Raw genomic sequence first — 138151 nt, forward strand, 5'->3', positions numbered from 1 at the left:
TAGCACTTCCCAGCACAATGTGACTGTCAGCTTGAAGGCGGCCGAGCAGGCCGTCTTCCTTGGAGGGAGGAAAGGCAGCCCCAGAGACTGTGTTTTTAGGCCTCCCTCGCACAGCAAGTGTTGCGCTCTGCAGACGCCAGTTCAAGAGGCCTGCAAACAGGTCCTCACTTCCCGAGACAAGAAAGGCCTAGTTTCGTGAGTTCTTTCCTGCACAGCTAACATGAGAGAAGAGATGTGTGGAGGGAACCTTGATGTTCTGGGCAGTGTGGGAGCCCTAGGCATACACGTGCACCCTGCGGCCATCGCCCCTGCAAACTGACTTCCCAGGTAGCACTTCCCAGCACAATGTGACTTTCAGCTTGAAGGGGGCCGAGCAGGCTGTCTTCCTTGGAGGGAGGAAAGGCAGCCCCAGAGACTGTGTTTTTAGGCCTCCCTCGCACAGCAAGTGTTGCGCTCTGCAGACGCCAGTTCAAGAGGCCTGCAAACAGGTCCTCACTTCCCGAGACAAGAAAGGCCTAGTTTCGTGAGTTCTTTCCTGCACAGCTAACATGAGAGAAGAGATGTGTGGAGGGAACCTTGATGTTCTGGGCAGTGTGGGAGCCCTAGGCATACACGTGCACCCTGCGGCCATCGCCCCTGCAAACTGACTTCCCAGGTAGCACTTCCCAGCACAATGTGACTGTCAGCTTGAAGGCGGCCGAGCAGGCGGTCTTCCTTGGACGGAGAAAAGGCAGCTCCAGAGATTGGGTTTTTAGGCCTCCCTCGCACAGCAAGTGTGCGGCTCTGCAGACGCCAGTTCAAGAGGCCTGCAAACAGGTCCTCACTTCCCGAGCCAGGAAAGGCCTAGTCTCGCGAGCTTTCTCCTGCAGAGCTAACCTGACGGAAGAGCAGAGTGGAGGGAACCTTGATGTTCTCGGCAGTGTGGGAGCACTAGGCATACACGTGCACCCAGCGGCCATTGCCCCTGAAAACAGTCTTCCCAAATAGCACTTCCAAGCCTGATGTGACTTTTAGCCAGAAGGCGGCCGGGTAGGCTCTCTTCCTTGGAGGGAGGAAAGGCAGCCCCAGAGAGAGCGTTTTCATGCCTCCCGCGCGAAGGAAACGAGGGGCTCTTGAGAGGCCCGACCCATAGTGCTGCGAGCAGGTCCTCGCTTCCCGAGTCAAGAAAGGCGTAGTCTCGCGAGCTCTCTCCTGCAAGGCTAACGTGATGGAAGAGCTGTGTGGAGGGAACCTTGATGTTCTGGGCAGTGTGGGAGCCCTAGGCATACACGTGCACCCAGCGTTCATCGCCCCTGCAAACTGACTTCCCAGGTAGCACTTCCCAGCACAACGTGACTTTCAGCTTGAAGGCGGTAAAGCTGGCGGTTTTCCTTGGAGGGAGGAAAGGCAGACCCACAGACGGTGTTTTTATGCCTCCCTCGCACAGCAAGTGTTGGGCTCTGCAGATGCCAGTACAAGAGGACGGCCAACAGGTCCTCACTTTCCGAGCCAAGAAAGGCCTAGTTTCGTGAGTTCTTTACTGCAGAGCTAACGTGAGGGAAGAGCTGTGTGGAGGGAACCTTGATGTTCTGGGTAGTGTGGCAGCCCTAGGCATACACGTGCATCCAGCGGCCATGGCCCCTGAAAACTGACTTCCCAGGTAGCACTTCCCAGCACAATGTGACTGTCAGCTTGAAGGCGGCCGAGCAGGCTGTCTTCTTTGGAGGAAGGAAAGGCAGCCCCAGAGACTGTGTTTTTATGCATCCCTCGCTCAGCAAGTGTGGGGCTCTGCAGACGCCAGTAGAAGAGGCCCGCAAACAGGTCCTCACTCCCTGAGCCAGGAAAGGCCTAGTCTCGCGAGCTCTCTCCTGCAGAGCTAACGTGAGGGAAGAGCTGTGTGGAGGGAACCTTGATGTTCTGGGCAGTGTGGGATCCCTAGGCATACACGTGCACCCAGCGGCCATTGCCCCTGACAACAGTCTTCCCAAATAGTACTTCCAAGCCCGATGTGACTTTCAGCCAGAAGGTGGCCGGGTAGGCTCTCTTCCTTGGAGGGAGGAAAAGCAGCCCCAGAGAGAGCATTTTCCTGCCTCCCGCGCGCAGGCAACGTGGGGCTCTTGAGAGGCCTGACCCATAGTGCTGCGAGCAGCTCCTCGCTTCCCGAGACAAGAAAGGCCTAGTCTCGCGAGCTCTCTCTTGCAGAGCAAACGTGTCGGAGGAGCTGTGTGGAGGGAGCCTTGATGTTCCCAGGCAGTGTGGGAGGCCTAGCTGTAAACGTAGAGCCAGCGGCCATGGCCCCTGAAAACTGACTTCGCAACTAGCACTTCCCAGCCCAAGGTGACTGTCAGCTTGAAGGCGGCCAAGCAGGCGGTCTTCCTTGGAGGGAGGAAAGGCAGCCCCAGAGATTGGATTTATAGGCCTCGCTCGCACAGCAAGTGTGGGGCTCTGCAGACGCCCATACAAGAGGCCTGCAAACAGGTCCTCACTTCCCGAGCCAGGAAAGGCCTACTTTTGCGAGCTCTCTCCTGCTGAGCAAACGAGACGGAATGGCTGTGTGGAGGGAGCCTTGAAGTTCCCGGGCAGTGTGGGAGGCCTAGCTGTAAATGTGCAGCCAGCGGCACTGGCCCCTGAAAACTGACTTCGCAACTAGCACTTCCCAACCCAAGGTGACTGTCAGCTGGAAGGCGGCCAAGCAGGCGGTCTTCCTTGGACGGAGAAAAGGCAGCCTCAGAGATTGGGTTTTTAGGCCTCCCTCCCACAGCAAGTGTGGGGCTCTGCGGACGCCAGTTCAAGAGGCCTGCAAACAGGTCCTAATTTCCCGAGGCAAGAAAAGCCTAGTTTCGCGATCTCTCTCCTGCAAGGCTAACGTGACGGCAGAGCTGTGTGGAGGGAACCTTGATGTTCTGGGCAGTGTGGGAGCCCTAGGCATACACGTGCACCCAGAGGTCATCGCCCCTGCAAACTGACTTCCCAGGTAGCACTTCCCAGCACAATGTGACTGTCAGCTTGAAGGCGGTAAAGCATGTGGTTTTCCTTGGAGGGAGGAAAGGCAGACCCACAGACAGTGTTTTTAGGCCTCCCTCGCACAGCAAGTGTTGGGCTCTGCAGATGCCAGTACAAGAGGACTGCCAACAGGTCCTCACTTCCCGAGCCAAGAAAGGCCTAGTTTCGTGAGTTCTTTCCTGCAGAGCTAACGTGAGGGAAGAGCTGTGTGGAGAGAACCTTGATGTTCCTGGGCAGTGTGGGAAGCCTAGGTGTAAACGTGCAGCCACCGGCACTGGCCCCTGAAAACTGACTTCCCAGGTAGCACTTCCCAGCACAATGTGACTGTCAGCTTGAAGGCGGCCGAGCAGGCTGTCTTCCTTGGAGGGAGGAAAGGCACCCCCAAAGACTGGGTTTTTAGGCCTCTCTCACACAGCATGTGTGGGGCTCTGCAGACGCCAGTACAAGAGGCCTGCAAACAGGTCCTCACTTCCCGAGACAAGAAAGGCCTAGTTTCGTGAGTTCTTTCCTGCACAGCTAACATGAGAGAAGAGATGTGTGCAGGGAACCTTGATGTTCTGGGCAGTGTGGGAGCCCTAGGCATACACGTGCACCCTGCGGCCATCGCCCCTGCAAACTGACTTCCCAGGTAGCACTTCCCAGCACAATGTGACTGTCAGCTTGAAGGCGGCCGAGCAGGCCGTCTTCCTTGGAGGGAGGAAAGGCAGCCCCAGAGACTGTGTTTTTAGGCCTCCCTCGCACAGCAAGTGTTGCGCTCTGCAGACGCCAGTTCAAGAGGCCTGCAAACAGGTCCTCACTTCCCGAGACAAGAAAGGCCTAGTTTCGTGAGTTCTTTCCTGCACAGCTAACATGAGAGAAGAGATGTGTGGAGGGAACCTTGATGTTCTGGGCAGTGTGGGAGCCCTAGGCATACACGTGCACCCTGCGGCCATCGCCCCTGCAAACTGACTTCCCAGGTAGCACTTCCCAGCACAATGTGACTTTCAGCTTGAAGGGGGCCGAGCAGGCTGTCTTCCTTGGAGGGAGGAAAGGCAGCCCCAGAGACTGTGTTTTTAGGCCTCCCTCGCACAGCAAGTGTTGCGCTCTGCAGACGCCAGTTCAAGAGGCCTGCAAACAGGTCCTCACTTCCCGAGACAAGAAAGGCCTAGTTTCGTGAGTTCTTTCCTGCACAGCTAACATGAGAGAAGAGATGTGTGGAGGGAACCTTGATGTTCTGGGCAGTGTGGGAGCCCTAGGCATACACGTGCACCCTGCGGCCATCGCCCCTGCAAACTGACTTCCCAGGTAGCACTTCCCAGCACAATGTGACTGTCAGCTTGAAGGCGGCCGAGCAGGCGGTCTTCCTTGGACGGAGAAAAGGCAGCTCCAGAGATTGGGTTTTTAGGCCTCCCTCGCACAGCAAGTGTGCGGCTCTGCAGACGCCAGTTCAAGAGGCCTGCAAACAGGTCCTCACTTCCCGAGCCAGGAAAGGCCTAGTCTCGCGAGCTTTCTCCTGCAGAGCTAACCTGACGGAAGAGCAGAGTGGAGGGAACCTTGATGTTCTCGGCAGTGTGGGAGCACTAGGCATACACGTGCACCCAGCGGCCATTGCCCCTGAAAACAGTCTTCCCAAATAGCACTTCCAAGCCTGATGTGACTTTTAGCCAGAAGGCGGCCGGGTAGGCTCTCTTCCTTGGAGGGAGGAAAGGCAGCCCCAGAGAGAGCGTTTTCATGCCTCCCGCGCGAAGGAAACGAGGGGCTCTTGAGAGGCCCGACCCATAGTGCTGCGAGCAGGTCCTCGCTTCCCGAGTCAAGAAAGGCGTAGTCTCGCGAGCTCTCTCCTGCAAGGCTAACGTGATGGAAGAGCTGTGTGGAGGGAACCTTGATGTTCTGGGCAGTGTGGGAGCCCTAGGCATACACGTGCACCCAGCGTTCATCGCCCCTGCAAACTGACTTCCCAGGTAGCACTTCCCAGCACAACGTGACTTTCAGCTTGAAGGCGGTAAAGCTGGCGGTTTTCCTTGGAGGGAGGAAAGGCAGACCCACAGACGGTGTTTTTATGCCTCCCTCGCACAGCAAGTGTTGGGCTCTGCAGATGCCAGTACAAGAGGACGGCCAACAGGTCCTCACTTTCCGAGCCAAGAAAGGCCTAGTTTCGTGAGTTCTTTACTGCAGAGCTAACGTGAGGGAAGAGCTGTGTGGAGGGAACCTTGATGTTCTGGGTAGTGTGGCAGCCCTAGGCATACACGTGCATCCAGCGGCCATGGCCCCTGAAAACTGACTTCCCAGGTAGCACTTCCCAGCACAATGTGACTGTCAGCTTGAAGGCGGCCGAGCAGGCTGTCTTCTTTGGAGGAAGGAAAGGCAGCCCCAGAGACTGTGTTTTTATGCATCCCTCGCTCAGCAAGTGTGGGGCTCTGCAGACGCCAGTAGAAGAGGCCCGCAAACAGGTCCTCACTCCCTGAGCCAGGAAAGGCCTAGTCTCGCGAGCTCTCTCCTGCAGAGCTAACGTGAGGGAAGAGCTGTGTGGAGGGAACCTTGATGTTCTGGGCAGTGTGGGATCCCTAGGCATACACGTGCACCCAGCGGCCATTGCCCCTGACAACAGTCTTCCCAAATAGTACTTCCAAGCCCGATGTGACTTTCAGCCAGAAGGTGGCCGGGTAGGCTCTCTTCCTTGGAGGGAGGAAAAGCAGCCCCAGAGAGAGCATTTTCCTGCCTCCCGCGCGCAGGCAACGTGGGGCTCTTGAGAGGCCTGACCCATAGTGCTGCGAGCAGCTCCTCGCTTCCCGAGACAAGAAAGGCCTAGTCTCGCGAGCTCTCTCTTGCAGAGCAAACGTGACGGAGGAGCTGTGTGGAGGGAGCCTTGATGTTCCCAGGCAGTGTGGGAGGCCTAGCTGTAAACGTAGAGCCAGCGGCCATGGCCCCTGAAAACTGACTTCGCAACTAGCACTTCCCAGCCCAAGGTGACTGTCAGCTTGAAGGCGGCCAAGCAGGCGGTCTTCCTTGGAGGGAGGAAAGGCAGCCCCAGAGATTGGATTTATAGGCCTCGCTCGCACAGCAAGTGTGGGGCTCTGCAGACGCCCATACAAGAGGCCTGCAAACAGGTCCTCACTTCCCGAGCCAGGAAAGGCCTACTTTCGCGAGCTCTCTCCTGCTGAGCAAACGAGACGGAATGGCTGTGTGGAGGGAGCCTTGAAGTTCCCGGGCAGTGTGGGAGGCCTAGCTGTAAACGTGCAGCCAGCGGCACTGGCCCCTGAAAACTGACTTCGCAACTAGCACTTCCCAACCCAAGGTGACTGTCAGCTGGAAGGCGGCCAAGCAGGCGGTCTTCCTTGGACGGAGAAAAGGCAGCCTCAGAGATTGGGTTTTTAGGCCTCCCTCCCACAGCAAGTGTGGGGCTCTGCGGACGCCAGTTCAAGAGGCCTGCAAACAGGTCCTAATTTCCCGAGGCAAGAAAAGCCTAGTTTCGCGATCTCTCTCCTGCAAGGCTAACGTGACGGCAGAGCTGTGTGGAGGGAACCTTGATGTTCTGGGCAGTGTGGAGCCCTAGGCATACACGTGCACCCAGAGGTCATCGCCCCTGCAAACTGACTTCCCAGGTAGCACTTCCCAGCACAATGTGACTGTCAGCTTGAAGGCGGTAAAGCATGTGGTTTTCCTTGGAGGGAGGAAAGGCAGACCCACAGACAGTGTTTTTAGGCCTCCCTCGCACAGCAAGTGTTGGGCTCTGCAGATGCCAGTACAAGAGGACTGCCAACAGGTCCTCACTTCCCGAGCCAAGAAAGGCCTAGTTTCGTGAGTTCTTTCCTGCAGAGCTAACGTGAGGGAAGAGCCGTGTGGAGAGAACCTTGATGTTCCTGGGCAGTGTGGGAAGCCTAGGTGTAAACGTGCAGCCAGCGGCACTGGCCCCTGAAAACTGACTTCCCAGGTAGCACTTCCCAGCACCATGTGACTGTCAGCTTGAAGGCGGCCGAGCAGGCTGTCTTCCTTGGAGGGAGGAAAGGCACCCCCAAAGACTGGGTTTTTAGGCCTCTCTCACAAAGCATGTGTGGGGCTCTGCAGACGCCAGTACAAGAGGCCTGCAAACAGGTCCTCACTTCCCGAGACAAGAAAGGCCTAGTTTCGTGAGTTCTTTCCTGCACAGCTAACATGAGAGAAGAGATGTGTGGAGGGAACCTTGATGTTCTGGGCAGTGTGGGAGCCCTAGGCATACACGTGCTCCCTGCGGCCATCGCCCCTGCAAACTGACTTCCCAGGTAGCACTTCCCAGCACAATGTGACTTTCAGCTTGAAGGGGGCCGAGCAGGCTGTCTTCCTTGGAGGGAGGAAAGGCAGCCCCAGAGACTGTGTTTTTAGGCCTCCCTCGCACAGCAAGTGTTGCGCTCTGCAGACGCCAGTTCAAGAGGCCTGCAAACAGGTCCTCACTTCCCGAGACAAGAAAGGCCTAGTTTCGTGAGTTCTTTCCTGCACAGCTAACATGAGAGAAGAGATGTGTGGAGGGAACCTTGATGTTCTGGGCAGTGTGGGAGCCCTAGGCATACACGTGCACCCTGCGGCCATCGCCCCTGCAAACTGACTTCCCAGGTAGCACTTCCCAGCACAATGTGACTGTCAGCTTGAAGGCGGCCGAGCAGGCGGTCTTCCTTGGACGGAGAAAAGGCAGCTCCAGAGATTGGGTTTTTAGGCCTCCCTCGCACAGCAAGTGTTGCGCTCTGCAGACGCCAGTTCAAGAGGCCTGCAAACAGGTCCTCACTTCCCGAGCCAGGAAAGGCCTAGTCTCGCGAGCTTTCTCCTGCAGAGCTAACCTGACGGAAGAGCAGAGTGGAGGGAACCTTGATGTTCTCGGCAGTGTGGGAGCACTAGGCATACACGTGCACCCAGCGGCCATTGCCCCTGAAAACAGTCTTCCCAAATAGCACTTCCAAGCCTGATGTGACTTTTAGCCAGAAGGCGGCCGGGTAGGCTCTCTTCCTTGGAGGGAGGAAAGGCAGCCCCAGAGAGAGCGTTTTCATGCCTCCCGCGCGAAGGAAACGAGGGGCTCTTGAGAGGCCCGACCCATAGTGCTGCGAGCAGGTCCTCGCTTCCCGAGTCAAGAAAGGCGTAGTCTCGCGAGCTCTCTCCTGCAAGGCTAACGTGATGGAAGAGCTGTGTGGAGGGAACCTTGATGTTCTGGGCAGTGTGGGAGCCCTAGGCATACACGTGCACCCAGCGTTCATCGCCCCTGCAAACTGACTTCCCAGGTAGCACTTCCCAGCACAACGTGACTTTCAGCTTGAAGGCGGTAAAGCTGGCGGTTTTCCTTGGAGGGAGGAAAGGCAGACCCACAGACGGTGTTTTTATGCCTCCCTCGCACAGCAAGTGTTGGGCTCTGCAGATGCCAGTACAAGAGGACGGCCAACAGGTCCTCACTTTCCGAGCCAAGAAAGGCCTAGTTTCGTGAGTTCTTTACTGCAGAGCTAACGTGAGGGAAGAGCTGTGTGGAGGGAACCTTGATGTTCTGGGTAGTGTGGCAGCCCTAGGCATACACGTGCATCCAGCGGCCATGGCCCCTGAAAACTGACTTCCCAGGTAGCACTTCCCAGCACAATGTGACTGTCAGCTTGAAGGCGGCCGAGCAGGCTGTCTTCTTTGGAGGAAGGAAAGGCAGCCCCAGAGACTGTGTTTTTATGCATCCCTCGCTCAGCAAGTGTGGGGCTCTGCAGACGCCAGTAGAAGAGGCCCGCAAACAGGTCCTCACTCCCTGAGCCAGGAAAGGCCTAGTCTCGCGAGCTCTCTCCTGCAGAGCTAACGTGAGGGAAGAGCTGTGTGGAGGGAACCTTGATGTTCTGGGCAGTGTGGGATCCCTAGGCATACACGTGCACCCAGCGGCCATTGCCCCTGACAACAGTCTTCCCAAATAGTACTTCCAAGCCCGATGTGACTTTCAGCCAGAAGGTGGCCGGGTAGGCTCTCTTCCTTGGAGGGAGGAAAAGCAGCCCCAGAGAGAGCATTTTCCTGCCTCCCGCGCGCAGGCAACGTGGGGCTCTTGAGAGGCCTGACCCATAGTGCTGCGAGCAGCTCCTCGCTTCCCGAGACAAGAAAGGCCTAGTCTCGCGAGCTCTCTCTTGCAGAGCAAACGTGACGGAGGAGCTGTGTGGAGGGAGCCTTGATGTTCCCAGGCAGTGTGGGAGGCCTAGCTGTAAACGTAGAGCCAGCGGCCATGGCCCCTGAAAACTGACTTCGCAACTAGCACTTCCCAGCCCAAGGTGACTGTCAGCTTGAAGGCGGCCAAGCAGGCGGTCTTCCTTGGAGGGAGGAAAGGCAGCCCCAGAGATTGGATTTATAGGCCTCGCTCGCACAGCAAGTGTGGGGCTCTGCAGACGCCCATACAAGAGGCCTGCAAACAGGTCCTCACTTCCCGAGCCAGGAAAGGCCTACTTTCGCGAGCTCTCTCCTGCTGAGCAAACGAGACGGAATGGCTGTGTGGAGGGAGCCTTGAAGTTCCCGGGCAGTGTGGGAGGCCTAGCTGTAAACGTGCAGCCAGCGGCACTGGCCCCTGAAAACTGACTTCGCAACTAGCACTTCCCAACCCAAGGTGACTGTCAGCTGGAAGGCGGCCAAGCAGGCGGTCTTCCTTGGACGGAGAAAAGGCAGCCTCAGAGATTGGGTTTTTAGGCCTCCCTCCCACAGCAAGTGTGGGGCTCTGCGGACGCCAGTTCAAGAGGCCTGCAAACAGGTCCTAATTTCCCGAGGCAAGAAAAGCCTAGTTTCGCGATCTCTCTCCTGCAAGGCTAACGTGACGGCAGAGCTGTGTGGAGGGAACCTTGATGTTCTGGGCAGTGTGGGAGCCCTAGGCATACACGTGCACCCAGAGGTCATCGCCCCTGCAAACTGACTTCCCAGGTAGCACTTCCCAGCACAATGTGACTGTCAGCTTGAAGGCGGTAAAGCATGTGGTTTTCCTTGGAGGGAGGAAAGGCAGACCCACAGACAGTGTTTTTAGGCCTCCCTCGCACAGCAAGTGTTGGGCTCTGCAGATGCCAGTACAAGAGGACTGCCAACAGGTCCTCACTTCCCGAGCCAAGAAAGGCCTAGTTTCGTGAGTTCTTTCCTGCAGAGCTAACGTGAGGGAAGAGCCGTGTGGAGAGAACCTTGATGTTCCTGGGCAGTGTGGGAAGCCTAGGTGTAAACGTGCAGCCAGCGGCACTGGCCCCTGAAAACTGACTTCCCAGGTAGCACTTCCCAGCACCATGTGACTGTCAGCTTGAAGGCGGCCGAGCAGGCCGTCTTCCTTGGAGGGAGGAAAGGCACCCCCAAAGATTGGGTTTTTAGGCCTCTCTCACACAGCATGTGTGGGGCTCTGCAGACGCCAGTACAAGAGGCCTGCAAACAGGTCCTCACTTCCCGAGACAAGAAAGGCCTAGTTTCGTGAGTTCTTTCCTGCACAGCTAACATGAGAGAAGAGATGTGTGGAGGGAACCTTGATGTTCTGGGCAGTGTGGGAGCCCTAGGCATACACGTGCACCCTGCGGCCATCGCCCCTGCAAACTGACTTCCCAGGTAGCACTTCCCAGCACAATGTGACTTTCAGCTTGAAGGGGGCCGAGCAGGCTGTCTTCCTTGGAGGGAGGAAAGGCAGCCCCAGAGACTGTGTTTTTAGGCCTCCCTCGCACAGCAAGTGTTGCGCTCTGCAGACGCCAGTTCAAGAGGCCTGCAAACAGGTCCTCACTTCCCGAGACAAGAAAGGCCTAGTTTCGTGAGTTCTTTCCTGCACAGCTAACATGAGAGAAGAGATGTGTGGAGGGAACCTTGATGTTCTGGGCAGTGTGGGAGCCCTAGGCATACACGTGCACCCTGCGGCCATCGCCCCTGCAAACTGACTTCCCAGGTAGCACTTCCCAGCACAATGTGACTGTCAGCTTGAAGGCGGCCGAGCAGGCGGTCTTCCTTGGACGGAGAAAAGGCAGCTCCAGAGATTGGGTTTTTAGGCCTCCCTCGCACAGCAAGTGTTGCGCTCTGCAGACGCCAGTTCAAGAGGCCTGCAAACAGGTCCTCACTTCCCGAGCCAGGAAAGGCCTAGTCTCGCGAGCTTTCTCCTGCAGAGCTAACCTGACGGAAGAGCAGAGTGGAGGGAACCTTGATGTTCTCGGCAGTGTGGGAGCACTAGGCATACACGTGCACCCAGCGGCCATTGCCCCTGAAAACAGTCTTCCCAAATAGCACTTCCAAGCCTGATGTGACTTTTAGCCAGAAGGCGGCCGGGTAGGCTCTCTTCCTTGGAGGGAGGAAAGGCAGCCCCAGAGAGAGCGTTTTCATGCCTCCCGCGCGAAGGAAACGAGGGGCTCTTGAGAGGCCCGACCCATAGTGCTGCGAGCAGGTCCTCGCTTCCCGAGTCAAGAAAGGCGTAGTCTCGCGAGCTCTCTCCTGCAAGGCTAACGTGATGGAAGAGCTGTGTGGAGGGAACCTTGATGTTCTGGGCAGTGTGGGAGCCCTAGGCATACACGTGCACCCAGCGTTCATCGCCCCTGCAAACTGACTTCCCAGGTAGCACTTCCCAGCACAACGTGACTTTCAGCTTGAAGGCGGTAAAGCTGGCGGTTTTCCTTGGAGGGAGGAAAGGCAGACCCACAGACGGTGTTTTTATGCCTCCCTCGCACAGCAAGTGTTGGGCTCTGCAGATGCCAGTACAAGAGGACGGCCAACAGGTCCTCACTTTCCGAGCCAAGAAAGGCCTAGTTTCGTGAGTTCTTTACTGCAGAGCTAACGTGAGGGAAGAGCTGTGTGGAGGGAACCTTGATGTTCTGGGTAGTGTGGCAGCCCTAGGCATACACGTGCATCCAGCGGCCATGGCCCCTGAAAACTGACTTCCCAGGTAGCACTTCCCAGCACAATGTGACTGTCAGCTTGAAGGCGGCCGAGCAGGCTGTCTTCTTTGGAGGAAGGAAAGGCAGCCCCAGAGACTGTGTTTTTATGCATCCCTCGCTCAGCAAGTGTGGGGCTCTGCAGACGCCAGTAGAAGAGGCCCGCAAACAGGTCCTCACTCCCTGAGCCAGGAAAGGCCTAGTCTCGCGAGCTCTCTCCTGCAGAGCTAACGTGAGGGAAGAGCTGTGTGGAGGGAACCTTGATGTTCTGGGCAGTGTGGGATCCCTAGGCATACACGTGCACCCAGCGGCCATTGCCCCTGACAACAGTCTTCCCAAATAGTACTTCCAAGCCCGATGTGACTTTCAGCCAGAAGGTGGCCGGGTAGGCTCTCTTCCTTGGAGGGAGGAAAAGCAGCCCCAGAGAGAGCATTTTCCTGCCTCCCGCGCGCAGGCAACGTGGGGCTCTTGAGAGGCCTGACCCATAGTGCTGCGAGCAGCTCCTCGCTTCCCGAGACAAGAAAGGCCTAGTCTCGCGAGCTCTCTCTTGCAGAGCAAACGTGACGGAGGAGCTGTGTGGAGGGAGCCTTGATGTTCCCAGGCAGTGTGGGAGGCCTAGCTGTAAACGTAGAGCCAGCGGCCATGGCCCCTGAAAACTGACTTCGCAACTAGCACTTCCCAGCCCAAGGTGACTGTCAGCTTGAAGGCGGCCAAGCAGGCGGTCTTCCTTGGAGGGAGGAAAGGCAGCCCCAGAGATTGGATTTATAGGCCTCGCTCGCACAGCAAGTGTGGGGCTCTGCAGACGCCCATACAAGAGGCCTGCAAACAGGTCCTCACTTCCCGAGCCAGGAAAGGCCTACTTTCGCGAGCTCTCTCCTGCTGAGCAAACGAGACGGAATGGCTGTGTGGAGGGAGCCTTGAAGTTCCCAGGCAGTGTGGGAGGCCTAGCTGTAAACGTGCAGCCAGCGGCACTGGCCCCTGAAAACTGACTTCGCAACTAGCACTTCCCAACCCAAGGTGACTGTCAGCTGGAAGGCGGCCAAGCAGGCGGTCTTCCTTGGACGGAGAAAAGGCAGCCTCAGAGATTGGGTTTTTAGGCCTCCCTCCCACAGCAAGTGTGGGGCTCTGCGGACGCCAGTTCAAGAGGCCTGCAAACAGGTCCTAATTTCCCGAGGCAAGAAAAGCCTAGTTTCGCGATCTCTCTCCTGCAAGGCTAACGTGACGGCAGAGCTGTGTGGAGGGAACCTTGATGTTCTGGGCAGTGTGGGAGCCCTAGGCATACACGTGCACCCAGAGGTCATCGCCCCTGCAAACTGACTTCCCAGGTAGCACTTCCCAGCACAATGTGACTGTCAGCTTGAAGGCGGTAAAGCATGTGGTTTTCCTTGGAGGGAGGAAAGGCAGACCCACAGACAGTGTTTTTAGGCCTCCCTCGCACAGCAAGTGTTGGGCTCTGCAGATGCCAGTACAAGAGGACTGCCAACAGGTCCTCACTTCCCGAGCCAAGAAAGGCCTAGTTTCGTGAGTTCTTTCCTGCAGAGCTAACGTGAGGGAAGAGCCGTGTGGAGAGAACCTTGATGTTCCTGGGCAGTGTGGGAAGCCTAGGTGTAAACGTGCAGCCAGCGGCACTGGCCCCTGAAAACTGACTTCCCAGGTAGCACTTCCCAGCACAATGTGACTGTCAGCTTGAAGGCGGCCGAGCAGGCCGTCTTCCTTGGAGGGAGGAAAGGCACCCCCAAAGACTGGGTTTTTAGGCCTCTCTCACACAGCATGTGTGGGGCTCTGCAGACGCCAGTACAAGAGGCCTGCAAACAGGTCCTCACTTCCTGAGACAAGAAAGGCCTAGTTTCGTGAGTTCTTTCCTGCACAGCTAACATGAGAGAAGAGATGTGTGGAGGGAACCTTGATGTTCTGGGCAGTGTGGGAGCCCTAGGCATACACGTGCACCCTGCGGCCATCGCCCCTGCAAACTGACTTCCCAGGTAGCACTTCCCAGCACAATGTGACTGTCAGCTTGAAGGGGGCCGAGCAGGCGGTCTTCCTTGGAGGGAGGAAAGGCAGCCCCAGAGACTGTGTTTTTAGGCCTCCCTCGCACAGCAAGTGTTGCGCTCTGCAGACGCCAGTTCAAGAGGCCTGCAAACAGGTCCTCACTTCCCGAGCCAGGAAAGGCCTAGTTTCGTGAGTTCTTTCCTGCACAGCTAACATGAGAGAAGAGATGTGTGGAGGGAACCTTGATGTTCTGGGCAGTGTGGGAGCCCTAGGCATACACGTGCACCCTGCGGCCATCGCCCCTGCAAACTGACTTCCCAGGTAGCACTTCCCAGCACAATGTGACTTTCAGCTTGAAGGGGGCCGAGCAGGCTGTCTTCCTTGGAGGGAGGAAAGGCAGCCCCAGAGACTGTGTTTTTAGGCCTCCCTCGCACAGCAAGTGTTGCGCTCTGCAGACGCCAGTTCAAGAGACCTGCAAACAGGTCCTCACTTCCCGAGCCAGGAAAGGCCTAGTTTCGTGAGTTCTTTCCTGCACAGCTAACATGAGAGAAGAGATGTGTGGAGGGAACCTTGATGTTCTGGGCAGTGTGGGAGCCCTAGGCATACACGTGCACCCTGCGGCCATCGCCCCTGCAAACTGACTTCCCAGGTAGCACTTCCCAGCACAATGTGACTGTCAGCTTGAAGGCGGCCGAGCAGGCGGTCTTCCTTGGACGGAGAAAAGGCAGCTCCAGAGATTGGGTTTTTAGGCCTCCCTCGCACAGCAAGTGTGCGGCTCTGCAGACGCCAGTTCAAGAGGCCTGCAAACAGGTCCTCATTTCCCGAGCCAGGAAAGGCCTAGTCTCGCGAGCTTTCTCCTGCAGAGCTAACCTGACGGAAGAGCAGAGTGGAGGGAACCTTGATGTTCTCGGCAGTGTGGGAGCACTAGGCATACACGTGCACCCAGCGGCCATTGCCCCTGAAAACAGTCTTCCCAAATAGCACTTCCAAGCCTGATGTGACTTTTAGCCAGAAGGCGGCCGGGTAGGCTCTCTTCCTTGGAGGGAGGAAAGGCAGCCCCAGAGAGAGCGTTTTCATGCCTCCCGCGCGAAGGAAACGAGGGGCTCTTGAGAGGCCCGACCCATAGTGCTGCGAGCAGGTCCTCGCTTCCCGAGTCAAGAAAGGCGTAGTCTCGCGAGCTCTCTCCTGCAAGGCTAACGTGATGGAAGAGCTGTGTGGAGGGAACCTTGATGTTCTGGGCAGTGTGGGAGCCCTAGGCATACACGTGCACCCAGCGTTCATCGCCCCTGCAAACTGACTTCCCAGGTAGCACTTCCCAGCACAACGTGACTTTCAGCTTGAAGGCGGTAAAGCTGGCGGTTTTCCTTGGAGGGAGGAAAGGCAGACCCACAGACGGTGTTTTTATGCCTCCCTCGCACAGCAAGTGTTGGGCTCTGCAGATGCCAGTACAAGAGGACGGCCAACAGGTCCTCACTTTCCGAGCCAAGAAAGGCCTAGTTTCGTGAGTTCTTTACTGCAGAGCTAACGTGAGGGAAGAGCTGTGTGGAGGGAACCTTGATGTTCTGGGTAGTGTGGCAGCCCTAGGCATACACGTGCATCCAGCGGCCATGGCCCCTGAAAACTGACTTCCCAGGTAGCACTTCCCAGCACAATGTGACTGTCAGCTTGAAGGCGGCCGAGCAGGCTGTCTTCTTTGGAGGAAGGAAAGGCAGCCCCAGAGACTGTGTTTTTATGCATCCCTCGCTCAGCAAGTGTGGGGCTCTGCAGACGCCAGTAGAAGAGGCCCGCAAACAGGTCCTCACTCCCTGAGCCAGGAAAGGCCTAGTCTCGCAAGCTCTCTCCTGCAGAGCTAACGTGAGGGAAGAGCTGTGTGGAGGGAACCTTGATGTTCTGGGCAGTGTGGGAGCCCTAGGCATACACGTGCACCCAGAGGTCATCGCCCCTGCAAACTGACTTCCCAGGTAGCACTTCCCAGCACAATGTGACTGTCAGCTTGAAGGCGGTAAAGCATGTGGTTTTCCTTGGAGGGAGGAAAGGCAGACCCACAGACAGTGTTTTTAGGCCTCCCTCGCACAGCAAGTGTTGGGCTCTGCAGATGCCAGTACAAGAGGACTGCCAACAGGTCCTCACTTCCCGAGCCAAGAAAGGCCTAGTTTCGCGAGTTCTTTCCTGCAGAGCTAACGTGAGGGAAGAGCCGTGTGGAGAGAACCTTGATGTTCCTGGGCAGTGTGGGAAGCCTAGGTGTAAACGTGCAGCCAGCGGCACTGGCCCCTGAAAACTGACTTCCCAGGTAGCACTTCCCAGCACCATGTGACTGTCAGCTTGAAGGCGGCCGAGCAGGCCGTCTTCCTTGGAGGGAGGAAAGGCACCCCCAAAGACTGGGTTTTTAGGCCTCTCTCACACAGCATGTGTGGGGCTCTGCAGACGCCAGTACAAGAGGCCTGCAAACAGGTCCTCACTTCCCGAGACAAGAAAGGCCTAGTTTCGTGAGTTCTTTCCTGCACAGCTAACATGAGAGAAGAGATGTGTGGAGGGAACCTTGATGTTCTGGGCAGTGTGGGAGCCCTAGGCATACACGTGCACCCTGCGGCCATCGCCCCTGCAAACTGACTTCCCAGGTAGCACTTCCCAGCACAATGTGACTTTCAGCTTGAAGGGGGCCGAGCAGGCTGTCTTCCTTGGAGGGAGGAAAGGCAGCCCCAGAGACTGTGTTTTTAGGCCTCCCTCGCACAGCAAGTGTTGCGCTCTGCAGACGCCAGTTCAAGAGGCCTGCAAACAGGTCCTCACTTCCCGAGACAAGAAAGGCCTAGTTTCGTGAGTTCTTTCCTGCACAGCTAACATGAGAGAAGAGATGTGTGGAGGGAACCTTGATGTTCTGGGCAGTGTGGGAGCCCTAGGCATACACGTGCACCCTGCGGCCATCGCCCCTGCAAACTGACTTCCCAGGTAGCACTTCCCAGCACAATGTGACTGTCAGCTTGAAGGCGGCCGAGCAGGCGGTCTTCCTTGGACGGAGAAAAGGCAGCTCCAGAGATTGGGTTTTTAGGCCTCCCTCGCACAGCAAGTGTTGCGCTCTGCAGACGCCAGTTCAAGAGGCCTGCAAACAGGTCCTCACTTCCCGAGCCAGGAAAGGCCTAGTCTCGCGAGCTTTCTCCTGCAGAGCTAACCTGACGGAAGAGCAGAGTGGAGGGAACCTTGATGTTCTCGGCAGTGTGGGAGCACTAGGCATACACGTGCACCCAGCGGCCATTGCCCCTGAAAACAGTCTTCCCAAATAGCACTTCCAAGCCTGATGTGACTTTTAGCCAGAAGGCGGCCGGGTAGGCTCTCTTCCTTGGAGGGAGGAAAGGCAGCCCCAGAGAGAGCGTTTTCATGCCTCCCGCGCGAAGGAAACGAGGGGCTCTTGAGAGGCCCGACCCATAGTGCTGCGAGCAGGTCCTCGCTTCCCGAGTCAAGAAAGGCGTAGTCTCGCGAGCTCTCTCCTGCAAGGCTAACGTGATGGAAGAGCTGTGTGGAGGGAACCTTGATGTTCTGGGCAGTGTGGGAGCCCTAGGCATACACGTGCACCCAGCGTTCATCGCCCCTGCAAACTGACTTCCCAGGTAGCACTTCCCAGCACAACGTGACTTTCAGCTTGAAGGCGGTAAAGCTGGCGGTTTTCCTTGGAGGGAGGAAAGGCAGACCCACAGACGGTGTTTTTATGCCTCCCTCGCACAGCAAGTGTTGGGCTCTGCAGATGCCAGTACAAGAGGACGGCCAACAGGTCCTCACTTTCCGAGCCAAGAAAGGCCTAGTTTCGTGAGTTCTTTACTGCAGAGCTAACGTGAGGGAAGAGCTGTGTGGAGGGAACCTTGATGTTCTGGGTAGTGTGGCAGCCCTAGGCATACACGTGCATCCAGCGGCCATGGCCCCTGAAAACTGACTTCCCAGGTAGCACTTCCCAGCACAATGTGACTGTCAGCTTGAAGGCGGCCGAGCAGGCGGTCTTCCTTGGACGGAGAAAAGGCAGCTCCAGAGATTGGGTTTTTAGGCCTCCCTCGCACAGCAAGTGTGCGGCTCTGCAGACGCCAGTTCAAGAGGCCTGCAAACAGGTCCTCATTTCCCGAGCCAGGAAAGGCCTAGTCTCGCGAGCTTTCTCCTGCAGAGCTAACCTGACGGAAGAGCAGAGTGGAGGGAACCTTGATGTTCTCGGCAGTGTGGGAGCACTAGGCATACACGTGCACCCAGCGGCCATTGCCCCTGAAAACAGTCTTCCCAAATAGCACTTCCAAGCCTGATGTGACTTTTAGCCAGAAGGCGGCCGGGTAGGCTCTCTTCCTTGGAGGGAGGAAAGGCAGCCCCAGAGAGAGCGTTTTCATGCCTCCCGCGCGAAGGAAACGAGGGGCTCTTGAGAGGCCCGACCCATAGTGCTGCGAGCAGGTCCTCGCTTCCCGAGTCAAGAAAGGCGTAGTCTCGCGAGCTCTCTCCTGCAAGGCTAACGTGATGGAAGAGCTGTGTGGAGGGAACCTTGATGTTCTGGGCAGTGTGGGAGCCCTAGGCATACACGTGCACCCAGCGTTCATCGCCCCTGCAAACTGACTTCCCAGGTAGCACTTCCCAGCACAACGTGACTTTCAGCTTGAAGGCGGTAAAGCTGGCGGTTTTCCTTGGAGGGAGGAAAGGCAGACCCACAGACGGTGTTTTTATGCCTCCCTCGCACAGCAAGTGTTGGGCTCTGCAGATGCCAGTACAAGAGGACGGCCAACAGGTCCTCACTTTCCGAGCCAAGAAAGGCCTAGTTTCGTGAGTTCTTTACTGCAGAGCTAACGTGAGGGAAGAGCTGTGTGGAGGGAACCTTGATGTTCTGGGTAGTGTGGCAGCCCTAGGCATACACGTGCATCCAGCGGCCATGGCCCCTGAAAACTGACTTCCCAGGTAGCACTTCCCAGCACAATGTGACTGTCAGCTTGAAGGCGGCCGAGCAGGCTGTCTTCTTTGGAGGAAGGAAAGGCAGCCCCAGAGACTGTGTTTTTATGCATCCCTCGCTCAGCAAGTGTGGGGCTCTGCAGACGCCAGTAGAAGAGGCCCGCAAACAGGTCCTCACTCCCTGAGCCAGGAAAGGCCTAGTCTCGCAAGCTCTCTCCTGCAGAGCTAACGTGAGGGAAGAGCTGTGTGGAGGGAACCTTGATGTTCTGGGCAGTGTGGGAGCCCTAGGCATACACGTGCACCCAGAGGTCATCGCCCCTGCAAACTGACTTCCCAGGTAGCACTTCCCAGCACAATGTGACTGTCAGCTTGAAGGCGGTAAAGCATGTGGTTTTCCTTGGAGGGAGGAAAGGCAGACCCACAGACAGTGTTTTTAGGCCTCCCTCGCACAGCAAGTGTTGGGCTCTGCAGATGCCAGTACAAGAGGACTGCCAACAGGTCCTCACTTCCCGAGCCAAGAAAGGCCTAGTTTCGTGAGTTCTTTCCTGCAGAGCTAACGTGAGGGAAGAGCCGTGTGGAGAGAACCTTGATGTTCCTGGGCAGTGTGGGAAGCCTAGGTGTAAACGTGCAGCCAGCGGCACTGGCCCCTGAAAACTGACTTCCCAGGTAGCACTTCCCAGCACCATGTGACTGTCAGCTTGAAGGCGGCCGAGCAGGCCGTCTTCCTTGGAGGGAGGAAAGGCACCCCCAAAGACTGGGTTTTTAGGCCTCTCTCACACAGCATGTGTGGGGCTCTGCAGACGCCAGTACAAGAGGCCTGCAAACAGGTCCTCACTTCCCGAGACAAGAAAGGCCTAGTTTCGTGAGTTCTTTCCTGCACAGCTAACATGAGAGAAGAGATGTGTGGAGGGAACCTTGATTTTCTGGGCAGTGTGGGAGCCCTAGGCATACACGTGCACCCTGCGGCCATCGCCCCTGCAAACTGACTTCCCAGGTAGCACTTCCCAGCACAATGTGACTTTCAGCTTGAAGGGGGCCGAGCAGGCTGTCTTCCTTGGAGGGAGGAAAGGCAGCCCCAGAGACTGTGTTTTTAGGCCTCCCTCGCACAGCAAGTGTTGCGCTCTGCAGACGCCAGTTCAAGAGGCCTGCAAACAGGTCCTCACTTCCCGAGACAAGAAAGGCCTAGTTTCGTGAGTTCTTTCCTGCACAGCTAACATGAGAGAAGAGATGTGTGGAGGGAACCTTGATGTTCTGGGCAGTGTGGGAGCCCTAGGCATACACGTGCACCCTGCGGCCATCGCCCCTGCAAACTGACTTCCCAGGTAGCACTTCCCAGCACAATGTGACTGTCAGCTTGAAGGCGGCCGAGCAGGCGGTCTTCCTTGGACGGAGAAAAGGCAGCTCCAGAGATTGGGTTTTTAGGCCTCCCTCGCACAGCAAGTGTTGCGCTCTGCAGACGCCAGTTCAAGAGGCCTGCAAACAGGTCCTCACTTCCCGAGCCAGGAAAGGCCTAGTCTCGCGAGCTTTCTCCTGCAGAGCTAACCTGACGGAAGAGCAGAGTGGAGGGAACCTTGATGTTCTCGGCAGTGTGGGAGCACTAGGCATACACGTGCACCCAGCGGCCATTGCCCCTGAAAACAGTCTTCCCAAATAGCACTTCCAAGCCTGATGTGACTTTTAGCCAGAAGGCGGCCGGGTAGGCTCTCTTCCTTGGAGGGAGGAAAGGCAGCCCCAGAGAGAGCGTTTTCATGCCTCCCGCGCGAAGGAAACGAGGGGCTCTTGAGAGGCCCGACCCATAGTGCTGCGAGCAGGTCCTCGCTTCCCGAGTCAAGAAAGGCGTAGTCTCGCGAGCTCTCTCCTGCAAGGCTAACGTGATGGAAGAGCTGTGTGGAGGGAACCTTGATGTTCTGGGCAGTGTGGGAGCCCTAGGCATACACGTGCACCCAGCGTTCATCGCCCCTGCAAACTGACTTCCCAGGTAGCACTTCCCAGCACAACGTGACTTTCAGCTTGAAGGCGGTAAAGCTGGCGGTTTTCCTTGGAGGGAGGAAAGGCAGACCCACAGACGGTGTTTTTATGCCTCCCTCGCACAGCAAGTGTTGGGCTCTGCAGATGCCAGTACAAGAGGACGGCCAACAGGTCCTCACTTTCCGAGCCAAGAAAGGCCTAGTTTCGTGAGTTCTTTACTGCAGAGCTAACGTGAGGGAAGAGCTGTGTGGAGGGAACCTTGATGTTCTGGGTAGTGTGGCAGCCCTAGGCATACACGTGCATCCAGCGGCCATGGCCCCTGAAAACTGACTTCCCAGGTAGCACTTCCCAGCACAATGTGACTGTCAGCTTGAAGGCGGCCGAGCAGGCTGTCTTCTTTGGAGGAAGGAAAGGCAGCCCCAGAGACTGTGTTTTTATGCATCCCTCGCTCAGCAAGTGTGGGGCTCTGCAGACGCCAGTAGAAGAGGCCCGCAAACAGGTCCTCACTCCCTGAGCCAGGAAAGGCCTAGTCTCGCGAGCTCTCTCCTGCAGAGCTAACGTGAGGGAAGAGCTGTGTGGAGGGAACCTTGATGTTCTGGGCAGTGTGGGATCCCTAGGCATACACGTGCACCCAGCGGCCATTGCCCCTGACAACAGTCTTCCCAAATAGTACTTCCAAGCCCGATGTGACTTTCAGCCAGAAGGTGGCCGGGTAGGCTCTCTTCCTTGGAGGGAGGAAAAGCAGCCCCAGAGAGAGCATTTTCCTGCCTCCCGCGCGCAGGCAACGTGGGGCTCTTGAGAGGCCTGACCCATAGTGCTGCGAGCAGCTCCTCGCTTCCCGAGACAAGAAAGGCCTAGTCTCGCGAGCTCTCTCTTGCAGAGCAAACGTGACGGAGGAGCTGTGTGGAGGGAGCCTTGATGTTCCCAGGCAGTGTGGGAGGCCTAGCTGTAAACGTAGAGCCAGCGGCCATGGCCCCTGAAAACTGACTTCGCAACTAGCACTTCCCAGCCCAAGGTGACTGTCAGCTTGAAGGCGGCCAAGCAGGCGGTCTTCCTTGGAGGGAGGAAAGGCAGCCCCAGAGATTGGATTTATAGGCCTCGCTCGCACAGCAAGTGTGGGGCTCTGCAGACGCCCATACAAGAGGCCTGCAAACAGGTCCTCACTTCCCGAGCCAGGAAAGGCCTACTTTCGCGAGCTCTCTCCTGCTGAGCAAACGAGACGGAATGGCTGTGTGGAGGGAGCCTTGAAGTTCCCGGGCAGTGTGGGAGGCCTAGCTGTAAACGTGCAGCCAGCGGCACTGGCCCCTGAAAACTGACTTCGCAACTAGCACTTCCCAACCCAAGGTGACTGTCAGCTGGAAGGCGGCCAAGCAGGCGGTCTTCCTTGGACGGAGAAAAGGCAGCCTCAGAGATTGGGTTTTTAGGCCTCCCTCCCACAGCAAGTGTGGGGCTCTGCGGACGCCAGTTCAAGAGGCCTGCAAACAGGTCCTAATTTCCCGAGGCAAGAAAAGCCTAGTTTCGCGATCTCTCTCCTGCAAGGCTAACGTGACGGCAGAGCTGTGTGGAGGGAACCTTGATGTTCTGGGCAGTGTGGGAGCCCTAGGCATACACGTGCACCCAGAGGTCATCGCCCCTGCAAACTGACTTCCCAGGTAGCACTTCCCAGCACAATGTGACTGTCAGCTTGAAGGCGGTAAAGCATGTGGTTTTCCTTGGAGGGAGGAAAGGCAGACCCACAGACAGTGTTTTTAGGCCTCCCTCGCACAGCAAGTGTTGGGCTCTGCAGATGCCAGTACAAGAGGACTGCCAACAGGTCCTCACTTCCCGAGCCAAGAAAGGCCTAGTTTCGTGAGTTCTTTCCTGCAGAGCTAACGTGAGGGAAGAGCCGTGTGGAGAGAACCTTGATGTTCCTGGGCAGTGTGGGAAGCCTAGGTGTAAACGTGCAGCCAGCGGCACTGGCCCCTGAAAACTGACTTCCCAGGTAGCACTTCCCAGCACCATGTGACTGTCAGCTTGAAGGCGGCCGAGCAGGCCGTCTTCCTTGGAGGGAGGAAAGGCACCCCCAAAGACTGGGTTTTTAGGCCTCTCTCACACAGCATGTGTGGGGCTCTGCAGACGCCAGTACAAGAGGCCTGCAAACAGGTCCTCACTTCCCGAGACAAGAAAGGCCTAGTTTCGTGAGTTCTTTCCTGCACAGCTAACATGAGAGAAGAGATGTGTGGAGGGAACCTTGATGTTCTGGGCAGTGTGGGAGCCCTAGGCATACACGTGCACCCTGCGGCCATCGCCCCTGCAAACTGACTTCCCAGGTAGCACTTCCCAGCACAATGTGACTGTCAGCTTGAAGGCGGCCGAGCAGGCGGTCTTCCTTGGACGGAGAAAAGGCAGCTCCAGAGATTGGGTTTTTAGGCCTCCCTCGCACAGCAAGTGTGCGGCTCTGCAGACGCCAGTTCAAGAGGCCTGCAAACAGGTCCTCACTTCCCGAGCCAGGAAAGGCCTAGTCTCGCGAGCTTTCTCCTGCAGAGCTAACCTGACGGAAGAGCAGAGTGGAGGGAACCTTGATGTTCTCGGCAGTGTGGGAGCACTAGGCATACACGTGCACCCAGCGGCCATTGCCCCTGAAAACAGTCTTCCCAAATAGCACTTCCAAGCCTGATGTGACTTTTAGCCAGAAGGCGGCCGGGTAGGCTCTCTTCCTTGGAGGGAGGAAAGGCAGCCCCAGAGAGAGCGTTTTCATGCCTCCCGCGCGAAGGAAACGAGGGGCTCTTGAGAGGCCCGACCCATAGTGCTGCGAGCAGGTCCTCGCTTCCCGAGTCAAGAAAGGCGTAGTCTCGCGAGCTCTCTCCTGCAAGGCTAACGTGATGGAAGAGCTGTGTGGAGGGAACCTTGATGTTCTGGGCAGTGTGGGAGCCCTAGGCATACACGTGCACCCAGCGTTCATCGCCCCTGCAAACTGACTTCCCAGGTAGCACTTCCCAGCACAACGTGACTTTCAGCTTGAAGGCGGTAAAGCTGGCGGTTTTCCTTGGAGGGAGGAAAGGCAGACCCACAGACGGTGTTTTTATGCCTCCCTCGCACAGCAAGTGTTGGGCTCTGCAGATGCCAGTACAAGAGGACGGCCAACAGGTCCTCACTTTCCGAGCCAAGAAAGGCCTAGTTTCGTGAGTTCTTTACTGCAGAGCTAACGTGAGGGAAGAGCTGTGTGGAGGGAACCTTGATGTTCTGGGTAGTGTGGCAGCCCTAGGCATACACGTGCATCCAGCGGCCATGGCCCCTGAAAACTGACTTCCCAGGTAGCACTTCCCAGCACAATGTGACTGTCAGCTTGAAGGCGGCCGAGCAGGCTGTCTTCTTTGGAGGAAGGAAAGGCAGCCCCAGAGACTGTGTTTTTATGCATCCCTCGCTCAGCAAGTGTGGGGCTCTGCAGACGCCAGTAGAAGAGGCCCGCAAACAGGTCCTCACTCCCTGAGCCAGGAAAGGCCTAGTCTCGCGAGCTCTCTCCTGCAGAGCTAATGTGAGGGAAGAGCTGTGTGGAGGGAACCTTGATGTTCTGGGCAGTGTGGGATCCCTAGGCATACACGTGCACCCAGCGGCCATTGCCCCTGACAACAGTCTTCCCAAATAGTACTTCCAAGCCCGATGTGACTTTCAGCCAGAAGGTGGCCGGGTAGGCTCTCTTCCTTGGAGGGAGGAAAAGCAGCCCCAGAGAGAGCATTTTCCTGCCTCCCGCGCGCAGGCAACGTGGGGCTCTTGAGAGGCCTGACCCATAGTGCTGCGAGCAGCTCCTCGCTTCCCGAGACAAGAAAGGCCTAGTCTCGCGAGCTCTCTCTTGCAGAGCAAACGTGACGGAGGAGCTGTGTGGAGGGAGCCTTGATGTTCCCAGGCAGTGTGGGAGGCCTAGCTGTAAACGTAGAGCCAGCGGCCATGGCCCCTGAAAACTGACTTCGCAACTAGCACTTCCCAGCCCAAGGTGACTGTCAGCTTGAAGGCGGCCAAGCAGGCGGTCTTCCTTGGAGGGAGGAAAGGCAGCCCCAGAGATTGGATTTATAGGCCTCGCTCGCACAGCAAGTGTGGGGCTCTGCAGACGCCCATACAAGAGGCCTGCAAACAGGTCCTCACTTCCCGAGCCAGGAAAGGCCTACTTTCGCGAGCTCTCTCCTGCTGAGCAAACGAGACGGAATGGCTGTGTGGAGGGAGCCTTGAAGTTCCCGGGCAGTGTGGGAGGCCTAGCTGTAAACGTGCAGCCAGCGGCACTGGCCCCTGAAAACTGACTTCGCAACTAGCACTTCCCAACCCAAGGTGACTGTCAGCTGGAAGGCGGCCAAGCAGGCGGTCTTCCTTGGACGGAGAAAAGGCAGCCTCAGAGATTGGGTTTTTAGGCCTCCCTCCCACAGCAAGTGTGGGGCTCTGCGGACGCCAGTTCAAGAGGCCTGCAAACAGGTCCTAATTTCCCGAGGCAAGAAAAGCCTAGTTTCGCGATCTCTCTCCTGCAAGGCTAACGTGACGGCAGAGCTGTGTGGAGGGAACCTTGATGTTCTGGGCAGTGTGGGAGCCCTAGGCATACACGTGCACCCAGAGGTCATCGCCCCTGCAAACTGACTTCCCAGGTAGCACTTCCCAGCACAATGTGACTGTCAGCTTGAAGGCGGTAAAGCATGTGGTTTTCCTTGGAGGGAGGAAAGGCAGACCCACAGACAGTGTTTTTAGGCCTCCCTCGCACAGCAAGTGTTGGGCTCTGCAGATGCCAGTACAAGAGGACTGCCAACAGGTCCTCACTTCCCGAGCCAAGAAAGGCCTAGTTTCGTGAGTTCTTTCCTGCAGAGCTAACGTGAGGGAAGAGCCGTGTGGAGAGAACCTTGATGTTCCTGGGCAGTGTGGGAAGCCTAGGTGTAAACGTGCAGCCAGCGGCACTGGCCCCTGAAAACTGACTTCCCAGGTAGCACTTCCCAGCACCATGTGACTGTCAGCTTGAAGGCGGCCGAGCAGGCCGTCTTCCTTGGAGGGAGGAAAGGCACCCCCAAAGATTGGGTTTTTAGGCCTCTCTCACACAGCATGTGTGGGGCTCTGCAGACGCCAGTACAAGAGGCCTGCAAACAGGTCCTCACTTCCCGAGACAAGAAAGGCCTAGTTTCGTGAGTTCTTTCCTGCACAGCTAACATGAGAGAAGAGATGTGTGGAGGGAACCTTGATGTTCTGGGCAGTGTGGGAGCCCTAGGCATACACGTGCACCCTGCGGCCATCGCCCCTGCAAACTGACTTCCCAGGTAGCACTTCCCAGCACAATGTGACTTTCAGCTTGAAGGGGGCCGAGCAGGCTGTCTTCCTTGGAGGGAGGAAAGGCAGCCCCAGAGACTGTGTTTTTAGGCCTCCCTCGCACAGCAAGTGTTGCGCTCTGCAGACGCCAGTTCAAGAGGCCTGCAAACAGGTCCTCACTTCCCGAGACAAGAAAGGCCTAGTTTCGTGAGTTCTTTCCTGCACAGCTAACATGAGAGAAGAGATGTGTGGAGGGAACCTTGATGTTCTGGGCAGTGTGGGAGCCCTAGGCATACACGTGCACCCTGCGGCCATCGCCCCTGCAAACTGACTTCCCAGGTAGCACTTCCCAGCACAATGTGACTGTCAGCTTGAAGGCGGCCGAGCAGGCGGTCTTCCTTGGACGGAGAAAAGGCAGCTCCAGAGATTGGGTTTTTAGGCCTCCCTCGCACAGCAAGTGTGCGGCTCTGCAGACGCCAGTTCAAGAGGCCTGCAAACAGGTCCTCATTTCCCGAGCCAGGAAAGGCCTAGTCTCGCGAGCTTTCTCCTGCAGAGCTAACCTGACGGAAGAGCAGAGTGGAGGGAACCTTGATGTTCTCGGCAGTGTGGGAGCACTAGGCATACACGTGCACCCAGCGGCCATTGCCCCTGAAAACAGTCTTCCCAAATAGCACTTCCAAGCCTGATGTGACTTTTAGCCAGAAGGCGGCCGGGTAGGCTCTCTTCCTTGGAGGGAGGAAAGGCAGCCCCAGAGAGAGCGTTTTCATGCCTCCCGCGCGAAGGAAACGAGGGGCTCTTGAGAGGCCCGACCCATAGTGCTGCGAGCAGGTCCTCGCTTCCCGAGTCAAGAAAGGCGTAGTCTCGCGAGCTCTCTCCTGCAAGGCTAACGTGATGGAAGAGCTGTGTGGAGGGAACCTTGATGTTCTGGGCAGTGTGGGAGCCCTAGGCATACACGTGCACCCAGCGTTCATCGCCCCTGCAAACTGACTTCCCAGGTAGCACTTCCCAGCACAACGTGACTTTCAGCTTGAAGGCGGTAAAGCTGGCGGTTTTCCTTGGAGGGAGGAAAGGCAGACCCACAGACGGTGTTTTTATGCCTCCCTCGCACAGCAAGTGTTGGGCTCTGCAGATGCCAGTACAAGAGGACGGCCAACAGGTCCTCACTTTCCGAGCCAAGAAAGGCCTAGTTTCGTGAGTTCTTTACTGCAGAGCTAACGTGAGGGAAGAGCTGTGTGGAGGGAACCTTGATGTTCTGGGTAGTGTGGCAGCCCTAGGCATACACGTGCATCCAGCGGCCATGGCCCCTGAAAACTGACTTCCCAGGTAGCACTTCCCAGCACAATGTGACTGTCAGCTTGAAGGCGGCCGAGCAGGCTGTCTTCTTTGGAGGAAGGAAAGGCAGCCCCAGAGACTGTGTTTTTATGCATCCCTCGCTCAGCAAGTGTGGGGCTCTGCAGACGCCAGTAGAAGAGGCCCGCAAACAGGTCCTCACTCCCTGAGCCAGGAAAGGCCTAGTCTCGCAAGCTCTCTCCTGCAGAGCTAACGTGAGGGAAGAGCTGTGTGGAGGGAACCTTGATGTTCTGGGCAGTGTGGGAGCCCTAGGCATACACGTGCACCCAGAGGTCATCGCCCCTGCAAACTGACTTCCCAGGTAGCACTTCCCAGCACAATGTGACTGTCAGCTTGAAGGCGGTAAAGCATGTGGTTTTCCTTGGAGGGAGGAAAGGCAGACCCACAGACAGTGTTTTTAGGCCTCCCTCGCACAGCAAGTGTTGGGCTCTGCAGATGCCAGTACAAGAGGACTGCCAACAGGTCCTCACTTCCCGAGCCAAGAAAGGCCTAGTTTCGTGAGTTCTTTCCTGCAGAGCTAACGTGAGGGAAGAGCCGTGTGGAGAGAACCTTGATGTTCCTGGGCAGTGTGGGAAGCCTAGGTGTAAACGTGCAGCCAGCGGCACTGGCCCCTGAAAACTGACTTCCCAGGTAGCACTTCCCAGCACCATGTGACTGTCAGCTTGAAGGCGGCCGAGCAGGCCGTCTTCCTTGGAGGGAGGAAAGGCACCCCCAAAGACTGGGTTTTTAGGCCTCTCTCACACAGCATGTGTGGGGCTCTGCAGACGCCAGTACAAGAGGCCTGCAAACAGGTCCTCACTTCCCGAGACAAGAAAGGCCTAGTTTCGTGAGTTCTTTCCTGCACAGCTAACATGAGAGAAGAGATGTGTGGAGGGAACCTTGATGTTCTGGGCAGTGTGGGAGCCCTAGGCATACACGTGCACCCTGCGGCCATCGCCCCTGCAAACTGACTTCCCAGGTAGCACTTCCCAGCACAATGTGACTTTCAGCTTGAAGGGGGCCGAGCAGGCTGTCTTCCTTGGAGGGAGGAAAGGCAGCCCCAGAGACTGTGTTTTTAGGCCTCCCTCGCACAGCAAGTGTTGCGCTCTGCAGACGCCAGTTCAAGAGGCCTGCAAACAGGTCCTCACTTCCCGAGACAAGAAAGGCCTAGTTTCGTGAGTTCTTTCCTGCACAGCTAACATGAGAGAAGAGATGTGTGGAGGGAACCTTGATGTTCTGGGCAGTGTGGGAGCCCTAGGCATACACGTGCACCCTGCGGCCATCGCCCCTGCAAACTGACTTCCCAGGTAGCACTTCCCAGCACAATGTGACTGTCAGCTTGAAGGCGGCCGAGCAGGCGGTCTTCCTTGGACGGAGAAAAGGCAGCTCCAGAGATTGGGTTTTTAGGCCTCCCTCGCACAGCAAGTGTTGCGCTCTGCAGACGCCAGTTCAAGAGGCCTGCAAACAGGTCCTCACTTCCCGAGCCAGGAAAGGCCTAGTCTCGCGAGCTTTCTCCTGCAGAGCTAACCTGACGGAAGAGCAGAGTGGAGGGAACCTTGATGTTCTCGGCAGTGTGGGAGCACTAGGCATACACGTGCACCCAGCGGCCATTGCCCCTGAAAACAGTCTTCCCAAATAGCACTTCCAAGCCTGATGTGACTTTTAGCCAGAAGGCGGCCGGGTAGGCTCTCTTCCTTGGAGGGAGGAAAGGCAGCCCCAGAGAGAGCGTTTTCATGCCTCCCGCGCGAAGGAAACGAGGGGCTCTTGAGAGGCCCGACCCATAGTGCTGCGAGCAGGTCCTCGCTTCCCGAGTCAAGAAAGGCGTAGTCTCGCGAGCTCTCTCCTGCAAGGCTAACGTGATGGAAGAGCTGTGTGGAGGGAACCTTGATGTTCTGGGCAGTGTGGGAGCCCTAGGCATACACGTGCACCCAGCGTTCATCGCCCCTGCAAACTGACTTCCCAGGTAGCACTTCCCAGCACAACGTGACTTTCAGCTTGAAGGCGGTAAAGCTGGCGGTTTTCCTTGGAGGGAGGAAAGGCAGACCCACAGACGGTGTTTTTATGCCTCCCTCGCACAGCAAGTGTTGGGCTCTGCAGATGCCAGTACAAGAGGACGGCCAACAGGTCCTCACTTTCCGAGCCAAGAAAGGCCTAGTTTCGTGAGTTCTTTACTGCAGAGCTAACGTGAGGGAAGAGCTGTGTGGAGGGAACCTTGATGTTCTGGGTAGTGTGGCAGCCCTAGGCATACACGTGCATCCAGCGGCCATGGCCCCTGAAAACTGACTTCCCAGGTAGCACTTCCCAGCACAATGTGACTGTCAGCTTGAAGGCGGCCGAGCAGGCTGTCTTCTTTGGAGGAAGGAAAGGCAGCCCCAGAGACTGTGTTTTTATGCATCCCTCGCTCAGCAAGTGTGGGGCTCTGCAGACGCCAGTAGAAGAGGCCCGCAAACAGGTCCTCACTCCCTGAGCCAGGAAAGGCCTAGTCTCGCGAGCTCTCTCCTGCAGAGCTAACGTGAGGGAAGAGCTGTGTGGAGGGAACCTTGATGTTCTGGGCAGTGTGGGATCCCTAGGCATACACGTGCACCCAGCGGCCATTGCCCCTGACAACAGTCTTCCCAAATAGTACTTCCAAGCCCGATGTGACTTTCAGCCAGAAGGTGGCCGGGTAGGCTCTCTTCCTTGGAGGGAGGAAAAGCAGCCCCAGAGAGAGCATTTTCCTGCCTCCCGCGCGCAGGCAACGTGGGGCTCTTGAGAGGCCTGACCCATAGTGCTGCGAGCAGCTCCTCGCTTCCCGAGACAAGAAAGGCCTAGTCTCGCGAGCTCTCTCTTGCAGAGCAAACGTGACGGAGGAGCTGTGTGGAGGGAGCCTTGATGTTCCCAGGCAGTGTGGGAGGCCTAGCTGTAAACGTAGAGCCAGCGGCCATGGCCCCTGAAAACTGACTTCGCAACTAGCACTTCCCAGCCCAAGGTGACTGTCAGCTTGAAGGCGGCCAAGCAGGCGGTCTTCCTTGGAGGGAGGAAAGGCAGCCCCAGAGATTGGATTTATAGGCCTCGCTCGCACAGCAAGTGTGGGGCTCTGCAGACGCCCATACAAGAGGCCTGCAAACAGGTCCTCACTTCCCGAGCCAGGAAAGGCCTACTTTCGCGAGCTCTCTCCTGCTGAGCAAACGAGACGGAATGGCTGTGTGGAGGGAGCCTTGAAGTTCCCGGGCAGTGTGGGAGGCCTAGCTGTAAACGTGCAGCCAGCGGCACTGGCCCCTGAAAACTGACTTCGCAACTAGCACTTCCCAACCCAAGGTGACTGTCAGCTGGAAGGCGGCCAAGCAGGCGGTCTTCCTTGGACGGAGAAAAGGCAGCCTCAGAGATTGGGTTTTTAGGCCTCCCTCCCACAGCAAGTGTGGGGCTCTGCGGACGCCAGTTCAAGAGGCCTGCAAACAGGTCCTAATTTCCCGAGGCAAGAAAAGCCTAGTTTCGCGATCTCTCTCCTGCAAGGCTAACGTGACGGCAGAGCTGTGTGGAGGGAACCTTGATGTTCTGGGCAGTGTGGGAGCCCTAGGCATACACGTGCACCCAGAGGTCATCGCCCCTGCAAACTGACTTCCCAGGTAGCACTTCCCAGCACAATGTGACTGTCAGCTTGAAGGCGGTAAAGCATGTGGTTTTCCTTGGAGGGAGGAAAGGCAGACCCACAGACAGTGTTTTTAGGCCTCCCTCGCACAGCAAGTGTTGGGCTCTGCAGATGCCAGTACAAGAGGACTGCCAACAGGTCCTCACTTCCCGAGCCAAGAAAGGCCTAGTTTCGTGAGTTCTTTCCTGCAGAGCTAACGTGAGGGAAGAGCCGTGTGGAGAGAACCTTGATGTTCCTGGGCAGTGTGGGAAGCCTAGGTGTAAACGTGCAGCCAGCGGCACTGGCCCCTGAAAACTGACTTCCCAGGTAGCACTTCCCAGCACCATGTGACTGTCAGCTTGAAGGCGGCCGAGCAGGCCGTCTTCCTTGGAGGGAGGAAAGGCACCCCCAAAGACTGGGTTTTTAGGCCTCTCTCACACAGCATGTGTGGGGCTCTGCAGACGCCAGTACAAGAGGCCTGCAAACAGGTCCTCACTTCCCGAGACAAGAAAGGCCTAGTTTCGTGAGTTCTTTCCTGCACAGCTAACATGAGAGAAGAGATGTGTGGAGGGAACCTTGATGTTCTGGGCAGTGTGGGAGCCCTAGGCATACACGTGCACCCTGCGGCCATCGCCCCTGCAAACTGACTTCCCAGGTAGCACTTCCCAGCACAATGTGACTTTCAGCTTGAAGGGGGCCGAGCAGGCTGTCTTCCTTGGAGGGAGGAAAGGCAGCCCCAGAGACTGTGTTTTTAGGCCTCCCTCGCACAGCAAGTGTTGCGCTCTGCAGACGCCAGTTCAAGAGGCCTGCAAACAGGTCCTCACTTCCCGAGACAAGAAAGGCCTAGTTTCGTGAGTTCTTTCCTGCACAGCTAACATGAGAGAAGAGATGTGTGGAGGGAACCTTGATGTTCTGGGCAGTGTGGGAGCCCTAGGCATACACGTGCACCCTGCGGCCATCGCCCCTGCAAACTGACTTCCCAGGTAGCACTTCCCAGCACAATGTGACTGTCAGCTTGAAGGCGGCCGAGCAGGCGGTCTTCCTTGGACGGAGAAAAGGCAGCTCCAGAGATTGGGTTTTTAGGCCTCCCTCGCACAGCAAGTGTGCGGCTCTGCAGACGCCAGTTCAAGAGGCCTGCAAACAGGTCCTCACTTCCCGAGCCAGGAAAGGCCTAGTCTCGCGAGCTTTCTCCTGCAGAGCTAACCTGACGGAAGAGCAGAGTGGAGGGAACCTTGATGTTCTCGGCAGTGTGGGAGCACTAGGCATACACGTGCACCCAGCGGCCATTGCCCCTGAAAACAGTCTTCCCAAATAGCACTTCCAAGCCTGATGTGACTTTTAGCCAGAAGGCGGCCGGGTAGGCTCTCTTCCTTGGAGGGAGGAAAGGCAGCCCCAGAGAGAGCGTTTTCATGCCTCCCGCGCGAAGGAAACGAGGGGCTCTTGAGAGGCCCGACCCATAGTGCTGCGAGCAGGTCCTCGCTTCCCGAGTCAAGAAAGGCGTAGTCTCGCGAGCTCTCTCCTGCAAGGCTAACGTGATGGAAGAGCTGTGTGGAGGGAACCTTGATGTTCTGGGCAGTGTGGGAGCCCTAGGCATACACGTGCACCCAGCGTTCATCGCCCCTGCAAACTGACTTCCCAGGTAGCACTTCCCAGCACAACGTGACTTTCAGCTTGAAGGCGGTAAAGCTGGCGGTTTTCCTTGGAGGGAGGAAAGGCAGACCCACAGACGGTGTTTTTATGCCTCCCTCGCACAGCAAGTGTTGGGCTCTGCAGATGCCAGTACAAGAGGACGGCCAACAGGTCCTCACTTTCCGAGCCAAGAAAGGCCTAGTTTCGTGAGTTCTTTACTGCAGAGCTAACGTGAGGGAAGAGCTGTGTGGAGGGAACCTTGATGTTCTGGGTAGTGTGGCAGCCCTAGGCATACACGTGCATCCAGCGGCCATGGCCCCTGAAAACTGACTTCCCAGGTAGCACTTCCCAGCACAATGTGACTGTCAGCTTGAAGGCGGCCGAGCAGGCTGTCTTCTTTGGAGGAAGGAAAGGCAGCCCCAGAGACTGTGTTTTTATGCATCCCTCGCTCAGCAAGTGTGGGGCTCTGCAGACGCCAGTAGAAGAGGCCCGCAAACAGGTCCTCACTCCCTGAGCCAGGAAAGGCCTAGTCTCGCGAGCTCTCTCCTGCAGAGCTAACGTGAGGGAAGAGCTGTGTGGAGGGAACCTTGATGTTCTGGGCAGTGTGGGATCCCTAGGCATACACGTGCACCCAGCGGCCATTGCCCCTGACAACAGTCTTCCCAAATAGTACTTCCAAGCCCGATGTGACTTTCAGCCAGAAGGTGGCCGGGTAGGCTCTCTTCCTTGGAGGGAGGAAAAGCAGCCCCAGAGAGAGCATTTTCCTGCCTCCCGCGCGCAGGCAACGTGGGGCTCTTGAGAGGCCTGACCCATAGTGCTGCGAGCAGCTCCTCGCTTCCCGAGACAAGAAAGGCCTAGTCTCGCGAGCTCTCTCTTGCAGAGCAAACGTGACGGAGGAGCTGTGTGGAGGGAGCCTTGATGTTCCCAGGCAGTGTGGGAGGCCTAGCTGTAAACGTAGAGCCAGCGGCCATGGCCCCTGAAAACTGACTTCGCAACTAGCACTTCCCAGCCCAAGGTGACTGTCAGCTTGAAGGCGGCCAAGCAGGCGGTCTTCCTTGGAGGGAGGAAAGGCAGCCCCAGAGATTGGATTTATAGGCCTCGCTCGCACAGCAAGTGTGGGGCTCTGCAGACGCCCATACAAGAGGCCTGCAAACAGGTCCTCACTTCCCGAGCCAGGAAAGGCCTACTTTCGCGAGCTCTCTCCTGCTGAGCAAACGAGACGGAATGGCTGTGTGGAGGGAGCCTTGAAGTTCCCGGGCAGTGTGGGAGGCCTAGCTGTAAACGTGCAGCCAGCGGCACTGGCCCCTGAAAACTGACTTCGCAACTAGCACTTCCCAACCCAAGGTGACTGTCAGCTGGAAGGCGGCCAAGCAGGCGGTCTTCCTTGGACGGAGAAAAGGCAGCCTCAGAGATTGGGTTTTTAGGCCTCCCTCCCACAGCAAGTGTGGGGCTCTGCGGACGCCAGTTCAAGAGGCCTGCAAACAGGTCCTAATTTCCCGAGGCAAGAAAAGCCTAGTTTCGCGATCTCTCTCCTGCAAGGCTAACGTGACGGCAGAGCTGTGTGGAGGGAACCTTGATGTTCTGGGCAGTGTGGGAGCCCTAGGCATACACGTGCACCCAGAGGTCATCGCCCCTGCAAACTGACTTCCCAGGTAGCACTTCCCAGCACAATGTGACTGTCAGCTTGAAGGCGGTAAAGCATGTGGTTTTCCTTGGAGGGAGGAAAGGCAGACCCACAGACAGTGTTTTTAGGCCTCCCTCGCACAGCAAGTGTTGGGCTCTGCAGAGGCCAATACAAGAGGACTGCAAACAGGTCCTCACTTCCCGAGCCAAGAAAGGCCTAGTTTCGTGAGTTCTTTCCTGCAGAGCTAACGTGAGGGAAGAGCCGTGTGGAGAGAACCTTGATGTTCCTGGGCAGTGTGGGAAGCCTAGGTGTAAACGTGCAGCCAGCGGCACTGGCCCCTGAAAACTGACTTCCCAGGTAGCACTTCCCAGCACAATGTGACTGTCAGCTTGAAGGCGGCCGAGCAGGCCGTCTTCCTTGGAGGGAGGAAAGGCACCCCCAAAGACTGGGTTTTTAGGCCTCTCTCACACAGCATGTGTGGGGCTCTGCAGACGCCAGTACAAGAGGCCTGCAAACAGGTCCTCACTTCCCGAGACAAGAAAGGCCTAGTTTCGTGAGTTCTTTCCTGCAGAGCTAACGTGAGGGAAGAGCTGTGTGGAGGGAACCTTGATGTTCTGGGTAGTGTGGCAGCCCTAGGCATACACGTGCATCCAGCGGCCATGGCCCCTGAAAACTGACTTCCCAGGTAGCACTTCCCAGCACAATGTGACTGTCAGCTTGAAGGCGGCCGAGCAGGCTGTCTTCTTTGGAGGAAGGAAAGGCAGCCCCAGAGACTGTGTTTTTATGCATCCCTCGCTCAGCAAGTGTGGGGCTCTGCAGACGCCAGTAGAAGAGGCCCGCAAACAGGTCCTCACTCCCTGAGCCAGGAAAGGCCTAGTCTCGCGAGCTCTCTCCTGCAGAGCTAACGTGAGGGAAGAGCTGTGTGGAGGGAACCTTGATGTTCTGGGCAGTGTGGGATCCCTAGGCATACACGTGCACCCAGCGGCCATTGCCCCTGACAACAGTCTTCCCAAATAGTACTTCCAAGCCCGATGTGACTTTCAGCCAGAAGGTGGCCGGGTAGGCTCTCTTCCTTGGAGGGAGGAAAAGCAGCCCCAGAGAGAGCATTTTCCTGCCTCCCGCGCGCAGGCAACGTGGGGCTCTTGAGAGGCCTGACCCATAGTGCTGCGAGCAGCTCCTCGCTTCCCGAGACAAGAAAGGCCTAGTCTCGCGAGCTCTCTCTTGCAGAGCAAACGTGACGGAGGAGCTGTGTGGAGGGAGCCTTGATGTTCCCAGGCAGTGTGGGAGGCCTAGCTGTAAACGTAGAGCCAGCGGCCATGGCCCCTGAAAACTGACTTCGCAACTAGCACTTCCCAGCCCAAGGTGACTGTCAGCTTGAAGGCGGCCAAGCAGGCGGTCTTCCTTGGAGGGAGGAAAGGCAGCCCCAGAGATTGGATTTATAGGCCTCGCTCGCACAGCAAGTGTGGGGCTCTGCAGACGCCCATACAAGAGGCCTGCAAACAGGTCCTCACTTCCCGAGCCAGGAAAGGCCTACTTTCGCGAGCTCTCTCCTGCTGAGCAAACGAGACGGAATGGCTGTGTGGAGGGAGCCTTGAAGTTCCCGGGCAGTGTGGGAGGCCTAGCTGTAAACGTGCAGCCAGCGGCACTGGCCCCTGAAAACTGACTTCGCAACTAGCACTTCCCAACCCAAGGTGACTGTCAGCTGGAAGGCGGCCAAGCAGGCGGTCTTCCTTGGACGGAGAAAAGGCAGCCTCAGAGATTGGGTTTTTAGGCCTCCCTCCCACAGCAAGTGTGGGGCTCTGCGGACGCCAGTTCAAGAGGCCTGCAAACAGGTCCTAATTTCCCGAGGCAAGAAAAGCCTAGTTTCGCGATCTCTCTCCTGCAAGGCTAACGTGACGGCAGAGCTGTGTGGAGGGAACCTTGATGTTCTGGGCAGTGTGGGAGCCCTAGGCATACACGTGCACCCAGAGGTCATCGCCCCTGCAAACTGACTTCCCAGGTAGCACTTCCCAGCACAATGTGACTGTCAGCTTGAAGGCGGTAAAGCATGTGGTTTTCCTTGGAGGGAGGAAAGGCAGACCCACAGACAGTGTTTTTAGGCCTCCCTCGCACAGCAAGTGTTGGGCTCTGCAGAGGCCAATACAAGAGGACTGCAAACAGGTCCTCACTTCCCGAGCCAAGAAAGGCCTAGTTTCGTGAGTTCTTTCCTGCAGAGCTAACGTGAGGGAAGAGCCGTGTGGAGAGAACCTTGATGTTCCTGGGCAGTGTGGGAAGCCTAGGTGTAAACGTGCAGCCAGCGGCACTGGCCCCTGAAAACTGACTTCCCAGGTAGCACTTCCCAGCACAATGTGACTGTCAGCTTGAAGGCGGCCGAGCAGGCCGTCTTCCTTGGAGGGAGGAAAGGCACCCCCAAAGACTGGGTTTTTAGGCCTCTCTCACACAGCATGTGTGGGGCTCTGCAGACGCCAGTACAAGAGGCCTGCAAACAGGTCCTCACTTCCCGAGACAAGAAAGGCCTAGTTTCGTGAGTTCTTTCCTGCACAGCTAACATGAGAGAAGAGATGTGTGGAGGGAACCTTGATGTTCTGGGCAGTGTGGGAGCCCTAGGCATACACGTGCACCCTGCGGCCATCGCCCCTGCAAACTGACTTCCCAGGTAGCACTTCCCAGCACAATGTGACTGTCAGCTTGAAGGGGGCCGAGCAGGCGGTCTTCCTTGGAGGGAGGAAAGGCAGCCCCAGAGACTGTGTTTTTAGGCCTCCCTCGCACAGCAAGTGTTGCGCTCTGCAGACGCCAGTTCAAGAGGCCTGCAAACAGGTCCTCACTTCCCGAGCCAGGAAAGGCCTAGTTTCGTGAGTTCTTTCCTGCACAGCTAACATGAGAGAAGAGATGTGTGGAGGGAACCTTGATGTTCTGGGCAGTGTGGGAGCCCTAGGCATACACGTGCACCCTGCGGCCATCGCCCCTGCAAACTGACTTCCCAGGTAGCACTTCCCAGCACAATGTGACTTTCAGCTTGAAGGGGGCCGAGCAGGCTGTCTTCCTTGGAGGGAGGAAAGGCAGCCCCAGAGACTGTGTTTTTAGGCCTCCCTCGCACAGCAAGTGTTGCGCTCTGCAGACGCCAGTTCAAGAGGCCTGCAAACAGGTCCTCACTTCCCGAGCCAGGAAAGGCCTAGTTTCGTGAGTTCTTTCCTGCACAGCTAACATGAGAGAAGAGATGTGTGGAGGGAACCTTGATGTTCTGGGCAGTGTGGGAGCCCTAGGCATACACGTGCACCCTGCGGCCATCGCCCCTGCAAACTGACTTCCCAGGTAGCACTTCCCAGCACAATGTGACTGTCAGCTTGAAGGCGGCCGAGCAGGCGGTCTTCCTTGGACGGAGAAAAGGCAGCTCCAGAGATTGGGTTTTTAGGCCTCCCTCGCACAGCAAGTGTGCGGCTCTGCAGACGCCAGTTCAAGAGGCCTGCAAACAGGTCCTCACTTCCCGAGCCAGGAAAGGCCTAGTCTCGCGAGCTTTCTCCTGCAGAGCTAACCTGACGGAAGAGCAGAGTGGAGGGAACCTTGATGTTCTCGGCAGTGTGGGAGCACTAGGCATACACGTGCACCCAGCGGCCATTGCCCCTGAAAACAGTCTTCCCAAATAGCACTTCCAAGCCTGATGTGACTTTTAGCCAGAAGGCGGCCGGGTAGGCTCTCTTCCTTGGAGGGAGGAAAGGCAGCCCCAGAGAGAGCGTTTTCATGCCTCCCGCGCGAAGGAAACGAGGGGCTCTTGAGAGGCCCGACCCATAGTGCTGCGAGCAGGTCCTCGCTTCCCGAGTCAAGAAAGGCGTAGTCTCGCGAGCTCTCTCCTGCAAGGCTAACGTGATGGAAGAGCTGTGTGGAGGGAACCTTGATGTTCTGGGCAGTGTGGGAGCCCTAGGCATACACGTGCACCCAGCGTTCATCGCCCCTGCAAACTGACTTCCCAGGTAGCACTTCCCAGCACAACGTGACTTTCAGCTTGAAGGCGGTAAAGCTGGCGGTTTTCCTTGGAGGGAGGAAAGGCAGACCCACAGACGGTGTTTTTATGCCTCCCTCGCACAGCAAGTGTTGGGCTCTGCAGATGCCAGTACAAGAGGACGGCCAACAGGTCCTCACTTTCCGAGCCAAGAAAGGCCTAGTTTCGTGAGTTCTTTACTGCAGAGCTAACGTGAGGGAAGAGCTGTGTGGAGGGAACCTTGATGTTCTGGGTAGTGTGGCAGCCCTAGGCATACACGTGCATCCAGCGGCCATGGCCCCTGAAAACTGACTTCCCAGGTAGCACTTCCCAGCACAATGTGACTGTCAGCTTGAAGGCGGCCGAGCAGGCTGTCTTCTTTGGAGGAAGGAAAGGCAGCCCCAGAGACTGTGTTTTTATGCATCCCTCGCTCAGCAAGTGTGGGGCTCTGCAGACGCCAGTAGAAGAGGCCCGCAAACAGGTCCTCACTCCCTGAGCCAGGAAAGGCCTAGTCTCGCGAGCTCTCTCCTGCAGAGCTAACGTGAGGGAAGAGCTGTGTGGAGGGAACCTTGATGTTCTGGGCAGTGTGGGATCCCTAGGCATACACGTGCACCCAGCGGCCATTGCCCCTGACAACAGTCTTCCCAAATAGTACTTCCAAGCCCGATGTGACTTTCAGCCAGAAGGTGGCCGGGTAGGCTCTCTTCCTTGGAGGGAGGAAAAGCAGCCCCAGAGAGAGCATTTTCCTGCCTCCCGCGCGCAGGCAACGTGGGGCTCTTGAGAGGCCTGACCCATAGTGCTGCGAGCAGCTCCTCGCTTCCCGAGACAAGAAAGGCCTAGTCTCGCGAGCTCTCTCTTGCAGAGCAAACGTGACGGAGGAGCTGTGTGGAGGGAGCCTTGATGTTCCCAGGCAGTGTGGGAGGCCTAGCTGTAAACGTAGAGCCAGCGGCCATGGCCCCTGAAAACTGACTTCGCAACTAGCACTTCCCAGCCCAAGGTGACTGTCAGCTTGAAGGCGGCCAAGCAGGCGGTCTTCCTTGGAGGGAGGAAAGGCAGCCCCAGAGATTGGATTTATAGGCCTCGCTCGCACAGCAAGTGTGGGGCTCTGCAGACGCCCATACAAGAGGCCTGCAAACAGGTCCTCACTTCCCGAGCCAGGAAAGGCCTACTTTCGCGAGCTCTCTCCTGCTGAGCAAACGAGACGGAATGGCTGTGTGGAGGGAGCCTTGAAGTTCCCGGGCAGTGTGGGAGGCCTAGCTGTAAACGTGCAGCCAGCGGCACTGGCCCCTGAAAACTGACTTCGCAACTAGCACTTCCCAACCCAAGGTGACTGTCAGCTGGAAGGCGGCCAAGCAGGCGGTCTTCCTTGGACGGAGAAAAGGCAGCCTCAGAGATTGGGTTTTTAGGCCTCCCTCCCACAGCAAGTGTGGGGCTCTGCGGACGCCAGTTCAAGAGGCCTGCAAACAGGTCCTAATTTCCCGAGGCAAGAAAAGCCTAGTTTCGCGATCTCTCTCCTGCAAGGCTAACGTGACGGCAGAGCTGTGTGGAGGGAACCTTGATGTTCTGGGCAGTGTGGGAGCCCTAGGCATACACGTGCACCCAGAGGTCATCGCCCCTGCAAACTGACTTCCCAGGTAGCACTTCCCAGCACAATGTGACTGTCAGCTTGAAGGCGGTAAAGCATGTGGTTTTCCTTGGAGGGAGGAAAGGCAGACCCACAGACAGTGTTTTTAGGCCTCCCTCGCACAGCAAGTGTTGGGCTCTGCAGATGCCAGTACAAGAGGACTGCCAACAGGTCCTCACTTCCCGAGCCAAGAAAGGCCTAGTTTCGTGAGTTCTTTCCTGCAGAGCTAACGTGAGGGAAGAGCCGTGTGGAGAGAACCTTGATGTTCCTGGGCAGTGTGGGAAGCCTAGGTGTAAACGTGCAGCCAGCGGCACTGGCCCCTGAAAACTGACTTCCCAGGTAGCACTTCCCAGCACAATGTGACTGTCAGCTTGAAGGCGGCCGAGCAGGCCGTCTTCCTTGGAGGGAGGAAAGGCACCCCCAAAGACTGGGTTTTTAGGCCTCTCTCACACAGCATGTGTGGGGCTCTGCAGACGCCAGTACAAGAGGCCTGCAAACAGGTCCTCACTTCCCGAGACAAGAAAGGCCTAGTTTCGTGAGTTCTTTCCTGCACAGCTAACATGAGAGAAGAGATGTGTGGAGGGAACCTTGATGTTCTGGGCAGTGTGGGAGCCCTAGGCATACACGTGCACCCTGCGGCCATCGCCCCTGCAAACTGACTTCCCAGGTAGCACTTCCCAGCACAATGTGACTGTCAGCTTGAAGGGGGCCGAGCAGGCGGTCTTCCTTGGAGGGAGGAAAGGCAGCCCCAGAGACTGTGTTTTTAGGCCTCCCTCGCACAGCAAGTGTTGCGCTCTGCAGACGCCAGTTCAAGAGGCCTGCAAACAGGTCCTCACTTCCCGAGCCAGGAAAGGCCTAGTTTCGTGAGTTCTTTCCTGCACAGCTAACATGAGAGAAGAGATGTGTGGAGGGAACCTTGATGTTCTGGGCAGTGTGGGAGCCCTAGGCATACACGTGCACCCTGCGGCCATCGCCCCTGCAAACTGACTTCCCAGGTAGCACTTCCCAGCACAATGTGACTTTCAGCTTGAAGGGGGCCGAGCAGGCTGTCTTCCTTGGAGGGAGGAAAGGCAGCCCCAGAGACTGTGTTTTTAGGCCTCCCTCGCACAGCAAGTGTTGCGCTCTGCAGACGCCAGTTCAAGAGGCCTGCAAACAGGTCCTCACTTCCCGAGCCAGGAAAGGCCTAGTTTCGTGAGTTCTTTCCTGCACAGCTAACATGAGAGAAGAGATGTGTGGAGGGAACCTTGATGTTCTGGGCAGTGTGGGAGCCCTAGGCATACACGTGCACCCTGCGGCCATCGCCCCTGCAAACTGACTTCCCAGGTAGCACTTCCCAGCACAATGTGACTGTCAGCTTGAAGGCGGCCGAGCAGGCGGTCTTCCTTGGACGGAGAAAAGGCAGCTCCAGAGATTGGGTTTTTAGGCCTCCCTCGCACAGCAAGTGTGCGGCTCTGCAGACGCCAGTTCAAGAGGCCTGCAAACAGGTCCTCACTTCCCGAGCCAGGAAAGGCCTAGTCTCGCGAGCTTTCTCCTGCAGAGCTAACCTGACGGAAGAGCAGAGTGGAGGGAACCTTGATGTTCTCGGCAGTGTGGGAGCACTAGGCATACACGTGCACCCAGCGGCCATTGCCCCTGAAAACAGTCTTCCCAAATAGCACTTCCAAGCCTGATGTGACTTTTAGCCAGAAGGCGGCCGGGTAGGCTCTCTTCCTTGGAGGGAGGAAAGGCAGCCCCAGAGAGAGCGTTTTCATGCCTCCCGCGCGAAGGAAACGAGGGGCTCTTGAGAGGCCCGACCCATAGTGCTGCGAGCAGGTCCTCGCTTCCCGAGTCAAGAAAGGCGTAGTCTCGCGAGCTCTCTCCTGCAAGGCTAACGTGATGGAAGAGCTGTGTGGAGGGAACCTTGATGTTCTGGGCAGTGTGGGAGCCCTAGGCATACACGTGCACCCAGCGTTCATCGCCCCTGCAAACTGACTTCCCAGGTAGCACTTCCCAGCACAACGTGACTTTCAGCTTGAAGGCGGTAAAGCTGGCGGTTTTCCTTGGAGGGAGGAAAGGCAGACCCACAGACGGTGTTTTTATGCCTCCCTCGCACAGCAAGTGTTGGGCTCTGCAGATGCCAGTACAAGAGGACGGCCAACAGGTCCTCACTTTCCGAGCCAAGAAAGGCCTAGTTTCGTGAGTTCTTTACTGCAGAGCTAACGTGAGGGAAGAGCTGTGTGGAGGGAACCTTGATGTTCTGGGTAGTGTGGCAGCCCTAGGCATACACGTGCATCCAGCGGCCATGGCCCCTGAAAACTGACTTCCCAGGTAGCACTTCCCAGCACAATGTGACTGTCAGCTTGAAGGCGGCCGAGCAGGCTGTCTTCTTTGGAGGAAGGAAAGGCAGCCCCAGAGACTGTGTTTTTATGCATCCCTCGCTCAGCAAGTGTGGGGCTCTGCAGACGCCAGTAGAAGAGGCCCGCAAACAGGTCCTCACTCCCTGAGCCAGGAAAGGCCTAGTCTCGCGAGCTCTCTCCTGCAGAGCTAACGTGAGGGAAGAGCTGTGTGGAGGGAACCTTGATGTTCTGGGCAGTGTGGGATCCCTAGGCATACACGTGCACCCAGCGGCCATTGCCCCTGACAACAGTCTTCCCAAATAGTACTTCCAAGCCCGATGTGACTTTCAGCCAGAAGGTGGCCGGGTAGGCTCTCTTCCTTGGAGGGAGGAAAAGCAGCCCCAGAGAGAGCATTTTCCTGCCTCCCGCGCGCAGGCAACGTGGGGCTCTTGAGAGGCCTGACCCATAGTGCTGCGAGCAGCTCCTCGCTTCCCGAGACAAGAAAGGCCTAGTCTCGCGAGCTCTCTCTTGCAGAGCAAACGTGACGGAGGAGCTGTGTGGAGGGAGCCTTGATGTTCCCAGGCAGTGTGGGAGGCCTAGCTGTAAACGTAGAGCCAGCGGCCATGGCCCCTGAAAACTGACTTCGCAACTAGCACTTCCCAGCCCAAGGTGACTGTCAGCTTGAAGGCGGCCAAGCAGGCGGTCTTCCTTGGAGGGAGGAAAGGCAGCCCCAGAGATTGGATTTATAGGCCTCGCTCGCACAGCAAGTGTGGGGCTCTGCAGACGCCCATACAAGAGGCCTGCAAACAGGTCCTCACTTCCCGAGCCAGGAAAGGCCTACTTTCGCGAGCTCTCTCCTGCTGAGCAAACGAGACGGAATGGCTGTGTGGAGGGAGCCTTGAAGTTCCCGGGCAGTGTGGGAGGCCTAGCTGTAAACGTGCAGCCAGCGGCACTGGCCCCTGAAAACTGACTTCGCAACTAGCACTTCCCAACCCAAGGTGACTGTCAGCTGGAAGGCGGCCAAGCAGGCGGTCTTCCTTGGACGGAGAAAAGGCAGCCTCAGAGATTGGGTTTTTAGGCCTCCCTCCCACAGCAAGTGTGGGGCTCTGCGGACGCCAGTTCAAGAGGCCTGCAAACAGGTCCTAATTTCCCGAGGCAAGAAAAGCCTAGTTTCGCGATCTCTCTCCTGCAAGGCTAACGTGACGGCAGAGCTGTGTGGAGGGAACCTTGATGTTCTGGGCAGTGTGGGAGCCCTAGGCATACACGTGCACCCAGAGGTCATCGCCCCTGCAAACTGACTTCCCAGGTAGCACTTCCCAGCACAATGTGACTGTCAGCTTGAAGGCGGTAAAGCATGTGGTTTTCCTTGGAGGGAGGAAAGGCAGACCCACAGACAGTGTTTTTAGGCCTCCCTCGCACAGCAAGTGTTGGGCTCTGCAGAGGCCAATACAAGAGGACTGCAAACAGGTCCTCACTTCCCGAGCCAAGAAAGGCCTAGTTTCGTGAGTTCTTTCCTGCAGAGCTAACGTGAGGGAAGAGCCGTGTGGAGAGATCCTTGATGTTCCTGGGCAGTGTGGGAAGCCTAGGTGTAAACGTGCAGCCAGCGGCACTGGCCCCTGAAAACTGACTTCCCAGGTAGCACTTCCCAGCACAATGTGACTGTCAGCTTGAAGGCGGCCGAGCAGGCCGTCTTCCTTGGAGGGAGGAAAGGCACCCCCAAAGACTGGGTTTTTAGGCCTCTCTCACACAGCATGTGTGGGGCTCTGCAGACGCCAGTACAAGAGGCCTGCAAACAGGTCCTCACTTCCCGAGACAAGAAAGGCCTAGTTTCGTGAGTTCTTTCCTGCACAGCTAACATGAGAGAAGAGATGTGTGGAGGGAACCTTGATGTTCTGGGCAGTGTGGGAGCCCTAGGCATACACGTGCACCCTGCGGCCATCGCCCCTGCAAACTGACTTCCCAGGTAGCACTTCCCAGCACAATGTGACTGTCAGCTTGAAGGGGGCCGAGCAGGCGGTCTTCCTTGGAGGGAGGAAAGGCAGCCCCAGAGACTGTGTTTTTAGGCCTCCCTCGCACAGCAAGTGTTGCGCTCTGCAGACGCCAGTTCAAGAGGCCTGCAAACAGGTCCTCACTTCCCGAGCCAGGAAAGGCCTAGTTTCGTGAGTTCTTTCCTGCACAGCTAACATGAGAGAAGAGATGTGTGGAGGGAACCTTGATGTTCTGGGCAGTGTGGGAGCCCTAGGCATACACGTGCACCCTGCGGCCATCGCCCCTGCAAACTGACTTCCCAGGTAGCACTTCCCAGCACAATGTGACTTTCAGCTTGAAGGGGGCCGAGCAGGCTGTCTTCCTTGGAGGGAGGAAAGGCAGCCCCAGAGACTGTGTTTTTAGGCCTCCCTCGCACAGCAAGTGTTGCGCTCTGCAGACGCCAGTTCAAGAGGCCTGCAAACAGGTCCTCACTTCCCGAGCCAGGAAAGGCCTAGTTTCGTGAGTTCTTTCCTGCACAGCTAACATGAGAGAAGAGATGTGTGGAGGGAACCTTGATGTTCTGGGCAGTGTGGGAGCCCTAGGCATACACGTGCACCCTGCGGCCATCGCCCCTGCAAACTGACTTCCCAGGTAGCACTTCCCAGCACAATGTGACTGTCAGCTTGAAGGCGGCCGAGCAGGCGGTCTTCCTTGGACGGAGAAAAGGCAGCTCCAGAGATTGGGTTTTTAGGCCTCCCTCGCACAGCAAGTGTGCGGCTCTGCAGACTCTAGTTCAAGAGGCCTGCAAACAGGTCCTCACTTCCCGAGCCAGGAAAGGCCTAGTCTCGCGAGCTTTCTCCTGCAGAGCTAACCTGACGGAAGAGCAGAGTGGAGGGAACCTTGATGTTCTCGGCAGTGTGGGAGCACTAGGCATACACGTGCACCCAGCGGCCATTGCCCCTGAAAACAGTCTTCCCAAATAGCACTTCCAAGCCTGATGTGACTTTTAGCCAGAAGGCGGCCGGGTAGGCTCTCTTCCTTGGAGGGAGGAAAGGCAGCCCCAGAGAGAGCGTTTTCATGCCTCCCGCGCGAAGGAAACGAGGGGCTCTTGAGAGGCCCGACCCATAGTGCTGCGAGCAGGTCCTCGCTTCCCGAGTCAAGAAAGGCGTAGTCTCGCGAGCTCTCTCCTGCAAGGCTAACGTGATGGAAGAGCTGTGTGGAGGGAACCTTGATGTTCTGGGCAGTGTGGGAGCCCTAGGCATACACGTGCACCCAGCGTTCATCGCCCCTGCAAACTGACTTCCCAGGTAGCACTTCCCAGCACAACGTGACTTTCAGCTTGAAGGCGGTAAAGCTGGCGGTTTTCCTTGGAGGGAGGAAAGGCAGACCCACAGACGGTGTTTTTATGCCTCCCTCGCACAGCAAGTGTTGGGCTCTGCAGATGCCAGTACAAGAGGACGGCCAACAGGTCCTCACTTTCCGAGCCAAGAAAGGCCTAGTTTCGTGAGTTCTTTACTGCAGAGCTAACGTGAGGGAAGAGCTGTGTGGAGGGAACCTTGATGTTCTGGGTAGTGTGGCAGCCCTAGGCATACACGTGCATCCAGCGGCCATGGCCCCTGAAAACTGACTTCCCAGGTAGCACTTCCCAGCACAATGTGACTGTCAGCTTGAAGGCGGCCGAGCAGGCTGTCTTCTTTGGAGGAAGGAAAGGCAGCCCCAGAGACTGTGTTTTTATGCATCCCTCGCTCAGCAAGTGTGGGGCTCTGCAGACGCCAGTAGAAGAGGCCCGCAAACAGGTCCTCACTCCCTGAGCCAGGAAAGGCCTAGTCTCGCGAGCTCTCTCCTGCAGAGCTAACGTGAGGGAAGAGCTGTGTGGAGGGAACCTTGATGTTCTGGGCAGTGTGGGATCCCTAGGCATACACGTGCACCCAGCGGCCATTGCCCCTGACAACAGTCTTCCCAAATAGTACTTCCAAGCCCGATGTGACTTTCAGCCAGAAGGTGGCCGGGTAGGCTCTCTTCCTTGGAGGGAGGAAAAGCAGCCCCAGAGAGAGCATTTTCCTGCCTCCCGCGCGCAGGCAACGTGGGGCTCTTGAGAGGCCTGACCCATAGTGCTGCGAGCAGCTCCTCGCTTCCCGAGACAAGAAAGGCCTAGTCTCGCGAGCTCTCTCTTGCAGAGCAAACGTGACGGAGGAGCTGTGTGGAGGGAGCCTTGATGTTCCCAGGCAGTGTGGGAGGCCTAGCTGTAAACGTAGAGCCAGCGGCCATGGCCCCTGAAAACTGACTTCGCAACTAGCACTTCCCAGCCCAAGGTGACTGTCAGCTTGAAGGCGGCCAAGCAGGCGGTCTTCCTTGGAGGGAGGAAAGGCAGCCCCAGAGATTGGATTTATAGGCCTCGCTCGCACAGCAAGTGTGGGGCTCTGCAGACGCCCATACAAGAGGCCTGCAAACAGGTCCTCACTTCCCGAGCCAGGAAAGGCCTACTTTCGCGAGCTCTCTCCTGCTGAGCAAACGAGACGGAATGGCTGTGTGGAGGGAGCCTTGAAGTTCCCGGGCAGTGTGGGAGGCCTAGCTGTAAACGTGCAGCCAGCGGCACTGGCCCCTGAAAACTGACTTCGCAACTAGCACTTCCCAACCCAAGGTGACTGTCAGCTGGAAGGCGGCCAAGCAGGCGGTCTTCCTTGGACGGAGAAAAGGCAGCCTCAGAGATTGGGTTTTTAGGCCTCCCTCCCACAGCAAGTGTGGGGCTCTGCGGACGCCAGTTCAAGAGGCCTGCAAACAGGTCCTAATTTCCCGAGGCAAGAAAAGCCTAGTTTCGCGATCTCTCTCCTGCAAGGCTAACGTGACGGCAGAGCTGTGTGGAGGGAACCTTGATGTTCTGGGCAGTGTGGGAGCCCTAGGCATACACGTGCACCCAGAGGTCATCGCCCCTGCAAACTGACTTCCCAGGTAGCACTTCCCAGCACAATGTGACTGTCAGCTTGAAGGCGGTAAAGCATGTGGTTTTCCTTGGAGGGAGGAAAGGCAGACCCACAGACAGTGTTTTTAGGCCTCCCTCGCACAGCAAGTGTTGGGCTCTGCAGAGGCCAATACAAGAGGACTGCAAACAGGTCCTCACTTCCCGAGCCAAGAAAGGCCTAGTTTCGTGAGTTCTTTCCTGCAGAGCTAACGTGAGGGAAGAGCCGTGTGGAGAGATCCTTGATGTTCCTGGGCAGTGTGGGAAGCCTAGGTGTAAACGTGCAGCCAGCGGCACTGGCCCCTGAAAACTGACTTCCCAGGTAGCACTTCCCAGCACAATGTGACTGTCAGCTTGAAGGCGGCCGAGCAGGCCGTCTTCCTTGGAGGGAGGAAAGGCACCCCCAAAGACTGGGTTTTTAGGCCTCTCTCACACAGCATGTGTGGGGCTCTGCAGACGCCAGTACAAGAGGCCTGCAAACAGGTCCTCACTTCCCGAGACAAGAAAGGCCTAGTTTCGTGAGTTCTTTCCTGCACAGCTAACATGAGAGAAGAGATGTGTGGAGGGAACCTTGATGTTCTGGGCAGTGTGGGAGCCCTAGGCATACACGTGCACCCTGCGGCCATCGCCCCTGCAAACTGACTTCCCAGGTAGCACTTCCCAGCACAATGTGACTGTCAGCTTGAAGGGGGCCGAGCAGGCGGTCTTCCTTGGAGGGAGGAAAGGCAGCCCCAGAGACTGTGTTTTTAGGCCTCCCTCGCACAGCAAGTGTTGCGCTCTGCAGACGCCAGTTCAAGAGGCCTGCAAACAGGTCCTCACTTCCCGAGCCAGGAAAGGCCTAGTTTCGTGAGTTCTTTCCTGCACAGCTAACATGAGAGAAGAGATGTGTGGAGGGAACCTTGATGTTCTGGGCAGTGTGGGAGCCCTAGGCATACACGTGCACCCTGCGGCCATCGCCCCTGCAAACTGACTTCCCAGGTAGCACTTCCCAGCACAATGTGACTTTCAGCTTGAAGGGGGCCGAGCAGGCTGTCTTCCTTGGAGGGAGGAAAGGCAGCCCCAGAGACTGTGTTTTTAGGCCTCCCTCGCACAGCAAGTGTTGCGCTCTGCAGACGCCAGTTCAAGAGGCCTGCAAACAGGTCCTCACTTCCCGAGCCAGGAAAGGCCTAGTTTCGTGAGTTCTTTCCTGCACAGCTAACATGAGAGAAGAGATGTGTGGAGGGAACCTTGATGTTCTGGGCAGTGTGGGAGCCCTAGGCATACACGTGCACCCTGCGGCCATCGCCCCTGCAAACTGACTTCCCAGGTAGCACTTCCCAGCACAATGTGACTGTCAGCTTGAAGGCGGCCGAGCAGGCGGTCTTCCTTGGACGGAGAAAAGGCAGCTCCAGAGATTGGGTTTTTAGGCCTCCCTCGCACAGCAAGTGTGCGGCTCTGCAGACGCCAGTTCAAGAGGCCTGCAAACAGGTCCTCACTTCCCGAGCCAGGAAAGGCCTAGTCTCGCGAGCTTTCTCCTGCAGAGCTAACCTGACGGAAGAGCAGAGTGGAGGGAACCTTGATGTTCTCGGCAGTGTGGGAGCACTAGGCATACACGTGCACCCAGCGGCCATTGCCCCTGAAAACAGTCTTCCCAAATAGCACTTCCAAGCCTGATGTGACTTTTAGCCAGAAGGCGGCCGGGTAGGCTCTCTTCCTTGGAGGGAGGAAAGGCAGCCCCAGAGAGAGCGTTTTCATGCCTCCCGCGCGAAGGAAACGAGGGGCTCTTGAGAGGCCCGACCCATAGTGCTGCGAGCAGGTCCTCGCTTCCCGAGTCAAGAAAGGCGTAGTCTCGCGAGCTCTCTCCTGCAAGGCTAACGTGATGGAAGAGCTGTGTGGAGGGAACCTTGATGTTCTGGGCAGTGTGGGAGCCCTAGGCATACACGTGCACCCAGCGTTCATCGCCCCTGCAAACTGACTTCCCAGGTAGCACTTCCCAGCACAACGTGACTTTCAGCTTGAAGGCGGTAAAGCTGGCGGTTTTCCTTGGAGGGAGGAAAGGCAGACCCACAGACGGTGTTTTTATGCCTCCCTCGCACAGCAAGTGTTGGGCTCTGCAGATGCCAGTACAAGAGGACGGCCAACAGGTCCTCACTTTCCGAGCCAAGAAAGGCCTAGTTTCGTGAGTTCTTTACTGCAGAGCTAACGTGAGGGAAGAGCTGTGTGGAGGGAACCTTGATGTTCTGGGTAGTGTGGCAGCCCTAGGCATACACGTGCATCCAGCGGCCATGGCCCCTGAAAACTGACTTCCCAGGTAGCACTTCCCAGCACAATGTGACTGTCAGCTTGAAGGCGGCCGAGCAGGCTGTCTTCTTTGGAGGAAGGAAAGGCAGCCCCAGAGACTGTGTTTTTATGCATCCCTCGCTCAGCAAGTGTGGGGCTCTGCAGACGCCAGTAGAAGAGGCCCGCAAACAGGTCCTCACTCCCTGAGCCAGGAAAGGCCTAGTCTCGCGAGCTCTCTCCTGCAGAGCTAACGTGAGGGAAGAGCTGTGTGGAGGGAACCTTGATGTTCTGGGCAGTGTGGGATCCCTAGGCATACACGTGCACCCAGCGGCCATTGCCCCTGACAACAGTCTTCCCAAATAGTACTTCCAAGCCCGATGTGACTTTCAGCCAGAAGGTGGCCGGGTAGGCTCTCTTCCTTGGAGGGAGGAAAAGCAGCCCCAGAGAGAGCATTTTCCTGCCTCCCGCGCGCAGGCAACGTGGGGCTCTTGAGAGGCCTGACCCATAGTGCTGCGAGCAGCTCCTCGCTTCCCGAGACAAGAAAGGCCTAGTCTCGCGAGCTCTCTCTTGCAGAGCAAACGTGACGGAGGAGCTGTGTGGAGGGAGCCTTGATGTTCCCAGGCAGTGTGGGAGGCCTAGCTGTAAACGTAGAGCCAGCGGCCATGGCCCCTGAAAACTGACTTCGCAACTAGCACTTCCCAGCCCAAGGTGACTGTCAGCTTGAAGGCGGCCAAGCAGGCGGTCTTCCTTGGAGGGAGGAAAGGCAGCCCCAGAGATTGGATTTATAGGCCTCGCTCGCACAGCAAGTGTGGGGCTCTGCAGACGCCCATACAAGAGGCCTGCAAACAGGTCCTCACTTCCCGAGCCAGGAAAGGCCTACTTTCGCGAGCTCTCTCCTGCTGAGCAAACGAGACGGAATGGCTGTGTGGAGGGAGCCTTGAAGTTCCCGGGCAGTGTGGGAGGCCTAGCTGTAAACGTGCAGCCAGCGGCACTGGCCCCTGAAAACTGACTTCGCAACCAGCACTTCCCAACCCAAGGTGACTGTCAGCTGGAAGGCGGCCAAGCAGGCGGTCTTCCTTGGACGGAGAAAAGGCAGCCTCAGAGATTGGGTTTTTAGGCCTCCCTCCCACAGCAAGTGTGGGGCTCTGCGGACGCCAGTTCAAGAGGCCTGCAAACAGGTCCTAATTTCCCGAGGCAAGAAAAGCCTAGTTTCGCGATCTCTCTCCTGCAAGGCTAACGTGACGGCAGAGCTGTGTGGAGGGAACCTTGATGTTCTGGGCAGTGTGGGAGCCCTAGGCATACACGTGCACCCAGAGGTCATCGCCCCTGCAAACTGACTTCCCAGGTAGCACTTCCCAGCACAATGTGACTGTCAGCTTGAAGGCGGTAAAGCATGTGGTTTTCCTTGGAGGGAGGAAAGGCAGACCCACAGACAGTGTTTTTAGGCCTCCCTCGCACAGCAAGTGTTGGGCTCTGCAGAGGCCAGTACAAGAGGACTGCCAACAGGTCCTCACTTCCCGAGCCAAGAAAGGCCTAGTTTCGTGAGTTCTTTCCTGCAGAGCTAACGTGAGGGAAGAGCCGTGTGGAGAGAACCTTGATGTTCCTGGGCAGTGTGGGAAGCCTAGGTGTAAACGTGCAGCCAGCGGCACTGGCCCCTGAAAACTGACTTCCCAGGTAGCACTTCCCAGCACCATGTGACTGTCAGCTTGAAGGCGGCCGAGCAGGCCGTCTTCCTTGGAGGGAGGAAAGGCACCCCCAAAGACTGGGTTTTTAGGCCTCTCTCACACAGCATGTGTGGGGCTCTGCAGACGCCAGTACAAGAGGCCTGCAAACAGGTCCTCACTTCCCGAGACAAGAAAGGCCTAGTTTCGTGAGTTCTTTCCTGCACAGCTAACATGAGAGAAGAGATGTGTGGAGGGAACCTTGATGTTCTGGGCAGTGTGGGAGCCCTAGGCATACACGTGCACCCTGCGGCCATCGCCCCTGCAAACTGACTTCCCAGGTAGCACTTCCCAGCACAATGTGACTGTCAGCTTGAAGGGGGCCGAGCAGGCTGTCTTCCTTGGAGGGAGGAAAGGCAGCCCCAGAGACTGTGTTTTTATGCCTCCCTCGCACAGCAAGTGTTGCGCTCTGCAGACGCCAGTTCAAGAGGCCTGCAAACAGGTCCTCACTTCCCGAGCCAGGAAAGGCCTAGTTTCGTGAGTTCTTTCCTGCACAGCTAACATGAGAGAAGAGATGTGTGGAGGGAACCTTGATGTTCTGGGCAGTGTGGGAGCCCTAGGCATACACGTGCACCCTGCGGCCATCGCCCCTGCAAACTGACTTCCCAGGTAGCACTTCCCAGCACAATGTGACTTTCAGCTTGAAGGGGGCCGAGCAGGCTGTCTTCCTTGGAGGGAGGAAAGGCAGCCCCAGAGACTGTGTTTTTAGGCCTCCCTCGCACAGCAGGTGTGCGGCTCTGCAGACGCCAGTTCAAGAGGCCTGCAAACAGGTCCTCACTTCCCGAGCCAGGAAAGGCCTAGTCTCGCGAGCTTTCTCCTGCAGAGCTAACCTGACGGAAGAGCAGAGTGGAGGGAACCTTGATGTTCTCGGCAGTGTGGGAGCACTAGGCATACACGTGCACCCAGCGGCCATTGCCCCTGAAAACAGTCTTCCCAAATAGCACTTCCAAGCCTGATGTGACTTTTAGCCAGAAGGCGGCCGGGTAGGCTCTCTTCCTTGGAGGGAGGAAAGGCAGCCCCAGAGAGAGCGTTTTCATGCCTCCCGCGCGAAGGAAACGAGGGGCTCTTGAGAGGCCCGACCCATAGTGCTGCGAGCAGGTCCTCGCTTCCCGAGTCAAGAAAGGCGTAGTCTCGCGAGCTCTCTCCTGCAAGGCTAACGTGATGGAAGAGCTGTGTGGAGGGAACCTTGATGTTCTGGGCAGTGTGGGAGCCCTAGGCATACACGTGCACCCAGCGTTCATCGCCCCTGCAAACTGACTTCCCAGGTAGCACTTCCCAGCACAACGTGACTTTCAGCTTGAAGGCGGTAAAGCTGGCGGTTTTCCTTGGAGGGAGGAAAGGCAGACCCACAGACGGTGTTTTTATGCCTCCCTCGCACAGCAAGTGTTGGGCTCTGCAGATGCCAGTACAAGAGGACGGCCAACAGGTCCTCACTTTCCGAGCCAAGAAAGGCCTAGTTTCGTGAGTTCTTTACTGCAGAGCTAACGTGAGGGAAGAGCTGTGTGGAGGGAACCTTGATGTTCTGGGTAGTGTGGCAGCCCTAGGCATACACGTGCATCCAGCGGCCATGGCCCCTGAAAACTGACTTCCCAGGTAGCACTTCCCAGCACAATGTGACTGTCAGCTTGAAGGCGGCCGAGCAGGCTGTCTTCTTTGGAGGAAGGAAAGGCAGCCCCAGAGACTGTGTTTTTATGCATCCCTCGCTCAGCAAGTGTGGGGCTCTGCAGACGCCAGTAGAAGAGGCCCGCAAACAGGTCCTCACTCCCTGAGCCAGGAAAGGCCTAGTCTCGCGAGCTCTCTCCTGCAGAGCTAACGTGAGGGAAGAGCTGTGTGGAGGGAACCTTGATGTTCTGGGCAGTGTGGGATCCCTAGGCATACACGTGCACCCAGCGGCCATTGCCCCTGACAACAGTCTTCCCAAATAGTACTTCCAAGCCCGATGTGACTTTCAGCCAGAAGGTGGCCGGGTAGGCTCTCTTCCTTGGAGGGAGGAAAAGCAGCCCCAGAGAGAGCATTTTCCTGCCTCCCGCGCGCAGGCAACGTGGGGCTCTTGAGAGGCCTGACCCATAGTGCTGCGAGCAGCTCCTCGCTTCCCGAGACAAGAAAGGCCTAGTCTCGCGAGCTCTCTCTTGCAGAGCAAACGTGACGGAGGAGCTGTGTGTAGGGAGCCTTGATGTTCCCAGGCAGTGTGGGAGGCCTAGCTGTAAACGTAGAGCCAGCGGCCATGGCCCCTGAAAACTGACTTCGCAACTAGCACTTCCCAGCCCAAGGTGACTGTCAGCTTGAAGGCGGCCAAGCAGGCGGTCTTCCTTGGAGGGAGGAAAGGCAGCCCCAGAGATTGGATTTATAGGCCTCGCTCGCACAGCAAGTGTGGGGCTCTGCAGACGCCCATACAAGAGGCCTGCAAACAGGTCCTCACTTCCCGAGCCAGGAAAGGCCTACTTTCGCGAGCTCTCTCCTGCTGAGCAAACGAGACGGAATGGCTGTGTGGAGGGAGCCTTGAAGTTCCCGGGCAGTGTGGGAGGCCTAGCTGTAAACGTGCAGCCAGCGGCACTGGCCCCTGAAAACTGACTTCGCAACTAGCACTTCCCAACCCAAGGTGACTGTCAGCTGGAAGGCGGCCAAGCAGGCGGTCTTCCTTGGACGGAGAAAAGGCAGCCTCAGAGATTGGGTTTTTAGGCCTCCCTCCCACAGCAAGTGTGGGGCTCTGCGGACGCCAGTTCAAGAGGCCTGCAAACAGGTCCTAATTTCCCGAGGCAAGAAAAGCCTAGTTTCGCGATCTCTCTCCTGCAAGGCTAACGTGACGGCAGAGCTGTGTGGAGGGAACCTTGATGTTCTGGGCAGTGTGGGAGCCCTAGGCATACACGTGCACCCAGAGGTCATCGCCCCTGCAAACTGACTTCCCAGGTAGCACTTCCCAGCACAATGTGACTGTCAGCTTGAAGGCGGTAAAGCATGTGGTTTTCCTTGGAGGGAGGAAAGGCAGACCCACAGACAGTGTTTTTAGGCCTCCCTCGCACAGCAAGTGTTGGGCTCTGCAGATGCCAGTACAAGAGGACTGCCAACAGGTCCTCACTTCCCGAGCCAAGAAAGGCCTAGTTTCGTGAGTTCTTTCCTGCAGAGCTAACGTGAGGGAAGAGCCGTGTGGAGAGAACCTTGATGTTCCTGGGCAGTGTGGGAAGCCTAGGTGTAAACGTGCAGCCAGCGGCACTGGCCCCTGAAAACTGACTTCCCAGGTAGCACTTCCCAGCACCATGTGACTGTCAGCTTGAAGGCGGCCGAGCAGGCTGTCTTCCTTGGAGGGAGGAAAGGCACCCCCAAAGACTGGGTTTTTAGGCCTCTCTCACACAGCATGTGTGGGGCTCTGCAGACGCCAGTACAAGAGGCCTGCAAACAGGTCCTCACTTCCCGAGACAAGAAAGGCCTAGTTTCGTGAGTTCTTTCCTGCACAGCTAACATGAGAGAAGAGATGTGTGGAGGGAACCTTGATGTTCTGGGCAGTGTGGGAGCCCTAGGCATACACGTGCACCCTGCGGCCATCGCCCCTGCAAACTGACTTCCCAGGTAGCACTTCCCAGCACAATGTGACTTTCAGCTTGAAGGGGGCCGAGCAGGCTGTCTTCCTTGGAGGGAGGAAAGGCAGCCCCAGAGACTGTGTTTTTAGGCCTCCCTCGCACAGCAAGTGTTGCGCTCTGCAGACGCCAGTTCAAGAGGCCTGCAAACAGGTCCTCACTTCCCGAGACAAGAAAGGCCTAGTTTCGTGAGTTCTTTCCTGCACAGCTAACATGAGAGAAGAGATGTGTGGAGGGAACCTTGATGTTCTGGGCAGTGTGGGAGCCCTAGGCATACACGTGCACCCTGCGGCCATCGCCCCTGCAAACTGACTTCCCAGGTAGCACTTCCCAGCACAATGTGACTGTCAGCTTGAAGGCGGCCGAGCAGGCGGTCTTCCTTGGACGGAGAAAAGGCAGCTCCAGAGATTGGGTTTTTAGGCCTCCCTCGCACAGCAAGTGTGCGGCTCTGCAGACGCCAGTTCAAGAGGCCTGCAAACAGGTCCTCACTTCCCGAGCCAGGAAAGGCCTAGTCTCGCGAGCTTTCTCCTCCAGAGCTAACCTGACGGAAGAGCAGAGTGGAGGGAACCTTGATGTTCTCGGCAGTGTGGGAGCACTAGGCATACACGTGCACCCAGCGGCCATTGCCCCTGAAAACAGTCTTCCCAAATAGCACTTCCAAGCCTGATGTGACTTTTAGCCAGAAGGCGGCCGGGTAGGCTCTCTTCCTTGGAGGGAGGAAAGGCAGCCCCAGAGAGAGCGTTTTCATGCCTCCCGCGCGAAGGAAACGAGGGGCTCTTGAGAGGCCCGACCCATAGTGCTGCGAGCAGGTCCTCGCTTCCCGAGTCAAGAAAGGCGTAGTCTCGCGAGCTCTCTCCTGCAAGGCTAACGTGATGGAAGAGCTGTGTGGAGGGAACCTTGATGTTCTGGGCAGTGTGGGAGCCCTAGGCATACACGTGCACCCAGCGTTCATCGCCCCTGCAAACTGACTTCCCAGGTAGCACTTCCCAGCACAACGTGACTTTCAGCTTGAAGGCGGTAAAGCTGGCGGTTTTCCTTGGAGGGAGGAAAGGCAGACCCACAGACGGTGTTTTTATGCCTCCCTCGCACAGCAAGTGTTGGGCTCTGCAGATGCCAGTACAAGAGGACGGCCAACAGGTCCTCACTTTCCGAGCCAAGAAAGGCCTAGTTTCGTGAGTTCTTTACTGCAGAGCTAACGTGAGGGAAGAGCTGTGTGGAGGGAACCTTGATGTTCTGGGTAGTGTGGCAGCCCTAGGCATACACGTGCATCCAGCGGCCATGGCCCCTGAAAACTGACTTCCCAGGTAGCACTTCCCAGCACAATGTGACTGTCAGCTTGAAGGCGGCCGAGCAGGCTGTCTTCTTTGGAGGAAGGAAAGGCAGCCCCAGAGACTGTGTTTTTATGCATCCCTCGCTCAGCAAGTGTGGGGCTCTGCAGACGCCAGTAGAAGAGGCCCGCAAACAGGTCCTCACTCCCTGAGCCAGGAAAGGCCTAGTCTCGCGAGCTCTCTCCTGCAGAGCTAACGTGAGGGAAGAGCTGTGTGGAGGGAACCTTGATGTTCTGGGCAGTGTGGGATCCCTAGGCATACACGTGCACCCAGCGGCCATTGCCCCTGACAACAGTCTTCCCAAATAGTACTTCCAAGCCCGATGTGACTTTCAGCCAGAAGGTGGCCGGGTAGGCTCTCTTCCTTGGAGGGAGGAAAAGCAGCCCCAGAGAGAGCATTTTCCTGCCTCCCGCGCGCAGGCAACGTGGGGCTCTTGAGAGGCCTGACCCATAGTGCTGCGAGCAGCTCCTCTCTTCCCGAGACAAGAAAGGCCTAGTCTCGCGAGCTCTCTCTTGCAGAGCAAACGTGACGGAGGAGCTGTGTGGAGGGAGCCTTGATGTTCCCAGGCAGTGTGGGAGGCCTAGCTGTAAACGTAGAGCCAGCGGCCATGGCCCCTGAAAACTGACTTCGCAACTAGCACTTCCCAGCCCAAGGTGACTGTCAGCTTGAAGGCGGCCAAGCAGGCGGTCTTCCTTGGAGGGAGGAAAGGCAGCCCCAGAGATTGGATTTATAGGCCTCGCTCGCACAGCAAGTGTGGGGCTCTGCAGACGCCCATACAAGAGGCCTGCAAACAGGTCCTCACTTCCCGAGCCAGGAAAGGCCTACTTTCGCGAGCTCTCTCCTGCTGAGCAAACGAGATGGAATGGCTGTGTGGAGGGAGCCTTGAAGTTCCCGGGCAGTGTGGGAGGCCTAGCTGTAAACGTGCAGCCAGCGGCACTGGCCCCTGAAAACTGACTTCGCAACTAGCACTTCCCAACCCAAGGTGACTGTCAGCTGGAAGGCGGCCAAGCAGGCGGTCTTCCTTGGACGGAGAAAAGGCAGCCTCAGAGATTGGGTTTTTAGGCCTCCCTCCCACAGCAAGTGTGGGGCTCTGCGGACGCCAGTTCAAGAGGCCTGCAAACAGGTCCTAATTTCCCGAGGCAAGAAAAGCCTAGTTTCGCGATCTCTCTCCTGCAAGGCTAACGTGACGGCAGAGCTGTGTGGAGGGAACCTTGATGTTCTGGGCAGTGTGGGAGCCCTAGGCATACACGTGCACCCAGAGGTCATCGCCCCTGCAAACTGACTTCCCAGGTAGCACTTCCCAGCACAATGTGACTGTCAGCTTGAAGGCGGTAAAGCATGTGGTTTTCCTTGGAGGGAGGAAAGGCAGACCCACAGACAGTGTTTTTAGGCCTCCCTCGCACAGCAAGTGTTGGGCTCTGCAGATGCCAGTACAAGAGGACTGCCAACAGGTCCTCACTTCCCGAGCCAAGAAAGGCCTAGTTTCGTGAGTTCTTTCCTGCAGAGCTAACGTGAGGGAAGAGCCGTGTGGAGAGAACCTTGATGTTCCTGGGCAGTGTGGGAAGCCTAGGTGTAAACGTGCAGCCAGCGGCACTGGCCCCTGAAAACTGACTTCCCAGGTAGCACTTCCCAGCACCATGTGACTGTCAGCTTGAAGGTGGCCGAGCAGGCTGTCTTCCTTGGAGGGAGGAAAGGCACCCCCAAAGACTGTGTTTTTAGGCCTCCCTCGCACAGCAAGTGTTGCGCTCTGCAGACGCCAGTTCAAGAGGCCTGCAAACAGGTCCTCACTTCCCGAGACAAGAAAGGCCTAGTTTCGTGAGTTCTTTCCTGCACAGCTAACATGAGAGAAGAGATGTGTGCAGGGAACCTTGATGTTCTGGGCAGTGTGGGAGCCCTAGGCATACACGTGCACCCTGCGGCAAACGCCCCTGCAAACTGACTTCCCAGGTAGCACTTCCCAGCACAATGTGACTGTCAGCTTGAAGGCGGCCGAGCAGGCGGTCTTCCTTGGACGGAGAAAAGGCAGCTCCAGAGATTGGGTTTTTAGGCCTCCCTCGCACAGCAAGTGTGCGGCTCTGCAGACGCCAGTTCAAGAGGCCTGCAAACAGGTCCTCACTTCCCGAGCCAGGAAAGGCCTAGTCTCGCGAGCTTTCTCCTGCAGAGCTAACCTGACGGAAGAGCAGAGTGGAGGGAACCTTGATGTTCTCGGCAGTGTGGGAGCACTAGGCATACACGTGCACCCAGCGGCCATTGCCCCTGAAAACAGTCTTCCCAAATAGCACTTCCAAGCCTGATGTGACTTTTAGCCAGAAGGCGGCCGGGTAGGCTCTCTTCCTTGGAGGGAGGAAAGGCAGCCCCAGAGAGAGCGTTTTCATGCCTCCCGCGCGAAGGAAACGAGGGGCTCTTGAGAGGCCCGACCCATAGTGCTGCGAGCAGGTCCTCGCTTCCCGAGTCAAGAAAGGCGTAGTCTCGCGAGCTCTCTCCTGCAAGGCTAACGTGATGGAAGAGCTGTGTGGAGGGAACCTTGATGTTCTGGGCAGTGTGGGAGCCCTAGGCATACACGTGCACCCAGCGTTCATCGCCCCTGCAAACTGACTTCCCAGGTAGCACTTCCCAGCACAACGTGACTTTCAGCTTGAAGGCGGTAAAGCTGGCGGTTTTCCTTGGAGGGAGGAAAGGCAGACCCACAGACGGTGTTTTTATGCCTCCCTCGCACAGCAAGTGTTGGGCTCTGCAGATGCCAGTACAAGAGGACGGCCAACAGGTCCTCACTTTCCGAGCCAAGAAAGGCCTAGTTTCGTGAGTTCTTTACTGCAGAGCTAACGTGAGGGAAGAGCTGTGTGGAGGGAACCTTGATGTTCTGGGTAGTGTGGCAGCCCTAGGCATACACGTGCATCCAGCGGCCATGGCCCCTGAAAACTGACTTCCCAGGTAGCACTTCCCAGCACAATGTGACTGTCAGCTTGAAGGCGGCCGAGCAGGCTGTCTTGCAGAGCAGGCGGTCTTCCTTGGAGGGAGGAAAGGCAGCCCCAGAGATTGGATTTATAGGCCTCGCTCGCACAGCAAGTGTGGGGCTCTGCAGACGCCCATACAAGAGGCCTGCAAACAGGTCCTCACTTCCCGAGCCAGGAAAGGCCTACTTTCGCGAGCTCTCTCCTGCTGAGCAAACGAGACGGAATGGCTGTGTGGAGGGAGCCTTGAAGTTCCCGGGCAGTGTGGGAGGCCTAGCTGTAAACGTGCAGCCAGCGGCACTGGCCCCTGAAAACTGACTTCGCAACTAGCACTTCCCAACCCAAGGTGACTGTCAGCTGGAAGGCGGCCAAGCAGGCGGTCTTCCTTGGACGGAGAAAAGGCAGCCTCAGAGATTGGGTTTTTAGGCCTCCCTCCCACAGCAAGTGTGGGGCTCTGCGGACGCCAGTTCAAGAGGCCTGCAAACAGGTCCTAATTTCCCGAGGCAAGAAAAGCCTAGTTTCGCGATCTCTCTCCTGCAAGGCTAACGTGACGGCAGAGCTGTGTGGAGGGAACCTTGATGTTCTGGGCAGTGTGGGAGCCCTAGGCATACACGTGCACCCAGAGGTCATCGCCCCTGCAAACTGACTTCCCAGGTAGCACTTCCCAGCACAATGTGACTGTCAGCTTGAAGGCGGTAAAGCATGTGGTTTTCCTTGGAGGGAGGAAAGGCAGACCCACAGACAGTGTTTTTAGGCCTCCCTCGCACAGCAAGTGTTGGGCTCTGCAGATGCCAGTACAAGAGGACTGCCAACAGGTCCTCACTTCCCGAGCCAAGAAAGGCCTAGTTTCGTGAGTTCTTTCCTGCAGAGCTAACGTGAGGGAAGAGCCGTGTGGAGAGAACCTTGATGTTCCTGGGCAGTGTGGGAAGCCTAGGTGTAAACGGGCAGCCAGCGGCACTGGCCCCTGAAAACTGACTTCCCAGGTAGCACTTCCCAGCACCATGTGACTGTCAGCTTGAAGGCGGCCGAGCAGGCCGTCTTCCTTGGAGGGAGGAAAGGCACCCCCAAAGACTGGGTTTTTAGGCCTCTCTCACACAGCATGTGTGGGGCTCTGCAGACGCCAGTACAAGAGGCCTGCAAACAGGTCCTCACTTCCCGAGACAAGAAAGGCCTAGTTTCGTGAGTTCTTTCCTGCACAGCTAACATGAGAGAAGAGATGTGTGGAGGGAACCTTGATGTTCTGGGCAGTGTGGGAGCCCTAGGCATACACGTGCACCCTGCGGCCATCGCCCCTGCAAACTGACTTCCCAGGTAGCACTTCCCAGCACAATGTGACTGTCAGCTTGAAGGCGGCCGAGCAGGCGGTCTTCCTTGGACGGAGAAAAGGCAGCTCCAGAGATTGGGTTTTTAGGCCTCCCTCGCACAGCAAGTGTGCGGCTCTGCAGACGCCAGTTCAAGAGGCCTGCAAACAGGTCCTCACTTCCCGAGCCAGGAAAGGCCTAGTCTCGCGAGCTTTCTCCTGCAGAGCTAACCTGACGGAAGAGCAGAGTGGAGGGAACCTTGATGTTCTCGGCAGTGTGGGAGCACTAGGCATACACGTGCACCCAGCGGCCATTGCCCCTGAAAACAGTCTTCCCAAATAGCACTTCCAAGCCTGATGTGACTTTTAGCCAGAAGGCGGCCGGGTAGGCTCTCTTCCTTGGAGGGAGGAAAGGCAGCCCCAGAGAGAGCGTTTTCATGCCTCCCGCGCGAAGGAAACGAGGGGCTCTTGAGAGGCCCGACCCATAGTGCTGCGAGCAGGTCCTCGCTTCCCGAGTCAAGAAAGGCGTAGTCTCGCGAGCTCTCTCCTGCAAGGCTAACGTGATGGAAGAGCTGTGTGGAGGGAACCTTGATGTTCTGGGCAGTGTGGGAGCCCTAGGCATACACGTGCACCCAGCGTTCATCGCCCCTGCAAACTGACTTCCCAGGTAGCACTTCCCAGCACAACGTGACTTTCAGCTTGAAGGCGGTAAAGCTGGCGGTTTTCCTTGGAGGGAGGAAAGGCAGACCCACAGACGGTGTTTTTATGCCTCCCTCGCACAGCAAGTGTTGGGCTCTGCAGATGCCAGTACAAGAGGACGGCCAACAGGTCCTCACTTTCCGAGCCAAGAAAGGCCTAGTTTCGTGAGTTCTTTACTGCAGAGCTAACGTGAGGGAAGAGCTGTGTGGAGGGAACCTTGATGTTCTGGGTAGTGTGGCAGCCCTAGGCATACACGTGCATCCAGCGGCCATGGCCCCTGAAAACTGACTTCCCAGGTAGCACTTCCCAGCACAATGTGACTGTCAGCTTGAAGGCGGCCGAGCAGGCTGTCTTCTTTGGAGGAAGGAAAGGCAGCCCCAGAGACTGTGTTTTTATGCATCCCTCGCTCAGCAAGTGTGGGGCTCTGCAGACGCCAGTAGAAGAGGCCCGCAAACAGGTCCTCACTCCCTGAGCCAGGAAAGGCCTAGTCTCGCGAGCTCTCTCCTGCAGAGCTAACGTGAGGGAAGAGCTGTGTGGAGGGAACCTTGATGTTCTGGGCAGTGTGGGATCCCTAGGCATACACGTGCACCCAGCGGCCATTGCCCCTGACAACAGTCTTCCCAAATAGTACTTCCAAGCCCGATGTGACTTTCAGCCAGAAGGTGGCCGGGTAGGCTCTCTTCCTTGGAGGGAGGAAAAGCAGCCCCAGAGAGAGCATTTTCCTGCCTCCCGCGCGCAGGCAACGTGGGGCTCTTGAGAGGCCTGACCCATAGTGCTGCGAGCAGCTCCTCCCTTCCCGAGACAAGAAAGGCCTAGTCTCGCGAGCTCTCTCTTGCAGAGCAAACGTGACGGAGGAGCTGTGTGGAGGGAGCCTTGATGTTCCCAGGCAGTGTGGGAGGCCTAGCTGTAAACGTAGAGCCAGCGGCCATGGCCCCTGAAAACTGACTTCGCAACTAGCACTTCCCAGCCCAAGGTGACTGTCAGCTTGAAGGCGGCCAAGCAGGCGGTCTTCCTTGGAGGGAGGAAAGGCAGCCCCAGAGATTGGATTTATAGGCCTCGCTCGCACAGCAAGTGTGGGGCTCTGCAGACGCCCATACAAGAGGCCTGCAAACAGGTCCTCACTTCCCGAGCCAGGAAAGGCCTACTTTCGCGAGCTCTCTCCTGCTGAGCAAACGAGACGGAATGGCTGTGTGGAGGGAGCCTTGAAGTTCCCGGGCAGTGTGGGAGGCCTAGCTGTAAACGTGCAGCCAGCAGCACTGGCCCCTGAAAACTGACTTCGCAACTAGCACTTCCCAACCCAAGGTGACTGTCAGCTGGAAGGCGGCCAAGCAGGCGGTCTTCCTTGGACGGAGAAAAGGCAGCCTCAGAGATTGGGTTTTTAGGCCTCCCTCCCACAGCAAGTGTGGGGCTCTGCGGACGCCAGTTCAAGAGGCCTGCAAACAGGTCCTAATTTCCCGAGGCAAGAAAAGCCTAGTTTCGCGATCTCTCTCCTGCAAGGCTAACGTGACGGCAGAGCTGTGTGGAGGGAACCTTGATGTTCTGGGCAGTGTGGAGCCCTAGGCATACACGTGCACCCAGAGGTCATCGCCCCTGCAAACTGACTTCCCAGGTAGCACTTCCCAGCACAATGTGACTGTCAGCTTGAAGGCGGTAAAGCATGTGGTTTTCCTTGGAGGGAGGAAAGGCAGACCCACAGACAGTGTTTTTAGGCCTCCCTCGCACAGCAAGTGTTGGGCTCTGCAGATGCCAGTACAAGAGGACTGCCAACAGGTCCTCACTTCCCGAGCCAAGAAAGGCCTAGTTTCGTGAGTTCTTTCCTGCAGAGCTAACGTGAGGGAAGAGCCGTGTGGAGAGAACCTTGATGTTCCTGGGCAGTGTGGGAAGCCTAGGTGTAAACGTGCAGCCAGCGGCACTGGCCCCTGAAAACTGACTTCCCAGGTAGCACTTCCCAGCACCATGTGACTGTCAGCTTGAAGGCGGCCGAGCAGGCTGTCTTCCTTGGAGGGAGGAAAGGCACCCCCAAAGACTGGGTTTTTAGGCCTCTCTCACAAAGCATGTGTGGGGCTCTGCAGACGCCAGTACAAGAGGCCTGCAAACAGGTCCTCACTTCCCGAGACAAGAAAGGCCTAGTTTCGTGAGTTCTTTCCTGCACAGCTAACATGAGAGAAGAGATGTGTGGAGGGAACCTTGATGTTCTGGGCAGTGTGGGAGCCCTAGGCATACACGTGCACCCTGCGGCCATCGCCCCTGCAAACTGACTTCCCAGGTAGCACTTCCCAGCACAATGTGACTTTCAGCTTGAAGGGGGCCGAGCAGGCTGTCTTCCTTGGAGGGAGGAAAGGCAGCCCCAGAGACTGTGTTTTTAGGCCTCCCTCGCACAGCAAGTGTTGCGCTCTGCAGACGCCAGTTCAAGAGGCCTGCAAACAGGGCCTCACTTCCCGAGACAAGAAAGGCCTAGTTTCGTGAGTTCTTTCCTGCACAGCTAACATTAGAGAAGAGATGTGTGGAGGGAACCTTGATGTTCTGGGCAGTGTGGGAGCCCTAGGCATACACGTGCACCCTGCGGCCATCGCCCCTGCAAACTGACTTCCCAGGTAGCACTTCCCAGCACAATGTGACTGTCAGCTTGAAGGCGGCCGAGCAGGCGGTCTTCCTTGGACGGAGAAAAGGCAGCTCCAGAGATTGGGTTTTTAGGCCTCCCTCGCACAGCAAGTGTTGCGCTCTGCAGACGCCAGTTCAAGAGGCCTGCAAACAGGTCCTCACTTCCCGAGCCAGGAAAGGCCTAGTCTCGCGAGCTTTCTCCTGCAGAGCTAACCTGACGGAAGAGCAGAGTGGAGGGAACCTTGATGTTCTCGGCAGTGTGGGAGCACTAGGCATACACGTGCACCCAGCGGCCATTGCCCCTGAAAACAGTCTTCCCAAATAGCACTTCCAAGCCTGATGTGACTTTTAGCCAGAAGGCGGCCGGGTAGGCTCTCTTCCTTGGAGGGAGGAAAGGCAGCCCCAGAGAGAGCGTTTTCATGCCTCCCGCGCGAAGGAAACGAGGGGCTCTTGAGAGGCCCGACCCATAGTGCTGCGAGCAGGTCCTCGCTTCCCGAGTCAAGAAAGGCGTAGTCTCGCGAGCTCTCTCCTGCAAGGCTAACGTGATGGAAGAGCTGTGTGGAGGGAACCTTGATGTTCTGGGCAGTGTGGGAGCCCTAGGCATACACGTGCACCCAGCGTTCATCGCCCCTGCAAACTGACTTCCCAGGTAGCACTTCCCAGCACAACGTGACTTTCAGCTTGAAGGCGGTAAAGCTGGCGGTTTTCCTTGGAGGGAGGAAAGGCAGACCCACAGACGGTGTTTTTATGCCTCCCTCGCACAGCAAGTGTTGGGCTCTGCAGATGCCAGTACAAGAGGACGGCCAACAGGTCCTCACTTTCCGAGCCAAGAAAGGCCTAGTTTCGTGAGTTCTTTACTGCAGAGCTAACGTGAGGGAAGAGCTGTGTGGAGGGAACCTTGATGTTCTGGGTAGTGTGGCAGCCCTAGGCATACACGTGCATCCAGCGGCCATGGCCCCTGAAAACTGACTTCCCAGGTAGCACTTCCCAGCACAATGTGACTGTCAGCTTGAAGGCGGCCGAGCAGGCTGTCTTCCTTGGAGGGAGGAAAGGCACCCCCAAAGACTGGGTTTTTAGGCCTCTCTCACACAGCATGTGTGGGGCTCTGCAGACGCCAGTACAAGAGGCCTGCAAACAGGTCCTCACTTCCCGAGACAAGAAAGGCCTAGTTTCGTGAGTTCTTTCCTGCACAGCTAACATGAGAGAAGAGATGTGTGCAGGGAACCTTGATGTTCTGGGCAGTGTGGGAGCCCTAGGCATACACGTGCACCCTGCGGCCATCGCCCCTGCAAACTGACTTCCCAGGTAGCACTTCCCAGCACAATGTGACTGTCAGCTTGAAGGCGGCCGAGCAGGCCGTCTTCCTTGGAGGGAGGAAAGGCAGCCCCAGAGACTGTGTTTTTAGGCCTCCCTCGCACAGCAAGTGTTGCGCTCTGCAGACGCCAGTTCAAGAGGCCTGCAAACAGGTCCTCACTTCCCGAGACAAGAAAGGCCTAGTTTCGTGAGTTCTTTCCTGCACAGCTAACATGAGAGAAGAGATGTGTGGAGGGAACCTTGATGTTCTGGGCAGTGTGGGAGCCCTAGGCATACACGTGCACCCTGCGGCCATCGCCCCTGCAAACTGACTTCCCAGGTAGCACTTCCCAGCACAATGTGACTTTCAGCTTGAAGGGGGCCGAGCAGGCTGTCTTCCTTGGAGGGAGGAAAGGCAGCCCCAGAGACTGTGTTTTTAGGCCTCCCTCGCACAGCAAGTGTTGCGCTCTGCAGACGCCAGTTCAAGAGGCCTGCAAACAGGTCCTCACTTCCCGAGACAAGAAAGGCCTAGTTTCGTGAGTTCTTTCCTGCACAGCTAACATGAGAGAAGAGATGTGTGGAGGGAACCTTGATGTTCTGGGCAGTGTGGGAGCCCTAGGCATACACGTGCACCCTGCGGCCATCGCCCCTGCAAACTGACTTCCCAGGTAGCACTTCCCAGCACAATGTGACTGTCAGCTTGAAGGCGGCCGAGCAGGCGGTCTTCCTTGGACGGAGAAAAGGCAGCTCCAGAGATTGGGTTTTTAGGCCTCCCTCGCACAGCAAGTGTGCGGCTCTGCAGACGCCAGTTCAAGAGGCCTGCAAACAGGTCCTCACTTCCCGAGCCAGGAAAGGCCTAGTCTCGCGAGCTTTCTCCTGCAGAGCTAACCTGACGGAAGAGCAGAGTGGAGGGAACCTTGATGTTCTCGGCAGTGTGGGAGCACTAGGCATACACGTGCACCCAGCGGCCATTGCCCCTGAAAACAGTCTTCCCAAATAGCACTTCCAAGCCTGATGTGACTTTTAGCCAGAAGGCGGCCGGGTAGGCTCTCTTCCTTGGAGGGAGGAAAGGCAGCCCCAGAGAGAGCGTTTTCATGCCTCCCGCGCGAAGGAAACGAGGGGCTCTTGAGAGGCCCGACCCATAGTGCTGCGAGCAGGTCCTCGCTTCCCGAGTCAAGAAAGGCGTAGTCTCGCGAGCTCTCTCCTGCAAGGCTAACGTGATGGAAGAGCTGTGTGGAGGGAACCTTGATGTTCTGGGCAGTGTGGGAGCCCTAGGCATACACGTGCACCCAGCGTTCATCGCCCCTGCAAACTGACTTCCCAGGTAGCACTTCCCAGCACAACGTGACTTTCAGCTTGAAGGCGGTAAAGCTGGCGGTTTTCCTTGGAGGGAGGAAAGGCAGACCCACAGACGGTGTTTTTATGCCTCCCTCGCACAGCAAGTGTTGGGCTCTGCAGATGCCAGTACAAGAGGACGGCCAACAGGTCCTCACTTTCCGAGCCAAGAAAGGCCTAGTTTCGTGAGTTCTTTACTGCAGAGCTAACGTGAGGGAAGAGCTGTGTGGAGGGAACCTTGATGTTCTGGGTAGTGTGGCAGCCCTAGGCATACACGTGCATCCAGCGGCCATGGCCCCTGAAAACTGACTTCCCAGGTAGCACTTCCCAGCACAATGTGACTGTCAGCTTGAAGGCGGCCGAGCAGGCTGTCTTCTTTGGAGGAAGGAAAGGCAGCCCCAGAGACTGTGTTTTTATGCATCCCTCGCTCAGCAAGTGTGGGGCTCTGCAGACGCCAGTAGAAGAGGCCCGCAAACAGGTCCTCACTCCCTGAGCCAGGAAAGGCCTAGTCTCGCGAGCTCTCTCCTGCAGAGCTAACGTGAGGGAAGAGCTGTGTGGAGGGAACCTTGATGTTCTGGGCAGTGTGGGATCCCTAGGCATACACGTGCACCCAGCGGCCATTGCCCCTGACAACAGTCTTCCCAAATAGTACTTCCAAGCCCGATGTGACTTTCAGCCAGAAGGTGGCCGGGTAGGCTCTCTTCCTTGGAGGGAGGAAAAGCAGCCCCAGAGAGAGCATTTTCCTGCCTCCCGCGCGCAGGCAACGTGGGGCTCTTGAGAGGCCTGACCCATAGTGCTGCGAGCAGCTCCTCGCTTCCCGAGACAAGAAAGGCCTAGTCTCGCGAGCTCTCTCTTGCAGAGCAAACGTGACGGAGGAGCTGTGTGGAGGGAGCCTTGATGTTCCCAGGCAGTGTGGGAGGCCTAGCTGTAAACGTAGAGCCAGCGGCCATGGCCCCTGAAAACTGACTTCGCAACTAGCACTTCCCAGCCCAAGGTGACTGTCAGCTTGAAGGCGGCCAAGCAGGCGGTCTTCCTTGGAGGGAGGAAAGGCAGCCCCAGAGATTGGATTTATAGGCCTCGCTCGCACAGCAAGTGTGGGGCTCTGCAGACGCCCATACAAGAGGCCTGCAAACAGGTCCTCACTTCCCGAGCCAGGAAAGGCCTACTTTCGCGAGCTCTCTCCTGCTGAGCAAACGAGACGGAATGGCTGTGTGGAGGGAGCCTTGAAGTTCCCGGGCAGTGTGGGAGGCCTAGCTGTAAACGTGCAGCCAGCGGCACTGGCCCCTGAAAACTGACTTCGCAACTAGCACTTCCCAACCCAAGGTGACTGTCAGCTGGAAGGCGGCCAAGCAGGCGGTCTTCCTTGGACGGAGAAAAGGCAGCCTCAGAGATTGGGTTTTTAGGCCTCCCTCCCACAGCAAGTGTGGGGCTCTGCGGACGCCAGTTCAAGAGGCCTGCAAACAGGTCCTAATTTCCCGAGGCAAGAAAAGCCTAGTTTCGCGATCTCTCTCCTGCAAGGCTAACGTGACGGCAGAGCTGTGTGGAGGGAACCTTGATGTTCTGGGCAGTGTGGGAGCCCTAGGCATACACGTGCACCCAGAGGTCATCGCCCCTGCAAACTGACTTCCCAGGTAGCACTTCCCAGCACAATGTGACTGTCAGCTTGAAGGCGGTAAAGCATGTGGTTTTCCTTGGAGGGAGGAAAGGCAGACCCACAGACAGTGTTTTTAGGCCTCCCTCGCACAGCAAGTGTTGGGCTCTGCAGATGCCAGTACAAGAGGACTGCCAACAGGTCCTCACTTCCCGAGCCAAGAAAGGCCTAGTTTCGTGAGTTCTTTCCTGCAGAGCTAACGTGAGGGAAGAGCCGTGTGGAGAGAACCTTGATGTTCCTGGGCAGTGTGGGAAGCCTAGGTGTAAACGTGCAGCCAGCGGCACTGGCCCCTGAAAACTGACTTCCCAGGTAGCACTTCCCAGCACCATGTGACTGTCAGCTTGAAGGCGGCCGAGCAGGCCGTCTTCCTTGGAGGGAGGAAAGGCACCCCCAAAGACTGGGTTTTTAGGCCTCTCTCACACAGCATGTGTGGGGCTCTGCAGACGCCAGTACAAGAGGCCTGCAAACAGGTTCTCACTTCCCGAGACAAGAAAGGCCTAGTTTCGTGAGTTCTTTCCTGCACAGCTAACATGAGAGAAGAGATGTGTGGAGGGAACCTTGATGTTCTGGGCAGTGTGGGAGCCCTAGGCATACACGTGCACCCTGCGGCCATCGCCCCTGCAAACTGACTTCCCAGGTAGCACTTCCCAGCACAATGTGACTTTCAGCTTGAAGGGGGCCGAGCAGGCTGTCTTCCTTGGAGGGAGGAAAGGCAGCCCCAGAGACTGTGTTTTTAGGCCTCCCTCGCACAGCAAGTGTTGCGCTCTGCAGACGCCAGTTCAAGAGGCCTGCAAACAGGTCCTCACTTCCCGAGACAAGAAAGGCCTAGTTTCGTGAGTTCTTTCCTGCACAGCTAACATGAGAGAAGAGATGTGTGGAGGGAACCTTGATGTTCTGGGCAGTGTGGGAGCCCTAGGCATACACGTGCACCCTGCGGCCATCGCCCCTGCAAACTGACTTCCCAGGTAGCACTTCCCAGCACAATGTGACTGTCAGCTTGAAGGCGGCCGAGCAGGCGGTCTTCCTTGGACGGAGAAAAGGCAGCTCCAGAGATTGGGTTTTTAGGCCTCCCTCGCACAGCAAGTGTTGCGCTCTGCAGACGCCAGTTCAAGAGGCCTGCAAACAGGTCCTCACTTCCCGAGCCAGGAAAGGCCTAGTCTCGCGAGCTTTCTCCTGCAGAGCTAACCTGACGGAAGAGCAGAGTGGAGGGAACCTTGATGTTCTCGGCAGTGTGGGAGCACTAGGCATACACGTGCACCCAGCGGCCATTGCCCCTGAAAACAGTCTTCCCAAATAGCACTTCCAAGCCTGATGTGACTTTTAGCCAGAAGGCGGCCGGGTAGGCTCTCTTCCTTGGAGGGAGGAAAGGCAGCCCCAGAGAGAGCGTTTTCATGCCTCCCGCGCGAAGGAAACGAGGGGCTCTTGAGAGGCCCGACCCATAGTGCTGCGAGCAGGTCCTCGCTTCCCAAGTCAAGAAAGGCGTAGTCTCGCGAGCTCTCTCCTGCAAGGCTAACGTGATGGAAGAGCTGTGTGGAGGGAACCTTGATGTTCTGGGCAGTGTGGGAGCCCTAGGCATACACGTGCACCCAGCGTTCATCGCCCCTGCAAACTGACTTCCCAGGTAGCACTTCCCAGCACAACGTGACTTTCAGCTTGAAGGCGGTAAAGCTGGCGGTTTTCCTTGGAGGGAGGAAAGGCAGACCCACAGACGGTGTTTTTATGCCTCCCTCGCACAGCAAGTGTTGGGCTCTGCAGATGCCAGTACAAGAGGACGGCCAACAGGTCCTCACTTTCCGAGCCAAGAAAGGCCTAGTTTCGTGAGTTCTTTACTGCAGAGCTAACGTGAGGGAAGAGCTGTGTGGAGGGAACCTTGATGTTCTGGGTAGTGTGGCAGCCCTAGGCATACACGTGCATCCAGCGGCCATGGCCCCTGAAAACTGACTTCCCAGGTAGCACTTCCCAGCACAATGTGACTGTCAGCTTGAAGGCGGCCGAGCAGGCTGTCTTCTTTGGAGGAAGGAAAGGCAGCCCCAGAGACTGTGTTTTTATGCATCCCTCGCTCAGCAAGTGTGGGGCTCTGCAGACGCCAGTAGAAGAGGCCCGCAAACAGGTCCTCACTCCCTGAGCCAGGAAAGGCCTAGTCTCGCGAGCTCTCTCCTGCAGAGCTAACGTGAGGGAAGAGCTGTGTGGAGGGAACCTTGATGTTCTGGGCAGTGTGGGATCCCTAGGCATACACGTGCACCCAGCGGCCATTGCCCCTGACAACAGTCTTCCCAAATAGTACTTCCAAGCCCGATGTGACTTTCAGCCAGAAGGTGGCCGGGTAGGCTCTCTTCCTTGGAGGGAGGAAAAGCAGCCCCAGAGAGAGCATTTTCCTGCCTCCCGCGCGCAGGCAACGTGGGGCTCTTGAGAGGCCTGACCCATAGTGCTGCGAGCAGCTCCTCGCTTCCCGAGACAAGAAAGGCCTAGTCTCGCGAGCTCTCTCTTGCAGAGCAAACGTGACGGAGGAGCTGTGTGGAGGGAGCCTTGATGTTCCCAGGCAGTGTGGGAGGCCTAGCTGTAAACGTAGAGCCAGCGGCCATGGCCCCTGAAAACTGACTTCGCAACTAGCACTTCCCAGCCCAAGGTGACTGTCAGCTTGAAGGCGGCCAAGCAGGCGGTCTTCCTTGGAGGGAGGAAAGGCAGCCCCAGAGATTGGATTTATAGGCCTCGCTCGCACAGCAAGTGTGGGGCTCTGCAGACGCCCATACAAGAGGCCTGCAAACAGGTCCTCACTTCCCGAGCCAGGAAAGGCCTACTTTCGCGAGCTCTCTCCTGCTGAGCAAACGAGACGGAATGGCTGTGTGGAGGGAGCCTTGAAGTTCCCGGGCAGTGTGGGAGGCCTAGCTGTAAACGTGCAGCCAGCGGCACTGGCCCCTGAAAACTGACTTCGCAACTAGCACTTCCCAACCCAAGGTGACTGTCAGCTGGAAGGCGGCCAAGCAGGCGGTCTTCCTTGGACGGAGAAAAGGCAGCCTCAGAGATTGGGTTTTTAGGCCTCCCTCCCACAGCAAGTGTGGGGCTCTGCGGACGCCAGTTCAAGAGGCCTGCAAACAGGTCCTAATTTCCCGAGGCAAGAAAAGCCTAGTTTCGCGATCTCTCTCCTGCAAGGCTAACGTGACGGCAGAGCTGTGTGGAGGGAACCTTGATGTTCTGGGCAGTGTGGGAGCCCTAGGCATACACGTGCACCCAGAGGTCATCGCCCCTGCAAACTGACTTCCCAGGTAGCACTTCCCAGCACAATGTGACTGTCAGCTTGAAGGCGGTAAAGCATGTGGTTTTCCTTGGAGGGAGGAAAGGCAGACCCACAGACAGTGTTTTTAGGCCTCCCTCGCACAGCAAGTGTTGGGCTCTGCAGATGCCAGTACAAGAGGACTGCCAACAGGTCCTCACTTCCCGAGCCAAGAAAGGCCTAGTTTCGTGAGTTCTTTCCTGCAGAGCTAACGTGAGGGAAGAGCCGTGTGGAGAGAACCTTGATGTTCCTGGGCAGTGTGGGAAGCCTAGGTGTAAACGTGCAGCCAGCGGCACTGGCCCCTGAAAACTGACTTCCCAGGTAGCACTTCCCAGCACCATGTGACTGTCAGCTTGAAGGCGGCCGAGCAGGCCGTCTTCCTTGGAGGGAGGAAAGGCACCCCCAAAGACTGGGTTTTTAGGCCTCTCTCACACAGCATGTGTGGGGCTCTGCAGACGCCAGTACAAGAGGCCTGCAAACAGGTCCTCACTTCCCGAGACAAGAAAGGCCTAGTTTCGTGAGTTCTTTCCTGCACAGCTAACATGAGAGAAGAGATGTGTGGAGGGAACCTTGATGTTCTGGGCAGTGTGGGAGCCCTAGGCATACACGTGCACCCTGCGGCCATCGCCCCTGCAAACTGACTTCCCAGGTAGCACTTCCCAGCACAATGTGACTTTCAGCTTGAAGGGGGCCGAGCAGGCTGTCTTCCTTGGAGGGAGGAAAGGCAGCCCCAGAGACTGTGTTTTTAGGCCTCCCTCGCACAGCAAGTGTTGCGCTCTGCAGACGCCAGTTCAAGAGGCCTGCAAACAGGTCCTCACTTCCCGAGACAAGAAAGGCCTAGTTTCGTGAGTTCTTTCCTGCACAGCTAACATGAGAGAAGAGATGTGTGGAGGGAACCTTGATGTTCTGGGCAGTGTGGGAGCCCTAGGCATACACGTGCACCCTGCGGCCATCGCCCCTGCAAACTGACTTCCCAGGTAGCACTTCCCAGCACAATGTGACTGTCGTCTTGAAGGCGGCCGAGCAGGCGGTCTTCCTTGGACGGAGAAAAGGCAGCTCCAGAGATTGGGTTTTTAGGCCTCCCTCGCACAGCAAGTGTTGCGCTCTGCAGACGCCAGTTCAAGAGGCCTGCAAACAGGTCCTCACTTCCCGAGCCAGGAAAGGCCTAGTCTCGCGAGCTTTCTCCTGCAGAGCTAACCTGACGGAAGAGCAGAGTGGAGGGAACCTTGATGTTCTCGGCAGTGTGGGAGCACTAGGCATACACGTGCACCCAGCGGCCATTGCCCCTGAAAACAGTCTTCCCAAATAGCACTTCCAAGCCTGATGTGACTTTTAGCCAGAAGGCGGCCGGGTAGGCTCTCTTCCTTGGAGGGAGGAAAGGCAGCCCCAGAGAGAGCGTTTTCATGCCTCCCGCGCGAAGGAAACGAGGGGCTCTTGAGAGGCCCGACCCATAGTGCTGCGAGCAGGTCCTCGCTTCCCGAGTCAAGAAAGGCGTAGTCTCGCGAGCTCTCTCCTGCAAGGCTAACGTGATGGAAGAGCTGTGTGGAGGGAACCTTGATGTTCTGGGCAGTGTGGGAGCCCTAGGCATACACGTGCACCCAGCGTTCATCGCCCCTGCAAACTGACTTCCCAGGTAGCACTTCCCAGCACAACGTGACTTTCAGCTTGAAGGCGGTAAAGCTGGCGGTTTTCCTTGGAGGGAGGAAAGGCAGACCCACAGACGGTGTTTTTATGCCTCCCTCGCACAGCAAGTGTTGGGCTCTGCAGATGCCAGTACAAGAGGACGGCCAACAGGTCCTCACTTTCCGAGCCAAGAAAGGCCTAGTTTCGTGAGTTCTTTACTGCAGAGCTAACGTGAGGGAAGAGCTGTGTGGAGGGAACCTTGATGTTCTGGGTAGTGTGGCAGCCCTAGGCATACACGTGCATCCAGCGGCCATGGCCCCTGAAAACTGACTTCCCAGGTAGCACTTCCCAGCACAATGTGACTGTCAGCTTGAAGGCGGCCGAGCAGGCTGTCTTCTTTGGAGGAAGGAAAGGCAGCCCCAGAGACTGTGTTTTTATGCATCCCTCGCTCAGCAAGTGTGGGGCTCTGCAGACGCCAGTAGAAGAGGCCCGCAAACAGGTCCTCACTCCCTGAGCCAGGAAAGGCCTAGTCTCGCGAGCTCTCTCCTGCAGAGCTAACGTGAGGGAAGAGCTGTGTGGAGGGAACCTTGATGTTCTGGGCAGTGTGGGATCCCTAGGCATACACGTGCACCCAGCGGCCATTGCCCCTGACAACAGTCTTCCCAAATAGTACTTCCAAGCCCGATGTGACTTTCAGCCAGAAGGTGGCCGGGTAGGCTCTCTTCCTTGGAGGGAGGAAAAGCAGCCCCAGAGAGAGCATTTTCCTGCCTCCCGCGCGCAGGCAACGTGGGGCTCTTGAGAGGCCTGACCCATAGTGCTGCGAGCAGCTCCTCGCTTCCCGAGACAAGAAAGGCCTAGTCTCGCGAGCTCTCTCTTGCAGAGCAAACGTGACGGAGGAGCTGTGTGGAGGGAGCCTTGATGTTCCCAGGCAGTGTGGGAGGCCTAGCTGTAAACGTAGAGCCAGCGGCCATGGCCCCTGAAAACTGACTTCGCAACTAGCACTTCCCAGCCCAAGGTGACTGTCAGCTTGAAGGCGGCCAAGCAGGCGGTCTTCCTTGGAGGGAGGAAAGGCAGCCCCAGAGATTGGATTTATAGGCCTCGCTCGCACAGCAAGTGTGGGGCTCTGCAGACGCCCATACAAGAGGCCTGCAAACAGGTCCTCACTTCCCGAGCCAGGAAAGGCCTACTTTCGCGAGCTCTCTCCTGCTGAGCAAACGAGACGGAATGGCTGTGTGGAGGGAGCCTTGAAGTTCCCGGGCAGTGTGGGAGGCCTAGCTGTAAACGTGCAGCCAGCGGCACTGGCCCCTGAAAACTGACTTCGCAACTAGCACTTCCCAACCCAAGGTGACTGTCAGCTGGAAGGCGGCCAAGCAGGCGGTCTTCCTTGGACGGAGAAAAGGCAGCCTCAGAGATTGGGTTTTTAGGCCTCCCTCCCACAGCAAGTGTGGGGCTCTGCGGACGCCAGTTCAAGAGGCCTGCAAACAGGTCCTAATTTCCCGAGGCAAGAAAAGCCTAGTTTCGCGATCTCTCTCCTGCAAGGCTAACGTGACGGCAGAGCTGTGTGGAGGGAACCTTGATGTTCTGGGCAGTGTGGGAGCCCTAGGCATACACGTGCACCCAGAGGTCATCGCCCCTGCAAACTGACTTCCCAGGTAGCACTTCCCAGCACAATGTGACTGTCAGCTTGAAGGCGGTAAAGCATGTGGTTTTCCTTGGAGGGAGGAAAGGCAGACCCACAGACAGTGTTTTTAGGCCTCCCTCGCACAGCAAGTGTTGGGCTCTGCAGAGGCCAGTACAAGAGGACGGCCAACAGGTCCTCACTTCCCGAGCCAAGAAAGGCCTAGTTTCGTGAGTTCTTTCCTGCAGAGCTAACGTGAGGGAAGAGCCGTGTGGAGAGAACCTTGATGTTCCTGGGCAGTGTGGGAAGCCTAGGTGTAAACGTGCAGCCAGCGGCACTGGCCCCTGAAAACTGACTTCCCAGGTAGCACTTCCCAGCACAATGTGACTGTCAGCTTGAAGGCGGCCGAGCAGGCTGTCTTCCTTGGAGGGAGGAAAGGCACCCCCAAAGACTGGGTTTTTAGGCCTCTCTCACACAGCATGTGTGGGGCTCTGCAGACGCCAGTACAAGAGGCCTGCAAACAGGTCCTCACTTCCCGAGACAAGAAAGGCCTAGTTTCGTGAGTTCTTTCCTGCACAGCTAACATGAGAGAAGAGATGTGTGGAGGGAACCTTGATGTTCTGGGCAGTGTGGGAGCCCTAGGCATACACGTGCACCCTGCGGCCATCGCCCCTGCAAACTGACTTCCCAGGTAGCACTTCCCAGCACAATGTGACTGTCAGCTTGAAGGGGGCCGAGCAGGCGGTCTTCCTTGGAGGGAGGAAAGGCAGCCCCAGAGACTGTGTTTTTAGGCCTCCCTCGCACAGCAAGTGTTGCGCTCTGCAGACGCCAGTTCAAGAGGCCTGCAAACAGGTCCTCACTTCCCGAGCCAGGAAAGGCCTAGTTTCGTGAGTTCTTTCCTGCACAGCTAACATGAGAGAAGAGATGTGTGGAGGGAACCTTGATGTTCTGGGCAGTGTGGGAGCCCTAGGCATACACGTGCACCCTGCGGCCATCGCCCCTGCAAACTGACTTCCCAGGTAGCACTTCCCAGCACAATGTGACTGTCAGCTTGAAGGCGGTAAAGCATGTGGTTTTCCTTGGAGGGAGGAAAGGCAGACCCACAGACAGTGTTTTTAGGCCTCCCTCGCACAGCAAGTGTTGGGCTCTGCAGATGCCAGTACAAGAGGACTGCCAACAGGTCCTCACTTCCCGAGCCAAGAAAGGCCTAGTTTCGTGAGTTCTTTCCTGCAGAGCTAACGTGAGGGAAGAGCCGTGTGGAGAGAACCTTGATGTTCCTGGGCAGTGTGGGAAGCCTAGGTGTAAACGTGCAGCCAGCGGCACTGGCCCCTGAAAACTGACTTCCCAGGTAGCACTTCCCAGCACCATGTGACTGTCAGCTTGAAGGCGGCCGAGCAGGCCGTCTTCCTTGGAGGGAGGAAAGGCACCCCCAAAGACTGGGTTTTTAGGCCTCTCTCACACAGCATGTGTGGGGCTCTGCAGACGCCAGTACAAGAGGCCTGCAAACAGGTTCTCACTTCCCGAGACAAGAAAGGCCTAGTTTCGTGAGTTCTTTCCTGCACAGCTAACATGAGAGAAGAGATGTGTGGAGGGAACCTTGATGTTCTGGGCAGTGTGGGAGCCCTAGGCATACACGTGCACCCTGCGGCCATCGCCCCTGCAAACTGACTTCCCAGGTAGCACTTCCCAGCACAATGTGACTTTCAGCTTGAAGGGGGCCGAGCAGGCTGTCTTCCTTGGAGGGAGGAAAGGCAGCCCCAGAGACTGTGTTTTTAGGCCTCCCTCGCACAGCAAGTGTTGCGCTCTGCAGACGCCAGTTCAAGAGGCCTGCAAACAGGTCCTCACTTCCCGAGACAAGAAAGGCCTAGTTTCGTGAGTTCTTTCCTGCACAGCTAACATGAGAGAAGAGATGTGTGGAGGGAACCTTGATGTTCTGGGCAGTGTGGGAGCCCTAGGCATACACGTGCACCCTGCGGCCATCGCCCCTGCAAACTGACTTCCCAGGTAGCACTTCCCAGCACAATGTGACTGTCAGCTTGAAGGCGGCCGAGCAGGCGGTCTTCCTTGGACGGAGAAAAGGCAGCTCCAGAGATTGGGTTTTTAGGCCTCCCTCGCACAGCAAGTGTTGCGCTCTGCAGACGCCAGTTCAAGAGGCCTGCAAACAGGTCCTCACTTCCCGAGCCAGGAAAGGCCTAGTCTCGCGAGCTTTCTCCTGCAGAGCTAACCTGACGGAAGAGCAGAGTGGAGGGAACCTTGATGTTCTCGGCAGTGTGGGAGCACTAGGCATACACGTGCACCCAGCGGCCATTGCCCCTGAAAACAGTCTTCCCAAATAGCACTTCCAAGCCTGATGTGACTTTTAGCCAGAAGGCGGCCGGGTAGGCTCTCTTCCTTGGAGGGAGGAAAGGCAGCCCCAGAGAGAGCGTTTTCATGCCTCCCGCGCGAAGGAAACGAGGGGCTCTTGAGAGGCCCGACCCATAGTGCTGCGAGCAGGTCCTCGCTTCCCGAGTCAAGAAAGGCGTAGTCTCGCGAGCTCTCTCCTGCAAGGCTAACGTGATGGAAGAGCTGTGTGGAGGGAACCTTGATGTTCTGGGCAGTGTGGGAGCCCTAGGCATACACGTGCACCCAGCGTTCATCGCCCCTGCAAACTGACTTCCCAGGTAGCACTTCCCAGCACAACGTGACTTTCAGCTTGAAGGCGGTAAAGCTGGCGGTTTTCCTTGGAGGGAGGAAAGGCAGACCCACAGACGGTGTTTTTATGCCTCCCTCGCACAGCAAGTGTTGGGCTCTGCAGATGCCAGTACAAGAGGACGGCCAACAGGTCCTCACTTTCCGAGCCAAGAAAGGCCTAGTTTCGTGAGTTCTTTACTGCAGAGCTAACGTGAGGGAAGAGCTGTGTGGAGGGAACCTTGATGTTCTGGGTAGTGTGGCAGCCCTAGGCATACACGTGCATCCAGCGGCCATGGCCCCTGAAAACTGACTTCCCAGGTAGCACTTCCCAGCACAATGTGACTGTCAGCTTGAAGGCGGCCGAGCAGGCTGTCTTCTTTGGAGGAAGGAAAGGCAGCCCCAGAGACTGTGTTTTTATGCATCCCTCGCTCAGCAAGTGTGGGGCTCTGCAGACGCCAGTAGAAGAGGCCCGCAAACAGGTCCTCACTCCCTGAGCCAGGAAAGGCCTAGTCTCGCGAGCTCTCTCCTGCAGAGCTAACGTGAGGGAAGAGCTGTGTGGAGGGAACCTTGATGTTCTGGGCAGTGTGGGATCCCTAGGCATACACGTGCACCCAGCGGCCATTGCCCCTGACAACAGTCTTCCCAAATAGTACTTCCAAGCCCGATGTGACTTTCAGCCAGAAGGTGGCCGGGTAGGCTCTCTTCCTTGGAGGGAGGAAAAGCAGCCCCAGAGAGAGCATTTTCCTGCCTCCCGCGCGCAGGCAACGTGGGGCTCTTGAGAGGCCTGACCCATAGTGCTGCGAGCAGCTCCTCGCTTCCCGAGACAAGAAAGGCCTAGTCTCGCGAGCTCTCTCTTGCAGAGCAAACGTGACGGAGGAGCTGTGTGGAGGGAGCCTTGATGTTCCCAGGCAGTGTGGGAGGCCTAGCTGTAAACGTAGAGCCAGCGGCCATGGCCCCTGAAAACTGACTTCGCAACTAGCACTTCCCAGCCCAAGGTGACTGTCAGCTTGAAGGCGGCCAAGCAGGCGGTCTTCCTTGGAGGGAGGAAAGGCAGCCCCAGAGATTGGATTTATAGGCCTCGCTCGCACAGCAAGTGTGGGGCTCTGCAGACGCCCATACAAGAGGCCTGCAAACAGGTCCTCACTTCCCGAGCCAGGAAAGGCCTACTTTCGCGAGCTCTCTCCTGCTGAGCAAACGAGACGGAATGGCTGTGTGGAGGGAGCCTTGAAGTTCCCGGGCAGTGTGGGAGGCCTAGCTGTAAACGTGCAGCCAGCGGCACTGGCCCCTGAAAACTGACTTCGCAACTAGCACTTCCCAACCCAAGGTGACTGTCAGCTGGAAGGCGGCCAAGCAGGCGGTCTTCCTTGGACGGAGAAAAGGCAGCCTCAGAGATTGGGTTTTTAGGCCTCCCTCCCACAGCAAGTGTGGGGCTCTGCGGACGCCAGTTCAAGAGGCCTGCAAACAGGTCCTAATTTCCCGAGGCAAGAAAAGCCTAGTTTCGCGATCTCTCTCCTGCAAGGCTAACGTGACGGCAGAGCTGTGTGGAGGGAACCTTGATGTTCTGGGCAGTGTGGGAGCCCTAGGCATACACGTGCACCCAGAGGTCATCGCCCCTGCAAACTGACTTCCCAGGTAGCACTTCCCAGCACAATGTGACTGTCAGCTTGAAGGCGGTAAAGCATGTGGTTTTCCTTGGAGGGAGGAAAGGCAGACCCACAGACAGTGTTTTTAGGCCTCCCTCGCACAGCAAGTGTTGGGCTCTGCAGATGCCAGTACAAGAGGACTGCCAACAGGTCCTCACTTCCCGAGCCAAGAAAGGCCTAGTTTCGTGAGTTCTTTCCTGCAGAGCTAACGTGAGGGAAGAGCCGTGTGGAGAGAACCTTGATGTTCCTGGGCAGTGTGGGAAGCCTAGGTGTAAACGTGCAGCCAGCGGCACTGGCCCCTGAAAACTGACTTCCCAGGTAGCACTTCCCAGCACCATGTGACTGTCAGCTTGAAGGCGGCCGAGCAGGCCGTCTTCCTTGGAGGGAGGAAAGGCACCCCCAAAGACTGGGTTTTTAGGCCTCTCTCACACAGCATGTGTGGGGCTCTGCAGACGCCAGTACAAGAGGCCTGCAAACAGGTCCTCACTTCCCGAGACAAGAAAGGCCTAGTTTCGTGAGTTCTTTCCTGCACAGCTAACATGAGAGAAGAGATGTGTGGAGGGAACCTTGATGTTCTGGGCAGTGTGGGAGCCCTAGGCATACACGTGCACCCTGCGGCCATCGCCCCTGCAAACTGACTTCCCAGGTAGCACTTCCCAGCACAATGTGACTTTCAGCTTGAAGGGGGCCGAGCAGGCTGTCTTCCTTGGAGGGAGGAAAGGCAGCCCCAGAGACTGTGTTTTTAGGCCTCCCTCGCACAGCAAGTGTTGCGCTCTGCAGACGCCAGTTCAAGAGGCCTGCAAACAGGTCCTCACTTCCCGAGACAAGAAAGGCCTAGTTTCGTGAGTTCTTTCCTGCACAGCTAACATGAGAGAAGAGATGTGTGGAGGGAACCTTGATGTTCTGGGCAGTGTGGGAGCCCTAGGCATACACGTGCACCCTGCGGCCATCGCCCCTGCAAACTGACTTCCCAGGTAGCACTTCCCAGCACAATGTGACTGTCGTCTTGAAGGCGGCCGAGCAGGCGGTCTTCCTTGGACGGAGAAAAGGCAGCTCCAGAGATTGGGTTTTTAGGCCTCCCTCGCACAGCAAGTGTTGCGCTCTGCAGACGCCAGTTCAAGAGGCCTGCAAACAGGTCCTCACTTCCCGAGCCAGGAAAGGCCTAGTCTCGCGAGCTTTCTCCTGCAGAGCTAACCTGACGGAAGAGCAGAGTGGAGGGAACCTTGATGTTCTCGGCAGTGTGGGAGCACTAGGCATACACGTGCACCCAGCGGCCATTGCCCCTGAAAACAGTCTTCCCAAATAGCACTTCCAAGCCTGATGTGACTTTTAGCCAGAAGGCGGCCGGGTAGGCTCTCTTCCTTGGAGGGAGGAAAGGCAGCCCCAGAGAGAGCGTTTTCATGCCTCCCGCGCGAAGGAAACGAGGGGCTCTTGAGAGGCCCGACCCATAGTGCTGCGAGCAGGTCCTCGCTTCCCGAGTCAAGAAAGGCGTAGTCTCGCGAGCTCTCTCCTGCAAGGCTAACGTGATGGAAGAGCTGTGTGGAGGGAACCTTGATGTTCTGGGCAGTGTGGGAGCCCTAGGCATACACGTGCACCCAGCGTTCATCGCCCCTGCAAACTGACTTCCCAGGTAGCACTTCCCAGCACAACGTGACTTTCAGCTTGAAGGCGGTAAAGCTGGCGGTTTTCCTTGGAGGGAGGAAAGGCAGACCCACAGACGGTGTTTTTATGCCTCCCTCGCACAGCAAGTGTTGGGCTCTGCAGATGCCAGTACAAGAGGACGGCCAACAGGTCCTCACTTTCCGAGCCAAGAAAGGCCTAGTTTCGTGAGTTCTTTACTGCAGAGCTAACGTGAGGGAAGAGCTGTGTGGAGGGAACCTTGATGTTCTGGGTAGTGTGGCAGCCCTAGGCATACACGTGCATCCAGCGGCCATGGCCCCTGAAAACTGACTTCCCAGGTAGCACTTCCCAGCACAATGTGACTGTCAGCTTGAAGGCGGCCGAGCAGGCTGTCTTCTTTGGAGGAAGGAAAGGCAGCCCCAGAGACTGTGTTTTTATGCATCCCTCGCTCAGCAAGTGTGGGGCTCTGCAGACGCCAGTAGAAGAGGCCCGCAAACAGGTCCTCACTCCCTGAGCCAGGAAAGGCCTAGTCTCGCGAGCTCTCTCCTGCAGAGCTAACGTGAGGGAAGAGCTGTGTGGAGGGAACCTTGATGTTCTGGGCAGTGTGGGATCCCTAGGCATACACGTGCACCCAGCGGCCATTGCCCCTGACAACAGTCTTCCCAAATAGTACTTCCAAGCCCGATGTGACTTTCAGCCAGAAGGTGGCCGGGTAGGCTCTCTTCCTTGGAGGGAGGAAAAGCAGCCCCAGAGAGAGCATTTTCCTGCCTCCCGCGCGCAGGCAACGTGGGGCTCTTGAGAGGCCTGACCCATAGTGCTGCGAGCAGCTCCTCGCTTCCCGAGACAAGAAAGGCCTAGTCTCGCGAGCTCTCTCTTGCAGAGCAAACGTGACGGAGGAGCTGTGTGGAGGGAGCCTTGATGTTCCCAGGCAGTGTGGGAGGCCTAGCTGTAAACGTAGAGCCAGCGGCCATGGCCCCTGAAAACTGACTTCGCAACTAGCACTTCCCAGCCCAAGGTGACTGTCAGCTTGAAGGCGGCCAAGCAGGCGGTCTTCCTTGGAGGGAGGAAAGGCAGCCCCAGAGATTGGATTTATAGGCCTCGCTCGCACAGCAAGTGTGGGGCTCTGCAGACGCCCATACAAGAGGCCTGCAAACAGGTCCTCACTTCCCGAGCCAGGAAAGGCCTACTTTCGCGAGCTCTCTCCTGCTGAGCAAACGAGACGGAATGGCTGTGTGGAGGGAGCCTTGAAGTTCCCGGGCAGTGTGGGAGGCCTAGCTGTAAACGTGCAGCCAGCGGCACTGGCCCCTGAAAACTGACTTCGCAACTAGCACTTCCCAACCCAAGGTGACTGTCAGCTGGAAGGCGGCCAAGCAGGCGGTCTTCCTTGGACGGAGAAAAGGCAGCCTCAGAGATTGGGTTTTTAGGCCTCCCTCCCACAGCAAGTGTGGGGCTCTGCGGACGCCAGTTCAAGAGGCCTGCAAACAGGTCCTAATTTCCCGAGGCAAGAAAAGCCTAGTTTCGCGATCTCTCTCCTGCAAGGCTAACGTGACGGCAGAGCTGTGTGGAGGGAACCTTGATGTTCTGGGCAGTGTGGGAGCCCTAGGCATACACGTGCACCCAGAGGTCATCGCCCCTGCAAACTGACTTCCCAGGTAGCACTTCCCAGCACAATGTGACTGTCAGCTTGAAGGCGGTAAAGCATGTGGTTTTCCTTGGAGGGAGGAAAGGCAGACCCACAGACAGTGTTTTTAGGCCTCCCTCGCACAGCAAGTGTTGGGCTCTGCAGAGGCCAGTACAAGAGGACGGCCAACAGGTCCTCACTTCCCGAGCCAAGAAAGGCCTAGTTTCGTGAGTTCTTTCCTGCAGAGCTAACGTGAGGGAAGAGCCGTGTGGAGAGAACCTTGATGTTCCTGGGCAGTGTGGGAAGCCTAGGTGTAAACGTGCAGCCAGCGGCACTGGCCCCTGAAAACTGACTTCCCAGGTAGCACTTCCCAGCACAATGTGACTGTCAGCTTGAAGGCGGCCGAGCAGGCTGTCTTCCTTGGAGGGAGGAAAGGCACCCCCAAAGACTGGGTTTTTAGGCCTCTCTCACACAGCATGTGTGGGGCTCTGCAGACGCCAGTACAAGAGGCCTGCAAACAGGTCCTCACTTCCCGAGACAAGAAAGGCCTAGTTTCGTGAGTTCTTTCCTGCACAGCTAACATGAGAGAAGAGATGTGTGGAGGGAACCTTGATGTTCTGGGCAGTGTGGGAGCCCTAGGCATACACGTGCACCCTGCGGCCATCGCCCCTGCAAACTGACTTCCCAGGTAGCACTTCCCAGCACAATGTGACTGTCAGCTTGAAGGGGGCCGAGCAGGCGGTCTTCCTTGGAGGGAGGAAAGGCAGCCCCAGAGACTGTGTTTTTAGGCCTCCCTCGCACAGCAAGTGTTGCGCTCTGCAGACGCCAGTTCAAGAGGCCTGCAAACAGGTCCTCACTTCCCGAGCCAGGAAAGGCCTAGTTTCGTGAGTTCTTTCCTGCACAGCTAACATGAGAGAAGAGATGTGTGGAGGGAACCTTGATGTTCTGGGCAGTGTGGGAGCCCTAGGCATACACGTGCACCCTGCGGCCATCGCCCCTGCAAACTGACTTCCCAGGTAGCACTTCCCAGCACAATGTGACTGTCAGCTTGAAGGCGGTAAAGCATGTGGTTTTCCTTGGAGGGAGGAAAGGCAGACCCACAGACAGTGTTTTTAGGCCTCCCTCGCACAGCAAGTGTTGGGCTCTGCAGATGCCAGTACAAGAGGACTGCCAACAGGTCCTCACTTCCCGAGCCAAGAAAGGCCTAGTTTCGTGAGTTCTTTCCTGCAGAGCTAACGTGAGGGAAGAGCCGTGTGGAGAGAACCTTGATGTTCCTGGGCAGTGTGGGAAGCCTAGGTGTAAACGTGCAGCCAGCGGCACTGGCCCCTGAAAACTGACTTCCCAGGTAGCACTTCCCAGCACCATGTGACTGTCAGCTTGAAGGCGGCCGAGCAGGCCGTCTTCCTTGGAGGGAGGAAAGGCACCCCCAAAGACTGGGTTTTTAGGCCTCTCTCACACAGCATGTGTGGGGCTCTGCAGACGCCAGTACAAGAGGCCTGCAAACAGGTCCTCACTTCCCGAGACAAGAAAGGCCTAGTTTCGTGAGTTCTTTCCTGCACAGCTAACATGAGAGAAGAGATGTGTGGAGGGAACCTTGATGTTCTGGGCAGTGTGGGAGCCCTAGGCATACACGTGCACCCTGCGGCCATCGCCCCTGCAAACTGACTTCCCAGGTAGCACTTCCCAGCACAATGTGACTTTCAGCTTGAAGGGGGCCGAGCAGGCTGTCTTCCTTGGAGGGAGGAAAGGCAGCCCCAGAGACTGTGTTTTTAGGCCTCCCTCGCACAGCAAGTGTTGCGCTCTGCAGACGCCAGTTCAAGAGGCCTGCAAACAGGTCCTCACTTCCCGAGACAAGAAAGGCCTAGTTTCGTGAGTTCTTTCCTGCACAGCTAACATGAGAGAAGAGATGTGTGGAGGGAACCTTGATGTTCTGGGCAGTGTGGGAGCCCTAGGCATACACGTGCACCCTGCGGCCATCGCCCCTGCAAACTGACTTCCCAGGTAGCACTTCCCAGCACAATGTGACTGTCAGCTTGAAGGCGGCCGAGCAGGCGGTCTTCCTTGGACGGAGAAAAGGCAGCTCCAGAGATTGGGTTTTTAGGCCTCCCTCGCACAGCAAGTGTTGCGCTCTGCAGACGCCAGTTCAAGAGGCCTGCAAACAGGTCCTCACTTCCCGAGCCAGGAAAGGCCTAGTCTCGCGAGCTTTCTCCTGCAGAGCTAACCTGACGGAAGAGCAGAGTGGAGGGAACCTTGATGTTCTCGGCAGTGTGGGAGCACTAGGCATACACGTGCACCCAGCGGCCATTGCCCCTGAAAACAGTCTTCCCAAATAGCACTTCCAAGCCTGATGTGACTTTTAGCCAGAAGGCGGCCGGGTAGGCTCTCTTCCTTGGAGGGAGGAAAGGCAGCCCCAGAGAGAGCGTTTTCATGCCTCCCGCGCGAAGGAAACGAGGGGCTCTTGAGAGGCCCGACCCATAGTGCTGCGAGCAGGTCCTCGCTTCCCGAGTCAAGAAAGGCGTAGTCTCGCGAGCTCTCTCCTGCAAGGCTAACGTGATGGAAGAGCTGTGTGGAGGGAACCTTGATGTTCTGGGCAGTGTGGGAGCCCTAGGCATACACGTGCACCCAGCGTTCATCGCCCCTGCAAACTGACTTCCCAGGTAGCACTTCCCAGCACAACGTGACTTTCAGCTTGAAGGCGGTAAAGCTGGCGGTTTTCCTTGGAGGGAGGAAAGGCAGACCCACAGACGGTGTTTTTATGCCTCCCTCGCACAGCAAGTGTTGGGCTCTGCAGATGCCAGTACAAGAGGACGGCCAACAGGTCCTCACTTTCCGAGCCAAGAAAGGCCTAGTTTCGTGAGTTCTTTACTGCAGAGCTAACGTGAGGGAAGAGCTGTGTGGAGGGAACCTTGATGTTCTGGGTAGTGTGGCAGCCCTAGGCATACACGTGCATCCAGCGGCCATGGCCCCTGAAAACTGACTTCCCAGGTAGCACTTCCCAGCACAATGTGACTGTCAGCTTGAAGGCGGCCGAGCAGGCTGTCTTCTTTGGAGGAAGGAAAGGCAGCCCCAGAGACTGTGTTTTTATGCATCCCTCGCTCAGCAAGTGTGGGGCTCTGCAGACGCCAGTAGAAGAGGCCCGCAAACAGGTCCTCACTCCCTGAGCCAGGAAAGGCCTAGTCTCGCGAGCTCTCTCCTGCAGAGCTAACGTGAGGGAAGAGCTGTGTGGAGGGAACCTTGATGTTCTGGGCAGTGTGGGATCCCTAGGCATACACGTGCACCCAGCGGCCATTGCCCCTGACAACAGTCTTCCCAAATAGTACTTCCAAGCCCGATGTGACTTTCAGCCAGAAGGTGGCCGGGTAGGCTCTCTTCCTTGGAGGGAGGAAAAGCAGCCCCAGAGAGAGCATTTTCCTGCCTCCCGCGCGCAGGCAACGTGGGGCTCTTGAGAGGCCTGACCCATAGTGCTGCGAGCAGCTCCTCGCTTCCCGAGACAAGAAAGGCCTAGTCTCGCGAGCTCTCTCTTGCAGAGCAAACGTGACGGAGGAGCTGTGTGGAGGGAGCCTTGATGTTCCCAGGCAGTGTGGGAGGCCTAGCTGTAAACGTAGAGCCAGCGGCCATGGCCCCTGAAAACTGACTTCGCAACTAGCACTTCCCAGCCCAAGGTGACTGTCAGCTTGAAGGCGGCCAAGCAGGCGGTCTTCCTTGGAGGGAGGAAAGGCAGCCCCAGAGATTGGATTTATAGGCCTCGCTCGCACAGCAAGTGTGGGGCTCTGCAGACGCCCATACAAGAGGCCTGCAAACAGGTCCTCACTTCCCGAGCCAGGAAAGGCCTACTTTCGCGAGCTCTCTCCTGCTGAGCAAACGAGACGGAATGGCTGTGTGGAGGGAGCCTTGAAGTTCCCGGGCAGTGTGGGAGGCCTAGCTGTAAACGTGCAGCCAGCGGCACTGGCCCCTGAAAACTGACTTCGCAACTAGCACTTCCCAACCCAAGGTGACTGTCAGCTGGAAGGCGGCCAAGCAGGCGGTCTTCCTTGGACGGAGAAAAGGCAGCCTCAGAGATTGGGTTTTTAGGCCTCCCTCCCACAGCAAGTGTGGGGCTCTGCGGACGCCAGTTCAAGAGGCCTGCAAACAGGTCCTAATTTCCCGAGGCAAGAAAAGCCTAGTTTCGCGATCTCTCTCCTGCAAGGCTAACGTGACGGCAGAGCTGTGTGGAGGGAACCTTGATGTTCTGGGCAGTGTGGGAGCCCTAGGCATACACGTGCACCCAGAGGTCATCGCCCCTGCAAACTGACTTCCCAGGTAGCACTTCCCAGCACAATGTGACTGTCAGCTTGAAGGCGGTAAAGCATGTGGTTTTCCTTGGAGGGAGGAAAGGCAGACCCACAGACAGTGTTTTTAGGCCTCCCTCGCACAGCAAGTGTTGGGCTCTGCAGAGGCCAGTACAAGAGGACGGCCAACAGGTCCTCACTTCCCGAGCCAAGAAAGGCCTAGTTTCGTGAGTTCTTTCCTGCAGAGCTAACGTGAGGGAAGAGCCGTGTGGAGAGAACCTTGATGTTCCTGGGCAGTGTGGGAAGCCTAGGTGTAAACGTGCAGCCAGCGGCACTGGCCCCTGAAAACTGACTTCCCAGGTAGCACTTCCCAGCACAATGTGACTGTCAGCTTGAAGGCGGCCGAGCAGGCTGTCTTCCTTGGAGGGAGGAAAGGCACCCCCAAAGACTGGGTTTTTAGGCCTCTCTCACACAGCATGTGTGGGGCTCTGCAGACGCCAGTACAAGAGGCCTGCAAACAGGTCCTCACTTCCCGAGACAAGAAAGGCCTAGTTTCGTGAGTTCTTTCCTGCACAGCTAACATGAGAGAAGAGATGTGTGGAGGGAACCTTGATGTTCTGGGCAGTGTGGGAGCCCTAGGCATACACGTGCACCCTGCGGCCATCGCCCCTGCAAACTGACTTCCCAGGTAGCACTTCCCAGCACAATGTGACTGTCAGCTTGAAGGGGGCCGAGCAGGCGGTCTTCCTTGGAGGGAGGAAAGGCAGCCCCAGAGACTGTGTTTTTAGGCCTCCCTCGCACAGCAAGTGTTGCGCTCTGCAGACGCCAGTTCAAGAGGCCTGCAAACAGGTCCTCACTTCCCGAGCCAGGAAAGGCCTAGTTTCGTGAGTTCTTTCCTGCACAGCTAACATGAGAGAAGAGATGTGTGGAGGGAACCTTGATGTTCTGGGCAGTGTGGGAGCCCTAGGCATACACGTGCACCCTGCGGCCATCGCCCCTGCAAACTGACTTCCCAGGTAGCACTTCCCAGCACAATGTGACTGTCAGCTTGAAGGCGGCCGAGCAGGCGGTCTTCCTTGGACGGAGAAAAGGCAGCTCCAGAGATTGGGTTTTTAGGCCTCCCTCGCACAGCAAGTGTTGCGCTCTGCAGACGCCAGTTCAAGAGGCCTGCAAACAGGTCCTCACTTCCCGAGCCAGGAAAGGCCTAGTCTCGCGAGCTTTCTCCTGCAGAGCTAACCTGACGGAAGAGCAGAGTGGAGGGAACCTTGATGTTCTCGGCAGTGTGGGAGCACTAGGCATACACGTGCACCCAGCGGCCATTGCCCCTGAAAACAGTCTTCCCAAATAGCACTTCCAAGCCTGATGTGACTTTTAGCCAGAAGGCGGCCGGGTAGGCTCTCTTCCTTGGAGGGAGGAAAGGCAGCCCCAGAGAGAGCGTTTTCATGCCTCCCGCGCGAAGGAAACGAGGGGCTCTTGAGAGGCCCGACCCATAGTGCTGCGAGCAGGTCCTCGCTTCCCGAGTCAAGAAAGGCGTAGTCTCGCGAGCTCTCTCCTGCAAGGCTAACGTGATGGAAGAGCTGTGTGGAGGGAACCTTGATGTTCTGGGCAGTGTGGGAGCCCTAGGCATACACGTGCACCCAGCGTTCATCGCCCCTGCAAACTGACTTCCCAGGTAGCACTTCCCAGCACAACGTGACTTTCAGCTTGAAGGCGGTAAAGCTGGCGGTTTTCCTTGGAGGGAGGAAAGGCAGACCCACAGACGGTGTTTTTATGCCTCCCTCGCACAGCAAGTGTTGGGCTCTGCAGATGCCAGTACAAGAGGACGGCCAACAGGTCCTCACTTTCCGAGCCAAGAAAGGCCTAGTTTCGTGAGTTCTTTACTGCAGAGCTAACGTGAGGGAAGAGCTGTGTGGAGGGAACCTTGATGTTCTGGGTAGTGTGGCAGCCCTAGGCATACACGTGCATCCAGCGGCCATGGCCCCTGAAAACTGACTTCCCAGGTAGCACTTCCCAGCACAATGTGACTGTCAGCTTGAAGGCGGCCGAGCAGGCTGTCTTCTTTGGAGGAAGGAAAGGCAGCCCCAGAGACTGTGTTTTTATGCATCCCTCGCTCAGCAAGTGTGGGGCTCTGCAGACGCCAGTAGAAGAGGCCCGCAAACAGGTCCTCACTCCCTGAGCCAGGAAAGGCCTAGTCTCGCGAGCTCTCTCCTGCAGAGCTAACGTGAGGGAAGAGCTGTGTGGAGGGAACCTTGATGTTCTGGGCAGTGTGGGATCCCTAGGCATACACGTGCACCCAGCGGCCATTGCCCCTGACAACAGTCTTCCCAAATAGTACTTCCAAGCCCGATGTGACTTTCAGCCAGAAGGTGGCCGGGTAGGCTCTCTTCCTTGGAGGGAGGAAAAGCAGCCCCAGAGAGAGCATTTTCCTGCCTCCCGCGCGCAGGCAACGTGGGGCTCTTGAGAGGCCTGACCCATAGTGCTGCGAGCAGCTCCTCGCTTCCCGAGACAAGAAAGGCCTAGTCTCGCGAGCTCTCTCTTGCAGAGCAAACGTGACGGAGGAGCTGTGTGGAGGGAGCCTTGATGTTCCCAGGCAGTGTGGGAGGCCTAGCTGTAAACGTAGAGCCAGCGGCCATGGCCCCTGAAAACTGACTTCGCAACTAGCACTTCCCAGCCCAAGGTGACTGTCAGCTTGAAGGCGGCCAAGCAGGCGGTCTTCCTTGGAGGGAGGAAAGGCAGCCCCAGAGATTGGATTTATAGGCCTCGCTCGCACAGCAAGTGTGGGGCTCTGCAGACGCCCATACAAGAGGCCTGCAAACAGGTCCTCACTTCCCGAGCCAGGAAAGGCCTACTTTCGCGAGCTCTCTCCTGCTGAGCAAACGAGACGGAATGGCTGTGTGGAGGGAGCCTTGAAGTTCCCGGGCAGTGTGGGAGGCCTAGCTGTAAACGTGCAGCCAGCGGCACTGGCCCCTGAAAACTGACTTCGCAACTAGCACTTCCCAACCCAAGGTGACTGTCAGCTGGAAGGCGGCCAAGCAGGCGGTCTTCCTTGGACGGAGAAAAGGCAGCCTCAGAGATTGGGTTTTTAGGCCTCCCTCCCACAGCAAGTGTGGGGCTCTGCGGACGCCAGTTCAAGAGGCCTGCAAACAGGTCCTAATTTCCCGAGGCAAGAAAAGCCTAGTTTCGCGATCTCTCTCCTGCAAGGCTAACGTGACGGCAGAGCTGTGTGGAGGGAACCTTGATGTTCTGGGCAGTGTGGGAGCCCTAGGCATACACGTGCACCCAGAGGTCATCGCCCCTGCAAACTGACTTCCCAGGTAGCACTTCCCAGCACAATGTGACTGTCAGCTTGAAGGCGGTAAAGCATGTGGTTTTCCTTGGAGGGAGGAAAGGCAGACCCACAGACAGTGTTTTTAGGCCTCCCTCGCACAGCAAGTGTTGGGCTCTGCAGAGGCCAGTACAAGAGGACGGCCAACAGGTCCTCACTTCCCGAGCCAAGAAAGGCCTAGTTTCGTGAGTTCTTTCCTGCAGAGCTAACGTGAGGGAAGAGCCGTGTGGAGAGAACCTTGATGTTCCTGGGCAGTGTGGGAAGCCTAGGTGTAAACGTGCAGCCAGCGGCACTGGCCCCTGAAAACTGACTTCCCAGGTAGCACTTCCCAGCACAATGTGACTGTCAGCTTGAAGGCGGCCGAGCAGGCTGTCTTCCTTGGAGGGAGGAAAGGCACCCCCAAAGACTGGGTTTTTAGGCCTCTCTCACACAGCATGTGTGGGGCTCTGCAGACGCCAGTACAAGAGGCCTGCAAACAGGTCCTCACTTCCCGAGACAAGAAAGGCCTAGTTTCGTGAGTTCTTTCCTGCACAGCTAACATGAGAGAAGAGATGTGTGGAGGGAACCTTGATGTTCTGGGCAGTGTGGGAGCCCTAGGCATACACGTGCACCCTGCGGCCATCGCCCCTGCAAACTGACTTCCCAGGTAGCACTTCCCAGCACAATGTGACTGTCAGCTTGAAGGGGGCCGAGCAGGCGGTCTTCCTTGGAGGGAGGAAAGGCAGCCCCAGAGACTGTGTTTTTAGGCCTCCCTCGCACAGCAAGTGTTGCGCTCTGCAGACGCCAGTTCAAGAGGCCTGCAAACAGGTCCTCACTTCCCGAGCCAGGAAAGGCCTAGTTTCGTGAGTTCTTTCCTGCACAGCTAACATGAGAGAAGAGATGTGTGGAGGGAACCTTGATGTTCTGGGCAGTGTGGGAGCCCTAGGCATACACGTGCACCCTGCGGCCATCGCCCCTGCAAACTGACTTCCCAGGTAGCACTTCCCAGCACAATGTGACTGTCAGCTTGAAGGCGGTAAAGCATGTGGTTTTCCTTGGAGGGAGGAAAGGCAGACCCACAGACAGTGTTTTTAGGCCTCCCTCGCACAGCAAGTGTTGGGCTCTGCAGATGCCAGTACAAGAGGACTGCCAACAGGTCCTCACTTCCCGAGCCAAGAAAGGCCTAGTTTCGTGAGTTCTTTCCTGCAGAGCTAACGTGAGGGAAGAGCCGTGTGGAGAGAACCTTGATGTTCCTGGGCAGTGTGGGAAGCCTAGGTGTAAACGTGCAGCCAGCGGCACTGGCCCCTGAAAACTGACTTCCCAGGTAGCACTTCCCAGCACCATGTGACTGTCAGCTTGAAGGCGGCCGAGCAGGCCGTCTTCCTTGGAGGGAGGAAAGGCACCCCCAAAGACTGGGTTTTTAGGCCTCTCTCACACAGCATGTGTGGGGCTCTGCAGACGCCAGTACAAGAGGCCTGCAAACAGGTTCTCACTTCCCGAGACAAGAAAGGCCTAGTTTCGTGAGTTCTTTCCTGCACAGCTAACATGAGAGAAGAGATGTGTGGAGGGAACCTTGATGTTCTGGGCAGTGTGGGAGCCCTAGGCATACACGTGCACCCTGCGGCCATCGCCCCTGCAAACTGACTTCCCAGGTAGCACTTCCCAGCACAATGTGACTTTCAGCTTGAAGGGGGCCGAGCAGGCTGTCTTCCTTGGAGGGAGGAAAGGCAGCCCCAGAGACTGTGTTTTTAGGCCTCCCTCGCACAGCAAGTGTTGCGCTCTGCAGACGCCAGTTCAAGAGGCCTGCAAACAGGTCCTCACTTCCCGAGACAAGAAAGGCCTAGTTTCGTGAGTTCTTTCCTGCACAGCTAACATGAGAGAAGAGATGTGTGGAGGGAACCTTGATGTTCTGGGCAGTGTGGGAGCCCTAGGCATACACGTGCACCCTGCGGCCATCGCCCCTGCAAACTGACTTCCCAGGTAGCACTTCCCAGCACAATGTGACTGTCAGCTTGAAGGCGGCCGAGCAGGCGGTCTTCCTTGGACGGAGAAAAGGCAGCTCCAGAGATTGGGTTTTTAGGCCTCCCTCGCACAGCAAGTGTTGCGCTCTGCAGACGCCAGTTCAAGAGGCCTGCAAACAGGTCCTCACTTCCCGAGCCAGGAAAGGCCTAGTCTCGCGAGCTTTCTCCTGCAGAGCTAACCTGACGGAAGAGCAGAGTGGAGGGAACCTTGATGTTCTCGGCAGTGTGGGAGCACTAGGCATACACGTGCACCCAGCGGCCATTGCCCCTGAAAACAGTCTTCCCAAATAGCACTTCCAAGCCTGATGTGACTTTTAGCCAGAAGGCGGCCGGGTAGGCTCTCTTCCTTGGAGGGAGGAAAGGCAGCCCCAGAGAGAGCGTTTTCATGCCTCCCGCGCGAAGGAAACGAGGGGCTCTTGAGAGGCCCGACCCATAGTGCTGCGAGCAGGTCCTCGCTTCCCGAGTCAAGAAAGGCGTAGTCTCGCGAGCTCTCTCCTGCAAGGCTAACGTGATGGAAGAGCTGTGTGGAGGGAACCTTGATGTTCTGGGCAGTGTGGGAGCCCTAGGCATACACGTGCACCCAGCGTTCATCGCCCCTGCAAACTGACTTCCCAGGTAGCACTTCCCAGCACAACGTGACTTTCAGCTTGAAGGCGGTAAAGCTGGCGGTTTTCCTTGGAGGGAGGAAAGGCAGACCCACAGACGGTGTTTTTATGCCTCCCTCGCACAGCAAGTGTTGGGCTCTGCAGATGCCAGTACAAGAGGACGGCCAACAGGTCCTCACTTTCCGAGCCAAGAAAGGCCTAGTTTCGTGAGTTCTTTACTGCAGAGCTAACGTGAGGGAAGAGCTGTGTGGAGGGAACCTTGATGTTCTGGGTAGTGTGGCAGCCCTAGGCATACACGTGCATCCAGCGGCCATGGCCCCTGAAAACTGACTTCCCAGGTAGCACTTCCCAGCACAATGTGACTGTCAGCTTGAAGGCGGCCGAGCAGGCTGTCTTCTTTGGAGGAAGGAAAGGCAGCCCCAGAGACTGTGTTTTTATGCATCCCTCGCTCAGCAAGTGTGGGGCTCTGCAGACGCCAGTAGAAGAGGCCCGCAAACAGGTCCTCACTCCCTGAGCCAGGAAAGGCCTAGTCTCGCGAGCTCTCTCCTGCAGAGCTAACGTGAGGGAAGAGCTGTGTGGAGGGAACCTTGATGTTCTGGGCAGTGTGGGATCCCTAGGCATACACGTGCACCCAGCGGCCATTGCCCCTGACAACAGTCTTCCCAAATAGTACTTCCAAGCCCGATGTGACTTTCAGCCAGAAGGTGGCCGGGTAGGCTCTCTTCCTTGGAGGGAGGAAAAGCAGCCCCAGAGAGAGCATTTTCCTGCCTCCCGCGCGCAGGCAACGTGGGGCTCTTGAGAGGCCTGACCCATAGTGCTGCGAGCAGCTCCTCGCTTCCCGAGACAAGAAAGGCCTAGTCTCGCGAGCTCTCCCTTGCAGAGCAAACGTGACGGAGGAGCTGTGTGGAGGGAGCCTTGATGTTCCCAGGCAGTGTGGGAGGCCTAGCTGTAAACGTAGAGCCAGCGGCCATGGCCCCTGAAAACTGACTTCGCAACTAGCACTTCCCAGCCCAAGGTGACTGTCAGCTTGAAGGCGGCCAAGCAGGCGGTCTTCCTTGGAGGGAGGAAAGGCAGCCCCAGAGATTGGATTTATAGGCCTCGCTCGCACAGCAAGTGTGGGGCTCTGCAGACGCCCATACAAGAGGCCTGCAAACAGGTCCTCACTTCCCGAGCCAGGAAAGGCCTACTTTCGCGAGCTCTCTCCTGCTGAGCAAACGAGACGGAATGGCTGTGTGGAGGGAGCCTTGAAGTTCCCGGGCAGTGTGGGAGGCCTAGCTGTAAACGTGCAGCCAGCGGCACTGGCCCCTGAAAACTGACTTCGCAACTAGCACTTCCCAACCCAAGGTGACTGTCAGCTGGAAGGCGGCCAAGCAGGCGGTCTTCCTTGGACGGAGAAAAGGCAGCCTCAGAGATTGGGTTTTTAGGCCTCCCTCCCACAGCAAGTGTGGGGCTCTGCGGACGCCAGTTCAAGAGGCCTGCAAACAGGTCCTAATTTCCCGAGGCAAGAAAAGCCTAGTTTCGCGATCTCTCTCCTGCAAGGCTAACGTGACGGCAGAGCTGTGTGGAGGGAACCTTGATGTTCTGGGCAGTGTGGGAGCCCTAGGCATACACGTGCACCCAGAGGTCATCGCCCCTGCAAACTGACTTCCCAGGTAGCACTTCCCAGCACAATGTGACTGTCAGCTTGAAGGCGGTAAAGCATGTGGTTTTCCTTGGAGGGAGGAAAGGCAGACCCACAGACAGTGTTTTTAGGCCTCCCTCGCACAGCAAGTGTTGGGCTCTGCAGATGCCAGTACAAGAGGACTGCCAACAGGTCCTCACTTCCCGAGCCAAGAAAGGCCTAGTTTCGTGAGTTCTTTCCTGCAGAGCTAACGTGAGGGAAGAGCCGTGTGGAGAGAACCTTGATGTTCCTGGGCAGTGTGGGAAGCCTAGGTGTAAACGTGCAGCCAGCGGCACTGGCCCCTGAAAACTGACTTCCCAGGTAGCACTTCCCAGCACCATGTGACTGTCAGCTTGAAGGCGGCCGAGCAGGCCGTCTTCCTTGGAGGGAGGAAAGGCACCCCCAAAGACTGGGTTTTTAGGCCTCTCTCACACAGCATGTGTGGGGCTCTGCAGACGCCAGTACAAGAGGCCTGCAAACAGGTCCTCACTTCCCGAGACAAGAAAGGCCTAGTTTCGTGAGTTCTTTCCTGCACAGCTAACATGAGAGAAGAGATGTGTGGAGGGAACCTTGATGTTCTGGGCAGTGTGGGAGCCCTAGGCATACACGTGCACCCTGCGGCCATCGCCCCTGCAAACTGACTTCCCAGGTAGCACTTCCCAGCACAATGTGACTTTCAGCTTGAAGGGGGCCGAGCAGGCTGTCTTCCTTGGAGGGAGGAAAGGCAGCCCCAGAGACTGTGTTTTTAGGCCTCCCTCGCACAGCAAGTGTTGCGCTCTGCAGACGCCAGTTCAAGAGGCCTGCAAACAGGTCCTCACTTCCCGAGACAAGAAAGGCCTAGTTTCGTGAGTTCTTTCCTGCACAGCTAACATGAGAGAAGAGATGTGTGGAGGGAACCTTGATGTTCTGGGCAGTGTGGGAGCCCTAGGCATACACGTGCACCCTGCGGCCATCGCCCCTGCAAACTGACTTCCCAGGTAGCACTTCCCAGCACAATGTGACTGTCAGCTTGAAGGCGGCCGAGCAGGCGGTCTTCCTTGGACGGAGAAAAGGCAGCTCCAGAGATTGGGTTTTTAGGCCTCCCTCGCACAGCAAGTGTTGCGCTCTGCAGACGCCAGTTCAAGAGGCCTGCAAACAGGTCCTCACTTCCCGAGCCAGGAAAGGCCTAGTCTCGCGAGCTTTCTCCTGCAGAGCTAACCTGACGGAAGAGCAGAGTGGAGGGAACCTTGATGTTCTCGGCAGTGTGGGAGCACTAGGCATACACGTGCACCCAGCGGCCATTGCCCCTGAAAACAGTCTTCCCAAATAGCACTTCCAAGCCTGATGTGACTTTTAGCCAGAAGGCGGCCGGGTAGGCTCTCTTCCTTGGAGGGAGGAAAGGCAGCCCCAGAGAGAGCGTTTTCATGCCTCCCGCGCGAAGGAAACGAGGGGCTCTTGAGAGGCCCGACCCATAGTGCTGCGAGCAGGTCCTCGCTTCCCGAGTCAAGAAAGGCGTAGTCTCGCGAGCTCTCTCCTGCAAGGCTAACGTGATGGAAGAGCTGTGTGGAGGGAACCTTGATGTTCTGGGCAGTGTGGGAGCCCTAGGCATACACGTGCACCCAGCGTTCATCGCCCCTGCAAACTGACTTCCCAGGTAGCACTTCCCAGCACAACGTGACTTTCAGCTTGAAGGCGGTAAAGCTGGCGGTTTTCCTTGGAGGGAGGAAAGGCAGACCCACAGACGGTGTTTTTATGCCTCCCTCGCACAGCAAGTGTTGGGCTCTGCAGATGCCAGTACAAGAGGACGGCCAACAGGTCCTCACTTTCCGAGCCAAGAAAGGCCTAGTTTCGTGAGTTCTTTACTGCAGAGCTAACGTGAGGGAAGAGCTGTGTGGAGGGAACCTTGATGTTCTGGGTAGTGTGGCAGCCCTAGGCATACACGTGCATCCAGCGGCCATGGCCCCTGAAAACTGACTTCCCAGGTAGCACTTCCCAGCACAATGTGACTGTCAGCTTGAAGGCGGCCGAGCAGGCTGTCTTCTTTGGAGGAAGGAAAGGCAGCCCCAGAGACTGTGTTTTTATGCATCCCTCGCTCAGCAAGTGTGGGGCTCTGCAGACGCCAGTAGAAGAGGCCCGCAAACAGGTCCTCACTCCCTGAGCCAGGAAAGGCCTAGTCTCGCGAGCTCTCTCCTGCAGAGCTAACGTGAGGGAAGAGCTGTGTGGAGGGAACCTTGATGTTCTGGGCAGTGTGGGATCCCTAGGCATACACGTGCACCCAGCGGCCATTGCCCCTGACAACAGTCTTCCCAAATAGTACTTCCAAGCCCGATGTGACTTTCAGCCAGAAGGTGGCCGGGTAGGCTCTCTTCCTTGGAGGGAGGAAAAGCAGCCCCAGAGAGAGCATTTTCCTGCCTCCCGCGCGCAGGCAACGTGGGGCTCTTGAGAGGCCTGACCCATAGTGCTGCGAGCAGCTCCTCGCTTCCCGAGACAAGAAAGGCCTAGTCTCGCGAGCTCTCTCTTGCAGAGCAAACGTGACGGAGGAGCTGTGTGGAGGGAGCCTTGATGTTCCCAGGCAGTGTGGGAGGCCTAGCTGTAAACGTAGAGCCAGCGGCCATGGCCCCTGAAAACTGACTTCGCAACTAGCACTTCCCAGCCCAAGGTGACTGTCAGCTTGAAGGCGGCCAAGCAGGCGGTCTTCCTTGGAGGGAGGAAAGGCAGCCCCAGAGATTGGATTTATAGGCCTCGCTCGCACAGCAAGTGTGGGGCTCTGCAGACGCCCATACAAGAGGCCTGCAAACAGGTCCTCACTTCCCGAGCCAGGAAAGGCCTACTTTCGCGAGCTCTCTCCTGCTGAGCAAACGAGACGGAATGGCTGTGTGGAGGGAGCCTTGAAGTTCCCGGGCAGTGTGGGAGGCCTAGCTGTAAACGTGCAGCCAGCGGCACTGGCCCCTGAAAACTGACTTCGCAACTAGCACTTCCCAACCCAAGGTGACTGTCAGCTGGAAGGCGGCCAAGCAGGCGGTCTTCCTTGGACGGAGAAAAGGCAGCCTCAGAGATTGGGTTTTTAGGCCTCCCTCCCACAGCAAGTGTGGGGCTCTGCGGACGCCAGTTCAAGAGGCCTGCAAACAGGTCCTAATTTCCCGAGGCAAGAAAAGCCTAGTTTCGCGATCTCTCTCCTGCAAGGCTAACGTGACGGCAGAGCTGTGTGGAGGGAACCTTGATGTTCTGGGCAGTGTGGGAGCCCTAGGCATACACGTGCACCCAGAGGTCATCGCCCCTGCAAACTGACTTCCCAGGTAGCACTTCCCAGCACAATGTGACTGTCAGCTTGAAGGCGGTAAAGCATGTGGTTTTCCTTGGAGGGAGGAAAGGCAGACCCACAGACAGTGTTTTTAGGCCTCCCTCGCACAGCAAGTGTTGGGCTCTGCAGAGGCCAGTACAAGAGGACGGCCAACAGGTCCTCACTTCCCGAGCCAAGAAAGGCCTAGTTTCGTGAGTTCTTTCCTGCAGAGCTAACGTGAGGGAAGAGCCGTGTGGAGAGAACCTTGATGTTCCTGGGCAGTGTGGGAAGCCTAGGTGTAAACGTGCAGCCAGCGGCACTGGCCCCTGAAAACTGACTTCCCAGGTAGCACTTCCCAGCACCATGTGACTGTCAGCTTGAAGGCGGCCGAGCAGGCCGTCTTCCTTGGAGGGAGGAAAGGCACCCCCAAAGACTGGGTTTTTAGGCCTCTCTCACACAGCATGTGTGGGGCTCTGCAGACGCCAGTACAAGAGGCCTGCAAACAGGTCCTCACTTCCCGAGACAAGAAAGGCCTAGTTTCGTGAGTTCTTTCCTGCACAGCTAACATGAGAGAAGAGATGTGTGGAGGGAACCTTGATGTTCTGGGCAGTGTGGGAGCCCTAGGCATACACGTGCACCCTGCGGCCATCGCCCCTGCAAACTGACTTCCCAGGTAGCACTTCCCAGCACAATGTGACTGTCAGCTTGAAGGGGGCCGAGCAGGCGGTCTTCCTTGGAGGGAGGAAAGGCAGCCCCAGAGACTGTGTTTTTAGGCCTCCCTCGCACAGCAAGTGTTGCGCTCTGCAGACGCCAGTTCAAGAGGCCTGCAAACAGGTCCTCACTTCCCGAGCCAGGAAAGGCCTAGTTTCGTGAGTTCTTTCCTGCACAGCTAACATGAGAGAAGAGATGTGTGGAGGGAACCTTGATGTTCTGGGCAGTGTGGGAGCCCTAGGCATACACGTGCACCCTGCGGCCATCGCCCCTGCAAACTGACTTCCCAGGTAGCACTTCCCAGCACAATGTGACTGTCAGCTTGAAGGCGGCCGAGCAGGCGGTCTTCCTTGGACGGAGAAAAGGCAGCTCCAGAGATTGGGTTTTTAGGCCTCCCTCGCACAGCAAGTGTGCGGCTCTGCAGACGCCAGTTCAAGAGGCCTGCAAACAGGTCCTCACTTCCCGAGCCAGGAAAGGCCTAGTCTCGCGAGCTTTCTCCTGCAGAGCTAACCTGACGGAAGAGCAGAGTGGAGGGAACCTTGATGTTCTCGGCAGTGTGGGAGCACTAGGCATACACGTGCACCCAGCGGCCATTGCCCCTGAAAACAGTCTTCCCAAATAGCACTTCCAAGCCTGATGTGACTTTTAGCCAGAAGGCGGCCGGGTAGGCTCTCTTCCTTGGAGGGAGGAAAGGCAGCCCCAGAGAGAGCGTTTTCATGCCTCCCGCGCGAAGGAAACGAGGGGCTCTTGAGAGGCCCGACCCATAGTGCTGCGAGCAGGTCCTCGCTTCCCGAGTCAAGAAAGGCGTAGTCTCGCGAGCTCTCTCCTGCAAGGCTAACGTGATGGAAGAGCTGTGTGGAGGGAACCTTGATGTTCTGGGCAGTGTGGGAGCCCTAGGCATACACGTGCACCCAGCGTTCATCGCCCCTGCAAACTGACTTCCCAGGTAGCACTTCCCAGCACAACGTGACTTTCAGCTTGAAGGCGGTAAAGCTGGCGGTTTTCCTTGGAGGGAGGAAAGGCAGACCCACAGACGGTGTTTTTATGCCTCCCTCGCACAGCAAGTGTTGGGCTCTGCAGATGCCAGTACAAGAGGACGGCCAACAGGTCCTCACTTTCCGAGCCAAGAAAGGCCTAGTTTCGTGAGTTCTTTACTGCAGAGCTAACGTGAGGGAAGAGCTGTGTGGAGGGAACCTTGATGTTCTGGGTAGTGTGGCAGCCCTAGGCATACACGTGCATCCAGCGGCCATGGCCCCTGAAAACTGACTTCCCAGGTAGCACTTCCCAGCACAATGTGACTGTCAGCTTGAAGGCGGCCGAGCAGGCTGTCTTCTTTGGAGGAAGGAAAGGCAGCCCCAGAGACTGTGTTTTTATGCATCCCTCGCTCAGCAAGTGTGGGGCTCTGCAGACGCCAGTAGAAGAGGCCCGCAAACAGGTCCTCACTCCCTGAGCCAGGAAAGGCCTAGTCTCGCGAGCTCTCTCCTGCAGAGCTAACGTGAGGGAAGAGCTGTGTGGAGGGAACCTTGATGTTCTGGGCAGTGTGGGATCCCTAGGCATACACGTGCACCCAGCGGCCATTGCCCCTGACAACAGTCTTCCCAAATAGTACTTCCAAGCCCGATGTGACTTTCAGCCAGAAGGTGGCCGGGTAGGCTCTCTTCCTTGGAGGGAGGAAAAGCAGCCCCAGAGAGAGCATTTTCCTGCCTCCCGCGCGCAGGCAACGTGGGGCTCTTGAGAGGCCTGACCCATAGTGCTGCGAGCAGCTCCTCGCTTCCCGAGACAAGAAAGGCCTAGTCTCGCGAGCTCTCTCTTGCAGAGCAAACGTGACGGAGGAGCTGTGTGGAGGGAGCCTTGATGTTCCCAGGCAGTGTGGGAGGCCTAGCTGTAAACGTAGAGCCAGCGGCCATGGCCCCTGAAAACTGACTTCGCAACTAGCACTTCCCAGCCCAAGGTGACTGTCAGCTTGAAGGCGGCCAAGCAGGCGGTCTTCCTTGGAGGGAGGAAAGGCAGCCCCAGAGATTGGATTTATAGGCCTCGCTCGCACAGCAAGTGTGGGGCTCTGCAGACGCCCATACAAGAGGCCTGCAAACAGGTCCTCACTTCCCGAGCCAGGAAAGGCCTACTTTCGCGAGCTCTCTCCTGCTGAGCAAACGAGACGGAATGGCTGTGTGGAGGGAGCCTTGAAGTTCCCGGGCAGTGTGGGAGGCCTAGCTGTAAACGTGCAGCCAGCGGCACTGGCCCCTGAAAACTGACTTCGCAACTAGCACTTCCCAACCCAAGGTGACTGTCAGCTGGAAGGCGGCCAAGCAGGCGGTCTTCCTTGGACGGAGAAAAGGCAGCCTCAGAGATTGGGTTTTTAGGCCTCCCTCCCACAGCAAGTGTGGGGCTCTGCGGACGCCAGTTCAAGAGGCCTGCAAACAGGTCCTAATTTCCCGAGGCAAGAAAAGCCTAGTTTCGCGATCTCTCTCCTGCAAGGCTAACGTGACGGCAGAGCTGTGTGGAGGGAACCTTGATGTTCTGGGCAGTGTGGGAGCCCTAGGCATACACGTGCACCCAGAGGTCATCGCCCCTGCAAACTGACTTCCCAGGTAGCACTTCCCAGCACAATGTGACTGTCAGCTTGAAGGCGGTAAAGCATGTGGTTTTCCTTGGAGGGAGGAAAGGCAGACCCACAGACAGTGTTTTTAGGCCTCCCTCGCACAGCAAGTGTTGGGCTCTGCAGAGGCCAGTACAAGAGGACTGCCAACAGGTCCTCACTTCCCGAGCCAAGAAAGGCCTAGTTTCGTGAGTTCTTTCCTGCAGAGCTAACGTGAGGGAAGAGCCGTGTGGAGAGAACCTTGATGTTCCTGGGCAGTGTGGGAAGCCTAGGTGTAAACGTGCAGCCAGCGGCACTGGCCCCTGAAAACTGACTTCCCAGGTAGCACTTCCCAGCACAATGTGACTGTCAGCTTGAAGGCGGCCGAGCAGGCCGTCTTCCTTGGAGGGAGGAAAGGCACCCCCAAAGACTGGGTTTTTAGGCCTCTCTCACACAGCATGTGTGGGGCTCTGCAGACGCCAGTACAAGAGGCCTGCAAACAGGTCCTCACTTCCCGAGACAAGAAAGGCCTAGTTTCGTGAGTTCTTTCCTGCACAGCTAACATGAGAGAAGAGATGGGTGGAGGGAACCTTGATGTTCTGGGCAGTGTGGGAGCCCTAGGCATACACGTGCACCCTGCGGCCATCGCCCCTGCAAACTGACTTCCCAGGTAGCACTTCCCAGCACAATGTGACTGTCAGCTTGAAGGGGGCCGAGCAGGCGGTCTTCCTTGGAGGGAGGAAAGGCAGCCCCAGAGACTGTGTTTTTAGGCCTCCCTCGCACAGCAAGTGTTGCGCTCTGCAGACGCCAGTTCAAGAGGCCTGCAAACAGGTCCTCACTTCCCGAGCCAGGAAAGGCCTAGTTTCGTGAGTTCTTTCCTGCACAGCTAACATGAGAGAAGAGATGTGTGGAGGGAACCTTGATGTTCTGGGCAGTGTGGGAGCCCTAGGCATACACGTGCACCCTGCGGCCATCGCCCCTGCAAACTGACTTCCCAGGTAGCACTTCCCAGCACAATGTGACTGTCAGCTTGAAGGCGGCCGAGCAGGCGGTCTTCCTTGGACGGAGAAAAGGCAGCTCCAGAGATTGGGTTTTTAGGCCTCCCTCGCACAGCAAGTGTGCGGCTCTGCAGACGCCAGTTCAAGAGGCCTGCAAACAGGTCCTCACTTCCCGAGCCAGGAAAGGCCTAGTCTCGCGAGCTTTCTCCTGCAGAGCTAACCTGACGGAAGAGCAGAGTGGAGGGAACCTTGATGTTCTCGGCAGTGTGGGAGCACTAGGCATACACGTGCACCCAGCGGCCATTGCCCCTGAAAACAGTCTTCCCAAATAGCACTTCCAAGCCTGATGTGACTTTTAGCCAGAAGGCGGCCGGGTAGGCTCTCTTCCTTGGAGGGAGGAAAGGCAGCCCCAGAGAGAGCGTTTTCATGCCTCCCGCGCGAAGGAAACGAGGGGCTCTTGAGAGGCCCGACCCATAGTGCTGCGAGCAGGTCCTCGCTTCCCGAGTCAAGAAAGGCGTAGTCTCGCGAGCTCTCTCCTGCAAGGCTAACGTGATGGAAGAGCTGTGTGGAGGGAACCTTGATGTTCTGGGCAGTGTGGGAGCCCTAGGCATACACGTGCACCCAGCGTTCATCGCCCCTGCAAACTGACTTCCCAGGTAGCACTTCCCAGCACAACGTGACTTTCAGCTTGAAGGCGGTAAAGCTGGCGGTTTTCCTTGGAGGGAGGAAAGGCAGACCCACAGACGGTGTTTTTATGCCTCCCTCGCACAGCAAGTGTTGGGCTCTGCAGATGCCAGTACAAGAGGACGGCCAACAGGTCCTCACTTTCCGAGCCAAGAAAGGCCTAGTTTCGTGAGTTCTTTACTGCAGAGCTAACGTGAGGGAAGAGCTGTGTGGAGGGAACCTTGATGTTCTGGGTAGTGTGGCAGCCCTAGGCATACACGTGCATCCAGCGGCCATGGCCCCTGAAAACTGACTTCCCAGGTAGCACTTCCCAGCACAATGTGACTGTCAGCTTGAAGGCGGCCGAGCAGGCTGTCTTCTTTGGAGGAAGGAAAGGCAGCCCCAGAGACTGTGTTTTTATGCATCCCTCGCTCAGCAAGTGTGGGGCTCTGCAGACGCCAGTAGAAGAGGCCCGCAAACAGGTCCTCACTCCCTGAGCCAGGAAAGGCCTAGTCTCGCGAGCTCTCTCCTGCAGAGCTAACGTGAGGGAAGAGCTGTGTGGAGGGAACCTTGATGTTCTGGGCAGTGTGGGATCCCTAGGCATACACGTGCACCCAGCGGCCATTGCCCCTGACAACAGTCTTCCCAAATAGTACTTCCAAGCCCGATGTGACTTTCAGCCAGAAGGTGGCCGGGTAGGCTCTCTTCCTTGGAGGGAGGAAAAGCAGCCCCAGAGAGAGCATTTTCCTGCCTCCCGCGCGCAGGCAACGTGGGGCTCTTGAGAGGCCTGACCCATAGTGCTGCGAGCAGCTCCTCGCTTCCCGAGACAAGAAAGGCCTAGTCTCGCGAGCTCTCTCTTGCAGAGCAAACGTGACGGAGGAGCTGTGTGGAGGGAGCCTTGATGTTCCCAGGCAGTGTGGGAGGCCTAGCTGTAAACGTAGAGCCAGCGGCCATGGCCCCTGAAAACTGACTTCGCAACTAGCACTTCCCAGCCCAAGGTGACTGTCAGCTTGAAGGCGGCCAAGCAGGCGGTCTTCCTTGGAGGGAGGAAAGGCAGCCCCAGAGATTGGATTTATAGGCCTCGCTCGCACAGCAAGTGTGGGGCTCTGCAGACGCCCATACAAGAGGCCTGCAAACAGGTCCTCACTTCCCGAGCCAGGAAAGGCCTACTTTCGCGAGCTCTCTCCTGCTGAGCAAACGAGACGGAATGGCTGTGTGGAGGGAGCCTTGAAGTTCCCGGGCAGTGTGGGAGGCCTAGCTGTAAACGTGCAGCCAGCGGCACTGGCCCCTGAAAACTGACTTCGCAACTAGCACTTCCCAACCCAAGGTGACTGTCAGCTGGAAGGCGGCCAAGCAGGCGGTCTTCCTTGGACGGAGAAAAGGCAGCCTCAGAGATTGGGTTTTTAGGCCTCCCTCCCACAGCAAGTGTGGGGCTCTGCGGACGCCAGTTCAAGAGGCCTGCAAACAGGTCCTAATTTCCCGAGGCAAGAAAAGCCTAGTTTCGCGATCTCTCTCCTGCAAGGCTAACGTGACGGCAGAGCTGTGTGGAGGGAACCTTGATGTTCTGGGCAGTGTGGGAGCCCTAGGCATACACGTGCACCCAGAGGTCATCGCCCCTGCAAACTGACTTCCCAGGTAGCACTTCCCAGCACAATGTGACTGTCAGCTTGAAGGCGGTAAAGCATGTGGTTTTCCTTGGAGGGAGGAAAGGCAGACCCACAGACAGTGTTTTTAGGCCTCCCTCGCACAGCAAGTGTTGGGCTCTGCAGATGCCAGTACAAGAAGACTGCCAACAGGTCCTCACTTCCCGAGCCAAGAAAGGCCTAGTTTCGTGAGTTCTTTCCTGCAGAGCTAACGTGAGGGAAGAGCCGTGTGGAGAGAACCTTGATGTTCCTGGGCAGTGTGGGAAGCCTAGGTGTAAACGTGCAGCCACCGGCACTGGCCCCTGAAAACTGACTTCCCAGGTAGCACTTCCCAGCACAATGTGACTGTCAGCTTGAAGGCGGCCGAGCAGGCTGTCTTCCTTGGAGGGAGGAAAGGCACCCCCAAAGACTGGGTTTTTAGGCCTCTCTCATACAGCATGTGTGGGGCTCTGCAGACGCCAGTACAAGAGGCCTGCAAACAGGTCCTCACTTCCCGAGACAAGAAAGGCCTAGTTTCGTGAGTTCTTTCCTGCACAGCTAACATGAGAGAAGAGATGTGTGCAGGGAACCTTGATGTTCTGGGCAGTGTGGGAGCCCTAGGCATACACGTGCACCCTGCGGCCATCGCCCCTGCAAACTGACTTCCCAGGTAGCACTTCCCAGCACAATGTGACTGTCAGCTTGAAGGCGGCCGAGCAGGCCGTCTTCCTTGGAGGGAGGAAAGGCAGCCCCAGAGACTGTGTTTTTAGGCCTCCCTCGCACAGCAAGTGTTGCGCTCTGCAGACGCCAGTTCAAGAGGCCTGCAAACAGGTCCTCACTTCCCGAGACAAGAAAGGCCTAGTTTCGTGAGTTCTTTCCTGCACAGCTAACATGAGAGAAGAGATGTGTGGAGGGAACCTTGATGTTCTGGGCAGTGTGGGAGCCCTAGGCATACACGTGCACCCTGCGGCCATCGCCCCTGCAAACTGACTTCCCAGGTAGCACTTCCCAGCACAATGTGACTTTCAGCTTGAAGGGGGCCGAGCAGGCTGTCTTCCTTGGAGGGAGGAAAGGCAGCCCCAGAGACTGTGTTTTTAGGCCTCCCTCGCACAGCAAGTGTTGCGCTCTGCAGACGCCAGTTCAAGAGGCCTGCAAACAGGTCCTCACTTCCCGAGACAAGAAAGGCCTAGTTTCGTGAGTTCTTTCCTGCACAGCTAACATGAGAGAAGAGATGTGTGGAGGGAACCTTGATGTTCTGGGCAGTGTGGGAGCCCTAGGCATACACGTGCACCCTGCGGCCATCGCCCCTGCAAACTGACTTCCCAGGTAGCACTTCCCAGCACAATGTGACTGTCAGCTTGAAGGCGGCCGAGCAGGCGGTCTTCCTTGGACGGAGAAAAGGCAGCTCCAGAGATTGGGTTTTTAGGCCTCCCTCGCACAGCAAGTGTGCGGCTCTGCAGACGCCAGTTCAAGAGGCCTGCAAACAGGTCCTCACTTCCCGAGCCAGGAAAGGCCTAGTCTCGCGAGCTTTCTCCTGCAGAGCTAACCTGACGGAAGAGCAGAGTGGAGGGAACCTTGATGTTCTCGGCAGTGTGGGAGCACTAGGCATACACGTGCACCCAGCGGCCATTGCCCCTGAAAACAGTCTTCCCAAATAGCACTTCCAAGCCTGATGTGACTTTTAGCCAGAAGGCGGCCGGGTAGGCTCTCTTCCTTGGAGGGAGGAAAGGCAGCCCCAGAGAGAGCGTTTTCATGCCTCCCGCGCGAAGGAAACGAGGGGCTCTTGAGAGGCCCGACCCATAGTGCTGCGAGCAGGTCCTCGCTTCCCGAGTCAAGAAAGGCGTAGTCTCGCGAGCTCTCTCCTGCAAGGCTAACGTGATGGAAGAGCTGTGTGGAGGGAACCTTGATGTTCTGGGCAGTGTGGGAGCCCTAGGCATACACGTGCACCCAGCGTTCATCGCCCCTGCAAACTGACTTCCCAGGTAGCACTTCCCAGCACAACGTGACTTTCAGCTTGAAGGCGGTAAAGCTGGCGGTTTTCCTTGGAGGGAGGAAAGGCAGACCCACAGACGGTGTTTTTATGCCTCCCTCGCACAGCAAGTGTTGGGCTCTGCAGATGCCAGTACAAGAGGACGGCCAACAGGTCCTCACTTTCCGAGCCAAGAAAGGCCTAGTTTCGTGAGTTCTTTACTGCAGAGCTAACGTGAGGGAAGAGCTGTGTGGAGGGAACCTTGATGTTCTGGGTAGTGTGGCAGCCCTAGGCATACACGTGCATCCAGCGGCCATGGCCCCTGAAAACTGACTTCCCAGGTAGCACTTCCCAGCACAATGTGACTGTCAGCTTGAAGGCGGCCGAGCAGGCTGTCTTCTTTGGAGGAAGGAAAGGCAGCCCCAGAGACTGTGTTTTTATGCATCCCTCGCTCAGCAAGTGTGGGGCTCTGCAGACGCCAGTAGAAGAGGCCCGCAAACAGGTCCTCACTCCCTGAGCCAGGAAAGGCCTAGTCTCGCGAGCTCTCTCCTGCAGAGCTAACGTGAGGGAAGAGCTGTGTGGAGGGAACCTTGATGTTCTGGGCAGTGTGGGATCCCTAGGCATACACGTGCACCCAGCGGCCATTGCCCCTGACAACAGTCTTCCCAAATAGTACTTCCAAGCCCGATGTGACTTTCAGCCAGAAGGTGGCCGGGTAGGCTCTCTTCCTTGGAGGGAGGAAAAGCAGCCCCAGAGAGAGCATTTTCCTGCCTCCCGCGCGCAGGCAACGTGGGGCTCTTGAGAGGCCTGACCCATAGTGCTGCGAGCAGCTCCTCGCTTCCCGAGACAAGAAAGGCCTAGTCTCGCGAGCTCTCTCTTGCAGAGCAAACGTGACGGAGGAGCTGTGTGGAGGGAGCCTTGATGTTCCCAGGCAGTGTGGGAGGCCTAGCTGTAAACGTAGAGCCAGCGGCCATGGCCCCTGAAAACTGACTTCGCAACTAGCACTTCCCAGCCCAAGGTGACTGTCAGCTTGAAGGCGGCCAAGCAGGCGGTCTTCCTTGGAGGGAGGAAAGGCAGCCCCAGAGATTGGATTTATAGGCCTCGCTCGCACAGCAAGTGTGGGGCTCTGCAGACGCCCATACAAGAGGCCTGCAAACAGGTCCTCACTTCCCGAGCCAGGAAAGGCCTACTTTCGCGAGCTCTCTCCTGCTGAGCAAACGAGACGGAATGGCTGTGTGGAGGGAGCCTTGAAGTTCCCGGGCAGTGTGGGAGGCCTAGCTGTAAATGTGCAGCCAGCGGCACTGGCCCCTGAAAACTGACTTCGCAACTAGCACTTCCCAACCCAAGGTGACTGTCAGCTGGAAGGCGGCCAAGCAGGCGGTCTTCCTTGGACGGAGAAAAGGCAGCCTCAGAGATTGGGTTTTTAGGCCTCCCTCCCACAGCAAGTGTGGGGCTCTGCGGACGCCAGTTCAAGAGGCCTGCAAACAGGTCCTAATTTCCCGAGGCAAGAAAAGCCTAGTTTCGCGATCTCTCTCCTGCAAGGCTAACGTGACGGCAGAGCTGTGTGGAGGGAACCTTGATGTTCTGGGCAGTGTGGGAGCCCTAGGCATACACGTGCACCCAGAGGTCATCGCCCCTGCAAACTGACTTCCCAGGTAGCACTTCCCAGCACAATGTGACTGTCAGCTTGAAGGCGGTAAAGCATGTGGTTTTCCTTGGAGGGAGGAAAGGCAGACCCACAGACAGTGTTTTTAGGCCTCCCTCGCACAGCAAGTGTTGGGCTCTGCAGATGCCAGTACAAGAGGACTGCCAACAGGTCCTCACTTCCCGAGCCAAGAAAGGCCTAGTTTCGTGAGTTCTTTCCTGCAGAGCTAACGTGAGGGAAGAGCTGTGTGGAGAGAACCTTGATGTTCCTGGGCAGTGTGGGAAGCCTAGGTGTAAACGTGCAGCCACCGGCACTGGCCCCTGAAAACTGACTTCCCAGGTAGCACTTCCCAGCACAATGTGACTGTCAGCTTGAAGGCGGCCGAGCAGGCTGTCTTCCTTGGAGGGAGGAAAGGCACCCCCAAAGACTGGGTTTTTAGGCCTCTCTCACACAGCATGTGTGGGGCTCTGCAGACGCCAGTACAAGAGGCCTGCAAACAGGTCCTCACTTCCCGAGACAAGAAAGGCCTAGTTTCGTGAGTTCTTTCCTGCACAGCTAACATGAGAGAAGAGATGTGTGCAGGGAACCTTGATGTTCTGGGCAGTGTGGGAGCCCTAGGCATACACGTGCACCCTGCGGCCATCGCCCCTGCAAACTGACTTCCCAGGTAGCACTTCCCAGCACAATGTGACTGTCAGCTTGAAGGCGGCCGAGCAGGCCGTCTTCCTTGGAGGGAGGAAAGGCAGCCCCAGAGACTGTGTTTTTAGGCCTCCCTCGCACAGCAAGTGTTGCGCTCTGCAGACGCCAGTTCAAGAGGCCTGCAAACAGGTCCTCACTTCCCGAGACAAGAAAGGCCTAGTTTCGTGAGTTCTTTCCTGCACAGCTAACATGAGAGAAGAGATGTGTGGAGGGAACCTTGATGTTCTGGGCAGTGTGGGAGCCCTAGGCATACACGTGCACCCTGCGGCCATCGCCCCTGCAAACTGACTTCCCAGGTAGCACTTCCCAGCACAATGTGACTTTCAGCTTGAAGGGGGCCGAGCAGGCTGTCTTCCTTGGAGGGAGGAAAGGCAGCCCCAGAGACTGTGTTTTTAGGCCTCCCTCGCACAGCAAGTGTTGCGCTCTGCAGACGCCAGTTCAAGAGGCCTGCAAACAGGTCCTCACTTCCCGAGACAAGAAAGGCCTAGTTTCGTGAGTTCTTTCCTGCACAGCTAACATGAGAGAAGAGATGTGTGGAGGGAACCTTGATGTTCTGGGCAGTGTGGGAGCCCTAGGCATACACGTGCACCCTGCGGCCATCGCCCCTGCAAACTGACTTCCCAGGTAGCACTTCCCAGCACAATGTGACTGTCAGCTTGAAGGCGGCCGAGCAGGCGGTCTTCCTTGGACGGAGAAAAGGCAGCTCCAGAGATTGGGTTTTTAGGCCTCCCTCGCACAGCAAGTGTGCGGCTCTGCAGACGCCAGTTCAAGAGGCCTGCAAACAGGTCCTCACTTCCCGAGCCAGGAAAGGCCTAGTCTCGCGAGCTTTCTCCTGCAGAGCTAACCTGACGGAAGAGCAGAGTGGAGGGAACCTTGATGTTCTCGGCAGTGTGGGAGCACTAGGCATACACGTGCACCCAGCGGCCATTGCCCCTGAAAACAGTCTTCCCAAATAGCACTTCCAAGCCTGATGTGACTTTTAGCCAGAAGGCGGCCGGGTAGGCTCTCTTCCTTGGAGGGAGGAAAGGCAGCCCCAGAGAGAGCGTTTTCATGCCTCCCGCGCGAAGGAAACGAGGGGCTCTTGAGAGGCCCGACCCATAGTGCTGCGAGCAGGTCCTCGCTTCCCGAGTCAAGAAAGGCGTAGTCTCGCGAGCTCTCTCCTGCAAGGCTAACGTGATGGAAGAGCTGTGTGGAGGGAACCTTGATGTTCTGGGCAGTGTGGGAGCCCTAGGCATACACGTGCACCCAGCGTTCATCGCCCCTGCAAACTGACTTCCCAGGTAGCACTTCCCAGCACAACGTGACTTTCAGCTTGAAGGCGGTAAAGCTGGCGGTTTTCCTTGGAGGGAGGAAAGGCAGACCCACAGACGGTGTTTTTATGCCTCCCTCGCACAGCAAGTGTTGGGCTCTGCAGATGCCAGTACAAGAGGACGGCCAACAGGTCCTCACTTTCCGAGCCAAGAAAGGCCTAGTTTCGTGAGTTCTTTACTGCAGAGCTAACGTGAGGGAAGAGCTGTGTGGAGGGAACCTTGATGTTCTGGGTAGTGTGGCAGCCCTAGGCATACACGTGCATCCAGCGGCCATGGCCCCTGAAAACTGACTTCCCAGGTAGCACTTCCCAGCACAATGTGACTGTCAGCTTGAAGGCGGCCGAGCAGGCTGTCTTCTTTGGAGGAAGGAAAGGCAGCCCCAGAGACTGTGTTTTTATGCATCCCTCGCTCAGCAAGTGTGGGGCTCTGCAGACGCCAGTAGAAGAGGCCCGCAAACAGGTCCTCACTCCCTGAGCCAGGAAAGGCCTAGTCTCGCGAGCTCTCTCCTGCAGAGCTAACGTGAGGGAAGAGCTGTGTGGAGGGAACCTTGATGTTCTGGGCAGTGTGGGATCCCTAGGCATACACGTGCACCCAGCGGCCATTGCCCCTGACAACAGTCTTCCCAAATAGTACTTCCAAGCCCGATGTGACTTTCAGCCAGAAGGTGGCCGGGTAGGCTCTCTTCCTTGGAGGGAGGAAAAGCAGCCCCAGAGAGAGCATTTTCCTGCCTCCCGCGCGCAGGCAACGTGGGGCTCTTGAGAGGCCTGACCCATAGTGCTGCGAGCAGCTCCTCGCTTCCCGAGACAAGAAAGGCCTAGTCTCGCGAGCTCTCTCTTGCAGAGCAAACGTGACGGAGGAGCTGTGTGGAGGGAGCCTTGATGTTCCCAGGCAGTGTGGGAGGCCTAGCTGTAAACGTAGAGCCAGCGGCCATGGCCCCTGAAAACTGACTTCGCAACTAGCACTTCCCAGCCCAAGGTGACTGTCAGCTTGAAGGCGGCCAAGCAGGCGGTCTTCCTTGGAGGGAGGAAAGGCAGCCCCAGAGATTGGATTTATAGGCCTCGCTCGCACAGCAAGTGTGGGGCTCTGCAGACGCCCATACAAGAGGCCTGCAAACAGGTCCTCACTTCCCGAGCCAGGAAAGGCCTACTTTCGCGAGCTCTCTCCTGCTGAGCAAACGAGACGGAATGGCTGTGTGGAGGGAGCCTTGAAGTTCCCGGGCAGTGTGGGAGGCCTAGCTGTAAACGTGCAGCCAGCGGCACTGGCCCCTGAAAACTGACTTCGCAACTAGCACTTCCCAACCCAAGGTGACTGTCAGCTGGAAGGCGGCCAAGCAGGCGGTCTTCCTTGGACGGAGAAAAGGCAGCCTCAGAGATTGGGTTTTTAGGCCTCCCTCCCACAGCAAGTGTGGGGCTCTGCGGACGCCAGTTCAAGAGGCCTGCAAACAGGTCCTAATTTCCCGAGGCAAGAAAAGCCTAGTTTCGCGATCTCTCTCCTGCAAGGCTAACGTGACGGCAGAGCTGTGTGGAGGGAACCTTGATGTTCTGGGCAGTGTGGGAGCCCTAGGCATACACGTGCACCCAGAGGTCATCGCCCCTGCAAACTGACTTCCCAGGTAGCACTTCCCAGCACAATGTGACTGTCAGCTTGAAGGCGGTAAAGCATGTGGTTTTCCTTGGAGGGAGGAAAGGCAGACCCACAGACAGTGTTTTTAGGCCTCCCTCGCACAGCAAGTGTTGGGCTCTGCAGATGCCAGTACAAGAGGACTGCCAACAGGTCCTCACTTCCCGAGCCAAGAAAGGCCTAGTTTCGTGAGTTCTTTCCTGCAGAGCTAACGTGAGGGAAGAGCCGTGTGGAGAGAACCTTGATGTTCCTGGGCAGTGTGGGAAGCCTAGGTGTAAACGTGCAGCCACCGGCACTGGCCCCTGAAAACTGACTTCCCAGGTAGCACTTCCCAGCACAATGTGACTGTCAGCTTGAAGGCGGCCGAGCAGGCTGTCTTCCTTGGAGGGAGGAAAGGCACCCCCAAAGACTGGGTTTTTAGGCCTCTCTCATACAGCATGTGTGGGGCTCTGCAGACGCCAGTACAAGAGGCCTGCAAACAGGTCCTCACTTCCCGAGACAAGAAAGGCCTAGTTTCGTGAGTTCTTTCCTGCACAGCTAACATGAGAGAAGAGATGTGTGCAGGGAACCTTGATGTTCTGGGCAGTGTGGGAGCCCTAGGCATACACGTGCACCCTGCGGCCATCGCCCCTGCAAACTGACTTCCCAGGTAGCACTTCCCAGCACAATGTGACTGTCAGCTTGAAGGCGGCCGAGCAGGCCGTCTTCCTTGGAGGGAGGAAAGGCAGCCCCAGAGACTGTGTTTTTAGGCCTCCCTCGCACAGCAAGTGTTGCGCTCTGCAGACGCCAGTTCAAGAGGCCTGCAAACAGGTCCTCACTTCCCGAGACAAGAAAGGCCTAGTTTCGTGAGTTCTTTCCTGCACAGCTAACATGAGAGAAGAGATGTGTGGAGGGAACCTTGATGTTCTGGGCAGTGTGGGAGCCCTAGGCATACACGTGCACCCTGCGGCCATCGCCCCTGCAAACTGACTTCCCAGGTAGCACTTCCCAGCACAATGTGACTTTCAGCTTGAAGGGGGCCGAGCAGGCTGTCTTCCTTGGAGGGAGGAAAGGCAGCCCCAGAGACTGTGTTTTTAGGCCTCCCTCGCACAGCAAGTGTTGCGCTCTGCAGACGCCAGTTCAAGAGGCCTGCAAACAGGTCCTCACTTCCCGAGACAAGAAAGGCCTAGTTTCGTGAGTTCTTTCCTGCACAGCTAACATGAGAGAAGAGATGTGTGGAGGGAACCTTGATGTTCTGGGCAGTGTGGGAGCCCTAGGCATACACGTGCACCCTGCGGCCATCGCCCCTGCAAACTGACTTCCCAGGTAGCACTTCCCAGCACAATGTGACTGTCAGCTTGAAGGCGGCCGAGCAGGCGGTCTTCCTTGGACGGAGAAAAGGCAGCTCCAGAGATTGGGTTTTTAGGCCTCCCTCGCACAGCAAGTGTGCGGCTCTGCAGACGCCAGTTCAAGAGGCCTGCAAACAGGTCCTCACTTCCCGAGCCAGGAAAGGCCTAGTCTCGCGAGCTTTCTCCTGCAGAGCTAACCTGACGGAAGAGCAGAGTGGAGGGAACCTTGATGTTCTCGGCAGTGTGGGAGCACTAGGCATACACGTGCACCCAGCGGCCATTGCCCCTGAAAACAGTCTTCCCAAATAGCACTTCCAAGCCTGATGTGACTTTTAGCCAGAAGGCGGCCGGGTAGGCTCTCTTCCTTGGAGGGAGGAAAGGCAGCCCCAGAGAGAGCGTTTTCATGCCTCCCGCGCGAAGGAAACGAGGGGCTCTTGAGAGGCCCGACCCATAGTGCTGCGAGCAGGTCCTCGCTTCCCGAGTCAAGAAAGGCGTAGTCTCGCGAGCTCTCTCCTGCAAGGCTAACGTGATGGAAGAGCTGTGTGGAGGGAACCTTGATGTTCTGGGCAGTGTGGGAGCCCTAGGCATACACGTGCACCCAGCGTTCATCGCCCCTGCAAACTGACTTCCCAGGTAGCACTTCCCAGCACAACGTGACTTTCAGCTTGAAGGCGGTAAAGCTGGCGGTTTTCCTTGGAGGGAGGAAAGGCAGACCCACAGACGGTGTTTTTATGCCTCCCTCGCACAGCAAGTGTTGGGCTCTGCAGATGCCAGTACAAGAGGACGGCCAACAGGTCCTCACTTTCCGAGCCAAGAAAGGCCTAGTTTCGTGAGTTCTTTACTGCAGAGCTAACGTGAGGGAAGAGCTGTGTGGAGGGAACCTTGATGTTCTGGGTAGTGTGGCAGCCCTAGGCATACACGTGCATCCAGCGGCCATGGCCCCTGAAAACTGACTTCCCAGGTAGCACTTCCCAGCACAATGTGACTGTCAGCTTGAAGGCGGCCGAGCAGGCTGTCTTCTTTGGAGGAAGGAAAGGCAGCCCCAGAGACTGTGTTTTTATGCATCCCTCGCTCAGCAAGTGTGGGGCTCTGCAGACGCCAGTAGAAGAGGCCCGCAAACAGGTCCTCACTCCCTGAGCCAGGAAAGGCCTAGTCTCGCGAGCTCTCTCCTGCAGAGCTAACGTGAGGGAAGAGCTGTGTGGAGGGAACCTTGATGTTCTGGGCAGTGTGGGATCCCTAGGCATACACGTGCACCCAGCGGCCATTGCCCCTGACAACAGTCTTCCCAAATAGTACTTCCAAGCCCGATGTGACTTTCAGCCAGAAGGTGGCCGGGTAGGCTCTCTTCCTTGGAGGGAGGAAAAGCAGCCCCAGAGAGAGCATTTTCCTGCCTCCCGCGCGCAGGCAACGTGGGGCTCTTGAGAGGCCTGACCCATAGTGCTGCGAGCAGCTCCTCGCTTCCCGAGACAAGAAAGGCCTAGTCTCGCGAGCTCTCTCTTGCAGAGCAAACGTGACGGAGGAGCTGTGTGGAGGGAGCCTTGATGTTCCCAGGCAGTGTGGGAGGCCTAGCTGTAAACGTAGAGCCAGCGGCCATGGCCCCTGAAAACTGACTTCGCAACTAGCACTTCCCAGCCCAAGGTGACTGTCAGCTTGAAGGCGGCCAAGCAGGCGGTCTTCCTTGGAGGGAGGAAAGGCAGCCCCAGAGATTGGATTTATAGGCCTCGCTCGCACAGCAAGTGTGGGGCTCTGCAGACGCCCATACAAGAGGCCTGCAAACAGGTCCTCACTTCCCGAGCCAGGAAAGGCCTACTTTCGCGAGCTCTCTCCTGCTGAGCAAACGAGACGGAATGGCTGTGTGGAGGGAGCCTTGAAGTTCCCGGGCAGTGTGGGAGGCCTAGCTGTAAACGTGCAGCCAGCGGCACTGGCCCCTGAAAACTGACTTCGCAACTAGCACTTCCCAACCCAAGGTGACTGTCAGCTGGAAGGCGGCCAAGCAGGCGGTCTTCCTTGGACGGAGAAAAGGCAGCCTCAGAGATTGGGTTTTTAGGCCTCCCTCCCACAGCAAGTGTGGGGCTCTGCGGACGCCAGTTCAAGAGGCCTGCAAACAGGTCCTAATTTCCCGAGGCAAGAAAAGCCTAGTTTCGCGATCTCTCTCCTGCAAGGCTAACGTGACGGCAGAGCTGTGTGGAGGGAACCTTGATGTTCTGGGCAGTGTGGGAGCCCTAGGCATACACGTGCACCCAGAGGTCATCGCCCCTGCAAACTGACTTCCCAGGTAGCACTTCCCAGCACAATGTGACTGTCAGCTTGAAGGCGGTAAAGCATGTGGTTTTCCTTGGAGGGAGGAAAGGCAGACCCACAGACAGTGTTTTTAGGCCTCCCTCGCACAGCAAGTGTTGGGCTCTGCAGATGCCAGTACAAGAGGACTGCCAACAGGTCCTCACTTCCCGAGCCAAGAAAGGCCTAGTTTCGTGAGTTCTTTCCTGCAGAGCTAACGTGAGGGAAGAGCTGTGTGGAGAGAACCTTGATGTTCCTGGGCAGTGTGGGAAGCCTAGGTGTAAACGTGCAGCCACCGGCACTGGCCCCTGAAAACTGACTTCCCAGGTAGCACTTCCCAGCACAATGTGACTGTCAGCTTGAAGGCGGCCGAGCAGGCTGTCTTCCTTGGAGGGAGGAAAGGCACCCCCAAAGACTGGGTTTTTAGGCCTCTCTCACACAGCATGTGTGGGGCTCTGCAGACGCCAGTACAAGAGGCCTGCAAACAGGTCCTCACTTCCCGAGACAAGAAAGGCCTAGTTTCGTGAGTTCTTTCCTGCACAGCTAACATGAGAGAAGAGATGTGTGCAGGGAACCTTGATGTTCTGGGCAGTGTGGGAGCCCTAGGCATACACGTGCACCCTGCGGCCATCGCCCCTGCAAACTGACTTCCCAGGTAGCACTTCCCAGCACAATGTGACTGTCAGCTTGAAGGCGGCCGAGCAGGCCGTCTTCCTTGGAGGGAGGAAAGGCAGCCCCAGAGACTGTGTTTTTAGGCCTCCCTCGCACAGCAAGTGTTGCGCTCTGCAGACGCCAGTTCAAGAGGCCTGCAAACAGGTCCTCACTTCCCGAGACAAGAAAGGCCTAGTTTCGTGAGTTCTTTCCTGCACAGCTAACATGAGAGAAGAGATGTGTGGAGGGAACCTTGATGTTCTGGGCAGTGTGGGAGCCCTAGGCATACACGTGCACCCTGCGGCCATCGCCCCTGCAAACTGACTTCCCAGGTAGCACTTCCCAGCACAATGTGACTTTCAGCTTGAAGGGGGCCGAGCAGGCTGTCTTCCTTGGAGGGAGGAAAGGCAGCCCCAGAGACTGTGTTTTTAGGCCTCCCTCGCACAGCAAGTGTTGCGCTCTGCAGACGCCAGTTCAAGAGGCCTGCAAACAGGTCCTCACTTCCCGAGACAAGAAAGGCCTAGTTTCGTGAGTTCTTTCCTGCACAGCTAACATGAGAGAAGAGATGTGTGGAGGGAACCTTGATGTTCTGGGCAGTGTGGGAGCCCTAGGCATACACGTGCACCCTGCGGCCATCGCCCCTGCAAACTGACTTCCCAGGTAGCACTTCCCAGCACAATGTGACTGTCAGCTTGAAGGCGGCCGAGCAGGCGGTCTTCCTTGGACGGAGAAAAGGCAGCTCCAGAGATTGGGTTTTTAGGCCTCCCTCGCACAGCAAGTGTGCGGCTCTGCAGACGCCAGTTCAAGAGGCCTGCAAACAGGTCCTCACTTCCCGAGCCAGGAAAGGCCTAGTCTCGCGAGCTTTCTCCTGCAGAGCTAACCTGACGGAAGAGCAGAGTGGAGGGAACCTTGATGTTCTCGGCAGTGTGGGAGCACTAGGCATACACGTGCACCCAGCGGCCATTGCCCCTGAAAACAGTCTTCCCAAATAGCACTTCCAAGCCTGATGTGACTTTTAGCCAGAAGGCGGCCGGGTAGGCTCTCTTCCTTGGAGGGAGGAAAGGCAGCCCCAGAGAGAGCGTTTTCATGCCTCCCGCGCGAAGGAAACGAGGGGCTCTTGAGAGGCCCGACCCATAGTGCTGCGAGCAGGTCCTCGCTTCCCGAGTCAAGAAAGGCGTAGTCTCGCGAGCTCTCTCCTGCAAGGCTAACGTGATGGAAGAGCTGTGTGGAGGGAACCTTGATGTTCTGGGCAGTGTGGGAGCCCTAGGCATACACGTGCACCCAGCGTTCATCGCCCCTGCAAACTGACTTCCCAGGTAGCACTTCCCAGCACAACGTGACTTTCAGCTTGAAGGCGGTAAAGCTGGCGGTTTTCCTTGGAGGGAGGAAAGGCAGACCCACAGACGGTGTTTTTATGCCTCCCTCGCACAGCAAGTGTTGGGCTCTGCAGATGCCAGTACAAGAGGACGGCCAACAGGTCCTCACTTTCCGAGCCAAGAAAGGCCTAGTTTCGTGAGTTCTTTACTGCAGAGCTAACGTGAGGGAAGAGCTGTGTGGAGGGAACCTTGATGTTCTGGGTAGTGTGGCAGCCCTAGGCATACACGTGCATCCAGCGGCCATGGCCCCTGAAAACTGACTTCCCAGGTAGCACTTCCCAGCACAATGTGACTGTCAGCTTGAAGGCGGCCGAGCAGGCTGTCTTCTTTGGAGGAAGGAAAGGCAGCCCCAGAGACTGTGTTTTTATGCATCCCTCGCTCAGCAAGTGTGGGGCTCTGCAGACGCCAGTAGAAGAGGCCCGCAAACAGGTCCTCACTCCCTGAGCCAGGAAAGGCCTAGTCTCGCGAGCTCTCTCCTGCAGAGCTAACGTGAGGGAAGAGCTGTGTGGAGGGAACCTTGATGTTCTGGGCAGTGTGGGATCCCTAGGCATACACGTGCACCCAGCGGCCATTGCCCCTGACAACAGTCTTCCCAAATAGTACTTCCAAGCCCGATGTGACTTTCAGCCAGAAGGTGGCCGGGTAGGCTCTCTTCCTTGGAGGGAGGAAAAGCAGCCCCAGAGAGAGCATTTTCCTGCCTCCCGCGCGCAGGCAACGTGGGGCTCTTGAGAGGCCTGACCCATAGTGCTGCGAGCAGCTCCTCGCTTCCCGAGACAAGAAAGGCCTAGTCTCGCGAGCTCTCTCTTGCAGAGCAAACGTGACGGAGGAGCTGTGTGGAGGGAGCCTTGATGTTCCCAGGCAGTGTGGGAGGCCTAGCTGTAAACGTAGAGCCAGCGGCCATGGCCCCTGAAAACTGACTTCGCAACTAGCACTTCCCAGCCCAAGGTGACTGTCAGCTTGAAGGCGGCCAAGCAGGCGGTCTTCCTTGGAGGGAGGAAAGGCAGCCCCAGAGATTGGATTTATAGGCCTCGCTCGCACAGCAAGTGTGGGGCTCTGCAGACGCCCATACAAGAGGCCTGCAAACAGGTCCTCACTTCCCGAGCCAGGAAAGGCCTACTTTCGCGAGCTCTCTCCTGCTGAGCAAACGAGACGGAATGGCTGTGTGGAGGGAGCCTTGAAGTTCCCGGGCAGTGTGGGAGGCCTAGCTGTAAACGTGCAGCCAGCGGCACTGGCCCCTGAAAACTGACTTCGCAACTAGCACTTCCCAACCCAAGGTGACTGTCAGCTGGAAGGCGGCCAAGCAGGCGGTCTTCCTTGGACGGAGAAAAGGCAGCCTCAGAGATTGGGTTTTTAGGCCTCCCTCCCACAGCAAGTGTGGGGCTCTGCGGACGCCAGTTCAAGAGGCCTGCAAACAGGTCCTAATTTCCCGAGGCAAGAAAAGCCTAGTTTCGCGATCTCTCTCCTGCAAGGCTAACGTGACGGCAGAGCTGTGTGGAGGGAACCTTGATGTTCTGGGCAGTGTGGGAGCCCTAGGCATACACGTGCACCCAGAGGTCATCGCCCCTGCAAACTGACTTCCCAGGTAGCACTTCCCAGCACAATGTGACTGTCAGCTTGAAGGCGGTAAAGCATGTGGTTTTCCTTGGAGGGAGGAAAGGCAGACCCACAGACAGTGTTTTTAGGCCTCCCTCGCACAGCAAGTGTTGGGCTCTGCAGATGCCAGTACAAGAGGACTGCCAACAGGTCCTCACTTCCCGAGCCAAGAAAGGCCTAGTTTCGTGAGTTCTTTCCTGCAGAGCTAACGTGAGGGAAGAGCTGTGTGGAGAGAACCTTGATGTTCCTGGGCAGTGTGGGAAGCCTAGGTGTAAACGTGCAGCCACCGGCACTGGCCCCTGAAAACTGACTTCCCAGGTAGCACTTCCCAGCACAATGTGACTGTCAGCTTGAAGGCGGCCGAGCAGGCTGTCTTCCTTGGAGGGAGGAAAGGCACCCCCAAAGACTGGGTTTTTAGGCCTCTCTCACACAGCATGTGTGGGGCTCTGCAGACGCCAGTACAAGAGGCCTGCAAACAGGTCCTCACTTCCCGAGACAAGAAAGGCCTAGTTTCGTGAGTTCTTTCCTGCACAGCTAACATGAGAGAAGAGATGTGTGCAGGGAACCTTGATGTTCTGGGCAGTGTGGGAGCCCTAGGCATACACGTGCACCCTGCGGCCATCGCCCCTGCAAACTGACTTCCCAGGTAGCACTTCCCAGCACAATGTGACTGTCAGCTTGAAGGCGGCCGAGCAGGCCGTCTTCCTTGGAGGGAGGAAAGGCAGCCCCAGAGACTGTGTTTTTAGGCCTCCCTCGCACAGCAAGTGTTGCGCTCTGCAGACGCCAGTTCAAGAGGCCTGCAAACAGGTCCTCACTTCCCGAGACAAGAAAGGCCTAGTTTCGTGAGTTCTTTCCTGCACAGCTAACATGAGAGAAGAGATGTGTGGAGGGAACCTTGATGTTCTGGGCAGTGTGGGAGCCCTAGGCATACACGTGCACCCTGCGGCCATCGCCCCTGCAAACTGACTTCCCAGGTAGCACTTCCCAGCACAATGTGACTTTCAGCTTGAAGGGGGCCGAGCAGGCTGTCTTCCTTGGAGGGAGGAAAGGCAGCCCCAGAGACTGTGTTTTTAGGCCTCCCTCGCACAGCAAGTGTTGCGCTCTGCAGACGCCAGTTCAAGAGGCCTGCAAACAGGTCCTCACTTCCCGAGACAAGAAAGGCCTAGTTTCGTGAGTTCTTTCCTGCACAGCTAACATGAGAGAAGAGATGTGTGGAGGGAACCTTGATGTTCTGGGCAGTGTGGGAGCCCTAGGCATACACGTGCACCCTGCGGCCATCGCCCCTGCAAACTGACTTCCCAGGTAGCACTTCCCAGCACAATGTGACTGTCAGCTTGAAGGCGGCCGAGCAGGCGGTCTTCCTTGGACGGAGAAAAGGCAGCTCCAGAGATTGGGTTTTTAGGCCTCCCTCGCACAGCAAGTGTGCGGCTCTGCAGACGCCAGTTCAAGAGGCCTGCAAACAGGTCCTCACTTCCCGAGCCAGGAAAGGCCTAGTCTCGCGAGCTTTCTCCTGCAGAGCTAACCTGACGGAAGAGCAGAGTGGAGGGAACCTTGATGTTCTCGGCAGTGTGGGAGCACTAGGCATACACGTGCACCCAGCGGCCATTGCCCCTGAAAACAGTCTTCCCAAATAGCACTTCCAAGCCTGATGTGACTTTTAGCCAGAAGGCGGCCGGGTAGGCTCTCTTCCTTGGAGGGAGGAAAGGCAGCCCCAGAGAGAGCGTTTTCATGCCTCCCGCGCGAAGGAAACGAGGGGCTCTTGAGAGGCCCGACCCATAGTGCTGCGAGCAGGTCCTCGCTTCCCGAGTCAAGAAAGGCGTAGTCTCGCGAGCTCTCTCCTGCAAGGCTAACGTGATGGAAGAGCTGTGTGGAGGGAACCTTGATGTTCTGGGCAGTGTGGGAGCCCTAGGCATACACGTGCACCCAGCGTTCATCGCCCCTGCAAACTGACTTCCCAGGTAGCACTTCCCAGCACAACGTGACTTTCAGCTTGAAGGCGGTAAAGCTGGCGGTTTTCCTTGGAGGGAGGAAAGGCAGACCCACAGACGGTGTTTTTATGCCTCCCTCGCACAGCAAGTGTTGGGCTCTGCAGATGCCAGTACAAGAGGACGGCCAACAGGTCCTCACTTTCCGAGCCAAGAAAGGCCTAGTTTCGTGAGTTCTTTACTGCAGAGCTAACGTGAGGGAAGAGCTGTGTGGAGGGAACCTTGATGTTCTGGGTAGTGTGGCAGCCCTAGGCATACACGTGCATCCAGCGGCCATGGCCCCTGAAAACTGACTTCCCAGGTAGCACTTCCCAGCACAATGTGACTGTCAGCTTGAAGGCGGCCGAGCAGGCTGTCTTCTTTGGAGGAAGGAAAGGCAGCCCCAGAGACTGTGTTTTTATGCATCCCTCGCTCAGCAAGTGTGGGGCTCTGCAGACGCCAGTAGAAGAGGCCCGCAAACAGGTCCTCACTCCCTGAGCCAGGAAAGGCCTAGTCTCGCGAGCTCTCTCCTGCAGAGCTAACGTGAGGGAAGAGCTGTGTGGAGGGAACCTTGATGTTCTGGGCAGTGTGGGATCCCTAGGCATACACGTGCACCCAGCGGCCATTGCCCCTGACAACAGTCTTCCCAAATAGTACTTCCAAGCCCGATGTGACTTTCAGCCAGAAGGTGGCCGGGTAGGCTCTCTTCCTTGGAGGGAGGAAAAGCAGCCCCAGAGAGAGCATTTTCCTGCCTCCCGCGCGCAGGCAACGTGGGGCTCTTGAGAGGCCTGACCCATAGTGCTGCGAGCAGCTCCTCCCTTCCCGAGACAAGAAAGGCCTAGTCTCGCGAGCTCTCTCTTGCAGAGCAAACGTGACGGAGGAGCTGTGTGGAGGGAGCCTTGATGTTCCCAGGCAGTGTGGGAGGCCTAGCTGTAAACGTAGAGCCAGCGGCCATGGCCCCTGAAAACTGACTTCGCAACTAGCACTTCCCAGCCCAAGGTGACTGTCAGCTTGAAGGCGGCCAAGCAGGCGGTCTTCCTTGGAGGGAGGAAAGGCAGCCCCAGAGATTGGATTTATAGGCCTCGCTCGCACAGCAAGTGTGGGGCTCTGCAGACGCCCATACAAGAGGCCTGCAAACAGGTCCTCACTTCCCGAGCCAGGAAAGGCCTACTTTCGCGAGCTCTCTCCTGCTGAGCAAACGAGACGGAATGGCTGTGTGGAGGGAGCCTTGAAGTTCCCGGGCAGTGTGGGAGGCCTAGCTGTAAACGTGCAGCCAGCGGCACTGGCCCCTGAAAACTGACTTCGCAACTAGCACTTCCCAACCCAAGGTGACTGTCAGCTGGAAGGCGGCCAAGCAGGCGGTCTTCCTTGGACGGAGAAAAGGCAGCCTCAGAGATTGGGTTTTTAGGCCTCCCTCCCACAGCAAGTGTGGGGCTCTGCGGACTCCAGTTCAAGAGGCCTGCAAACAGGTCCTAATTTCCCGAGGCAAGAAAAGCCTAGTTTCGCGATCTCTCTCCTGCAAGGCTAACGTGACGGCAGAGCTGTGTGGAGGGAACCTTGATGTTCTGGGCAGTGTGGAGCCCTAGGCATACACGTGCACCCAGAGGTCATCGCCCCTGCAAACTGACTTCCCAGGTAGCACTTCCCAGCACAATGTGACTGTCAGCTTGAAGGCGGTAAAGCATGTGGTTTTCCTTGGAGGGAGGAAAGGCAGACCCACAGACAGTGTTTTTAGGCCTCCCTCGCACAGCAAGTGTTGGGCTCTGCAGATGCCAGTACAAGAGGACTGCCAACAGGTCCTCACTTCCCGAGCCAAGAAAGGCCTAGTTTCGTGAGTTCTTTCCTGCAGAGCTAACGTGAGGGAAGAGCCGTGTGGAGAGAACCTTGATGTTCCTGGGCAGTGTGGGAAGCCTAGGTGTAAACGTGCAGCCAGCGGCACTGGCCCCTGAAAACTGACTTCCCAGGTAGCACTTCCCAGCACCATGTGACTGTCAGCTTGAAGGCGGCCGAGCAGGCTGTCTTCCTTGGAGGGAGGAAAGGCACCCCCAAAGACTGGGTTTTTAGGCCTCTCTCACAAAGCATGTGTGGGGCTCTGCAGACGCCAGTACAAGAGGCCTGCAAACAGGTCCTCACTTCCCGAGACAAGAAAGGCCTAGTTTCGTGAGTTCTTTCCTGCACAGCTAACATGAGAGAAGAGATGTGTGGAGGGAACCTTGATGTTCTGGGCAGTGTGGGAGCCCTAGGCATACACGTGCTCCCTGCGGCCATCGCCCCTGCAAACTGACTTCCCAGGTAGCACTTCCCAGCACAATGTGACTTTCAGCTTGAAGGGGGCCGAGCAGGCTGTCTTCCTTGGAGGGAGGAAAGGCAGCCCCAGAGACTGTGTTTTTAGGCCTCCCTCGCACAGCAAGTGTTGCGCTCTGCAGACGCCAGTTCAAGAGGCCTGCAAACAGGTCCTCACTTCCCGAGACAAGAAAGGCCTAGTTTCGTGAGTTCTTTCCTGCACAGCTAACATGAGAGAAGAGATGTGTGGAGGGAACCTTGATGTTCTGGGCAGTGTGGGAGCCCTAGGCATACACGTGCACCCTGCGGCCATCGCCCCTGCAAACTGACTTCCCAGGTAGCACTTCCCAGCACAATGTGACTGTCAGCTTGAAGGCGGCCGAGCAGGCGGTCTTCCTTGGACGGAGAAAAGGCAGCTCCAGAGATTGGGTTTTTAGGCCTCCCTCGCACAGCAAGTGTTGCGCTCTGCAGACGCCAGTTCAAGAGGCCTGCAAACAGGTCCTCACTTCCCGAGCCAGGAAAGGCCTAGTCTCGCGAGCTTTCTCCTGCAGAGCTAACCTGACGGAAGAGCAGAGTGGAGGGAACCTTGATGTTCTCGGCAGTGTGGGAGCACTAGGCATACACGTGCACCCAGCGGCCATTGCCCCTGAAAACAGTCTTCCCAAATAGCACTTCCAAGCCTGATGTGACTTTTAGCCAGAAGGCGGCCGGGTAGGCTCTCTTCCTTGGAGGGAGGAAAGGCAGCCCCAGAGAGAGCGTTTTCATGCCTCCCGCGCGAAGGAAACGAGGGGCTCTTGAGAGGCCCGACCCATAGTGCTGCGAGCAGGTCCTCGCTTCCCGAGTCAAGAAAGGCGTAGTCTCGCGAGCTCTCTCCTGCAAGGCTAACGTGATGGAAGAGCTGTGTGGAGGGAACCTTGATGTTCTGGGCAGTGTGGGAGCCCTAGGCATACACGTGCACCCAGCGTTCATCGCCCCTGCAAACTGACTTCCCAGGTAGCACTTCCCAGCACAACGTGACTTTCAGCTTGAAGGCGGTAAAGCTGGCGGTTTTCCTTGGAGGGAGGAAAGGCAGACCCACAGACGGTGTTTTTATGCCTCCCTCGCACAGCAAGTGTTGGGCTCTGCAGATGCCAGTACAAGAGGACGGCCAACAGGTCCTCACTTTCCGAGCCAAGAAAGGCCTAGTTTCGTGAGTTCTTTACTGCAGAGCTAACGTGAGGGAAGAGCTGTGTGGAGGGAACCTTGATGTTCTGGGTAGTGTGGCAGCCCTAGGCATACACGTGCATCCAGCGGCCATGGCCCCTGAAAACTGACTTCCCAGGTAGCACTTCCCAGCACAATGTGACTGTCAGCTTGAAGGCGGCCGAGCAGGCTGTCTTCTTTGGAGGAAGGAAAGGCAGCCCCAGAGACTGTGTTTTTATGCATCCCTCGCTCAGCAAGTGTGGGGCTCTGCAGACGCCAGTAGAAGAGGCCCGCAAACAGGTCCTCACTCCCTGAGCCAGGAAAGGCCTAGTCTCGCGAGCTCTCTCCTGCAGAGCTAACGTGAGGGAAGAGCTGTGTGGAGGGAACCTTGATGTTCTGGGCAGTGTGGGATCCCTAGGCATACACGTGCACCCAGCGGCCATTGCCCCTGACAACAGTCTTCCCAAATAGTACTTCCAAGCCCGATGTGACTTTCAGCCAGAAGGTGGCCGGGTAGGCTCTCTTCCTTGGAGGGAGGAAAAGCAGCCCCAGAGAGAGCATTTTCCTGCCTCCCGCGCGCAGGCAACGTGGGGCTCTTGAGAGGCCTGACCCATAGTGCTGCGAGCAGCTCCTCGCTTCCCGAGACAAGAAAGGCCTAGTCTCGCGAGCTCTCTCTTGCAGAGCAAACGTGACGGAGGAGCTGTGTGGAGGGAGCCTTGATGTTCCCAGGCAGTGTGGGAGGCCTAGCTGTAAACGTAGAGCCAGCGGCCATGGCCCCTGAAAACTGACTTCGCAACTAGCACTTCCCAGCCCAAGGTGACTGTCAGCTTGAAGGCGGCCAAGCAGGCGGTCTTCCTTGGAGGGAGGAAAGGCAGCCCCAGAGATTGGATTTATAGGCCTCGCTCGCACAGCAAGTGTGGGGCTCTGCAGACGCCCATACAAGAGGCCTGCAAACAGGTCCTCACTTCCCGAGCCAGGAAAGGCCTACTTTCGCGAGCTCTCTCCTGCTGAGCAAACGAGACGGAATGGCTGTGTGGAGGGAGCCTTGAAGTTCCCGGGCAGTGTGGGAGGCCTAGCTGTAAACGTGCAGCCAGCGGCACTGGCCCCTGAAAACTGACTTCGCAACTAGCACTTCCCAACCCAAGGTGACTGTCAGCTGGAAGGCGGCCAAGCAGGCGGTCTTCCTTGGACGGAGAAAAGGCAGCCTCAGAGATTGGGTTTTTAGGCCTCCCTCCCACAGCAAGTGTGGGGCTCTGCGGACGCCAGTTCAAGAGGCCTGCAAACAGGTCCTAATTTCCCGAGGCAAGAAAAGCCTAGTTTCGCGATCTCTCTCCTGCAAGGCTAACGTGACGGCAGAGCTGTGTGGAGGGAACCTTGATGTTCTGGGCAGTGTGGGAGCCCTAGGCATACACGTGCACCCAGAGGTCATCGCCCCTGCAAACTGACTTCCCAGGTAGCACTTCCCAGCACAATGTGACTGTCAGCTTGAAGGCGGTAAAGCATGTGGTTTTCCTTGGAGGGAGGAAAGGCAGACCCACAGACAGTGTTTTTAGGCCTCCCTCGCACAGCAAGTGTTGGGCTCTGCAGATGCCAGTACAAGAGGACTGCCAACAGGTCCTCACTTCCCGAGCCAAGAAAGGCCTAGTTTCGTGAGTTCTTTCCTGCAGAGCTAACGTGAGGGAAGAGCCGTGTGGAGAGAACCTTGATGTTCCTGGGCAGTGTGGGAAGCCTAGGTGTAAACGTGCAGCCAGCGGCACTGGCCCCTGAAAACTGACTTCCCAGGTAGCACTTCCCAGCACCATGTGACTGTCAGCTTGAAGGCGGCCGAGCAGGCCGTCTTCCTTGGAGGGAGGAAAGGCACCCCCAAAGATTGGGTTTTTAGGCCTCTCTCACACAGCATGTGTGGGGCTCTGCAGACGCCAGTACAAGAGGCCTGCAAACAGGTCCTCACTTCCCGAGACAAGAAAGGCCTAGTTTCGTGAGTTCTTTCCTGCACAGCTAACATGAGAGAAGAGATGTGTGGAGGGAACCTTGATGTTCTGGGCAGTGTGGGAGCCCTAGGCATACACGTGCACCCTGCGGCCATCGCCCCTGCAAACTGACTTCCCAGGTAGCACTTCCCAGCACAATGTGACTTTCAGCTTGAAGGGGGCCGAGCAGGCTGTCTTCCTTGGAGGGAGGAAAGGCAGCCCCAGAGACTGTGTTTTTAGGCCTCCCTCGCACAGCAAGTGTTGCGCTCTGCAGACGCCAGTTCAAGAGGCCTGCAAACAGGTCCTCACTTCCCGAGACAAGAAAGGCCTAGTTTCGTGAGTTCTTTCCTGCACAGCTAACATGAGAGAAGAGATGTGTGGAGGGAACCTTGATGTTCTGGGCAGTGTGGGAGCCCTAGGCATACACGTGCACCCTGCGGCCATCGCCCCTGCAAACTGACTTCCCAGGTAGCACTTCCCAGCACAATGTGACTGTCAGCTTGAAGGCGGCCGAGCAGGCGGTCTTCCTTGGACGGAGAAAAGGCAGCTCCAGAGATTGGGTTTTTAGGCCTCCCTCGCACAGCAAGTGTTGCGCTCTGCAGACGCCAGTTCAAGAGGCCTGCAAACAGGTCCTCACTTCCCGAGCCAGGAAAGGCCTAGTCTCGCGAGCTTTCTCCTGCAGAGCTAACCTGACGGAAGAGCAGAGTGGAGGGAACCTTGATGTTCTCGGCAGTGTGGGAGCACTAGGCATACACGTGCACCCAGCGGCCATTGCCCCTGAAAACAGTCTTCCCAAATAGCACTTCCAAGCCTGATGTGACTTTTAGCCAGAAGGCGGCCGGGTAGGCTCTCTTCCTTGGAGGGAGGAAAGGCAGCCCCAGAGAGAGCGTTTTCATGCCTCCCGCGCGAAGGAAACGAGGGGCTCTTGAGAGGCCCGACCCATAGTGCTGCGAGCAGGTCCTCGCTTCCCGAGTCAAGAAAGGCGTAGTCTCGCGAGCTCTCTCCTGCAAGGCTAACGTGATGGAAGAGCTGTGTGGAGGGAACCTTGATGTTCTGGGCAGTGTGGGAGCCCTAGGCATACACGTGCACCCAGCGTTCATCGCCCCTGCAAACTGACTTCCCAGGTAGCACTTCCCAGCACAACGTGACTTTCAGCTTGAAGGCGGTAAAGCTGGCGGTTTTCCTTGGAGGGAGGAAAGGCAGACCCACAGACGGTGTTTTTATGCCTCCCTCGCACAGCAAGTGTTGGGCTCTGCAGATGCCAGTACAAGAGGACGGCCAACAGGTCCTCACTTTCCGAGCCAAGAAAGGCCTAGTTTCGTGAGTTCTTTACTGCAGAGCTAACGTGAGGGAAGAGCTGTGTGGAGGGAACCTTGATGTTCTGGGTAGTGTGGCAGCCCTAGGCATACACGTGCATCCAGCGGCCATGGCCCCTGAAAACTGACTTCCCAGGTAGCACTTCCCAGCACAATGTGACTGTCAGCTTGAAGGCGGCCGAGCAGGCTGTCTTCTTTGGAGGAAGGAAAGGCAGCCCCAGAGACTGTGTTTTTATGCATCCCTCGCTCAGCAAGTGTGGGGCTCTGCAGACGCCAGTAGAAGAGGCCCGCAAACAGGTCCTCACTCCCTGAGCCAGGAAAGGCCTAGTCTCGCGAGCTCTCTCCTGCAGAGCTAACGTGAGGGAAGAGCTGTGTGGAGGGAACCTTGATGTTCTGGGCAGTGTGGGATCCCTAGGCATACACGTGCACCCAGCGGCCATTGCCCCTGACAACAGTCTTCCCAAATAGTACTTCCAAGCCCGATGTGACTTTCAGCCAGAAGGTGGCCGGGTAGGCTCTCTTCCTTGGAGGGAGGAAAAGCAGCCCCAGAGAGAGCATTTTCCTGCCTCCCGCGCGCAGGCAACGTGGGGCTCTTGAGAGGCCTGACCCATAGTGCTGCGAGCAGCTCCTCGCTTCCCGAGACAAGAAAGGCCTAGTCTCGCGAGCTCTCTCTTGCAGAGCAAACGTGACGGAGGAGCTGTGTGGAGGGAGCCTTGATGTTCCCAGGCAGTGTGGGAGGCCTAGCTGTAAACGTAGAGCCAGCGGCCATGGCCCCTGAAAACTGACTTCGCAACTAGCACTTCCCAGCCCAAGGTGACTGTCAGCTTGAAGGCGGCCAAGCAGGCGGTCTTCCTTGGAGGGAGGAAAGGCAGCCCCAGAGATTGGATTTATAGGCCTCGCTCGCACAGCAAGTGTGGGGCTCTGCAGACGCCCATACAAGAGGCCTGCAAACAGGTCCTCACTTCCCGAGCCAGGAAAGGCCTACTTTCGCGAGCTCTCTCCTGCTGAGCAAACGAGACGGAATGGCTGTGTGGAGGGAGCCTTGAAGTTCCCGGGCAGTGTGGGAGGCCTAGCTGTAAACGTGCAGCCAGCGGCACTGGCCCCTGAAAACTGACTTCGCAACTAGCACTTCCCAACCCAAGGTGACTGTCAGCTGGAAGGCGGCCAAGCAGGCGGTCTTCCTTGGACGGAGAAAAGGCAGCCTCAGAGATTGGGTTTTTAGGCCTCCCTCCCACAGCAAGTGTGGGGCTCTGCGGACGCCAGTTCAAGAGGCCTGCAAACAGGTCCTAATTTCCCGAGGCAAGAAAAGCCTAGTTTCGCGATCTCTCTCCTGCAAGGCTAACGTGACGGCAGAGCTGTGTGGAGGGAACCTTGATGTTCTGGGCAGTGTGGGAGCCCTAGGCATACACGTGCACCCAGAGGTCATCGCCCCTGCAAACTGACTTCCCAGGTAGCACTTCCCAGCACAATGTGACTGTCAGCTTGAAGGCGGTAAAGCATGTGGTTTTCCTTGGAGGGAGGAAAGGCAGACCCACAGACAGTGTTTTTAGGCCTCCCTCGCACAGCAAGTGTTGGGCTCTGCAGATGCCAGTACAAGAGGACTGCCAACAGGTCCTCACTTCCCGAGCCAAGAAAGGCCTAGTTTCGTGAGTTCTTTCCTGCAGAGCTAACGTGAGGGAAGAGCCGTGTGGAGAGAACCTTGATGTTCCTGGGCAGTGTGGGAAGCCTAGGTGTAAACGTGCAGCCAGCGGCACTGGCCCCTGAAAACTGACTTCCCAGGTAGCACTTCCCAGCACAATGTGACTGTCAGCTTGAAGGCGGCCGAGCAGGCCGTCTTCCTTGGAGGGAGGAAAGGCACCCCCAAAGACTGGGTTTTTAGGCCTCTCTCACACAGCATGTGTGGGGCTCTGCAGACGCCAGTACAAGAGGCCTGCAAACAGGTCCTCACTTCCCGAGACAAGAAAGGCCTAGTTTCGTGAGTTCTTTCCTGCACAGCTAACATGAGAGAAGAGATGTGTGGAGGGAACCTTGATGTTCTGGGCAGTGTGGGAGCCCTAGGCATACACGTGCACCCTGCGGCCATCGCCCCTGCAAACTGACTTCCCAGGTAGCACTTCCCAGCACAATGTGACTGTCAGCTTGAAGGGGGCCGAGCAGGCGGTCTTCCTTGGAGGGAGGAAAGGCAGCCCCAGAGACTGTGTTTTTAGGCCTCCCTCGCACAGCAAGTGTTGCGCTCTGCAGACGCCAGTTCAAGAGGCCTGCAAACAGGTCCTCACTTCCCGAGCCAGGAAAGGCCTAGTTTCGTGAGTTCTTTCCTGCACAGCTAACATGAGAGAAGAGATGTGTGGAGGGAACCTTGATGTTCTGGGCAGTGTGGGAGCCCTAGGCATACACGTGCACCCTGCGGCCATCGCCCCTGCAAACTGACTTCCCAGGTAGCACTTCCCAGCACAATGTGACTTTCAGCTTGAAGGGGGCCGAGCAGGCTGTCTTCCTTGGAGGGAGGAAAGGCAGCCCCAGAGACTGTGTTTTTAGGCCTCCCTCGCACAGCAAGTGTTGCGCTCTGCAGACGCCAGTTCAAGAGACCTGCAAACAGGTCCTCACTTCCCGAGCCAGGAAAGGCCTAGTTTCGTGAGTTCTTTCCTGCACAGCTAACATGAGAGAAGAGATGTGTGGAGGGAACCTTGATGTTCTGGGCAGTGTGGGAGCCCTAGGCATACACGTGCACCCTGCGGCCATCGCCCCTGCAAACTGACTTCCCAGGTAGCACTTCCCAGCACAATGTGACTGTCAGCTTGAAGGCGGCCGAGCAGGCGGTCTTCCTTGGACGGAGAAAAGGCAGCTCCAGAGATTGGGTTTTTAGGCCTCCCTCGCACAGCAAGTGTTGCGCTCTGCAGACGCCAGTTCAAGAGGCCTGCAAACAGGTCCTCACTTCCCGAGCCAGGAAAGGCCTAGTCTCGCGAGCTTTCTCCTGCAGAGCTAACCTGACGGAAGAGCAGAGTGGAGGGAACCTTGATGTTCTCGGCAGTGTGGGAGCACTAGGCATACACGTGCACCCAGCGGCCATTGCCCCTGAAAACAGTCTTCCCAAATAGCACTTCCAAGCCTGATGTGACTTTTAGCCAGAAGGCGGCCGGGTAGGCTCTCTTCCTTGGAGGGAGGAAAGGCAGCCCCAGAGAGAGCGTTTTCATGCCTCCCGCGCGAAGGAAACGAGGGGCTCTTGAGAGGCCCGACCCATAGTGCTGCGAGCAGGTCCTCGCTTCCCGAGTCAAGAAAGGCGTAGTCTCGCGAGCTCTCTCCTGCAAGGCTAACGTGATGGAAGAGCTGTGTGGAGGGAACCTTGATGTTCTGGGCAGTGTGGGAGCCCTAGGCATACACGTGCACCCAGCGTTCATCGCCCCTGCAAACTGACTTCCCAGGTAGCACTTCCCAGCACAACGTGACTTTCAGCTTGAAGGCGGTAAAGCTGGCGGTTTTCCTTGGAGGGAGGAAAGGCAGACCCACAGACGGTGTTTTTATGCCTCCCTCGCACAGCAAGTGTTGGGCTCTGCAGATGCCAGTACAAGAGGACGGCCAACAGGTCCTCACTTTCCGAGCCAAGAAAGGCCTAGTTTCGTGAGTTCTTTACTGCAGAGCTAACGTGAGGGAAGAGCTGTGTGGAGGGAACCTTGATGTTCTGGGTAGTGTGGCAGCCCTAGGCATACACGTGCATCCAGCGGCCATGGCCCCTGAAAACTGACTTCCCAGGTAGCACTTCCCAGCACAATGTGACTGTCAGCTTGAAGGCGGCCGAGCAGGCTGTCTTCTTTGGAGGAAGGAAAGGCAGCCCCAGAGACTGTGTTTTTATGCATCCCTCGCTCAGCAAGTGTGGGGCTCTGCAGACGCCAGTAGAAGAGGCCCGCAAACAGGTCCTCACTCCCTGAGCCAGGAAAGGCCTAGTCTCGCAAGCTCTCTCCTGCAGAGCTAACGTGAGGGAAGAGCTGTGTGGAGGGAACCTTGATGTTCTGGGCAGTGTGGGAGCCCTAGGCATACACGTGCACCCAGAGGTCATCGCCCCTGCAAACTGACTTCCCAGGTAGCACTTCCCAGCACAATGTGACTGTCAGCTTGAAGGCGGTAAAGCATGTGGTTTTCCTTGGAGGGAGGAAAGGCAGACCCACAGACAGTGTTTTTAGGCCTCCCTCGCACAGCAAGTGTTGGGCTCTGCAGATGCCAGTACAAGAGGACTGCCAACAGGTCCTCACTTCCCGAGCCAAGAAAGGCCTAGTTTCGTGAGTTCTTTCCTGCAGAGCTAACGTGAGGGAAGAGCCGTGTGGAGAGAACCTTGATGTTCCTGGGCAGTGTGGGAAGCCTAGGTGTAAACGTGCAGCCAGCGGCACTGGCCCCTGAAAACTGACTTCCCAGGTAGCACTTCCCAGCACCATGTGACTGTCAGCTTGAAGGCGGCCGAGCAGGCCGTCTTCCTTGGAGGGAGGAAAGGCACCCCCAAAGACTGGGTTTTTAGGCCTCTCTCACACAGCATGTGTGGGGCTCTGCAGACGCCAGTACAAGAGGCCTGCAAACAGGTCCTCACTTCCCGAGACAAGAAAGGCCTAGTTTCGTGAGTTCTTTCCTGCACAGCTAACATGAGAGAAGAGATGTGTGGAGGGAACCTTGATGTTCTGGGCAGTGTGGGAGCCCTAGGCATACACGTGCACCCTGCGGCCATCGCCCCTGCAAACTGACTTCCCAGGTAGCACTTCCCAGCACAATGTGACTTTCAGCTTGAAGGGGGCCGAGCAGGCTGTCTTCCTTGGAGGGAGGAAAGGCAGCCCCAGAGACTGTGTTTTTAGGCCTCCCTCGCACAGCAAGTGTTGCGCTCTGCAGACGCCAGTTCAAGAGGCCTGCAAACAGGTCCTCACTTCCCGAGACAAGAAAGGCCTAGTTTCGTGAGTTCTTTCCTGCACAGCTAACATGAGAGAAGAGATGTGTGGAGGGAACCTTGATGTTCTGGGCAGTGTGGGAGCCCTAGGCATACACGTGCACCCTGCGGCCATCGCCCCTGCAAACTGACTTCCCAGGTAGCACTTCCCAGCACAATGTGACTGTCAGCTTGAAGGCGGCCGAGCAGGCGGTCTTCCTTGGACGGAGAAAAGGCAGCTCCAGAGATTGGGTTTTTAGGCCTCCCTCGCACAGCAAGTGTTGCGCTCTGCAGACGCCAGTTCAAGAGGCCTGCAAACAGGTCCTCACTTCCCGAGCCAGGAAAGGCCTAGTCTCGCGAGCTTTCTCCTGCAGAGCTAACCTGACGGAAGAGCAGAGTGGAGGGAACCTTGATGTTCTCGGCAGTGTGGGAGCACTAGGCATACACGTGCACCCAGCGGCCATTGCCCCTGAAAACAGTCTTCCCAAATAGCACTTCCAAGCCTGATGTGACTTTTAGCCAGAAGGCGGCCGGGTAGGCTCTCTTCCTTGGAGGGAGGAAAGGCAGCCCCAGAGAGAGCGTTTTCATGCCTCCCGCGCGAAGGAAACGAGGGGCTCTTGAGAGGCCCGACCCATAGTGCTGCGAGCAGGTCCTCGCTTCCCGAGTCAAGAAAGGCGTAGTCTCGCGAGCTCTCTCCTGCAAGGCTAACGTGATGGAAGAGCTGTGTGGAGGGAACCTTGATGTTCTGGGCAGTGTGGGAGCCCTAGGCATACACGTGCACCCAGCGTTCATCGCCCCTGCAAACTGACTTCCCAGGTAGCACTTCCCAGCACAACGTGACTTTCAGCTTGAAGGCGGTAAAGCTGGCGGTTTTCCTTGGAGGGAGGAAAGGCAGACCCACAGACGGTGTTTTTATGCCTCCCTCGCACAGCAAGTGTTGGGCTCTGCAGATGCCATTACAAGAGGACGGCCAACAGGTCCTCACTTTCCGAGCCAAGAAAGGCCTAGTTTCGTGAGTTCTTTACTGCAGAGCTAACGTGAGGGAAGAGCTGTGTGGAGGGAACCTTGATGTTCTGGGTAGTGTGGCAGCCCTAGGCATACACGTGCATCCAGCGGCCATGGCCCCTGAAAACTGACTTCCCAGGTAGCACTTCCCAGCACAATGTGACTGTCAGCTTGAAGGCGGCCGAGCAGGCTGTCTTCTTTGGAGGAAGGAAAGGCAGCCCCAGAGACTGTGTTTTTATGCATCCCTCGCTCAGCAAGTGTGGGGCTCTGCAGACGCCAGTAGAAGAGGCCCGCAAACAGGTCCTCACTCCCTGAGCCAGGAAAGGCCTAGTCTCGCGAGCTCTCTCCTGCAGAGCTAACGTGAGGGAAGAGCTGTGTGGAGGGAACCTTGATGTTCTGGGCAGTGTGGGATCCCTAGGCATACACGTGCACCCAGCGGCCATTGCCCCTGACAACAGTCTTCCCAAATAGTACTTCCAAGCCCGATGTGACTTTCAGCCAGAAGGTGGCCGGGTAGGCTCTCTTCCTTGGAGGGAGGAAAAGCAGCCCCAGAGAGAGCATTTTCCTGCCTCCCGCGCGCAGGCAACGTGGGGCTCTTGAGAGGCCTGACCCATAGTGCTGCGAGCAGCTCCTCGCTTCCCGAGACAAGAAAGGCCTAGTCTCGCGAGCTCTCTCTTGCAGAGCAAACGTGACGGAGGAGCTGTGTGGAGGGAGCCTTGATGTTCCCAGGCAGTGTGGGAGGCCTAGCTGTAAACGTAGAGCCAGCGGCCATGGCCCCTGAAAACTGACTTCGCAACTAGCACTTCCCAGCCCAAGGTGACTGTCAGCTTGAAGGCGGCCAAGCAGGCGGTCTTCCTTGGAGGGAGGAAAGGCAGCCCCAGAGATTGGATTTATAGGCCTCGCTCGCACAGCAAGTGTGGGGCTCTGCAGACGCCCATACAAGAGGCCTGCAAACAGGTCCTCACTTCCCGAGCCAGGAAAGGCCTACTTTCGCGAGCTCTCTCCTGCTGAGCAAACGAGACGGAATGGCTGTGTGGAGGGAGCCTTGAAGTTCCCGGGCAGTGTGGGAGGCCTAGCTGTAAACGTGCAGCCAGCGGCACTGGCCCCTGAAAACTGACTTCGCAACTAGCACTTCCCAACCCAAGGTGACTGTCAGCTGGAAGGCGGCCAAGCAGGCGGTCTTCCTTGGACGGAGAAAAGGCAGCCTCAGAGATTGGGTTTTTAGGCCTCCCTCCCACAGCAAGTGTGGGGCTCTGCGGACGCCAGTTCAAGAGGCCTGCAAACAGGTCCTAATTTCCCGAGGCAAGAAAAGCCTAGTTTCGCGATCTCTCTCCTGCAAGGCTAACGTGACGGCAGAGCTGTGTGGAGGGAACCTTGATGTTCTGGGCAGTGTGGGAGCCCTAGGCATACACGTGCACCCAGAGGTCATCGCCCCTGCAAACTGACTTCCCAGGTAGCACTTCCCAGCACAATGTGACTGTCAGCTTGAAGGCGGTAAAGCATGTGGTTTTCCTTGGAGGGAGGAAAGGCAGACCCACAGACAGTGTTTTTAGGCCTCCCTCGCACAGCAAGTGTTGGGCTCTGCAGATGCCAGTACAAGAGGACTGCCAACAGGTCCTCACTTCCCGAGCCAAGAAAGGCCTAGTTTCGTGAGTTCTTTCCTGCAGAGCTAACGTGAGGGAAGAGCCGTGTGGAGAGAACCTTGATGTTCCTGGGCAGTGTGGGAAGCCTAGGTGTAAACGTGCAGCCAGCGGCACTGGCCCCTGAAAACTGACTTCCCAGGTAGCACTTCCCAGCACCATGTGACTGTCAGCTTGAAGGCGGCCGAGCAGGCCGTCTTCCTTGGAGGGAGGAAAGGCACCCCCAAAGACTGGGTTTTTAGGCCTCTCTCACACAGCATGTGTGGGGCTCTGCAGACGCCAGTACAAGAGGCCTGCAAACAGGTCCTCACTTCCCGAGACAAGAAAGGCCTAGTTTCGTGAGTTCTTTCCTGCACAGCTAACATGAGAGAAGAGATGTGTGGAGGGAACCTTGATGTTCTGGGCAGTGTGGGAGCCCTAGGCATACACGTGCACCCTGCGGCCATCGCCCCTGCAAACTGACTTCCCAGGTAGCACTTCCCAGCACAATGTGACTTTCAGCTTGAAGGGGGCCGAGCAGGCTGTCTTCCTTGGAGGGAGGAAAGGCAGCCCCAGAGACTGTGTTTTTAGGCCTCCCTCGCACAGCAAGTGTTGCGCTCTGCAGACGCCAGTTCAAGAGGCCTGCAAACAGGTCCTCACTTCCCGAGACAAGAAAGGCCTAGTTTCGTGAGTTCTTTCCTGCACAGCTAACATGAGAGAAGAGATGTGTGGAGGGAACCTTGATGTTCTGGGCAGTGTGGGAGCCCTAGGCATACACGTGCACCCTGCGGCCATCGCCCCTGCAAACTGACTTCCCAGGTAGCACTTCCCAGCACAATGTGACTGTCAGCTTGAAGGCGGCCGAGCAGGCGGTCTTCCTTGGACGGAGAAAAGGCAGCTCCAGAGATTGGGTTTTTAGGCCTCCCTCGCACAGCAAGTGTGCGGCTCTGCAGACGCCAGTTCAAGAGGCCTGCAAACAGGTCCTCACTTCCCGAGCCAGGAAAGGCCTAGTCTCGCGAGCTTTCTCCTGCAGAGCTAACCTGACGGAAGAGCAGAGTGGAGGGAACCTTGATGTTCTCGGCAGTGTGGGAGCACTAGGCATACACGTGCACCCAGCGGCCATTGCCCCTGAAAACAGTCTTCCCAAATAGCACTTCCAAGCCTGATGTGACTTTTAGCCAGAAGGCGGCCGGGTAGGCTCTCTTCCTTGGAGGGAGGAAAGGCAGCCCCAGAGAGAGCGTTTTCATGCCTCCCGCGCGAAGGAAACGAGGGGCTCTTGAGAGGCCCGACCCATAGTGCTGCGAGCAGGTCCTCGCTTCCCGAGTCAAGAAAGGCGTAGTCTCGCGAGCTCTCTCCTGCAAGGCTAACGTGATGGAAGAGCTGTGTGGAGGGAACCTTGATGTTCTGGGCAGTGTGGGAGCCCTAGGCATACACGTGCACCCAGCGTTCATCGCCCCTGCAAACTGACTTCCCAGGTAGCACTTCCCAGCACAACGTGACTTTCAGCTTGAAGGCGGTAAAGCTGGCGGTTTTCCTTGGAGGGAGGAAAGGCAGACCCACAGACGGTGTTTTTATGCCTCCCTCGCACAGCAAGTGTTGGGCTCTGCAGATGCCAGTACAAGAGGACGGCCAACAGGTCCTCACTTTCCGAGCCAAGAAAGGCCTAGTTTCGTGAGTTCTTTACTGCAGAGCTAACGTGAGGGAAGAGCTGTGTGGAGGGAACCTTGATGTTCTGGGTAGTGTGGCAGCCCTAGGCATACACGTGCATCCAGCGGCCATGGCCCCTGAAAACTGACTTCCCAGGTAGCACTTCCCAGCACAATGTGACTGTCAGCTTGAAGGCGGCCGAGCAGGCTGTCTTCTTTGGAGGAAGGAAAGGCAGCCCCAGAGACTGTGTTTTTATGCATCCCTCGCTCAGCAAGTGTGGGGCTCTGCAGACGCCAGTAGAAGAGGCCCGCAAACAGGTCCTCACTCCCTGAGCCAGGAAAGGCCTAGTCTCGCGAGCTCTCTCCTGCAGAGCTAACGTGAGGGAAGAGCTGTGTGGAGGGAACCTTGATGTTCTGGGCAGTGTGGGATCCCTAGGCATACACGTGCACCCAGCGGCCATTGCCCCTGACAACAGTCTTCCCAAATAGTACTTCCAAGCCCGATGTGACTTTCAGCCAGAAGGTGGCCGGGTAGGCTCTCTTCCTTGGAGGGAGGAAAAGCAGCCCCAGAGAGAGCATTTTCCTGCCTCCCGCGCGCAGGCAACGTGGGGCTCTTGAGAGGCCTGACCCATAGTGCTGCGAGCAGCTCCTCGCTTCCCGAGACAAGAAAGGCCTAGTCTCGCGAGCTCTCTCTTGCAGAGCAAACGTGACGGAGGAGCTGTGTGGAGGGAGCCTTGATGTTCCCAGGCAGTGTGGGAGGCCTAGCTGTAAACGTAGAGCCAGCGGCCATGGCCCCTGAAAACTGACTTCGCAACTAGCACTTCCCAGCCCAAGGTGACTGTCAGCTTGAAGGCGGCCAAGCAGGCGGTCTTCCTTGGAGGGAGGAAAGGCAGCCCCAGAGATTGGATTTATAGGCCTCGCTCGCACAGCAAGTGTGGGGCTCTGCAGACGCCCATACAAGAGGCCTGCAAACAGGTCCTCACTTCCCGAGCCAGGAAAGGCCTACTTTCGCGAGCTCTCTCCTGCTGAGCAAACGAGACGGAATGGCTGTGTGGAGGGAGCCTTGAAGTTCCCGGGCAGTGTGGGAGGCCTAGCTGTAAACGTGCAGCCAGCGGCACTGGCCCCTGAAAACTGACTTCGCAACCAGCACTTCCCAACCCAAGGTGACTGTCAGCTGGAAGGCGGCCAAGCAGGCGGTCTTCCTTGGACGGAGAAAAGGCAGCCTCAGAGATTGGGTTTTTAGGCCTCCCTCCCACAGCAAGTGTGGGGCTCTGCGGACGCCAGTTCAAGAGGCCTGCAAACAGGTCCTAATTTCCCGAGGCAAGAAAAGCCTAGTTTCGCGATCTCTCTCCTGCAAGGCTAACGTGACGGCAGAGCTGTGTGGAGGGAACCTTGATGTTCTGGGCAGTGTGGGAGCCCTAGGCATACACGTGCACCCAGAGGTCATCGCCCCTGCAAACTGACTTCCCAGGTAGCACTTCCCAGCACAATGTGACTGTCAGCTTGAAGGCGGTAAAGCATGTGGTTTTCCTTGGAGGGAGGAAAGGCAGACCCACAGACAGTGTTTTTAGGCCTCCCTCGCACAGCAAGTGTTCGGCTCTGCAGAGGCCAGTACAAGAGGACTGCCAACAGGTCCTCACTTCCCGAGCCAAGAAAGGCCTAGTTTCGTGAGTTCTTTCCTGCAGAGCTAACGTGAGGGAAGAGCCGTGTGGAGAGAACCTTGATGTTCCTGGGCAGTGTGGGAAGCCTAGGTGTAAACGTGCAGCCAGCGGCACTGGCCCCTGAAAACTGACTTCCCAGGTAGCACTTCCCAGCACCATGTGACTGTCAGCTTGAAGGCGGCCGAGCAGGCCGTCTTCCTTGGAGGGAGGAAAGGCACCCCCAAAGACTGGGTTTTTAGGCCTCTCTCACACAGCATGTGTGGGGCTCTGCAGACGCCAGTACAAGAGGCCTGCAAACAGGTCCTCACTTCCCGAGACAAGAAAGGCCTAGTTTCGTGAGTTCTTTCCTGCACAGCTAACATGAGAGAAGAGATGTGTGGAGGGAACCTTGATGTTCTGGGCAGTGTGGGAGCCCTAGGCATACACGTGCACCCTGCGGCCATCGCCCCTGCAAACTGACTTCCCAGGTAGCACTTCCCAGCACAATGTGACTGTCAGCTTGAAGGGGGCCGAGCAGGCGGTCTTCCTTGGAGGGAGGAAAGGCAGCCCCAGAGACTGTGTTTTTAGGCCTCCCTCGCACAGCAAGTGTTGCGCTCTGCAGACGCCAGTTCAAGAGGCCTGCAAACAGGTCCTCACTTCCCGAGCCAGGAAAGGCCTAGTTTCGTGAGTTCTTTCCTGCACAGCTAACATGAGAGAAGAGATGTGTGGAGGGAACCTTGATGTTCTGG

The sequence above is a fragment of the Giraffa tippelskirchi genome, chromosome 8 (genome assembly GCF_054371585.1).
Source record: "Giraffa tippelskirchi isolate mGirTip1 chromosome 8, T2T-mGirTip1v1.2.pri, whole genome shotgun sequence".
Lineage (NCBI taxonomy): Eukaryota > Metazoa > Chordata > Mammalia > Artiodactyla > Giraffidae > Giraffa > Giraffa tippelskirchi.